Below are 144,179 nucleotides of genomic sequence, written 5' to 3'. Positions count from 1 at the left end.
AGTTAGATGATCATTAGCCTTCCTTTTGGGCATACATACTCAAATTCATAACTGCAGGCCCAGGAACTCATTGAGCAGCAGGACAGTGTTGATGTGTTTCCACAAAACTGGCACGATAGTAACCATCAAAAACATTAAACCCTGGTCTTACAGTTAAAAATGGTCTTACAGTTCAAAATGGGTGTACTTTCTAATGTTAAAATGCCTTCTGCTATCAAAAGCTGCTGCTGCAAGCATTTGTGACTATGGTGTTACTTCTTTCACAATGCTGATGCCCTGTGAGTTTGAAACTATGATCTTTTAGGGATAAGGAACATGCCACATATGTGTATATATATGTGGATGAAACAATGGGTTCCACAATTCAAAAAAAAAACCCCACGTATTTTTATCCAGGATGTATTTTAGGGATTTGATAGAAATCTTTAAAATATTTGCAACACTTAATGGGTTTCATTTTGGAGTACACACCAACTCTTCAGATTGTTTGGGCAATTATTTTCCCAAGACTTAACAGAAAGTGAAAGGGATGCTCATACAGTGGGTAAAACACTAGGATGGTGTTCAAGAGACTTAACTTCCAGTCTCTTGCTAGTATTGCTCTGCTGAGAAACATTTGAGCCAACTGTTTACTTGCCTTCAGCTGCCCCATCTGTATAATATGGCAATGATACTTGATTTCTCTCTTAAGGCAGTCAGTGATCTTGGAAAGCAAAAAAAAAAACCTTGTGTGAAGAGTAAGTACTATTCTAGACATACACTCATGTGACCCATGGCACATTTGGCCCTTAAAATTCCATTTAAAAGTCCAGTTGTTATTTCACTACTCTGACTGTTGTATTGTGATAAGGAAAAAACCCTGTTCCTTACAGTAAAGAGAGTCCAATATAAAATTACAGTGAAACAATATTCAGCTATAATTCAGTGAAATCTATAATTCAGTGCAATTTATAATTCAGCTATAAATTGCATGGTAAGAGTCAAAAGGCACATTCTTTTCCAGAAAATTACTTTGTATCTCTCTTAAGCATGTAGAAGCCTGAGGATATCAAGAGACCAAGAAGGTTCCTACTATAATCTGTTTATGGAGAATTATTGAGATGAGGTATGACAACATCATTTACAGCCAGTTGGCAAGCCTGATACTGTACAGTGAACTTACAACATCTTTGTAACTGACCACTCTTGCTTATATTTTGGCACTTCTTAAAACTTGCTTTTCAGGAAATGTACTGTAACACTTACCTCGGAATGAAAATATTCATTCAACGTATTCTGTAGATGCATTGAAGTCTTTACAATTATTTTTGAAAGGTATAATTTTGTATGTGAAACACTAAATAATCTTGTTTTATTTATTTTTTCCCAAGAATTCCAACACTGATTAGTCTATACTAAGAATTAATTGCTTGCCAAATTTCATTAATTTGATTTTAGAACAACAGCTGAATCACACAGAGGAAAACAATCATTCAAAATAGATAAACTTCTATTATTCATATACTCATATAATTTAAAAAAAACTCACCAAGACAACAAAACCAATTTATTTTTCTTTAAATTGTCAACTTCTAGCCCCAAGCACATTTTTTATTACTAGTGCACAATCCTATAAAAATAGAGCTTTATAAATGAAAACATTGACAGACCCTTAGCAATAGTGGCACTACAGGGAATAGCTATAAACAACATTTTTATTCCTCGAGCATACCTTACCCTTGAAAGTTTACACTAATTACCTGTAGTTTTGTTAATGTTTTAAGCTGCCCTTCATCTCTCCCATCCAGATATACAACTCAGCTTCCTCAACAGATATATTCAACAGCTTCTGTTCACACCTGACATCAATTTCCTTTGATGTTCACAGTCTAAATGAGAATGCTACAGCAAGCTGTATTTGTGAAGTATACAGGATGACTTTAAAATGATGGCAGGTATTTTCCTCATTAAAGCAGCCATAACAGATAGTTAGATATGATGCTGTCCCTCACCTTCCTGCTAATTAATGACTATGATTGCAACCCAAATAAGATCAGGCAATTAAATGTGATAACGTTTCAGAAGCAAAGAAAATGTACAACAATCTTGGAATAGCTTCCTGTAGATAAATAAAGTTGATCTTAGCAAAATTAACATATAAATGTAGTATTCTATCAAAAAATTGTGCAAACTGAAGAAATTAATAATTTTACTTTTAATTGAAACATGCACTGCTGCGGATATTGAAAGTATTAGCAAGTCCCATTTCTGCTTTGTCTTTTATATTAGCAACAGAGTGGTTCAGATTCTTCATAGGAACATTTGCAAAAGGATGTCTTTACTACTAAAATATAACCTGGAAAGATGTCTGCATCAAGGTGGAGAACCTCTCTCAATTTTGTGTTCTATACCTCGTTACCCTGTAGCAGTGCTGAACACCCAAGTGCTTTCTGCTAAAATGCCTGTAATGGCTATGACTGGGCACTCGGACTTTATGAGTGTGATAAAATGTTTAGCAGAGACATAGTTAATGTTTAAATTTGCTATCATGACTTGTGGAAATAATGGCTGTGATAGTGAAAAGGGAAAGTTGTGATTCTTGGAACTACTGATTCTTGACAGACTGAAGCAGGCAATACAGCACCAATCCACATTTCATCCCGCTCTGTACCCACACTAGGGCTAGAAATTGATTTGTTTTGAAAGCTCAGGTATTTAAGCCTTATTAGTGGTAGATTTACAATGCAGTTATCAATTCTGCATCTATGTGCCAATTTCCATACAAAAGAGTGTCCTAACAACAAAAGGTATGTGGAAGAGACAAATGATCTGATCGATTTTTTTTTCTACTGGGGATAGTGTCTTTAAGAATGTCAAGTTCTGCGCAAAATGTGGGAGTTATCATACTGTCTTCTTTTTACCTTAGCTGGAGAGCCAGGGCTGAGGCAACATGAAATACTAAGAAGAAGAGGTCCATTGAAACAGGAAAAAGCTTTGAGGAGTACTGTGGTAAATACTTCATGGAAGCCTGGGCAAGCAGTGAAACTGCCACACAATATTTTTGTCCTTCCCCGGTCTTTAGGTTTGTTCAGAGAAATGGAAACCAACAACGTCTATCATCCTCTTCAGAAGGCTCTTCCTACTGCTAAGCTTGTTCTCTAGCAATGGGCACACTTCTTCAGGTGCAGTGTCGTTACCTGCATCATCTAACTGGCTCACACTGTATCTACAGCTCCTGTGCACAAACATGGTTATCCTAAATCACAACCATGTCAACTCAGACATGTGTCCTCTCACTGAAGGATGCCTATGAAAGCAGCATACTGTGATGGGTGATTCATAATATATCTATCAAAATCACATGCTAGACATAGGGAATACCAATGAACAGTGCTTGATATCATAATGTCACAAGGAAAAGTGATGCCTCAGGATACCCAGGGCAGGACCAACAAAGACATGTCCATGTCTTCAGACCTATGGAATTATAGAATCACAGAATCACGGAATGGTTTGGATTGGAAGCAAGTTTAAAAATCATCTAGTTCTACCACCCCTTCATGGACAGGGACAGCTTCCACTGGACCAGGTTGCTCAAAGTCTCATCCAGCCTGGCCTTGATCACTTCCAGGGATGGGAGCATCCACAACTTCTCTGAAGATTTTCTTCCTTATACCTGATCTAAATCTTCCCTCTTTCAGTTTAAAGCCATTACTCCTTGTCCTATCACTACATAACCTATTAGAAAGTCCCTCTCCACCTTTCTTGTAGGCCCCCTTTAGGTACTGGAAGGCTGCAATAAGGTCTCCCTGGAGCCTTCTCCTCTCTAGTCTGAACAAACCCCACTCTCTCAGCCTGTCTTCGTAGGAGAGGGTGCTCTGACCCTCTCATCCTCTTCATGGCCTTCTTCTGCACTTGCTCCAACAGGTTCATGTCCTACTTAGGTGGGGTCCCAGAGCTAAGCACAGTACTCCAGTTGAGGTCTCATGATTGCAGAGTAGAGGGGCAGAATCACCAGCTTTGACCTGCTGAGAATGCTTCTTTTAATGCAGCTCAGGATAAGGCTGGCTTTCTGGGCAGCAAGAACCAATTGCTCGGTCTTGTTGAACTTCTCAACAACAAACACCCATAAATTCTTCTTCTCGGGTCTGCTCTCAATCCACCACTCTGCACCTGGTCTTTATTTGTGTTTGGGATTGTCCCAGCCCATGTGCAGGATTTTGTACTTGGTCTTGTTGAACTTCATGAAGTTGTTATAGGCTCACTTCTCAAGCCTGAGAAGCTCTCTCTGGATTGCATCCCTTCCCTCCACTGTGTTTGGACTGCACCATAAAGGTTGGTGTCACCAGCAAATCCCTCTATCCACATTGCTGACAAAGATGACACCGGTCCAAATACTGACCCCTGCAAAAAGCATTTCTCAGTTGTCTCCACTTGGATATTGAGCCACTGACTGCAACTCTCTTGAGTGTGAACATCCAGCCAATTCCTTATCCACCAAGTCCATTCATCAAATCCGTGTCTCTCCAGTTTAGACAATATGAACAATTACTGGACAAAGCCTCACAGAGAGATACAGAAGCCAGGAAATAATTTTGTCCTTTCTGAAACTTGGACTTCTTTAAGATGCAAGATAAATAGATCAATGAAATGAGTAAATGAATCATTTTTCTCTCCTAAGTGGATTTGTGTGTTAACAGTCAGAATTTTGGAGCCAAGAAGAGATACCTAGAGCTGCGTCAAAACTTCATGGGTATTTTGAATAGAAAGGAAAGGGATGAGCTCTAAAAGTAGTGTTCTTTGTTGTTATTGCAGCACTGAAGCCTTTGGTCTACATCTTTGTTGCAGTTCCCCATTAAACCTGAAGGTCAGGATCAAGAGGTTAATGCAGGTTCTTAATGAAATATTAATTTGCTGCTAACTTCACATGCAGTAGTTTAACATTCTTTGTATGATTTGGCTTAAGCAGTGACTAGGGACATGTTTATATGCAATTAAATGAAAAAGCAGGTTTCCTATCCTCTCTGACCTCTAAAGTGAAGAAAAGTGTAACTGTGCAGTATGTTTTTTTCCTGTACACATTGATGATGAAAGGTAAGAATGATTTTGTGAACTAAATATATAGTACTTTGTCAGATTCTTCAAGTTAATTTTTTATTCTGAAAAGCAAAATATATGTTAATATGTAGTTTACTGATAGTTAAACACTCTCTCACTCTCGGTCTGACGATGACAAAAAGTAACCATTCAAATAATTAGATCAAATTACTAGCGCATGGAGTTTCAGTGAGCACTTTTAGGATATAGAATCATAGAATCATAGAATCATAGAATGGTTTGAATTGGAAGGGACCTTAATGATCATTTAATTCGGTGGGCTGGAACACCTCCCACTCAATCTGCAAAAAGTAAAGCTTAAGTGACATCGTAAGTCAAAGATGCTTTGCCAAAGCCCATGCATATATGATCCCATGTTGAAAGAATTTTCAAAGTAACATCGAGTTTTTCAGAGAGAATATGTGGGAACTTTTCAAATCCTTGAAAACAAAAGGTCATCTTAACTCTAAAAGGCTAAGCTCAAAAATAGTTTTGTCAAAGTAAGAGATGAATGATCTCTAGGGTGGCTCACAAGGGCTGTAATGCAGTTAAAATTTCTTATTCTGAAACCAGTGTCATTCTAAATACACACTCAAGACTGAAAACCAGCAGATTTTTTTATTTTCTTGCTCCTTGCTGAGCAATACAAACTTATGCCTTTCCATTTGCTTATACAGCTAAAATAGTCTAATCTGGCAATCTGCTATCTCTGTTTCAGACATAGAAGATCAGGATTCTGCATGGCTGCTTTGAGCCTTATATCAACTTTTCTGGAGTTCTGCACTGGTAATGAACATTTCTCCATGCCGTCGCTCACTACTGTCTTTAATTGAAAGGCCTCCTAGGCTTATCTATCTTCCCCACCTTACCTCATGTTTTTCTGTCTCTTTTTTTTGGGGGGGGAGTGGACAGCGTCAGGCCTCTCCATGCTTTCCAAAATACATCAATCATTACTAACCTTCAATGCAATTGTGATTCAAATGCTTTTATACTTTCCCGCATTCCATCCCTAAGACACAAGGAAAATGTGTCCTAACAATCTCCACAAAATTAATCTCTTTTCCACAGAAGATTTCCAAAACAAGGAGAAACGGTCAGTATACCACTAAATTTGGCATAATTATTACGCTAATCAAAATACTTTCATCCTTACCTGGCATTCGTTTTGCTCATTACTCATGCCTACTACTTGTCTGCAACAATGTGTATACTTTTGGGGAAAATTCAGAGGTCTTTAACAAGAAGACCTGTCCAAGAATTCAGATGCCATTGGTTATTACTTTTTAATCCTCCAAACTGACAATGATGTTGGATTCACTTTAGATATTATTACAAGACTTGTTAAAAATTCCTGTGATCACCTGAGGTAAAACTTCGAATTCATAAGGCTTAGAACAAAACCAGCCCTGTGAAGACTGACTTATGGGTATAACAGTTATGGTTGGACAGTGAGAAAAAGGAAGAAAAACATATCTACTAAGTACAGTGTCAACTCCTGCACGCATTTGAAATTCAAACTGAAATAGTTGAAGATTTAGCACAGCAATAGAAACTTTCTTGTTCCTGACAGAAATGTGATGGTAGCACAGAAAAATGAAAAACTGTTCTACCTTTGAAAAAAAAATCCTACAGGAATGGTCATAAGCTCATATAAATCATTATGTTTGGGATCTTTTGGTATTTATTTATGATTAGTACAAGTGTACACTACTGATGGAACATTGACTATAATTTAATCTTACTTGTTTCAATGAGCAACTTGGAGCAAGATCATATTCAGTGAAAATACACTTCTATAAAATTTATGTTAGTTGACATCCAAACCCAAGAAGAGTAGTGCCCGACCACTGGAATTTAAACAAAAAGGTACCTCAGCTTTTCACATTTTTTTTCTCTAAATTGAGACACTTATTTCTCAGAGTTTTTTTGAGGTCTCTGGAATACAGTTTAGAACAAAGACCAAAATGTTTAAATATTACAATTTATCACCCATCAGACAAACTGTTTCTACTAATCTTGAGCCCTCGATTAATTGCTTTTAGATGGGATTTTCTCTTCAGCTTGGATTTACTGACTAAGAGCCAAATTAATCACAGGCATGACCTCAATGATTTCACCATAGTTATGCAAGTTCTTTAGTTCTAGATTTTTCGTGGGAAAATGCAACTGAATTCGCATCCTTCCCTGGTCTGTCAATTTTGTATCAATACTCTAAGAATTTTTATCTTATTTTTATCAAACACACATGATCTCACTGATGGATTTATGCCTGCAAATATTTTTTTCTTACCCAGAAAAGGAAAATTGTTACTAACTCCCCAATTCTCATCTCTTACAGTCAAAATGTATCAGGTGTGATAAAATAAAGCCTAAAGCTTTGCTGGGAAATTTTAAACTTCCTAGTCTAATGTAAAGCTAGTTTTGGAATTGCTGGACCTCCATCACTTTTTTTGTTATATCTCTTTGAAATTCAGTTAATATTATTTCACAGGCACATCATAGCAGAGCTTGTTGAAACTAAGACTTTTACAATTTTAATTCTGGTAAGCATATAAAAATGGGAGTTCTGTCAAAGCATTATTTTAAAATTAGGTGGTCACCAACCTGCACTGGCCAGGAGCAAGAGAATTGAGCAAGTAATCTGGTGCGGGGAATATTCTGTTTCTCTCTCTAGATTGGCCTCAACTTCAACTGCTTAATTGGCTGTGGCTGCATATAATGTAAGAGAAATTTGTGGACAGCCTGTTTTCCCCAAGCGAGTGCTTTAAAGGAATTACAAACTGGCATTTAAACATGACTGAGTTATAGTCATGCCAGTTGAATAAGAAACACAGCAAGAATAGTCTCTTGAAACACGTCAGTTTTCCATTGTAGAGATTTATCTGCTCTACTAAGGAGCCAGACAGGCATGAAAAATAGCAAACTTGAGAAAGTTAATCAAACTTTTTTAAAACTTCAGAAGGGGTTTCAGTCAACAACGATGTGAATGGAGGTTTAGATTAGAGTTTGTTATATTCATCTTGACCTTATCCAGAAAAGCCTTGGTGATAGCACATATTAAGGTACATCTATACATCTTCTGAGGCTAAAAACATATGCAAAGGAGTTATTAATTAGGGCTTTCCTGAAAGATAGGGTTAAACTTATGCCAGGAAAAGACATATCGCTGCCTCTCATGATCTTCTTGTCCTGTTAAAAGTTAGTATAATTTAGAGAGATCTGCTAAATTCTCCAACAAAATCAAGCACCAAAACAGAGACTTTGAAAGACTATGTACATTTTCATTTCAATTGGGCTGAGAGATACTTGGCTGAAGAAATTCCCCTCAAGATATCTCATTAGTACTGGTATTTTTTCAGAGCTCTTTGTTACTGTACTATCAAAATTAGGCTAAGCAAAAATGAAACAACTAATACATAACTTAAACATAATCAATGGGTATTAATGTTCAGAAATCAGTTCTCTTCAGTATCTTTTCTTCTTTAGTGAATCTTGAAATCCAGTTACTTAAAAATATTCCTCCGGGCACAGTATCTTCTCCTTCCTGAGTTTTAAAAAAATTAGAATCCCTTTTGTTTCTAGGATAAATGTAGACATGTATACTACAATAACAATTATATAAAGGATCTTCTGTACTATCATGTTTTTGTAGTTAAGGGTAATAGAGCTCATATAGCTGCATAGATCTTCCCACAAGATCTTGAGGACTCATTCCTCCTCTCATGTTTTTCTTTTGCCTGTTGTATTATCAGTAGGCGTTTTTGCCCATCACATATTTCCTGTCCATGTCCCATCACATGACCAGGTCCTACTGTCCCCTGAACACAAAGAAAGGGTCCTCTGCAAGTCATCAAATATGTCTTTGCCATATGAGCTGCATTACGGTCCAAAAAACCTCAGGGTGTTTTTCTGCTACGTAATACATCCACATCTCCTTTCTGTCACTGAGGCCAGCGTGAGAGAAGGCATCATGGAAGAAAGCCACTGAATAATTCAGGTGACCATAGATGAGCTGGGTGAATCTGTCTGGAAACTCAGTAGGGCCCTTGGCCAAATCATGCACAAGATGTGGAACTAATTTTTTTCCTGAGTGTTATTTTAATGATGAAAATTACTATCTCCTCTTCCAAAAACATTCTAACTTACATTTTGTTAGTATTTACACTACTTTGCCCTAACCAGCTCTGAAGCTTAATCCTGACAGGACTTTAGTCCCATTGCTAGGCTTTTCTAATAATTCACTGAGTTCTAAATCTAAGCTATATTTTGAAAAAAATCTCTGAGTTTTATGAAATGGCTTTGTCAGCAGACCTCAAAGTAATAGAGTGAGGAATGCTTTCTCATTACTTTCCCTTTAGAAAGGAGGAGACAGAGGCATGAGAAGGGGCAAAAATATGGCTGTGGTCAATCATTAGGGTATCTGAAGAGCTAGAAAGAGAACATAGGTCACTAATCTGGTTACTTTTTAAGGAGTAATAATATTCACAAAATCCCCTTTGTGGCTATTTATTGTGATGAATGACAAAGCTATCTCCTTTTTTTTAAAAAAACAAACTGTTAAAGACTACTGTCATCAGAGATGTTATTTTATCCATATCTAGTGCCACAAAGAGTTTCAGAAAATGGAGATAAGGCTGAGTGTTGATTATCTGATTAATTTTGTCAAGCACATATCTAGCATAGAAAAGTATTCTATGCCTCAAGCAGTGTAGTACAAATGTCCCAATTAGATGCATGACTGATTCTGATTTGGCTCATTATTTATGTAGAACATTGGCTACTGGTTTATTGTCTTATTAAGTCCTGCAGTATGAACCTTAATAGCGATTGTGACTAATATTAGGAACACTATTTCATTTTTCTTAAGGCTGCACATCTTTTCATTATTATTTTTTTTGTTATAATTACTACTACCACTATTATTATTGTTATCAATATCTGTTATCCCTTTCTCCCTTGATAGTGCTAGAGATCTGAGACAGAAGAGAAATAATTCTAAAATCTCAAAAATACTTTCATGTGAACACCAACATTTATTATAGTTGACCAAACTTTAGCTGCCTAGGAGTTAGACCTGGGAGACCATGCAAATTTCCTAAAATGCTCTTTATATCAGCATTGGGAAAAAGTGTCTTCTGAAAAGTGATTCTATTACCAGAAAACAGTACCTAAGATGCACGAGATTAACTAGTTTTCTGGAGGCAGTTACTTCGTTCTATTGATGATAAAGGATATAAGAATGACTGGCCCACATTGGGGTGCTCAAATTTTGATTGCCTTCATTCAAGCATTTTAAATCTGTCCCAGGAGACTCCAGGAAACTCAGTGCTCTTATGTTTAAAGAAAATCATTAGAAGCCAACTTTTAGACTGTCTCCATGAAGTAGTACAGAAAGGGTGTCACTGGAAGACAATATTTTCAATATCTTTTAAGTGAAACTAAAAATCTACTGAAAACTGTGATTTTAGCACATAGTCTAAGATTCTCCCTGGTGTGGATAGTCAGAATTGTGCATGCTGGCATGCACAATATCTAACAAAGATTGATTTAGAGATTCAGTCCCTTTCTTAGTGACACTAGCAAAGGGAATTCACGGCTACCCAGCTGCCAAATTTGGTTAAAATTGGCCAGCAGGTACAAAAATTATTGAGATTGATGCATACATACACAGAGAGGTTTAAGTTATACTCTGTCTCACTTCCTTCAGAGCCAATATAAATGTAGGTGGATGTCAGTCCTAAGAACAGCTATCATTTATTTTAAAAACTGTACTAGTGTCCTTACTTTGGAACAGATATAACCCCTGAAATTTCAGATCTTTGGAGCTACCGTGGAATTACCTTCATACTTTGTGTAGGGAAACTGGTACTCACAAAAGAATGTTAAAAACCCCTTAACTTTCATTTACAGTACATCAGTCACCTCATATTGAGGAAAGATCTTTAAATACATTCTACTCCACACTTTTCCTTTTTGCATCAGCATCTCTAATGTAAAAATATCTTTTTAGAACTGAACTACAATGAATATTTCTTTTCTCAAGAACAATTTGAAAGCAGCAGGTGCTCATCTTTTAGTAAAAATCCAATTGCTAATGACTCAGGGATCCATCTAGTATGTGAGTTTTTTACTTATTCATGGTGTCTTCAGCCTGTGTTTGTATCATATAGTGAAAGACGTGTGACAAACAGCTGCTTTCCAGGAAATAAAGAATATCAACAACTATTCTCCCATCTCATCAAATGTTTCTGCTGGAATGCTTCTTTCACCTAGTCCTGCACTTCAAAAGCAGGAGGACCTAGTCCGTGTTCATGCCCATGTTCATTCTTGCTCCCACAGAAACCATTAAAACAGGTAGGGAAAAAATTCCTGCAAAAGAGATCTGTTTAATGAAGGTTTGTTTCTGGGAGAAATAATTTTTCATGTCATTATTAAATAAGAATTGCAGTACCTCTCTTTCACAGGATTATATACAAAATTATTGAGACAAGTATTTGAAAGTCCTCATTAGGGAAAAGGAGACTTAACCCCAATTCAGTAAACTTCTATGGGACTTCTGGTGCTCCCCACTTTCATTGTCTGGGCTGTAGATATCAGAGAAGTAAATTTACCTCAGCTTCTTTAATTATAATTAAACATATGTGATGTTTCCTTTTGTAACCTCACACAGATGAACAATGTACAATGGCATGATGCATACTGAAAATGAAGATTTCTTCAAGAAATTCTTCCTGCTGCAATCAGAGCTTTTAAAATTAGCTTATCCTCCCAACTGCTTTGTTGGTTTGCTTTCTCTAATTTCTTTGGAATTTATCAGCAAATGTCCAGAAGTTTTCTTAATGAAATAAATGCTCAGACTATTTCTACAGATTTTAAAATGTTAAATTGCTCTTCTTAGGAGGGTAAGGACATTAGTAGTGAAGAGACGTAATCAGGCAACACAATGACTGAATAGAGTAAATGTATAAACTATTTTACTTGCTTCTTCTTTGTTGCTTTTTTTTCTTATTATTTTCATTTTTGAAATTTAAATCCTGAAGATGTCAAGACTAGAGCTAAGGAATAAGGTCCTACATTACTGTTAATATACTTTAATTGATATGCTTCAGTTTTTACTGGTCTTAGCTTGTATTAAAGGTTTTTAAAAACATCTGTTCTTCGGTCAAGAGGTACAGCATGGAGCCTTAGACTACTTGCTGGTTGTGTGAACTGTTGTGTGATGACAATTTCTCAGGCAATAGTACTGGTTGTAAATGGTCACATAAAGCAAAAATTGAAGCATTCAGTTTATTACGTATTATATTGGATGAACTGAGTGATATAGTAGATGATGGTGAACTGTGAGACAATTTATTTATCTTTTTTCATTAAAATTTGATATGCACTCATAACTCACAGCAGGCAGAAAGAAGCTTCCTAGTTTACAACAGAGCATCCTCCATATCTCATATTTTAAAATAAAGCAGTACTTACCGCAAACAAAACATTCCATTTAAGATCTGCTAAGTAACAATTGGGTCAAAAATATAAATATTAACAAATATTAATTATCATTAATCAATACTAATTATTATTTTGGTACATCTATTGATCAGCTTGTGCTAAATGCAGAAATTTAATATGTTAAATGACATTTAACAGTCATTTATGCTGTCCTATATTTTAGGCCATAGATAAAAATAAACATCCATCGCAGTTTTCCTTATGGAATCTTCCTGTAATACCTACCAATACTATTTTATTCCTCTATTTTAGATGTATGTAGGAATCTCCTCACCATGACATCTGATGATCTGTCTAATCTTAGTTGTAAAAATAGTAAGTCTAAAAAATGGCATGTTTCCTCTTGCCTGACTCTCCAGCAGAATAGTTAACTATTCTGATATATTTACCCCTAAATAATATCAACTTCATAGGAGAAAAAAACCCCAACAAATAAAACAGCACACCCCAAAACAGAGATAAATGAATGACTAAAAGAAGAAATTAATATTTTCATGCAAACATTTTGCCACAGAGTTAAGCAGGAATTTTTGTATAATCTGTGTCCCAAATAACCATCGCTGGCTGCACTCATATATTCCCTTATCACTATTTTTCCTAATATTTTTCTATGAAAAAAATAAAGCAACGTTTACAGTACAATGCTAGAGTAACTAGCCATGACACTTCACGGAAGTATAATATTTTTTTACACTAGGAGGAAGCACCTGATTTTACAACTTTATTTTTTTTAAGAAAACAATGGTGAAAAGCACCTACATGATAAAAAATATGGCCTTCCACAACCCCTCTCACCCCAAGCAAACAATCTTAACAGGAATTGTTCTACAGGTACGCTAATGGTGTATCACTTATGACCACTGTTGGAGACAGAGTACTGAGCTAGGTAAGACCTTTGCCCTGACCCAGTAAAGTTATTCTTCAGAGCAAGTTCCATTGGGAAAATTCAAAGCCTAAAACAATCCAGAAAAAAAACCCAAACAAAACAACCCCCCAAAAAAAACCAAAACAAAAACAGAGAAGAAAACAAAGGGACAGGAGAAAGCAAAAAAAAAAAAAAATAAAGAAAGAAAAGGAAAAAAAAGAAGAGAGTAACCTGCTGAAGTACACAGAGACAAATATATATAGAAACTTGAAGATTTACTGCAACTTTGTTATCAAGATGATATACATTTAAACAATATGGTAGCCCATATTTTTGCATGAAGGAGAAATCATTAAAAAGTTCAAATCAGAATGAAAAGTGGAAAAAAAATAATCACAGACTTTTCTGGAAAAGATTTCTCCCCAGATTTTGTTTTGAAAGGTATTATGTACATGCTTTGTTTTTGCAGCTTCTAATTTATTTTTCTTTTTGTCAACAGCAAAAAGTTACAGCTTTTTAACACAATATACCTTTTAATGACTGCATGTAAATGGCATTTTGTCATTAGCAAATCATTCTGACAGAAAAATTCTGAAATAGTTCTAATATGCCTTTAGATGTGATGTGGATGCATCCATACACACACATACACACACACACACACATATATATACGCCCTTAAACAGAACAGAAACTCTTCTCAGTTGTTTCCTTTAGTCACAAAAGCCATGTTTCAAAATGTTCTGCAAGTGTAATGGTAACAATCTAGTATGAGCTCATTTTTAAATAACTATTCTAAACATCATTATAATGAAATGTTTAAGTTACTATGTTGATGGCATCTTCAGCAGGTGATTATCAGGAATAAGTCTCTTTCTATCTCCTTTTATTCTATGTTCTTTTATTCTATTTCTATCTGCATTCGGATGAAATGTTTCTTCTTGTACTCACACAAAGAATCACACAAGGCTTACTCACTTTGTAAGCCTCATGTAAACTTATTTTCAGGCTTAGTAATGAAGAGGCTTTTCATAAGCTTACAGAACAGGAGTGAAATTCAGCTTTTCCAAATGTATGATAGTGCATGTGGAATAGAAATACTCATTTGCAAAGCAGCCTACGATCTTCCTGGAAATAATATACAGTTACACTCTGCAGACGAGATGTATTATCATTATGCTGATGAGAAGATCAAATATTTCTCTTTCTTCCATAGTCAAAATATTGTTAATGAATGATTTTCTGCCTGGAAGGACATTTTATTGAAATTATGTGCTGAGCCCACCACTTGTTGACTCTGTAAGACGAAAACAAATGAAAGAAGAAACCTACATGAGACTAGTTTATGAAAAAAAAATGGGAAATGGGGATGTTCATTCTTATTGTGTATTATATCTTTTTTGTCTTTTCTTTTCAATCTTGTAAGTTAGGTCATATGTTTTTCAGAGAAGTATCTTTTTATAGCTATTTGAGTAAGTTTTGGCGACATATATTCCTAGTGTATATTCCTAGTTGTTTCTTAGGCATTGTTACAGTTCCAATGAATAAAAACGGCAAGGATGTTTCAATTGAAATACTTAGCCATACGGGCTGCAATTTTCAGATCTACCATTGCATTTCAGTGAGAGTTTGGCAATTTTTGAATCTTAATCTCTCAGATTTTGTTTGTTTATTTGGTATGTTGCTGTTCTTCATTTGTTTATTTTTCAGAGTTATCCTGGACAGTTTATACTAGTTAGATTAAACAAAATTATCACTTAAAAGATTATTTTCTATAATTTTAAATGTATGACACATCAATCATTCTGTCAGTTGAAAGGCAGTATAATGCTATGTTTAGCTGATGTAGTAGTCTTGATGATGATAGTGAGCTATTAAATTTGCTTATGCAGTGATGGAAGGAAAGGCTAAGAATTACAATGGAAAGGAACATCTTCACCATAGCCGTTTCTGGATATTTCTGCCAACTGAAAATAAGTATGTAAAAGATGGCACCACCACACTAACATTTGTGTAGCTTTATTACAGACAGGAAAACCCACTTTCAAACTGATGCTACAGGTTCCTTCCCACTCTAAAGCATGTCACCAATTCTGTCCTAGTTCCACAGTCACACTATACAGATCAGCCCCTCCCAGGTTATCAAGGAAAACAGTAATGACTCCTGGGCTATTTTTCAGTTTTAGTTGCTGTTACAGAGAGTTTGAAAACTTGATGAATATCAGAGTGTCTTTTAGCATAATATTCAGGAGCTGAATAAAGCATAGAGATACAGAAGACCAATTGGTATGAATGACATATCTCTGCTATCCATTAGAAAGACTGCATACATAATAGATCTTTTTGGTTGAAAAAAAAAGGAACAGGATGACTTTGCTGGAGCCATTTGCCAACTGTTCAATGAATAGTTCAGAGGTGTAAGAAAGATAACTTCCTTCTTAGAAGTGTTAGATGCACTGCTCATTCATCCTGCACACTAATAGATCTCTGATTCTCTGTAACAGTAGGTACTGAGGAAACATCTCAGTTTTCATTTTCTTCAACTTCTAGTGAAATCATAATGTTGTTTTGATGATGTCATAGTCTCCTGCAATTTCATGGTCTGTGTTATTACTCCAGTCCAGGATTAGAAAGTGTATTGAGAACATAATTTTGATAAAACGTATGATGGGATACATATTCAGTTTTCCATTATCTTGTTGTATGTCATATATATCTTTTCCTGAACATACATGGCTTTGAAATATATTTTATTTAATGGCATGTACAGAATCCTACTGAACACAGAAGTATAGAAAAATAACTGTGTAAGCCACCTCTTTTGGTTGCTTGGAGAGACGAAAAAGAACAGATAAACGCCCTGCCTGTTCCCTCACAGGAAGAAGTCAAAACAGATCCTATGTGTCTTCCAAAATGTGCCTTCCAAAAAAAGCCACGTGCAGCTCTAGAAGCACAAGTTGCGTATTCCTCATTTAGTCAGTTCTTCCATCAGCAATGAGACTGAATTGCTTTACAAACTTTACAAGAAGCATTTCATCCACCAGTGAAGCGCAGCCACCTGTGGAGTGAAACTTGGCAGCTGTTTAACAGAAAACGTAAATCCTACACAATAGTTTAGGGGAAGAATTTTTAAAGAATAATGCAGATGGGAATATGGGGAGGTAGAGTAAAGTTGCATAAGCTGGATGTATATCTAGGCAGGAGATGCAGTTTGGCTAAAACAAGAAAAATTGAAATATTCTTATATCACAAAACATTTCAGGCATTTAGGTATATGACTCAAAGAAAATTATTTTGTAAATGTCAAAATAGTACTGTTTTTGTTTGCTCCCCCCACCCCCAATAGGTCTACTTTAATCACTCTGTCTATCTGCAGATTAATTGAGAATGAAGTCATATCAGTCCTAAGAGACAGTCACCAGCACCGCTAGCCATGAGGTAAAATAATTTGACAGTACACAGAAGTGTTATACCTTCAAATATAAAACATTCACAGAATTTCCAAAGTTGAAAGCCAGGTCTGTAACCCTCATCCACAGATGTGATTCTTGATTTTCAATAGTATTAAATTCTCATTTTTACCTCTTCAGGACCATATTTTTAATGTTTTCTTTTCAGAAAGAAAACTTCCATGGGTCCCAGATTTATACTATCCCATTTGGTAATTCAGTTTTGGAAAAAATTTACAGGAAAAGAAAAAGGAAAGAAAAATAAAACTTTGGATTCTCTTATTCTTCGTTAGTTTCTTTATGAGGCCCTTGAGCAATTGCGTATGCTAGAAGGCATCAGCACTGTATCTATGCTGCTAAGTTAAACAGCCTCACACTGCCCTGTCACTGAGGCTAACTGGCATGAAATGGCTTGCATATATACTATTAGATTATTTTAGCATCCAAACGATTGCATTAAATTTGCATATGTGACCTACATGGGCTCCCTCGTATTGTGCATAAGAGTTACCTAGAACATTGCGTGTTGGCCTGATTCAAAACAGGGATAATTATAGACAATTAATAAAACAAATAATTCCGTTTCAAGGTCTAGGAATGTTTCGGGATGCTGCTCATTTGATTAGCATAGGTGTAGAGGTGGAGGTAGTTTGTTTTGGGGAAAAATTGCCAGCATTAAAAATTCTGTTTTCAAAGCAGTGACCAGCATTAGGCCACAGTGAATAGCCTAACAGGAGTGGATCCTTTCCTCCTCCTCACATTTTGCCTCCCTTTTACCTTTCAGAGAAAAAGCACACTCAAACATTCCACATCCCCTCTCCTCTATCTGATAAGAGCCTTTGGTATTGTGTAAAGCACCAAAGTAGTCTGTAAATTAGGAAGCATCTGGATGTTGTGTTGGGTTCAAGCCATTAAATGCTTAGGAGCCATGTAAAACACAAACAGTAAATTTTCATGTGGTTTGGGATTCTGAACATCCCCAAAGTTGCATTTAAACACACGGTGATAGCTCAGATCCCTATCTGTAAATGAAATACAGTCAGCCAAAAATATCTAAATGCTTCACAAAGGGAATTAATTGATAGTTTAGGTTTCTCTTATGAGATCTTTCATTAGTTTTCTATAGCACTGAGGAGAAGGAATAAACTGTATGTGTGGTTTTTAAATGGCTTTGCTGGCTTAAACCTTTCTGGATATTATTCAAACAGAGAACACTTGGAAGTAAGGGGATTTCAAGTCACCCTTTCACCCCGGAGTGCTATGAACTAAAGCCATTAAAAAAAATCAACATCAAGAAGGACAAGATCATTTAAACTGTTAGTTAAATGCACGGAAATTACGTAAAACTTGTCAGCAAAATGTATTCAATAAATTAATTAAAACTAAAGAAATCTCTAACAGCTAAGAAAAGCTATACAAGAATAAGCTCTAAATAGCAAGTAAATTAAAGTTTCCACTTAAGCACGTTGTTTGCAGTGTATTTTAAGCTTCTTCCATATACTGTTCATTATTGTGTGCAATACATTGAAGCTATCTGTTCTTACATAGTGAAAGTATTAAATAGCAAAGTAGCTGGAAGAAGATTTTTATTTCCATGAGTTTTTGAGGACTTGATTTAGTTTTTCCTGCATTTTATATTACGCATTTTATTAGAATAATGGGTGGTAATTATATATCTTGTCCTCAAATTGTTCATAAGTACCCAATAGCTATCTTCCCCTTGTGTGCTAATGATGATGTATGGCATTTTTGTTTATGATAATTCATTTGTATCATCAAGGTAAGTGACACATGGATGATTCTCAAACTTTTAAGCTAGCAATGTAAATAGATAAATTAGCTTTCTTAAAATTCTAGAGAATTTTTTTTTAAAAAAAAAATCACAATTTGGTACTTGCTGGTGTCTTTTTATAAACTGTTGAATTGTAATGCTAATAAAATAATAGTATGTCTGCTTGGTGCATCAGCCAAAGCAATCAAATATTTTGCCAAAAGGACAGGTGCTAACAAGTGTTTTGTTTTTCTTTAGCACAGCAGTTACTTCCTAGTGAATACCTGACCTTTGCTTTAAAGTTTTTAATGACAATATAATGTTGATGATGTTGGCTGAGTAGATTTGGTTGGGCTGCCAAAAGAAAGCAGGAAGACCCCAATTTAAAAACAATAGTGCAAAGAATAAGATGCTCACTCCTTCACGACTTATTGGTATTAAACACTAATCTGCTGTGCTTTCCTCACCTCTGAGCAGACTCAGATGCTATAAGTCACAGGTAACCAGGCATCAGTACATAGCCACCCTTCCAGAAAGAAGACTCTGGCATGACCCACATGCAGCTGAGCACCAGGGAAGCTGTGAGCAGCCTGTCATTCAAATTACATGGTCTGTTGAGAATAAGGGATTTAAAACAAATGGATCCAACATAAGCTGGTGGTTTAGGGAGAATAGGTTGATTATTGCCAGAATTTATGGTACAAAAGAACAGCCTTTGCCAATATTCCTAGTGGGATGTCCCTACCCATGGCAGGGGTGTTGGAACTAGATGATCTTTAAAGTCCCTTCCAACCCTAACTATTCTATGATTCTGTGATCATCCCTTGCCAAAAAGCACAATTGGCCTCCATCAGAGTATCTCAACACTGTTTCTAGGAAAAATCCTTTTTATGGAGGACTGGACACACTGTAAACAGGATAATTACAGTGGAAAACAAAATTACTAAATTACTCTTCCTAATGAAAACCCACTCTGACAAAGCCAACTGAATGGCTTCTATCTCCTCTCCTCCTCTCTGACCTGCAAACTTTGAATTCAAACACGATACCACTTACAACACTCTGCCCTTTTCTTAGCAGTTAGAGGCTCTTCACTTGACACAGAAAGCAGAAAATTCTCTAGTGTCACCTACCTAAGAATTCATGATGGGAACCCACTGTTATGGTGTCAAATATACTTCAGGGTGACCTTTTTAAATTTATTCTCTGAATTCCTCTGTCCTTTCCATTGGGAATATGTACTGCATCATAAAAAATCTCTGGGAAGAAACATATAGTATGTAAAGATTGGGAAGTATTTGAAGAATATTGGCCTCTTCTCCCAAGTGGCAGGGGACAGGACAAGAGAGAATGGCCTCAAGCTCTGCCAGGGGAGGTTCAGGCTTGACATCAGGAAAAAAATTGTCACGGAAAGGGTCATTGGGCATTGGAACAGGCTGCCCAGGGAGGTAGTTAAGTCACCTTCCCTGGAGGTGTTTAACAGACGGCTGGATGAGGTGCTGAGGGATATGATTTAGTGTTTGATAGGAATGGTTGGACTAGATGATCCAGTGGGTCCTTTCCAACCTAGTGATTCTGATCCTATGATTCTAAGAAAGCTTCGACCTGTCCTGTGTGAAAAATAACAATGCCAACTCCCCTCATATAGCTCTGCTTCAGGATGACTCTTTGAAGTTAAAATTATCAGTGTGGGTAAATAAATAGTTTCTGTTTCGATGCATTAAAAAAGCCTCCTGGCTCCTGACACATCCAATTGTGAGAGGAGGGTGGGCAGTTGGAAATCCTTCTGTCATATATGTCTCCATAGGCTTGAGGCTTGCGGAAATGTATGAGCAAGCAGGCCATGATGTGGGATAGCTCACTGGAAGTGAGCTCATCAATTTTTTATTGAGCTTATATGACAAGACTGAAATCTTGTCAACTTAAGCCTACACTACCACAAAATGCTCTGAGGTTTCACCTGTGAACTAGGCTGTACCCTCATGTACTATGGGCATGCAAACAAGAACCTCCAGACAAGGTTCCTGGTGTAGTCAGTCCCAGCAGAAAGCTGCTAACTGACAGTTGGAAGAGGGCAAGGACCAGTTTCCCAACCTTTTTCCTTGGTTAATGTTGGCTGGAAACTGCCTGCCTGCTGCAGGCAATATCAGTGACGCTGCCTCCCCATGCCAGCTTGGCTCCATCTCAATTGAATTCACACAGTGGGAGCAGCCACAAAGACAAATGAGGAAATGTCTCCTGTGCCTCTTCCCAGAAACAGGAGCCCCCTTGGTGTTAGGATGGGAAAAGGGGTGGCATGGGTCAGCAGCCTTGTTTGGTTAGTTGTCAGCCAGGCTGTGAATCAGCTTGAGACTGAAATCCCTTGCTCGTGTAGACAGAAACATTAGTCATTTTGCAGTTTAATTCTCCCCCAGCAGGACAAATCAGCAGCTGAGGATAAACAGGTCAACTGAGGAGATATGACCTAAGGGTGTGAAGGTGAGTCTAGAGGGACAGTGAGTAGGGAAGACTGGTAGGTGTCAGAACCTAACACTAAATGCCTGTCCAATATTAACCAATGCCCCAATATCCCTCTGTCTTCCCAGTCGGCAGTAGGCACTGCTCAACCATGCAATCATCATTTTTGGTCTGGGGCCAAAATGCATCAGTCAGTCAATAAGTGAGCGTTACAAACACAATCTACTGGACTAACTCTAGGATGTATATTTTCAAAGTTCATATTTATAGTTTGCAAACTCTGTCTTTCAGATAGCAAGTCCTAGTAGCACCAGAAGCTGTTGAATATTCTAATCAAACACAAAATTAGAACAAGATTCTGTGCCACAAATACAAAGTAAAGCCATCTGCCAAATTTCTAAGATATCTCACCTAGAGATCTGGTAATTTCTCTTGTAACATGAACATAATATACAGCTTGCCCCTAAAGAAGCAGTCTCTGCTGCGTATAGCAGATTTTGTAGTAAATCCTGCTCATTTAAAGACTATCTTCATGGTTATGGGTTGCTTTAAAGATGGCAATTTGTCCAAAGATTCTAAAGAAGGAACAATATTTTTCTATTATTTATTAGTTCATTTTAGGTTACTGGAGAACTTCCAAAGACATCTTCCTTTTCTATCTTATAAACCCTGAGAGTTAAGTAAGTATTCTCAAATAAGTGCAATTTACAGTATGCCAGCTTAAAATAAAATCATAACACATTTCTAAATTGATAGAAATTGCATAGCACCAAATGAGAAATAGGGATTTTTATCCTCTCATTTATACATGCTTGTCTCTCTGTCTATAAACATATGTTTGCACATACTGTGTATTGATAGATTAACATATAAAATTACAACACTGCATTTGCAACACTGTACTTAGAGTTGTGTCTGCATTTTTACTTCAGGGGTTTATATCTCAGCTTAAAAAACTCTCTCAAGGCTGAATCTTGGCAAAGATTGACAAGCTACAAATTATTATTTTCTTTTTAGAAAACTTAGGAGAAAATGTCAAGACAATAATTCCATTCTCTTCATAGTGTCAAATGAATGTGTGGACTGATTTAGAATACATGTTAGATAGTAACTCAACCAGAGCCAAGAGAACAAATTTTCACTATTATGGACTTGGCTCATTTTGCTATGGGAGTGAAATTCTGCACCTCCTTAGTAACTAATGTTCTCTGCATTCTTTCTCTGTTTTTAGAAACTTAAAAGAAAACATAATTTCCTTTAACCATTTACTGGTCATGTGTAAATATTTATGATTAACAATTCTTATCTGACTTTCAGTGAAAAATGGTAGAATTGATTCATTAAGCGGTAAGATCAACTTGGGATTTCAGTGCAAGAGCTGGCTAAAGACACAGAAGTGGATAAGACTGAAAGCTAACAGACCTGATGGGATAGCAACCTCATTCCAGCCAACAACTGGAGTTAATATTAGAGGAATTTTATAAAAGACCTAGCAAAAGGAGAGATATAGTACAATTAAAAAGCAATGGCTCTATAGCATTTCCCACGAGTGCCCTCATTTCTCCTATTCGTTCTCCCACCTTTCAGTGCTTAATAGGAGTCTTATAAGAAAGATTTGCACAGACTTTTTAGTAGTGATTGGCCAAGGTGTAATGTTTTTAAATTAAAGGAATGCAGCTTCAGATTAGATATACGGGGGAAAAAAAAATGAATACAGTGGTGAAACACTGGAACAGGTTGCCCAGGGAAGTTGTGGATGCCCCCTCCATGGAATCTTTCAAGGGCAGGTTGGATGGGGGCTTGGGCAGCCTGATCTAGTGGGAAATGTCCCTGCCCATGGCAGTGGGGTTGGAATGACGTGATCTTCAAGGTCCCTTCCAACCCAAACAGTTCTATGATTCTATGATTCTGTCCTCCATATATGTTATTTGTACACCTTGCCACTCTGGCAAAGAGACGGGGTTTGTCCTTTTATATATCTACCCAAATTGCAATAGCCAACTAAATCAAATTATTTGCTGACTTTTATATAAGCATTTCTGCCATTAGAGACTAATTAGTTCAAAGGAAGCAGTATGGGATGTTGGATGAAAAGTTGATCATTGCCATAAAGAGCAAAATTGAAATTTATTCTGGATTCTGCTAAGGATTAAATAGGAATTTTGTGTCTCACAGGAATAATATGTGCCAAAATATGTCACCCTTTGATAGAGCTGCTGCAAACAGCCAGTCTGGTTTGCAATAACTGCGTTTCAATCCAAGATAACAAGTAAAGCATTATGTGCACCCTATGGGATAAATTGTAACTTGGGCAATGAATATCTAAGAAGGCTTCTTTCCATAACAAGCCATTGAGAATCTTCTCATTGTGCAGAGGATAAGAGATCATAGAATCATAGAATGGCTTGGATTGGAAAGGGCCATGAAGGCCATTTAGTCCACCACCCCTGCAGTGAACAGGGGCATCTTCAACTAGATCAGGTTGCTCAGAGCCCCATACAACTTTACCTTGAATGTCTCCAGGGATGGAGCATCCATCAGCTCAACCTCTGCCAGAGCTTCACCACCCTCAGCAAAAAGAGTATCTTCCTAGTATCTAGTCTAAACCTCTCTTTTAGTTTCAAATCATTACCCCTCGTCCTGTTGCTACAAGTCCTGCTAAAAAGAGTTCCCTATTTTTCTTATAAGACCCCTTTAAGTATTGGAAAGCATCAATAAAGTCTTTTGGGGCCTTCTCTTCACGCTGAACAATCCCAACTCTCTCAGCCTTTCCTCATAAAGGAGGTGTTCCAAGCCTTTGATCTTTTAGGGGCTCTCCTCTGGGACCACTTGAACAGGACCACGTCTTTGTGTGCTTGATGGGTTGCAGAGCTGGATGCAGTATTCCAGGTGTAGTCTCACCAGAGAAGAGCAGAGGGGCAGAATCCTGTCCCTGCTGGCAGTGCTACTTTTGATGCAGCCCAGGATACGGCTGGCATTCTGCGCTGCAAGTGCACATTGCCACCTTATGTCCAGTTTCTTATCCACCAGAATTCCCAGGACTTTCTCTGCAGGGCTGTTCTTTATCTCTTCATCCTCAGCCTGTATCAATACTAAGATTGCCCTGACCCAAGTGAAGGACCTTGCACATGGCCTTGTTAAGCCACATGAGGTTTTCACGAGCCTGCTTCTCCAGCTTGTACAAGTCCCTCTGGTTGGCATCCTGTTCCTCACGGTTGTCAACCTCACCAGTTTGCTTGGTGTCATCTGCAAACTTCCTGAAGGTGCACTTGACCCCATTGTCCACGCCACTGATGTAGATATTACACAACACCAGTCCCAGAACAGGGGAGCCCTGAGGGACACTGCTTGCCACCGATATCCATCTGGACATTGAGCCATTGACCACTACCCTCTGGGTGCAACCATCCAACCAATTTCTTATTCCCTGAATAATCCAGCTATCAAATCCATTTCTCTCCAATTTAGAGAGAAGGATGTTGTGGGGGAACAGGTCAAAGGCCTTAAAGAAGTCCAGATGGATAATTATGGACCAGGCCTCATCAGCCTTTGCCAGATGGAAAAGGATTGTGGCCCATTTTACACCATTTTGGGGCCCTCTGTAGTGAAAAGGGCAGAATGGCTACGTGGATATTGTTCCACTTTAACCTAAGGGAAAACTGGTAGGAGTTTATTTAGGCTTAGAGCATAGCGTGATGATAGATAGCTATAGACAGCCATATCTAAAGCTTCCCCACATGAGCTGCTTGAGCTGGAGACTCAGATTTCCTCAGGGCAAATGCCTTTGAGATCCAGACTGGCTGAAGAAGACCAGAGTGCACCATGGCTTATTGAGAAGTGAAGATCAGTGTGCAGGCCATGACATTTCCTGGCCGCTATGGCACATCCTGCAGTGTCCTGCAGAAACAGGTACTCTTCTTTCGTTTTGCCTATTCACTACAACTGGTAGCATAACTACTAGAGTAGACTGTAAGCAGCATCAGTAAAATATTACTCATCACTAAGTAGGAGTAGGTTATGTCCTTCTAGATAAGCCCAAGTATTGATAGAACAGAATTGCTTATTTAAGTAAACAACGTTTCATCACCTTCCATAAAACATTTCATCCATCTTCATTTAACATCAAACCCTCAAATAAATCCATGTATCTAATATATTTCAATTAAGCAGAGGACAGGTGCACTCTGCTGCTCTAGTCAATGAAAGTGAAACTGTAAAAACACGCCTTCATTATTAACACCAATTTTTACTTCATTTTCATTTTTACTCTCAGAGAATAGACTGTGATGTTATGCATATGGGATGGCACGCCATGGGAAAGGGACAAACTCATTCATCTCAAGAGGCAGAACATCATTGTTCAATTGTATTTTTGTTTTCTTATGCCTACCCAAGGGTTTTTAACTTTCCCAGTAGAAACTGCAGGCAACTTTTTAGGATATGGTTGATCTCACAGACTTCTCTCTTCTTCCTTCGCTTCATGGTTGCCTTTGTAAGCCTTTCTGTGCAAACTATACCAGTTACTTCCACAAAAGAAATATACCTAGTGCACAATTTCAGAAGAGAACTGGCACTGTATCTTCAGGTATTTCTGCCCTGACAATCAGTACCAGGTAGGAGTACTGCAGTTGCAGCAAAATAGATTTTTATCTTGAAATACTTTAAAAATTGAAGTTCCAGTACTGAAGTCTGATCTGCATGTGTAAAAGATGAGGCTTGTGCAGAGTGCTATTAACTTCAGCACAGTTTTTTGTTCTGACCCAAAGCGTTCATTTAACTGTATCAGTTTGCAAGAGCAGGGCCTTTAACAACCTGTGTAAAGAAATAAAAATAGCACCAGTGTAATGCATTTCTAATGTGAAATATAGTACGCTTTTAAGAGTGGTCATCATGATTACACGGTGGTTTTGGAATGAAGAGTGCTTTTCCAGTTGAAACTGAAAAGCAATTTTAAACTCTTGGAGGTGGAATTTTGGCTCAGCCTTACTTAGTTTTATATAAATAAAATACGTATCTATATCTATATCTATATCTATATATCTATATCTATCTTCCTGGCACTTTTTCCTAAGAGATCATAAAATCTTTCCGTGTCATTGTAAGGCAGAACCTCTAACAGCAGAGTGGCTCCATGACACAATTCTGGCCCACTAGTTTACAGAAGGAATGCCCAACAAAGTTAGATCATCAAGATTGTTGCCTGTATACAGCATTTGAGTTTTCCCTGGAGCTCTGGTCCATGAACTGACCTAGTCTAATCCTACTTAGCTTGTAGATCAGAACACACAGAGTAGGTGGTGTGCAGTCAGATACTTGGGAGTTAGAAAAGGTTTCTCTGCCATCCATCCCAGATAATACACTTCTTCCTGCCCCCTCAAACAGAAACACATTTTGCCTTGCAGGACAACAGAACATTACATACAATATTTTGTGTTTCTCATATTTCATTATTTAGAATTATTATTTTATGTCTCATTACATTAAGATAGCTGATTATGATTCAAATTCAGATAGTAACTCTCTACAAGTAAAAGGCAAAAAAACCAATTAAAAAAGAGAATGCAATAAACCTACATTTACTGATCTTACCTATGAAGATGCTTAAGTTTCTTTTACCCTGAAAAGGAAGTGGAAACAAAAAGAATTTCCTTCATCTTGGTAAGTCAACAGATGTTTTATTTTTTTTTTCTTATAGAATGGTTTTGTTTGGAAAAGACCTTTAAGATCATCAAGTCCAACCACTGATTATTGCATCAGAAATGTGAAGCTTTCCAGTGTTTTTAAGTTATAAATTAGACATTGCTGTGCTCCTTCTGAATACACTTTTGGGTTTTTTTCTGCAAGATTTCTTTTCATTCTGCACTATAGCTCAGAAGATTCAGATTAAAAATTTTGACAAAAATTTGTCCTTAGGTTTGCCACTTAAGTATTCTCAGTAAACTTTACCTACCTTTGTAGCCCGAAGCCGGAAAGGTATCTGTTGTTATAGAGTGATGCTGGCTGACTCCATAAATCATTCTCAGAAAATTCTCCATTATATTTTTTCACCAGGGTAGGCTCATCTACAAGTGATTGACAGCAACTAAGCATTCATTTGGGTTTTTTGATTTATTTAAATACATTCACTATTGCTCATATACCACAATGATGTGTATTAAAAATAGATGATACATAGCTAATCCTAGCAGTTCCATAAAATTGTAAATTTTTACGTGCTAACTGTGCTGCAATGAATAGTCACGTAATACATTCATTGTGCCTTTCTGAATAACTATGGGAAGATTGTTCAAAGTCCACCTCATGAAAAAGAAAGGGTGTGTGCTTGAGTGTGGTAAAGACAGGGGTAAAGGCGGGCAAGAGCGCTGTTTGTAAAGGAACAGGGCTATCATATCATCTCACTGCCACTCTGTTAGACCAATCTCTCAATCAGTCGTTTAAGAATCACCCATAGAAACCATCACTAAACTCAGGTTATTTAGCTCTTTACACCACTTTAAAGCACTATTATGACCTTGTAGTCAGCTTCAGTTATGCAAAATATACATGCTATGTTTTGCATACAAATAGCAAAGGCAGGAAGTTAATAATGCTATTTATAAAACAAAACAACCCTAATGTTAACTGAATGGCTTTCAGCCATGGTTCAGCCAGATAATGAAACATGTGCCTGGATTCAAGCGCATGAATCATGTTACTGATTCAAAAGCACTCTGCAGGTGCCTACTGTTCAGTGTGCACTTGAGTCATCTGATGGATCAAGGCCTATACCAGTTACAAAAATACACAGAAAAGCGTTTGTCAGGTGGATTTTAGGTCTCCATGAGTGAAAATCACCAAAACAAAAAAAGGATAAGATAGCAAGCAGAACATGCCAAGCTTAGTGTGTCACACTGGCTCTGCATGGGCTCTTTGGAAGGGGTTATGGTGCTGCTGTGTGACCTGGGTTTCATCATGCCAATCTGCCAGCAACGGGATGGGGAACCGGCTAGCCAGGAGGCAGCTTTGTTTTGCCTTGTCTTTCGGCTGCCTCTCAAATGATCTGAGCTGTGTACTGAATCTGCAGTGGCATCCTCTTTTTGGTAGCTTCTTTCTGCAAATTTACTTGATTTTGGCTCCACGAATCACTGCAGCAGCATGCTCTGGAGGAAGGGGTGAGTAGCACCCAGTGCAAGGGCATGATTTTGGAGGTTGGTGTAAAGTCACTGGAGCTTCTCACTGAACTAGAAGCAGAAGGGAACTGCTGCCTGGCAGCTGACTGCTCCTTGCCAAACAGTGTGTTAAAGTACCTGAGCGTGGCTCCATACATGATACCTTAATGTACATGTTAGACACTATAGGGGGACTAGTGGCAGATGTAATACAGATGCTCTTCGTGCAAGCTTGTTTTGCAAAAGAACTGTTAGTAATCTTTGCTGTGACTGAGGGAACACAAGTAGTCTTTATTTAAAATTTATGTGCAGGCAAAACTGTAAATGCCCAGAACCTTTGGTACAGCATAGGACTGTCTAGATCATCACAGCCAAGAGCTGTTACAGCTGAAGAAGGTGGTGAAGCTTCTATGGACTTTTATAGTGGCAAAAAAGACACATTTAAGAATGCAGGCTTTAATCCAGCCATGAGCAAGCACTAGGAAATGGAGCATGCAGACATCACTGGTAGTTAAGCAAACAAAAGGAGGCCTCAAAAGCAAAATGTGTTTTAATTTGATATTTGTAGGAAAAAAGGGGGATAAGGAATTTAACTGTTTTCAAAGTGTTAAAGCAGAGGACAAAAGAGAATAACAGGCTAGAAATTGTGAGCTATTGAGATCTGGATGAAGAAGGGTGGAGGAAGAGTTTGGAGAGGGGCACAAAAGAGAAGGGGCTGGTGAAGGTAAGATCATAAAAGTAGTTTTGTACTCTGCCTTGCTTGGGATACAGAACTGAGGAATTTGCTTCTGAAACAAAAGATACCCTTGAAAGAATTTTAAACTAGTAGACTACTAGAAGTTATAAATAAAGGACATCTTTAAACAATATTTTCATTGGTACATTAACTGGTCTCATGCTTTTCTGTCTCATAGAATGCAAGAATACTGAATAGTTAATGCTGTGAATAAAACATATCTCCAGCCCACTTGTGATCAGTATGCACCAAAATGTGCCTGCTCAGTCAATCTCTCTGACCTGAGGAACATACAGTGCATTTATTAGCACTCTCTGCAACTGCCCACGGTAGAAAGAATTCAGCTACTTCTAGTTTAGGTAATGCCTTGTTTCTGTCTCTGAACTGCTAAATCTCAGGCAATACTCTAACAAGCTTTCCAGTTTTCCACTCTGCGTTAGCTCTGATCTCCTTGGAAAAAAATGTGACTGTACAAATGAAGAAACCTGACAAAGACTAGGTAGACCACTGAAAATTGCAAGCAACTTCTATGGATTTTGAGGGTACCAATATACTTGCTATTTGCTCCAAGGCACTTTAAGGAAATAACTTCAGCTTCTTGTGTCAGAGGAAGTCTTCTGTTAAAGCAAAGGGAGTGCTATTTTGCTGAACAGCACAAACCAACACAATAGTGTTTACAAAGAACTTCAGATGCTTTGCAATAAATCTGGATGTGCTTAAAAATCCCATAAGGGTTTTAAAAAAACCTGAATGTGTTTTCTCGAGTAACTATTTAAAGCATATTAGAGTTTATTTAATTGCATTGGGATTTGTCAAAGCATATCAGGGCAAAACAGTAGAGTATAGGCCCCAATATGCTAATTAATAGCTAGCTAGACCCCTGAAATAAGCCTGCTACACTTCATTAATCAGACAGTAATTGAATTGGCACAGTACTTCTGTGCAAACTATATGTAGATTGAAGTACCAGTCCTGTCAATGGAGAGGGTAACTTTCTCCACAAAGTATGTTTTTGGACAATACATTAACTTTTTTTTTTCAGTGAGTAGTTGGCCTTTATAATTCATACTTTTCTACAAGAAAAAACCTCACATTACTAAACTCAGTGAACTATTGCTCATGCTGAGATATTTTTTTAGGTAGATACTTTTCAATGACCACAAGTACAGCTCAGTGGAAAAGAACAACTAAGAACTGATACACTTTTTTTTGTCATCCAAAGACATCTGCCAATTAATGTTATTATAAAATTATAGTGTTGAACAGATGTTTCATTTACAACATGTATTTTTGACTGTATGAAAGATAACTACCTGGGGATTTAACTGGCAAATACTGACTACTTTGCTTATAGAAAATGAAACATTTTCCAGCAGAACTGATGAAGTGTAATTTTAGATATTCATCGTTCATAGTCAGATCTTATAAAAGAGTTAATGGAAACAAAGGGAAATGGACAAAAAAACCCCTTAATTTAAATTTATAACATTTTTTCTTGTGAAATAACTACTTTGCATTCTTTCAGCTTTACAAAAGAGGCCATATATTTGTGGTACAACTTTGGGCAAATCACTTTGGTCCAAGGTGCTTTCCAGGGTGTCTGGCAGATGTTCAAAGCTAGGTGCCAAAGACATCTTCAACATCACCAAGTTGTTCCATTCCTTCTTTGCCTCAGTCTTTAGTTGTAAGGAGGGTCGTTCTGTCTGTGTACAAACCCAGGAGCTAGAGGAGCATAATGAGGCTCCCGTGATCCAAGAGAAGGTGGTCAGAGCCTTGCTAGCCCGACTGGATACCCACAAGTCTATGGGGCCGGATGGGATTCACCCTAGGGTACTGAAGGAGCTGGCGGATGTGCTGGCCAAACCCCTTTCCATCATCTTCCAACAGTCCTGGAAGACTGGGGAAGTCCCACTGGACTGGAGGCTGGCTGATGTTGTGCCCATCTACAAGAAGGGTCGCAGGGAGGATCCAGGGAACTACAGGCCTGTCAGTCTGACCTCAGTGCCAGGGAAAGTCATGGAGCAGGTGATCTTGAGTGCTATCATGAAGCACATGCAAGAGAACTGGGTGATCAGGCCCAGTCAACATGGGTTCACAAAAGGCAGGTCTCGCCAAACTAACCTGATCGCCTTCTATGACAAAGTGACTTGGCTGCTGGATGAGGGAGAGGCTGTGGATGTGGTCTTCCTGGACTTCAGTAAAGCCTTTGACACAGTTTCTCACAGCATTCTGCTTGAGAAACTGTCAGCCTCTGTCCTGGACAGGCGCACACTCTCCTGGGTGGAAAACTGGTTGGATGGCCGGGCCCAGAGAGTGGTGGGAAATGGTGTGAAATCCAGCTGGAGGCCAGTGACAAGTGGGGTTCCCCAGGGCTCAGTGCTGGCCCAGCCCTGTTCAATGTCTTTATCAATGACCTGGATGAAGGCATTGAGTGCACCCTTAGCAAGTTTGCGGACGACACTAAGCTGGGTGGAAGTGTTGATCTGCTGGAGGGTAGGGAGGCTCTGCAAAGGGATCTGAACAGGCTGGACCGCTGGGCAGAGTCCAATGGCATGAGGTTTAACAAGGCCAAATGCTGGGTCCTGCACTTGAGGCACAGCAACCCTGTGCAGTGCTACAGACTAGGAGAAGTCTGTCTAGAAAGCTGCCTGGAGAAGAGGGACCTGGGGGTGTTGGTTGACAACCGACTGAACATGAGCCAGCAGTGTGCCCAGGTGGCCAAGAAGGCCAATGGCATCTTGGCTTGTATCAGAAATGGTGTGACCAGCAGGTCCAGGGAGGTTATTCTCCCTCTGTACTCAGCACTGGTGAGACCGCTCCTTGAATCCTGTGTTCAGTTCTGGGCCCCTCACCACAAGAAGGATGTTGAGGCTCTGGAGCGAGTCCAGAGAAGAGCAACAAAGCTGGTGAAGGGGATGGAGAACAGGCCTTATGAGGAACAGCTGAGAGAGCTGGGGTTGTTTAGCCTGGAGAAGAGGAGGCTGAGGGGAGACCTCATTGCTCTCTACAACTACCTGAAAGGAGGTTGTAGAGAGGAGGGTGCTGGCCTCTTCTCCCAAGTGACAGGGGACAGGACAAGAGGGAATGGCCTCAAGCTCCGCCAGGGGAGGTTTAGGCTGGACATTAGGAAAAAATTCTTCACAGAAAGGGTCATTGGGCACTGGAACAGGCTGCCCAGGGAGGTGGTTGATTCCCCTTCCCTGGAGGTGTTTAAGGCACGCGTGGACGAGGTGCTGAGGGGCATGGTTTAGTGTTTGATAGGAATGGTTGGACTCGATGATCTGGTGGGTCTCTTCCAACCTGGTTATTCTGTGATTCTGTGTTTCTGTGAATTTAAATCAGAAGACGTCAGCCACTGTACCAATTTTGAAAATTTGGAGATCTGTAATTGAGACTCCCTCATCTGATCTGCCATTGTTTGCCTGTCTTCCCTGTTGTAGACTTCTGAGACACTGTCCACAGGCCTCAAGTCAGATATTCATTTGACCCCGTTCCTAAACTGGGTCATTAGTATTTGGCAGTTTTGAAGTTTTCAGTATTTGAAGTTTTCAGTATTTACATTAGGAAAAAACATTAGGAAAAAATTCTTCACAGAAAGGGTCACTGGGCACTGGAACAGGCTGCCCAGGGAGGTGGTTGAGTCACCTTCCCTGGAGGTGTTTAAGGCACGGGTGGACGAGGTGCTGAGGGGCATGGTTTAGTGTTTGATAGGAATGGTTGGACTCGACGATCTGGTGGGTCTCTTCCAACCTGGTTATTCTGTGATTCTATGATTCTGCTAGATAGATATATATATATACACACAGTATGTTAGCTACATTTTATTAATTTATTGGAATGTGCAGCCATTTTTATTGGAGGAAAAAGACACTTCATTATTGTAAGCAAGCACTCAAAATTTTCTCTCTAAACTAAGACTTAGAGGAATTTATAAGCAAGTGAGAATTACCCTGGATAATGAAAACACTTGAATACCCTTAATTAACTACAAGCATTACAATGTACACCAGCTATAATGTACATGTGCAATTAACAAGCAGGACAGGGGGATGGGATAGTTTTTAACATATAGTTGTATTATATGCTCATCAAGGCAATAATAATAAATTAACATTATGTTAAAGGAGAGAAACAGCTGTGATAATCACACCATTTATCAGAGGAAGATACAGTTTTTTGATCTAAGAAAACCAAAGAATATTTCCTAGTGTTTTTTCAACAAACAGTTTAAACTGATTAGATGTTTTAAACTTCCATGCCTGTTGAGGAAAACACTATCTTTAGAGTTGGCTTGTTAACTAAAACTAGTGTAACACTGTGTTCTCCATCTATCTTATTTCTCCTGATCACTGTCCCCTTTCACTGGAGAATTTCCCATTCTTCAGCAACATATGGACCAAACATTTCTTCAGTGATCATGTCTGAACAAAATAATCATTCCCTCATTAACAAATTATTCCTCAGAATCAAATGAAAAAGACATATTTGCTAAGACAATTTCCTTTAATAAACCCTATGGAACTGTGCATTGTGCATACCCTATTCAAACAGTTTAATTGAAAGATGACAGTGTAGATGACGAAAAAGGATTCTTGTTTTACACAAACAGTAAGTGATCCTTGGAGCAGAGTTAGAGATGCAATTATTATCAGATTAAAGAAAAAAAAAAGCAATATTAAAAGAGCAGTAATTCTTGGCTAAAAATTTAACCTTTTGCTTCCGTGTTGGACAAGGGAATATACCATCACAATACGTGGCAGTTCAGAAAGCACCCAGTCAAACTGTTTAAAGGCGAGCCTTTAAAACTAAAGGCTGTTTGGATTTCTAAGCAGGCTGATCAAGACAAATCTGATCTTGAATGCTCAAAGTGAAATTAATCAAGCAGGTATGTGTTTACTTGTTGTATACAGTAGATTCGTTACCTCTTTCTCAGATACAATTCACTTCTTTCTTTGATAGCTTAGAAACTTCATTATAAACTCAGAAAACAAACAACGCTATGTTATCCTAGTTTCTTTCTCCTTAGTACTGAAACAGATAGTTGCAAATAGAACAGTGAGCTCTCTCTTTAAGCTATAGCCAGGGTTTCAGCATTCTTCAGTTCCTTTGTTTCTTCTTGCTGCTTTCAGAGAAAAACACAACCTGAGAGTGATTTAGGGATAGTTAGCTGAAAAGCAAAATTCTTCAGCTTTCATTTGGCTAAAACTCCCAGGGACTGAAAGCAGTGAGCAATATCTTACAGTACATTTAGAAAATTTTAAGCTCTTCTGAAGTATTACTATTGTCAGCTATTTCCAATTTGCAGTCTGGAGTCACAGGAGGAAAACAAGAGCAACCAGATTTTTCTCTAACACATTCGCTAGTGGTCTTTCAGCAGTAACTCGCAGCTTAACAATAGCACCCTCAGATCCTTCCTAAGCTTGAGATGCAGATCACTTTGTGCATTTTTGTTCCTCACAGCAACAACTGTGATACGTGGAACTGTCTTTTATGCACCAATTGCTATCAAACCTTAGCCTGTAATCCCCCTACATGCTAACGGTGTATCTATCATAACATCTGTGCTTCCTTGTCCTTTGGCTCAGTGCTTGCCCCAACTCGGCAAGCTAGCTATAAACTAGCTCAATGGACATCAATAGCAGCCCATCTGAGGTAACATAAAAGTCAAGATTTGCTGCAGAATTTGGCTAGAAGCTAGGTAAAATACTCTGTTAGTCTGTGCTCGCCCTGGTGAAACTATCTGATTGTGTTTTAAGAGTCCTGAGTTATGTTGCCTCTGTGTATTAGTTCATTTGCTGAAGTAAAAATTTTTGGACTGTATTGCAGATTATGCATGCAGGAGACATTGCTTACAAAAGAGACGTATGCTGATTATAATTAACCCATGATTATGTCCTTATTCAAACTAAAAATTAGCTCACAGTTGGGACAGATATGCCAAAAATACCTTCAAAATTGTTATTCATATACCAAATGATCTGTCTTCTTATTCAGATAATCTTCTTGGTAGTGTAAGGGTGCTGTTTTCAAAATCCTTACAATAATTTTATTTCTCTGTCTATAAATCCGAAGTCTCAACTAGTTAGTCACTCCAAGTGCCAGTGAGACTGTGAGATCTCCACAAACTAATGGTGACAGCTGTCATTCTATTGTGAAACACTTTCTAAAAGTTTTATTCTTTACCCCTTGTGCTGAAGAACTGGATGCTTGGGATAGGGATCTGGTGTAAAGTCTGTAATTTTCTGAATACTGGCATCAAATCGCAAGCCAGCTCATTCACAGCTCTCATACTCAAGGGATTCTGAGATGAAGTCACTATACATGAACAGCCTACACATACATACAACCTGGGGGTGTTGGCTGACAGCTGGCTGAATATGAGTCAGCAGTGTGCCCAGGTGGCCAAGAAGGCCGATAGCATCTTGGCTTGTATCCGAAACAGCATGGCCAGCAGAACCAAGGAAGTGATTCTGCCTCTGTACTCGGCATTGGTGATGCTGCACCTCAAATACTGTGTTCAGTTTTGGGCCCCAAATTCATTGAAATCCCGGAGCGTGTCCAGAGAAGGGCAGCAAAGTTGGTGAAGGGGCTGGAGAATAAGTCTTATCAGGAGAGGCTGAGGGAACTGGAGTTGTTTAGCCTGGAGAAAGGGATGATGAGAGGAGAGCTTATCCCTGTCTACAGTTATCTGAAGCAGGTTACAGCAAGGTGGGTTTTAGTCTCTTCTCCCAAGTGACAGGTGATAGGCTGAGAGGAAATGGCCTCAAGTTGCACCACGGAAGGTTTAGATTAGGCATCAGGAAAAAAGTCTTCACTGAAAGGTTCATCAAGCACTGGAACAGGCTGCCCATGGAGGTGGTTGAGTCACCATCCTTGGAGATATATAAAAGATGGGTAGATGAGGTGCTCAGAGATATGATTTATTTGTGGACAGGTACAGTTGCACTCAATGATATCAAAGGTCTTTTCCAACCTAGTGTTTCTATGATTGTATGATTCCATGATATATGTTTTTAAAACAAAAAACTTTCATTTCTGGATTTGGTCTCAAAGTAATAAATACAATAATCAGTTCTCCTTATATTTAGAGGTATTTTACTCACTTTATTATAGAGTTGTCTACCAGAGTAAGAATGGCTCAGTTTCCGCTATCATTTCTATGACAAACAAATAACTAGCCTTTAAGAATCCACTCAGGGATGAAATGTATTAAACGTGGCATCTGCGTGAAAAAAATTCTCACTTTTACAAAAGAAGATAAACACTAGAATGCTTCTTTTTTTTTAATCTTTCTCTATAGGCTTTTCAAACAGAGAACAACTAAAAAAGCTTTGCAGGATTCACAGTTCTCTTTCTATACAATTTCTATTATTTAATATATTACATAGTTAATGACACCTCAATGTCTTTCTGACAAAAAATTAAATTACATAGAATCTTAATTCACATGCATTACTTTTTTTTGCAAAGGGATTAGGTAGTAAGCAAAGATACTTTAATTCACTAGCCAAACACACTACTTATTCAAATTTGGGATGACTGTAAAACATTATGTTGATGACAAGTTTCCTACATTCCCATAAAGGATAGGGGATAGTCTGTCACAGCTCTGGGAATATCTTTATGGTCTCTCTGGTGACACATCTGTACATTAAGGACATCAGAAACTAAACATTAACAGTTCTCTGGGCACTTACTTCCATGTTCTTACTAAGAATCTTGTTTCAGCTGTCCTACATTGCCCTTCTTGGGATATTCTTCTGCTTGCCAATTAAGTGCCTCAACGACTCTGCAAATGCCATCTTATCCAAAATGGCTATTGCCATTTGAGCATGTGACACTTGAATAAGTATTTCTTTTTTTCCACTCCCCACCTTTGCACACAGTATTCAGCCCTTCCTATACAGACTGTGTATAATGGTACACTATAAGTTTTTCTCATTTCCAGGTCTTTTTCTAATTTCTCTTCCCCAACCCAGCCTTTACTAGTGCATTTTCCCTATGAGTGAGACCAAATATAGGTGTATTTTTTCATAATATATTGAACATTTTAGCACACATTGAATTTGATGATATTAGCATGGTCAGCCCCTGAGATGACACCGACTTTGCTCTATTTGTTTTTAGTGACTGGTAAGATTGTCTTTTGTGTACATATAGTGGAGCATGCAACACAACCCAGGAGGCAAGTGGGAGTGTGGTAGCAGCCTTGCAGGGTGAAAAGCGGTGCCAGGCAGAGTCCTTCACTTGGCCCCAGAAGCAATATGTTTGAAGAGCTAAGACAATATAACTGAGCTACTAAGCCCCCTCTCACTGCAAGGCTAATTAGCTTAAGTGGTTTGCCAAGTAAACGCAATATTACTGCTTTTGGAGACAGCTCAGTTAGATGCTATTTTTGGAGGCCTCTCCTTGTTAAATAAACATATTTCACTGTATGTTGTGAACATGCCATTAGTTCCTCTTCTTTTTCTAATTAATGAAGAATATTGATCATAATTATGCATCATTATATAAAAACTTTATCTTTCATCCTATAAATGGATACATGTTACAGAAATTAAATAAATAGAGCAATGTACAGGAATTTATCAGTCATTTCTAAGGAACCTGAAAAGCTTCCATAACTACAGGGCAGCTAACCCAGCAAAAAACAACAAAAAACACCCAAAAATCTCATGCAGCCCTCTGCCCAGCAATCAAACTCATCTGTCTGTTTCTGTAAGGAAGTCTGAACACAGGTGCTAAACTATCCCAAATATCTAATGAGAATTCAGTGTAGGGCGTTTTAAGGAAGAACATATTTCAGTTTGTTTCAGGCAATTGGTTTCAGGTGGTAGCATAATAACCTGTGCAGAAGCTTCTGCCAGGGGCTTCTCATGGATACAAACACCGTGCACTGACACTTTTCCAAATAGGTTTTGAATGCTTCAGCACTGGAGCAGAGATCAGCTACATAATCCACTTTTTTATGATTATATCTAGCAAGGTGTCTCTGCCTGGATTATACTGACTAAGAGGGTAGTGACCAAGGTCAACACAAGGTGCACATTTTCTATTTTTATCTTAAACAGGGATTCAATTGAAGGTTTATGCTGAGGAAGACCAGCCTTCTTCCTTTGCAATGATCCTTATCAGAGCATCACAGAAAATTACGGTACAGACAAATTTAAAGAAAAGGCACTGAGAAAAATAAAGCTTGAAATTTCAGATTATGTATCACCTTACTAAAAGGGCAGCATATTCCAGGGGTGGAGGAACACTCCAGGAGTGAGGTAAGAGACAAAGACTGCTTGGCACAACTGATCTTGCAGCCAGCTCCTGCTGATGCTATGGGGCTTGGGAAGGACACACTTTATGTCATTATCACAAAGAATAATTCCCTGCTTCCACTGCTTACTCTAGGACAAGGATCTTTGAGTTAAGTTTTAATTTTAAGCACAGTTTGCAATTTTATTATTTTTCCCTTACACATAAGTCACAGGTGTGCATAGGTCTTAACAAACAGTAAACCTTGTACATCTCTCACTTTTAACTTGCTCACATATCATGGTTCTGGCCAGTAATTTTAGAGAATCCTTATTAAACAGCAGTAGGGGATCATACAAAGACTTTCTTTGCCTTAAGTAGTCAAGAAACAAACCCAAACCCACAGACACTTCAGCAAAAAGGTTTGGGCGGTAGTGCCTGAGATATTCACTCCACCCTGATGCCAAAGGCTGCCAGCTAACAAGGGTGGGGGGTAGTAGCACAGATCTCCCCACTTCCATTGGCCTCAGGTTGTGCACAAGTGTATCAGAGCAGGACTGCAGCAAAGGTAGGTGGGTAGGTTTGCTCTGGCATAACAGGCTATGAAGTAGGGTGGCTGATACGTGGCCTTGGTTTTAGCATGGTATGGGCAAGTGAACACATTTATCAAAACAAGATCCATAGCAATTCTTCATGTTGTTCTTTCTTGTAAGCATTTTCAGTATAGTTTACCTCTAATTTATTGATCTGGAAAACCTTTAAATATCTGACCTAGTAAGAAAAAACACTCTCCTCTGACTGACATCCTGTCATGAATATTGTCTAGGAGATATTTTGTTAGCATCGCATTCACAGCCCATCCTATATATATATATGATATTTTCACTGCACTGAATAAAAATATCATACCTAAAAAAATAGTATTTTTTTCTTTATCTTCTTTTTCCTGGAAAGTGTACAAATGCTGACAAAATATGTTTAACAAGGAATTGAAAGGTCTGAAATTTCCACAGAAGAGGGATTTTTTTTTTAATTTGTATCAAATTACATTTATAAAAATAATTATTTTTTATCAGTCAAAATATTTAGCTTTTCTTCAGTATGTATATGGCTTGATAATACATGAGAAATATATTTCAACAAAAGAAGAAATTTCAAAGTTTAAAAAAATGAAACTTTGCATTCTAAAAGTATAAAACCAGGACATTTCAGCCTTACTGAAATATTTTTTCTAAAAATTAAATTTTTAAGAAATAAATCAGCCTTACTGAAAGTGGCTCATGCTGATTAAATAGCATTTTAGTATAGAAAAAAACCCAAACAATTGTTCTGCTTGAATACATGTTTCCAAATCTAGTGACTGTACATTTGCATGCAGCGTTATCCTTGCTGCAACGGATGTGGTCAGGCCCTTATATGATTCATTCAGTTTGAGTTTTATATTCACTATCCTTGAATGCCCTCAGACAGTGCAGTTTGATAACAGTTCAAGAGAATAAAATTTCAACCACTAAAAGGTTCATAGAAAGTGATCATAGAAGAGGCATAAACACAGCAGCCCATTTCTAAAACTGAAGTGAATATTCATCTCCTTTTTTTTTTGCGGTATTCATTCAACTCTATAAAATATTCACCGTTCATAAATAAAACAGCACACCTTACAGCTACAAATACATTAACTAAGTTTAGGTTTCTGTCACTGAGGCTAATTTTAGAGCTGTGTGAGAACGATTAAAATGTTTTCACAAAAAATTTGGCTTGTAAATTTCCATTTTGTTACTGGCAATGCCGCACCTGCAGAATACACTTTTTTCTGCTCACTCTGTTTAGAGGCTCACATTTCTTTCTGTGATCAGGGTGAAGCAAATAAGGTAGCTCTTTCACTGCCTTCCTGCTGAGTACTTAAAGGGAGGAAAACAGAGCCAGAAGCTACTGCATTATGTTTCCAGGACTCTCCTCCTCCAAGTTCCTCCTACCAAGCTCGACACAATGAATGAGATTGCAAAGTCCTGACCCAGGTGTCAACACAAAGTACTTTTCCATAGATTCTCATATAGGAGTAACATCTCACTGGCAGCAGGTTTTTAATAATTAGGGCTCAATGGAATTTTTTTGCTTAAGTCAATCCACCCAAATAATAAAAAAAATGGGTTAATTTTATTTGTGAAAACCAACATGTCAAAGAAAAACAGAAGAAAAACCCAGGATTTTGGTCCCAAGATTCCTCTCCATCTAGCCTTAGCAGCAGGACTGATGGGAAAAAAAGACTAGACATTTCTTGGTGCACACATGGCACTACATACGCAAAATGGTATGTTAGGACTGCTCTGCCATTGGATTCTCAGGGGGTACTGAAGTATATTTGATCCTGACAAGCAATGGAATCCTGAAGCCCTACAAGTCAGTACGATGACTCATGAAATGTGCTACCAAAAATTGCTACATTCACACAGTATTCTTCTTTTACAGAACTTCTAACTTGCTCCTCCACCGTCACACGTCTCTCTGCTCACAGCCGAAGTGTTACACTATCTAACACTTGCAGGATTATACAGTCAGTCCCTGCACTGAAAACGCCAAAAGGAAAACATATTCTGTGTCCCATAAATTGTATACATTGGTGTCGGCCAAAATGGTCTCTCCTGTTTTTTTGTGAATCTCCAGTCTGAAGGATGTATGTTGTTTTTTCTACTTATATAGTACTCTTTTATCAACAGAACTATGATAGAAAGCAACATACATCAAACCTGTATTTAGCATCCTCAAGTTATATGTAAGTTTATGCAGTGAATAGATTGGGGAATAGAAAGCCTACTCTGAAACACACGGAACAAGCTCTCAGTTAAGTCAGTAAACAGAGAAAGAAAAAACAGAATATGAAAACACTTGGATACTTCTCCAAGCTATTCCAAATAGATCTGGGAAATATTGGAATAAAACTTTCTTGACCACATTAATGGGTTAACTGGCTCTACAGAGGGCAAAGGAACCCAGAAGATCTTCACCAGCTAGGAACCTATGCCAAAGTTTTCTGATTTTTTTTTTTTATTCTGGCATGATCCTGTTTTCCTTTGGTATTTGTCTGTTCCTGGCATATGTCCCCTGTTCCTTTTATGAAAAATAAATCAAAGAAAACATTTAACTCTCCTGAAGCATCTACTTCTCAATAAATTACCCTTCTATTCTCTTTGAGGCACTGCTGCCTCCTGCACTGACCTCCCATTCCTTAGACACTTGAAAAATGCCTTAATATATATCTAAACTTTTCTGTGATATTATTTCATTTTTCACCTTTGCTTTCCTCATAATTTTTGGTGAAATTCATTCTCTAATATTTCCAGATCTCTCTCATACCTGGGTGTTTTATGCCTCACATATGCCTGTGTCTCAACCCTTAATTACTTTCTCACATCTTTATTTACCCACATTGATTTTTTTTTACTTCCTAGTGTATATATTTCTGGATAGGACATGTAACCCTTGACCATACATTAATTTATCATTGCACATTTTCCATTTCCCTTCTATGGCCTTTGTACAAAATCCTATTACTTTATGCCATTGGATTTCACCCAAATCTTACCATATGTTTTTGAATTTCATAATCTGAATTTCAGCATCTTATCACCAACCATTTAGCTCTGACTTCATCATTAATTATAAAATATGAGTTCCAAATATGTGACCACTTACATACACACAAATTTTCTTTCCAAGGGTCTGTAGTGTGTAGCAGGTTTGGAGCCCAGTTGGTGGAGATGTTCACCTATTCAGACTCATATACAGCCGGAGAACTGAGGTCCTACTGCATTCTGGATTTTTCGCCAGGATTTCCCTGGGCATATTCTGGAATTTGATCAACACATAGAACTCATTCATAAGTAAATAGTATGTTTGATTAATTTCATTTCCTATTCTATTCAGGAAAATAGTATTTTTTATTAGTTGCCTCCTTTTACAGTTATGAAATATATGCACTGTCCCCTTAAACACAGCCAAATATTTTCTGTCTTTGGATTTCTGTTTAAGTTGTAGAGTCAAACAGTGAACAGCCATGAGCTGGCTGGCACCATTTCTGTGTTGCTGTTGGATGGATGTGGTCCTTGTGATCGGGCTTCCTAGGGTAAGCAGTCTGCAGCAGCTGATTTTAAAGGTCTGTTTCCATAAAAGACTGGTGCCAGTAAGATTAAACCAAACTTGCAGAGTTCAAATGCAAAGAGGATGCAAAGAAAATAAAATGGATTTACTATGGAAATGTAAATGAATAATCACGAAAGATATTTGTAGTGAGGGTTTTCCAGCATTATTGACAGTGATCAAGGAACTGATCACTTATGGCAGCACTTGTACAAACTGATTTTTCAGGTTGACTGAAAATGATTCCTTTTCAATTTCCTGCCCAAAGTGAAAACCAAATACTTTTCCATTTGCTCTGTATATATTCTGCCAGTTAGGGATAAGTTCAAACTGTATGAAAGACAGGTACTATCATTTCCAAAGGCGGAAAAATCACAAGTAGCAGCTTTCTCCTGTTTGAGTATTAGTACAGAAACAGGCCAACTGGTTTGGGAGCGGGAACATCCCTTACATGGCAGAAAATATTCTTTGTGGGATAGATTGTGTGCTATCATTGCCCACAGCTGAGACAAAAATCTACTGGCAAACAGTTAAACAGTTCTGAACATCATCCTTCAGATTACTCAAACAGGGCATTCAGAAAGCAAGGTGTATGTGTTCAGCGTCTAACTGCCTTAACCAATACCTACTTCCAGTCACAGAACTTAATACGCTTACCTTTGGAAGCCTCTGTCTTTGCAGGGACATGTTATAGACCTTATGAGCTGAGGTGAAGCAACAGGTTGAGACAGTTAAGAAGTTAAGACTCTGAGGAAAATATGGCAAACTGATAAAACAGGAAGCCCTCTCCAGGGGGGTCTCCACAAGGTACATTCGTGAAAAGAAGTAACACGAGGTTGAAACATACGTGCAAAACCTATGGGTGCTTTGGAAGAATTCAGCAGTAGGAGGGCTTATGCAGAGGCAGAGGAAGTTGCAACACCCATGCATGATGTGACACTTCCAGCGGCTTTGGCAGGACTCTGCTCTGTGTATCTGTTACACAGATAGAAATGCACAGCACATGCTACTCTGCAGAGCTGGTAGCCACTGTCTTGCTGGAACGGATGAAGACAGTTATTGGGCAGAAATCATCAAGTAGCGAGACTTACTCATCAGTTGCAAGGAAACACACTCTCATAGTGTGGACTAGCTCTCATCTGCACACCTATGTTAAGTGTATTTAATGTGCTAGAGAAACAGATACGGTCTAAAACAACCACAGTACACAGATTTTGAAACAGAGTTTCAAATAGGGTCTTACTTGTGCATTTCAGTGCTTGTTAATCATATTCATTCACATTCCTAGCAGGCATATGGGGACAGTCTATACAGAAGCCAGCCAAGAGGAAGAAGCAACTAAAATAAACAGATGGGTGGACAGGGAGGAAATAATATTAAGTAGTTAAACACATAATATAGTGTCTGGAGAGAAAAATAAAAGGGCTAGGAAAAAAAATATCAGGCAAGAAACCTTCTCTTCTTCCTTACAACACACATGGAGCAAGTGATAAGGGCTCTTTGGTAAAATTGTAAAGTGTCTGTAAACAAATACCGAGATTGTAAAGATGAATAGAAGGGACATAGCAGCACATGCAGGGGGGTCAGACACCATTTTATGTTATCCTGGAATAAATAAAAATAACTTCACTGGCTTTCAGTGAGTTTCCTCTAGATTTACACTGACATAATTGAAAGCAGAATCTGGCCCAGAAAGTGGATTCTTGAATTTAACCAAAACATTATGATGAAGTGAAAAATCAGCAGAGGCTAAAATAGTGATGGATATAAACTCCAGCTGGTCAAATAATGAAAGACAGATTCATGAAGATGTGACTCAAATGTGATTTTTTTTTTTTTTTTGCTACCAGTGGAGTCATAATCTTCATTATTCTCCTAGTCTCCCATTTAAAAGTTTAGTCATGGTGAAGAAACAATACCATGTGAAAACAGTAAATGTAGTAAACAATTCACCAAATGAACCATCTGAACTACACAGGAAAAACTGACGTATTCGTTATCAGTAATCAGTAGCATATAGGGTAAGCAATCCACAAAGAGGAAAAGAATTGTTTGCCTCTTTGATTCCTCTATTACTACTTAGCCACCTCTGGTATGAATATGCACTTAGTAGGTGCAGGGCACCACTGGCAAAAGAACAAGGCAGAGCTTTAACTCAAGGGTTCAAAATTTGCTTTATGCAGAACACAGTGAAAATACCATAATGTGGATATTGGGAACTCCTTAGTGCCACTGAGACAACTCAGAGCAATCGTGACAACAAAGAAGAGCCGAGTCTATTTGGCATTGGATTGACTCAATTTCCAGTTCAACTCAGCTCCCTTTCTAGCATATTGTACAAGGCTAGCAATAATACTTGTCATAGAATAACGAAGAACATTGAAGCACTGGTAACCACAGGACAGAAGCATAAAAAATACAGTGTCTGGATTGGATCCAGCCTGCTTGGTATAATTTGAATTTACAGAATGTCATATAATGTTTTATACGCATGTCTTTAGTCCATGTAGCTACAAATAAAAGAAGATGTTGCCTTATTGGAAAACACTAACCATTGCCTTCCTGTCTGTCAGAAAAAGGGAAAAAAACTAAGAAGGACTTAGAGAAATACTGAAAAAAGCAAAACAGGCGTATCCTGAAAAATGCCTACTGACTTAGGGCATTCTGCACAATGCTAAATTTGTGGTCTTGCCCATGAACGTAGGAAGTCTGCATTTTTTTGAAAGGAGGTAACATTTGCTGCTTAGATGTAATAGAGGATATAACAACACATTTCTCCTCTCCTCTCCACTGATCCCAAATGGGGCAGATTTTCTAGGCTCGTAGACTTCCAGAAGGTTTTTGTGAGCACGTGGTACTTCCCTTTTCAGTCCTGCCAACTTCTCTCCCATCCCTAAAGATGAGACAACTGTTTTGGACAGAGTGAAAGTTTTATAGACGTGTAAACCCTAGTGATTCGGTGATGAAATGCTTTTCTATTAGGTCTTGGAGAAGACAGGGGAAATAGTATAACTTAAATGAGCAGACACAAAGTCTGTCTTTCTAGACTCACCAGTGATGATCCAGTGCATGTATTTTTTTCTGTGATGTCTTCTTCCTCTCCTTCATCCCTTCCCCCAAGGAATATGGATACTCTGCACATTCACCCAAATACTGACATTCAGAGCACACAGCTGTAAGTACTGGAAATGCAATAGATTTTTTTTTTCTTAAATGTTAAAAGAATTATAAAGGAAGGGAGGAGATAGGAGGCTTAATTATCATCTTTCGGAGGTGCAGAAAAGTCTGAAAGGACTCACATTTATGGAAAGACAATGATTTTAGTTTGCTCTAGTGCATGAGGGAAGTGGAGAAGGAAAGTGTAAAAGAAAATAAAAACATGACTGCTCTGAGTCTGCTTTTCTGGGAATTACATTGGGTTGCTGCTGGGAGCAAGGAAAAGGTATCCAGAGGAGAAAATGGCAATATTAAGCCACAGGGTCTTGTGAAGAGGGGAAACAGAATGCAGTGAAGCACAAAATGTGCTGTGCTCCTTAGGCAGTGCTGTGATAGTGTTATGCTAAATCATTAACTTCGTAAAGCCAGAAGCTAGAAATTGGGTTGAATCTTCATGGAGACATTGGAAACACACATTTCTTTCTATGTAAGATAGTTGTAACAACAGAGTTACACTGCACCTCTGTTTGTTATTGTTTCCAAGTTTCTGAAGCCACAACAACAAAAATAGAAGTATTTCAATTATAAGTAGGTAATAACTTTAAATGGTGGAATGCAGGTTTTATTCCTAATTCATTTCAAGCTCCGTTATCTCACAGGATTTAAAACATTTACCACCAGTTGTCCCCACCTTTACACTAAAAGTAGTGACTTTTTTTTCCATGCAGATTACCTTAATATCTCTTTATTTGTTATAAAAGAGAACATATTGTAGACTTACAGTCTCCAAATTATGGTATTTTCCACAAGCCATTCAGAACTGTACTTAGGTGTTTAAAAGGTAAATTCAGGGCCTTACACTGCCTGCATTATCTCTCAGAAGAGGAGAAAAAGCTCACGCTAAATTCAGGGTTAGATTTAAAAATGAATATTTTTTATCATTCTTCATATTATATGATAGATTGTTTCCTGCATTGAACGCATGTGCCTGAAGTTTCCTGTCTTTTAGATTCCCCCAGAAGTGGTTGTACTATGCTGTGCTTGCCATTTTTGGATAAGGTATTGCCGTATTCTGTCCAAAGGGTTCTTAGGAACTTGATATTTTGGAGTGAATGACTCGTCGTGCCAAAATGAGTAGAATGGATGAGAAACAGGAATTTTATATTCACCATTTTTTACTCACAGATCTGAAGAGCTTCCTCTATATTTTTTCATAAAAGAGTGGAACTTCACTGGGAAGATTACCATACACTGTGTTTGTGTTTAACTTCCACTTGTAAGAATTATGCAGACATATCAGTAGGAAAAATGCAGTTCTTCAATTGTGTTCAAAAAACATGGGAATAGATTTTCTTTGTTATTATTGGTCTAAAAAGCATTATTATTGACTTACAGATGGTCATCTATGCTGGAAGCTTATGAAAGAACCTTAAATTATAGAAAGATTATTCTAAATTTAGGGAAGCACCAACTCCCTAATGCTAAAGGTGGAGTCATGCTGCTAAACATATTAGTATTTCTTAATTCAAACACCTGTTCTGCCCAAAAGATACATAAAAAAGCTCTTATTTATTACTTGCATCTCCATTTCAGATTTAATCTCACTATAAATTCATCTCATGTTAATTTATGTGCAAACAAAGACACACACATTTTAAATATCCAAAATGCTGGAAATAAACTTATTTTTAATTTTGTGCTTGTTTTCCATTTGTCAACCAGCAAATGAAAGGACTGAATAAATCATGCACTAATTGCCAGCGGTGCTAAATTTAGTGTGAGATCTGGAATCCTTTTGATCAAAACCGCTGAATATGAAATCGTCCTCAGCTCTCTAGGCAACTTTATCCGCCTTTCTATTCTCCATCTGTCAGTCACCTGGGAATTTGTGAACTATTCCATATGTCAGGCTTGTCAATCACAATGGAATGTGGGAACTATCTGCCTACTGCATAGGAATTCTTGTTAAAAATTAATCTGCACTAAACTAGATGTTCTATATTTTGAATACCGTATTGTTTAGTGTTACTAAACATTTTTACCTATATAAGGCTAATGAGAAATTATATTTGACACGGTTATTTGGATATGTTTTTGTAAGGCTTTTTATATACACACAGACTTTTTTCACTAGTTTTGGAAGACTTCGGAAATGCTGGTTTTATCACCTGTTTCAGTGGGTTTGAGTTTTCTCCATCAGTTCCTCAGGATATGGAATTATAGATTCTTTTTCTCAGCCCAAGGCAATTTGTATCTTTAAAGTGGGGGCAAGGAAGTTTGCTGCAGCCACCTTTAGCTGAACTTAGGGTGGAAAAATAGATTATCTCTGGTCCCCTCCTGTGTATTTCGTTAGAACCTGTTGAACAGTTGAAACCAGACACTTTAAATGTGTAATCTGTATTAAGAAAGACAAACCAAGGACATTAACAGTTGCTTCACCAAATGATAAGTTGTGGTACCTTCTATTTTGACTTACAGAAATCTTATTAAAAAATTCTGTTTACTTTCCTTGTATTTAATCAGGAATGACTTAAATACATTTTCTGTTACAACTTGTTGAACTATGGACGTATTTATTGAATCTTCTGCTATAAATAAGTGTTCATAAAATCATAAAATACCAGGCTGTAAAGAACTGCAAGGATCATCTGGTCCAATCTTTCTTGGCAAAATCATGATCTAGACAAGATGGCCCAGAACCCTGTCCAGCTGAATCTTAAAAATGTCCAGTGTTCATCACTTCCCGAGAGAGATTTTTCCAATGGTTGATTGTTCTCATTTGGTAAAATTTTCTTCTTCTGCCCTGTCAGAGTTTCCGCACAAGTAGTTTGTACACATTACCCCTAGTCTTTTCCATGTGAATTCTTCTAAAAAGGGAGTCACCATCTTCTTTCAAAATAACCTTTAGATAATAGAACATACTGATGAGGTCTTCCCTAAGTCTTCTTTTTTCAAGGCCAAATAAACCCAGTTCTCTAGGCCTATCTTCATACAGCATATTTCCCAGTCCTTTGGTCATCTTTGTAGCTCTTCTCTGGACTCTCTCCAGCATTTCTAAATCTTTTTTGCATAGGGGGGACCAAAACTAAATGAGGAACGGCCTTATGAGGAGCGGCTGAAAGAGCTGGGATTGTTTAGCCTGGAGAAGAGGAGGCTGAGGGGAGACCTCATTGCTCTCTACAACTACCTGAAAGGAGGTTGTGGAGAGGAGGGTGCTGGCCTCTTCTCCCAAGTGACAGGGGTCAGGACAAGAGGGAATGGCCTCAAGCTCCGCCAGGGGAGGTTTAGGCTGGACATTAGGAAAAAATTTTTCACAAAGAGGGTCATTGGGCACTGGCAGAGGCTGCTCAGGGAGGTGGTTGAGTCATCTTCCCTGGAGATGTTTAAGGCACTGGTGGATGAGGTGCTAAGGGGCATGGTTTAGTGTTTGATAGGAATGGTTGGACTCGATGATCCAGTGGGTCTCTTCCAACCTGGTTATTCTATGATTCTATGATTCTAAACATATTATTCCAGGTATGGCCTGACAAGTGCTGGGTAAAGTGGGGTAATGACTTCTTTGTTCCTGCTGGTGATGACCTTGTTGATGCAAACCAGTGTCCTGTTGGCTTTCTTTGCTGCAGTAGCACACTATTCACTCACACTGCGATTGTTGTCCAGCATGACCCTCAGTTCCCTTTCTACAGAGAAGCTCCCTATCCAGATAGATCCCAGCCTGTGCTGCACTTCTGGATTATGTTTTCCCAGGTGCAAGGCTTTCCACTTGTCCTTGTTTAATTTAAAGTTCTTGTTAGCTTACTCTTCCAGCCTATGAAGTTCTTCCTGCAAGGTGGCTGTCCCTCCCAAAATGTCCACTTCCCCACTCAGTTTAATATCATCAGCAAACTTCACCAGAGTGCACTTGATTCCACTGTCTAGATCACTTATGGAGATATTAAACAACACTGCGCTCAATATTCACCCCTGGAGGACACCACTTCTTACTGTTGTCAGTTCAAAAAGGAGTTATTTGTCACTACCCTCTGGATGCAGCCTGTCAGTCAGTCCTCTGCCCACTGCATAGGGCACTTATCTAGACTATAATACATCAGTTTCTTTAGGAGGAAGCTGTGGGAAACTGTATTAAATACCGTGGAGGAATCCAGGTAGACAATGTCACTCCTTGCCCAACATCAGCCAAGGAGGTTACTTTGTGATAGAAGGCAATCAGGTTTGTTAAGTACGATTCATCCTTGGGTAATCTGTGCTGGTTTTCCCCAATCAGTAGTTTATTTGACTTGTGATAACCCCCAGAACTATTCATTCCATTAATTGCCATGGGGCTGAAGTAAGACTAATGGGACTAATAATTTCCTGGATCATTCCTGTGGATGGAGGGTGAAATTGGCATCTTCCAGTCTTCTGGGAAATGCCCTGAACTCTATGACTTCTCGAAGATTTTGTAGAGCAGCCTCACAACTATGTCAGCCAGCTCTCTCAACATCCTTGTGTATATATTGCCAGGGCCTTCCTTCACAGTCCTCCAGTCATGTGAGTTTCCCCAATATGTTACAGTTATTTGTATAATATCATAAATGTCTGACTGGGAGTAGAGTTCTAGTACCTCAGGCTGCATGCACTGGCATACATACGCTTGAGCACCTCAATGGATAGCTCCAAGGGATCCTTCAATGACTTGTTTTCTCACTCTGAACCATCCACTTATTGCCCTGCTTCATGCTGACATATTTTCCAGTTAGTCATCCACTTCCACTAGTTCACTTGGATTTTCTTGTGTGCAGAAGGAACACTCGCTGAACATGCACTTGGAGTACTGAATCACATAGTCCTCTTGGGGCCAATGTGGCACCCATCTGCTTTTTACCACTGCACTTCCACGCTAGAAGTTAGTAATGCTTTAATCCAAATTACCAAAATAGTCAAATTATCATTAAGTCTTAAATTTTGTACTCCTTTCTTTTTCTAATTTTGTGGCAGCAACATTGCTTAAATGTGATATTTGCTTTTAATGTCCTCATTTAAAGAAAATGTAAAGCTTATACATGTTTAAACTGTGAAATAAATACACATATTTCTGTGTGACATTTAGAAGCAAGAAAATATCAAAATCAAGTTTCTCCTTTATCTGCAGTATATGTAAGAAATGTTTGAAGATAATTTAAAGAATATTTGCAAGCATAACTTATGGCAGTTTATAAAAAAGTTATTTATCATTTAAAAACGTAGATATGTAATGACACATGATGTTCATCGCACTTATAGTAAGTTCCTTGATAATGCTTAGTTGGAAGCAAAAAATAGAATTTTACTGCAATGAATGCCAATACACACCGGTTTTCTTACTATCTTCTGTCTCAGTATCATTCATTAAAGCACATAAATAGTGAACTTCACTTTTTAGTTAAAAATTATTGTGACTATGCTACTATGGAGTTCTATTTTTTCTACTTATGGCTTGAGAATGGTCTTGTATATCTAAAAGTTTGATTGTTTTGTCCAACTTTATCAGCTGGTTGAACAAAAGATATAATGTACTTTTACAAACATTTCACAATTTCTTTTCCATAGCATCACTCAGGACCTAAGCACAGTTTTTTTACTGCCTTCTGAACAGTTCAATTATTCCTGCCTGTATTTTACCTTTGACCTTCAAAATTGTGAATATTTGCACAGACAGCATCACTATGTTTGTAGACATCTTCTGAAACTTCATAAACTTAGCAACTTCACAGATGTGTTCTGAGAAATTTTTCAGTGTTTTCTGATTGTGTCAACAATTTGACTAAGGTGTTCTTCTATGGTAGTTAACAGTGTTATATTCTAAGAAGGTGCATATTATTCAAAGTAAAATAGCACATGCAATACCATTGAAAGTCATGTACTATAGGCTTAGCTCAAAGGAAAGCAGTCTTCAGTATCAAGCTTTGGTTCTAAATCCTCCTTTAACCTTATAAATTAATCAGTTTTTGTTACGCTTTATTTTTGCTCCCATTTAACCAGACTGAAACTCATGAAAGAACTTTGCCTCTAACTCCATGATTACTTGCATTTTTATTACAACCGCCCAGTTAGGACTGTACTCCAAGGCATTCTGGAGGAACATACACATTGTGGTGCTTGGATGGAAGTCTTTTATGACAGTGACTTCTCCAAAGAAGCTTACTAGTCTGGAAAGAAGTTATTTTCCTTTCAGAGACCTAGAATTTCTATATCCATCAGACTGGAGCCATCAGCATTTTGTCACTTCACCTATGTGCTAACTTCATGGCTTATTTTTTGATGCCTTAAAATGAGGCTTGGTGAGTCAGTGGAAGTCTCAACCAGATGCTGCTTCAGTTGTTTTTGAAGAGAAAATTAGCAGGAGCAGTTGTACCTTATATTGACTAACCATTACTAGATAGGAAAAGCAATATGAGCATATCCTTACCTTCAAATGATTTTATGAAGAACTAAGGAAATTAAAGCTGAGTATCACCAGTGCATACAAGCAGAAAAGCATAATTCACTGAGAGACTTAACAGTTGCCCTAAGTTTATAGCTTTCACAAACTTGTTGGCTGGTCTAGGTAGGTATTCTCTACCTCTGTCTCCAACCTTCACTTGTAATTCTAGATCAGTCACCAGGACAACTGAGGGAGCCTAGAGGCTAGGCTTATGAACAGCTCAGCCTTGGTCTGCTTGGCAAATATATTTTGAAACATAAACATTTCTGACATAAAGATTACTTCCTTGATTTTTTTTTTCGATTAACTTTTCAACAAAAAATAAAACAAAAGATCATTTCTAAACATGTTTACTTTTGATTGCTAAATATTTTTAACCCTTTAAGCAGTACTTGCATCAAAAGAAGTGTAGCCAGCAGGACGAGCGAGGTGATTCTGCCCCTTTACTCTACTCTTGTGAGACCTCACATGGAGTATTGTATCCAGTTCTGGAATCCTCAACATAAGGAGGATATGGAACTGTTGGAACGGGTCCAGAGGAGGGCTATAAAGATCATCAGAGGGCTGGAGTGCCTCCCATAAATGACAGCCTGAGGGAGTTGGGGTTGTTCAGCCTGAAGAAGGGTCTGAGGAGACCTTATAGTGACATTCCAGTACCTGAAGCTGGCGTACAAGAAAGCTGGGAAGGGACTTTTTACAAAGGCATGTAGTGATAGGACTAGGGGGAATGACTATAAATTGGGGAGAGGAGGATTTAGACTAGACACTGGGAGGAAATTCTTCACAATGAGGGTAGTGAGGCCCTGGAACAGGTTGCCCAGGGAAGTTGTGGATGCCTCCTCCATGGAATCATTCAGGGCCAGATTGGATGGGGCCTTGAGCAGCCTGACCCAGTGGAAGGTGCCCCTGCCCATGACAGGGGGGTTGGAATTAGATGATCTTTACACTCCCTTCCAACTCAAAGCATTCTATGATTATGCTTTGCATGTTGAGATCTTTTCTCTCAGGAGCACCAGGCAGCTCTGCTTCCCTAGCACCAAGGGAGCTGATCTCCCCCGACCCTGTGATGTCACCTGCTCCTTCAGCAGCTGGTTCCTTTATAATGGGTAAAGGATTGAGTATGTAGAAAAATTGAACTATCCAAAGCTGGGAAAAAGCAGATGTCCCTTTCTAAGTAAGATTGCTGTGTAGTCCCATGACTGTGCGAAAACCTTCATGTAAAGTAGCATGAGCTGCAAGGGGAGTAAAAGAAAGAGAAAGCAAATTTTCAGCAACCCCTTCCCTCAGTGTGCTGTCCCTGATCCTGAGCACAACACAGTTTCATCTGACCTTTAGTTGTAAGAATGTGGTTTTGTTGAGGAAAGATATTTAAAGGTGATAAAGGAATAATTTTTATTGTTCTGAGAGCTACCACAAGATCTAAATGATCTATTTAGTGAAGAAGGAAAAGAGAGAACTTAAAGGTGCCACGTATGATTTTAGCAAAGACTTGTTCTCTCTGTTGCTTACAGCAGAACATTTTCTACGATGGTTGTATTTCCATGTCTGCATGCTTTGGATGTAGTAAAATTGTCCATGAACTACTGATTTATTGTGAATTAAGAGAAAAGCAGATCTATGACACTACAGTTGTTAATAGATTTTCCCCTGATTGCAATTAGCCAAAACAAATAATGTTTCAAATAGGGTAATAGAAATTATCTACCTTCGTGTGAATTTGTTTCCTCTGCCTATTCAGAATACATATTCATTCTGCACTGTAGAAAAGCATGTTACCAGTATTGGAGTAATTTTGTCAGGGCATTGGGATTCTAAAGGGAGCAGCAGGCAATTAATGAACTGTTGCACTTTCTTCCTTACTATTATTTTTTCTCTTTTTGTCCTTGTTTATTAGAACAACTGGAAATAATAACGGTACACACACATCTCACCAATATAACCTACTGACTGCATTTCTTACTTATTTGTAGTCCCCCAGTATACTGTAACAGACACACTATACATCCACACTAAATGGTTGATATTAAAAAGTAGCCATTGCCAAACAGTGCAGTGTTGACCATGAAAACACGAATTCTGAGTCTTGTTTTATTTTTGGTGACCTGTGTATTCCAAAATATAGCAGTATTAAACAATCTTTTTCCCCTCTTTCTTTGCTGTCTAAGGATGAGTTAAGTCTTCTGCCATTCCCTAGCATAAAACCCTTCTTTTTCCCTGATTTCCCGCAATGAGTAAGTGTCACTTCATTTTCTGGCTGAGCACAACTGATGGGCGTCCAGGACAGAAAGGCCTCTCCTGGAGACTACATAAAGACATACTTCAATACAAAAGCTCAGCAGTGATACTGAACTTCCTTACTACGAGATATCTTCAAATAAAAATGAGTAGATGCTTAGCCTGCTTCCTTCACTGCTCTTGCTGCTCACTTGAGACAGTAACTTGTGTCCTCACTGCTGTGGAAGTTTTCAAATGACAGCTAATCATATCCAATCCTCAGCCCAATGTCAGACACAGTCCTTGTTGTCCATACAGAGCATTAGGATAAAGCAAAAAAAAATAGCAGCTCTTGCCTTCTCCAGTTGTAAGCAGTGGACTCTGGGTCATGGTACATCATTTGCAAGATGAAGCTCTTCATCCATAAATAAGCTGGAAAAAAGGGTGTTTTACTGTCAGTAAAATATCCAGAGTTGGATTTGACTTACAGCTGCTTCTATTTATTTATTTATTTATTTATTTATCTGTTTGGGGTGCAGGCTATCTTGTATTTTCAAAAAAAACTGTAGAAGGACACCAAAGCGGTGCTTTGAAAAATGTTATCATGTATAAATAGTACTGCTGAGAGCAGAACACAGGCTTTGTTGTGTTATCACACAACAGATCCAACAAAATACTACAGATCCATATTGTCAAATGAAATGGAAAAGAAAAACAGTTCAACAGGAATGCTTCTTACAAAAACTACCCAATTTACTGGTATGTGTCTCAAGGCCAAAGCTTCTTATCTTTGCACAAATCATTCCTCTGTAGTGAGTAACAGCAATACTTTTTCAAGTGATTTTCTGTTGTGTGTCATAACAGGCTTTATATTAATGCTGCCAAAAAGGCCTCTAACATGATTTTAAACTAGAAACGGTTACACAGGTTTTATTCTAGAAGAAAAAAGTTGTATATCAGATATAAATCCATTTTTAGCTCATAGAACCTGAGCAAATAGAATCATAGAATCGCTAAGTTGGAAAGCACTTTTGAGAACGTGGAGTCCAACCACACCTGTCCACAACTAAATCACATCCCTGGGCACTTCACCTACCTGTTTTTTAAATACTTCCAGGTATGGTGACTCAACCACCTCCATGGGCAGCCTGATCCAGTGCCCGATGACCCCTTCTGTGAAATTTTTTTTCCTGATATCCAGTTGGAACCTCCCCTGGCACAATTCAAGGCCATTTGCTCTCATTCTATCACCTATCACTTAGGGAGAAGAGACCAACACCCACTTCGCTATAACTTCCTTTCAGGTAGTTGTAGACAGTGATAAGGTCTCCCCTCAGCATCCTTTTCTCCAGGCTAAACAACCCCAGCTCCCTCAGCCGCCTCTCATAAGGCTTGTTTTCCAGCCCTTTAACTAACTTCATTGCCCTTCTCTGGACACTCCAGGACCTCAATGTCTTTCCTGTAGTGAGGGGCCCAGAACTGAACACACTATTTGAGGTGCAGCCTCACCAGTGCTGAGTACAGGGGCAGAATCACTTCCCCGATCCTGCTGGCCGTGCTATTTCTGATAGAGGCCAAGATGTCATCAGTCTTCTTGGTCACCTGGTCACACTGCTGGCTCATGTTCAGTCAGCTGTTCACCAACACTTCCAGATCCTTCTTGTAGATGGGTGTTATGTTTGCCAATCTCCGGTCAAGGCGAACTTCCCCAGTCAGCCAGGACTGCTGGTAGATGAAATATATATTTTGCATACTAGCAATAGTGTTTTTTATTCTTTTGCTGTATGCAAGGTTGACCTCTTTATGGCACTGTTTTTTGGACTTCTGGTATTACTTTTATTAGTTTGACCAAATTTTCCCTCTCCAACAGAAGAAAAGTGTTCAGCCAATAAGGATAACTTTTTATTGTGTAACTGTTACGCGGTTACTCTAACCAATGCACAGATATTGGCTCAAGTATACAAGACCAATTAAAACAGGACACTGGCAAGAGAAGGTAGTAATACTTCTTCAATTTATTTGTTACGGTAAATGGCTCATGAAAACCAAAATGCCACTATCGAGTTCTGAGACGGATACATTCCTTCTGTACTGTAGGTAATTAAGTGTTTTGGTGGGAATTAGTTCATAGGACTGATAGACAAATTCATTCACATATTGTGTTTCATTGAAATCTGTATGAGTCTTCTATGCCTGGCAGTGAGTCCTGATCCTAGATGCTTTTATGCCTGATTAATTGTCAATATTAGGCAGAAATTTGCTTATTAGCTCCTAGCAGGGCACATCTCAAATTGCAGTGAAGTCCTTTTAGAGACGATATGCTAACTGTTAATAAATTGCATGGATTGTGTGTGTGTGAGAATCTCAGTCAGCTGACTGAGATATATATGTATATATGTGTATATATGCACCTACATATGTATGTATACACACACTCAGATATACATACATATATGTGTGTATATAAATACACACACATAGACCTATCGGTTAACTCCCTGGAAGAATGGAATAAATAGAAATTATTCCCCTGTATACAAGTTGTGACTGCAAGTGCTGTTAACTTATTCAGGGCTCCCTAGTGAATAAAAACATCCCAACAGAAATTTACTGTGTATTATTCATGCTACATTTTAAGTTTTCAATCTGTCATGTCAACTACTTTAAATCATATCTAAACCAATGTGCTAAACAGACATCACTTTTAAACAAAAGGAATAAATTAAAGAACATCTTGCTGTACAACAGACATTTGTTTTGTATATTCATTTTCCAAGGGCTACATTTCATGATCTAGGGAGATAGAAGTTTGACAGAGAAGCAATCGATAATACAAACTACTTTTTCCAGATCAGTTTTATAATACCTCCTAACTAACAATAATGCCTTGCTCAACAATCAGCTTCAGTGACGAAATCTGACTATTCCTAGATCATACTTATCATGTCTAAAGGGTAAATATGCTTCATTAATGTAATTGTTTCTGCCCCTAGATTTTGAAATCTCTCCTGACAGATGAAAATGAAGTTTCTACTATGTTAGTAAAAGACTTTGACCAACAAGCTCATGGGAATCAACAGTAAGCCACAAAAACAAATCTGCAAACTTCCCATCATTAAAGATTATGTGCACTGAGCACTTAAGAAAGAAACACTGGAAAAGTAGACAAATAGCAAACCAAAAATTACCTATTTCAGTCTCATATGTGAAGGAACAAAGGTGCAAAAGTAGCAGTGAGGACTATTTTTTAAATGTAAAGCAATGAACCAAAGACCTATCAGCTTCATTCTTTGATGGGACAATGCTGCCTCCACGTTCTCCGATGTTGTAACTATACTTCAGAGGTGACGATGAGATACTTGCATCATGAGGTCTTCTGTAGCAATAAGACTAAAGAGTTGCTACTGACAGTGCTTAAACGTGAGAATTTGGGTTGTTTGTGTGTTTTTTCAAGGAATTCCACTAAGAACCAAAGGTTACCAGGTTGAATCAATAAAACACTTAATCCCTGGATTAAACCAAAAAGAAATACAGAAATATGAATACAAATAGCTACACAGACGTCTGTTGGGAAATACATGGAAAGATGGAAAGAAATGTAAGGAAATGGTCTTTCAAATATCCAGAAGAGGCACAAATTTGCTTTGATATGTTTTTACAGTATTTGTCAAATGTTACTTTCCAGTGCCACCACCAATAAGGGATTGACTCACATATCAGTAACTTCAGTTAAAAGGCCCTAAACTATCTTGATAATATCATGAGCAGATAGTTGCACATTTCAAAGTCTATAAACAGTCCTCACATGCTAACACAAGATCAAGCGTGGTTAGGATATGGATATATCAATGAGAGGCTACTTATATATTACTCAGGCATCTCCTGAAGCAAACAACTGTGGTGGCATTGACTGGCAGGTAGTGTCCATCATACTTGGAAATAAATGAGGTACCATGGTTATCTCCAAAATGGAAGCAGTTCCGAGAAGGTCATTTTCCAACGTGATTAGGTTTGAGGTAAATCTAACCCTCATTAAGGTTTCTTAGTTTTTAACGGTTATTTCTTTCCTTCAGACTTTAACTTCTGCGGCTCCTACCACACTGATGGAATATCTTTAGTGCAGAAATATGGGATAGTGTTTGATTTGACAACCAAAATCCTTTTTGCTCAACTTCAAGAAACAGAGAAAAGCATTTTGTTGACAAACAGAAAACATGTCTAAATGGGAGACTCACAAGTCTTCAGTGGTCTTCCTCCCATGTTCCTTCCATTCTTTTGTACTGAGGAGTGGTGGGTCCGGTTAAAGCTTTGGTACACATAGAGAAAGAATAGGTCACATCTTTTGAAGAGCAAGGTAAAGAGTGGCAGAGGTCTCATAAATTAAGATCTTCAGAGATGATGAAGAATCTGGAATCTAAGAGACTTAAAACCTCGTTTGAGATTTAATATCAGAATTAATCTAAAACTGTGAATAACATAATTTAGAGACTGAAAGAAGGGTCACGCTGTGCCCATTTTTATAAAGGGTAGAAAAGATGACCCTGGGAACTACTGAACTGTCAGCCTCACCTGTGTGCCTGGGAAGATCATGGAACAGATCCCCCTAGAAGCTATGCTAAAGCACATGGAGGACATGGAGGAGATTAATAGCAGCCAGCATGGTTTCATCAGGGGCAAATCCTGTATGACCAGCTAAGTGGCCTTCTATAATGGAGTGACTGCAGCAGTGGACATGGGTAAACCAACAGATGTGATCTATCTAGATTTCTGTAAAGCCTTTGACACGGTCCCCCACAACATCCTCCTCTCTAAATTGGAGAGATATGGATTTGATAGGTGGACTACTCAGTGCATAAGAAACTGGTTGGATGGTCTTAATCAAAGAGTAGTGGTCTCAAAATCCAAATGGAGATCTGTGACTAGTGGTGTCCCTCAGGGGTCTGTACTGGGGCTGGTGCTGTTTAATATCTTCATCAATGATATAGACAGTGAGATTGAGTGCACCCTCAGCAAGTCCACAGATGACACCAAGCTGAGTGGTGCAGTTGCCACAGCAGAAGAATGGAATGTCATCCAGAGGGACCTGGACAGTCTGGAGATGAGGGGCTGTGTGAAATTCATGAGATTCCACAAGGCCAAGTGCAAGGTCCTACATCTGGGTTGGGGCAATCTGTGTTTTCAGGACACGATGGAGGATGATGTGATTGAGAGCTGCCCTGCAGAGAAGGACTTGGGGATGCTGGTCGATGAGAAGCTCGACATGAGCTGGCAATGTGCACTCAGAGCCCAGAAGGCCAATGGTATCCTGGGCTGCATCAAAAGAAGCGTGGCCAGCAGGTGGAGGAAATTGATTCTGCCCCTCTATTCTTCTCTTGTGAGACCTCATCTGGAATATTGCATCCAGTCTGGAATCCTTAACATAAGAGGGATATGGAACTGTTGGAATAGGTCTAGAGTAGAGCTACACAGATGTTCAAAGGGCTGGAGCACCTTCCCTATAAGGACAGGCTGAAAGAGTTGGGCTTGTTCATCCTGGAGAAGGGAAGGCTCCGAGGAGATCTTATAGCAACCTTCTAGTACCTGAAAGGAGCCTCCAAGAAAACTAGAGAGGGATTGTTCATAAAGGGTTGTGGTGATAGCATAAGGGGGGAATGGGTATAGACTGGAGAGGGGCAGATTTAGACTTAATATAAGTGAGAATTTCTTCACCATGAGATAGGTGAGACACTGGAACAAGTTGCCAAGGGAAGTTGTGGATACCCCACCCCTGGAGGTGTTCCAGGCCGCGTTGGATGGGGCCTTGGGCAGTCTGATCTATTGGGGTGTCCCTGCCCATGGCAAGGGGGTTGGAATTAGATGATCTTTAAGGTTCCTTCCAACCCAAACTATTCTATGATTCTATGTTCCACCAGTTATGTTAAATCATATGCTAAAAGTCACACAATCAAGAATTTGTCTAAATACTGCACTATTAGGTGTTGTTCTCTGCTAAGAAAGCATGTGTAGTGGGAATGGATGAGTTGTGGGGAAATGCTTGCTTCTTCCATGGAATTAATTTTGGAAACAATAGAGTCTTTTGCTTCATAATATGAAAAGGGAGTTCCACCTTCAACCACAATGTGAGCATAAAGTTTGGAAAGCATGGAGACCCCTCTACTCAGGTCAATTTCAGAAGTCAAAAGAAGACTCACTGTATTTTGGTGACTATAATAAACTTAACTCCTACAACCTCTCCAATATACAGCTTCGAACATGTGGAGGTGATTAGAGTATGTATTATCTGATGGTTTACAGGAAATATTTTGAAAGGCATTATGTTTTCGAAGAAGTGTTTGGATACTTTTTAAAATCAGGCAAATTTAAGGAGTTTCAAATGAGGTGCTAATGTATCTCTCTATCTTCAACAGACTCTTGTCAGTAATTTTGTATTCCCTGAACTTTTCATGAAACCTTATTCTGAGATCTTCCTCACCCTCATTAAAATATTTTTTTTCAGAGTGTCACAATATGGATAACATATAGTAATCTGTTTTAAAAACAGACTACAATTTATTTGTTTGTTGCCTTTGTTCACTCAAAATGCTGCTGAGTTGCTGCTGTACATAGACAACTGCAAGGGTGATCCAAATTAAAAATCATTAAAATAAGTAGTCTCCATTCATTATGAAATAAATTGTACCTATTACACTTTGCAGAGCAATGGAGAGAATACTGTAGCTCACTTTCTTATGGAGAAGTCTTTCTCTTCTTAATCACTGACATGTTTTCACACTTCGTGTTTTGTTATAAAGCAGAATACATCCCTGTGTTAAATGAACCATCTCCAGCAGCCCCCAAAGTAAATTATTCATTTGTCATGCTTCGCCCTGTTTCAGAAAAAAAAGCTTTATGAGGACATACCTGCACTCAGTTTCCTGGTTCTAGGGCTGTAAGATCAGATCACGTATGTGATTATTGTCATTATATGATGGTCATTACAACACAATGAAAAGGAAATGTTATCAAATTCTTCAGGCAAAGAATCAAGTCTTGAGCAAGAGAAAGACAAAATATTAACCCAAAACCTGAGGCTGCTTCAAAAAGCCTTTGGAGAAAAGAGGGATAAGTTCAAAAGAAGGATGAGTTCTCTCCATCTTGGCTGGTGGTAAAATAAGCCTAAGCACAACTCTTTGCATGATCAACACTGAAGGACACTTGAAAAAACAGAAGTGGCAAAGGTCACGGCTAGCTGGGTGTTTCATCTTCATCCCTGATCTTCTCCATTGATTTGCCGACTTGAAATGCCTACTGCAGGATAATGACTGGTCCCCTAGAGGCATAAATGATTTTAAAATGTGAAGGTTGCTGCTCCTCACCTTTGTCTTAAAAAAAAAGAAAAGAGAGAGAGAGTGAGGAGAGAGAAATTTTTTTAAAAAAATTAAAAGGTTCTTGAATCAGATAATTTGTTGACAGCAAACATGGTATTTGGATTATAAGACCATCAGAGATACACATCAATAAGTTTTGCTTTGTAAAATGTGGAAGATAAATATATGACCATACCACAGTGGAGTATATAGTTCTCTGCTTTCCAGCAGAGTGAAGCATTAAGTATTGAGCACTAGTTGAAACATGCTGATGTTTAGTGCTATATCAGCAGCAGCTGGTCACTAACTGCAATGCAAGCTCCAATAGAACCAGCTGCATGTGCTCAGCTAGCATGCAAGGTTCTGAACAGCAAAACTTTCTCATTTAAGGTATGTCTAAATGGACCCTGAAGAGAGAGTTAGAAACAAAAAACGAAAAAGGAAAAAAATGGATACAGCAATCATGAACTTCTTTCTCACTCAAGTAGACAACTTTTTCTGATGTGATTCAGCACTGAGAAGTGAATATCCATGATGATACAAATTTCTGCTGGCCATACAAAATCCTGGAGCGTCCTGATGCAAGATCGTTGCTGATTAAGAACTTGGTTTGAAGCGGCATGTTCGTTATTGCTGAATACTTCCACTGAACCATTTTTCCAGAGTGCCTGAGTACCGTGCAAACACCAGACCATCTCCATGTCTAGTAAAATTTAAGTAAACTCATATTATACGTTTTAATACCAGTCTTTTCTGTCCACATAAGTGAATAAGAAGCATTAGCTGCTACTAATATGGGTCCCAGAAGAGAAATAATATTTTTTCCCCAAACTACAAAACACCAGAAGAAAGAGCAAGAAAAAAAACAGTGACTGTGTTGAAGATAATTCTGTGATTGAATTTACAAAAATGAGAATCCATGCTCAGGATGTCAGATACTGTGTTACGTGTCAAGAGGGATCTACTATGACTCATTTCACAAAACACTTGTTTGGAAACTGGAGGAGGCTGACTATTACATGTCCTTTTTCTTTCTTCTTTACTTTTTTTCTTTATTTTTCCCCCCTCTCTCAGTCAAGCATTATTCTGTCAGCTTCAAAAAATATTATAAATGGTGGGCAAAACAATTTTTTTCTAAAGACAAAATATCAACAATGGTTAGACTGAGAAAGTTCAGGCAGGAACTAATATAAATATATAAAAACATTATGCAGCTCTCTCCTATTGTAAAGGGAAATTGATACTAAAATCAGAACAATAATTTCCTAGTAGAAAGGGAAGAAATTTAGACCAAGTCAGATAGGAAAAAACTCTTAGAGTAGTTTAAATAAAATGCCACCTACAACATCATTAGAAGCACAACGGACAATATTTTCTTTATTTATTAACATTAACATGGCAATGGCTGTTTATTCAAAGACAAGCTGCATAATCAAAATGCCCATAGGATATTTTGACTCCAGAGGTTTCAAAAAATCTATTACTTACTATGATTCTCGAGTAATTTTCAACTTTCCATTTCTCAGGTCATAAATACAAGTGTGTGGGATAAGTCTGCACTGTTTCCTTGTAGAGTGTTATATTTGGAATGCCTCTACTTCTGGGAATGAAGCTAATGAATGAGAAAAGAGAGAGACTGAAGTCAGTTATAGCAATAACTGAAAAGCGAACATCATTCCAAAATCTAAACCACATCTAAAATGCGTAGGGATTTTAATATCTTTTGTATTGTTATCAGCATTCCCAGCTGTACTTTTGCACTGTAGAGTTATTTTTAAGCTGAAGGAGAAGATAAAATTATAAGATAAGTGCTAAAATTAAAAATGGAAGCCCTGAAAATCTATTAAGAAAATCAATTGTTAAAAACCCTCCTTGTAGTGTTGACAAGTAAATGGTTCCCAGTAAGTTTGCCAAACTGCTCATGTGGTTTCTGTCATGTAAACAGAGCCTCCCCCTAGCATAAATGGCAAAGTACACTGCACAGGCACACTCAGGAATATTTGATCTTCTTTTCTACACCCATTGCTGCATGTTTTTGCAGCTCAAGCACAGTGAGTGGGAGTCCGATAGGTCTATCGGGTATGAAATCACAGTTCCAAATTTCTGTAAAGACATGGAAGCAGAGCAAAAATCTGTCAGTGTAGAAATTTTGACTGGATCCTCATGAACTCCAAGTACATTACGTACAACTTCTTTTACTTCCCCACGTTTCATTAGTTTTATGTTTATTGGAGCTGAAGTAAAACAAAACATTTTTTAACTCCAGTTATTTAACTCCAATTTATTTTTTCTCATCATTGTCTACATTGACAAGAAGAGTACTTTCCAAAGAATTCTCCTTTGCATTTTTCCATTCTTCAGTTTAACAAAATACAACATTTCCTGAAGAGTTTACGTACTTGATGCTGGATCTAGTTGAATGGTCTCAAGGTGTCTGCATAGACAGAGAAAATTAATTTCTATAGTAGCAAAGATATCCTTTGTCATTTCTCCAAAACTACCCTAGGATGCTGAATATACTTTATTTTATCTTGAAAGTATGAAATCATGAGGGAAGTAATCAGAATAAACTAGGAAGTCTACCTCTACCACTTACAAGAAAATAAGGAGAGGCAGGAATAAACTAAGGTACATTACCTCATAACCTCCTCTTTGTTTTAATCTTACACGTATAGAGGCAGAAACAGTATCTATTCATCTTAAGAATTTCCTCTTGCAAAATGAATACTGCAAAATCTCTAAAGATCTGCGGCAATAGAAAACCCTGGATTTTAAGTCCAGTGACTGATCGACATTGAATAGATTCCTTTTTGATTTGCTTTTCAGATTTTATTTATCCTCTTTCCTACAACTTCTACCACATGAAGCTTACTTTCATTTCTTTATGTGAAAGAGTCATTTGAGGCAAACTGGGCCATTAGAAAACACTCCTACTCTGGGGTAGAGCAGTACAGTATTTCCTTTGGGAGACTACCGAGACCCTTGGCTCTAGGAGTCACGCCAGGGATCAGCTTGGGCATTCCACTTCTCTCAGTGTGCTGGGTTACTCAGTGGAGATGTTGGCATCCTGGTTAGGGCACAGATTGCCTTTTTCCCACAGCTTATTCCTTGTGCAACCCAGACATGATGGGAATTGCATGGAGGCTACTGCCCTAGCTGCAGCTAAATAAGCACTCAGAAGTTACTCAGTCATTTAATCATGCTGACTAGTGGAAGAGGCAGAAGATAATCTGACCTTTAAGGGGTAGCTGTCAAAAGAAGGAGATCAAAAATATCCATTTTTGAAAAGCAGTGGTGTAGAATACAAAAGGTGTTAAGCTGCACATGCAGTGGACTATGTCCTTATGTTCTTCCAACACAAAGACCACATGTTGCTACCACTGGCAGTGTCTCCTCTCAGGCTCACCTACATCAAATCCCTTGGGCAATGCAATAATTTCCAAGAAGAATAGCATTTCAGGAAGATAAGCAATAGACTTAATTTATGAATGAACAGATTTTTTCCTTCTATACACAAGCGTAAATAAGCAACCCTGTATACCAATTTGCACAGGAAACCGTGGGTGTTCCAGAAGCAGAACACTATTGCTGTTCATGAGCCATAGAGCAGTGCGGCAACATCTGTTTCAGGATCTTGTGAGAGAACATGCAACCATTCAGTACTGGTTCTCTCTTCAAACCTTACCTAAGACAAATTGGTAATAAACAGCTACTAATACCACAAAGCAGCTTGTTAAAGACTCTAAAACTGTGTAATGGCTTTGTTGCAGGTCAGAGAGGCCATGCAGCTCTGCTCTCCAGCTTTGCTGTAAAGGCTGGGTGCCAGGGAGAACTCTTAACTCTGAAGACCACAGAATTGGCTTCTCAAAGTCATGATTCATGCACATTAACTAGGCATGACACATGCCTGGTATGGCATGACACATGTTCATCTTCTAAATGACTTCACTGCCAAGGCATACTGATCTCTGGCCTTTCTCAATTTGTTAATTAACTGCTGGTTTGTTTTTTTCCTTAGGTTCCTTTAGGTCACTTAGAAAAATGCAAGGATCTAGTCTGAAGAATAAGAAGTTAATGGCAGTAGCAGGCACGTGTAAATAATGAGGCTTTGTGACAGGGCTACTGTTTTTAGAACTAACTTCAGAGCTCATCACATAACTTTTCCAAACACATACAAGAGAAAGCAAGCTATCCAAATTTTAATGAAATTTGGCTATTTCTTTTCAGGCTAAAGAAAAAATAGGTGGGTTTTTTTTTTAAATTTGTTCTTAGATTTTTATCTCAGCCTCATTGAAAGAAAGGATAATCAGTTGTTACATAGCATTTGTTATCCCAGCTTCCTTAAAACATTCAAGCATCCTGCTAAAGTCATTGCACTTTCTGGCTGCTGCTTATTTATAAAGATCAGGAACACAGGTGTTTTTGAAAGAAACTCCTTTTTCCTTTGTGAGGTAAGTTTCCCTGAATGCTTTTTAATGTCATGTGATTAGGGGTAGAGATGCTCTACAGGGATAACACATGTTATGTGACAGGAGACAAGGTGACATTAAGCAGCTTTATTTTCTTCATATCAAATAAACATGATTATTGCATAAATCTGATCTTAGGACACTTTTAGTGATTGATCAGTACATCTTTTTTAGGATTTCTAAGAGGTCTGCTCATATCCTATAAATAATGTTTTATTTTTAAATCTAAGTTACTTTCCAGCTGCGTTCTTCTGGGACTGTCACTGTTCAAACATCTTATTTAAAGAGCGAAGGAAATCATAGCTCATCACAGAAGTAGTCCTCTGTGTCATTTTGGTTTTTTATCATGGATTGTTTTACTGTGTACCTCACCTACTTTTAGGTAAACTTTGCTACAGTTCACACAGTGCTAACTATGGATTTCTGCAAAAATATTTTTATCCTTCTTCACGTGAGTGGATAAATATTAATTTCATGCTCTTTTTTAGAATTTAATAATGTTACTCTTGCCTGTAAGTTTTAATTTAGAATACAACTTATGCATATATAAAAAAATTTTGTGAGCTTGAGACCAAATTCTAGCCTTATCTGTAAAAATGAAAAAATATTGAAGAACACAAAATGGTTCTTCCTGACAGAATTTCTGAAATAAGCTGCAGCTTTGTGTATTGACTTTTAGTTGCAAACAATAGTAGGTGTAAGATAATTCATCCTTTACAACCAGTACAGAAAGCTGAATCTGTCTCATTTTCAGCATTAAGCAATACATGAAACCCACCTGGGGATCCTGGGAAAGCCCATTCAGCACTCACTTCAGCTTCGTTTTGTATTTCTCCTCCCACTGCCCGGCCTACATGAACTCTGAAGGACATACAATCCTTCTCATTTTCCTACCTGTAACGAAGTATACAGGAGCAAAAGCCCTGCTACAAGAACTCAGTTACAAATGCTCTCTTAACCCATTACAGCTGCAGCAGTCACATAAATTGGCTGCATGTACTGTGTTGTTTCATTTTAAATACACTCTACCTTTACTCTTTAATCTGTCTTCTGTTGCCATAGGCGCACTGGGTTGAACAGATCTAGCTAAACACAAACAAGGCAAAAATAAAATGTGTGAACCTGTGCCTTGAGAAAAAGACACCCTGCCTTTTCCAAGGATTCCACAGAATGAGCATTTTTGACAATATTTATATATTCTGGGTTTTCAACTCTACCTTGGACCTCCAGCATACAACGATTCTACACATACACACCCACGCTGTACACACATTGGCATATGGTATTTACAGTACACCTTCCATATTATCATATAACTTTCTTATTTCCCACTATGAAACACAGAGAAAATTTATGCTGTGTTGCATACAGTATGCTGTGTTCAAGTGAACTTTACTACATACAAAGTTTCAAGAGCAGGTCTGTGTGAATCATTAACTTTTCAAAAGGTACCAGTTCCCTTCTGTCACTAATGACATGCGTAACAGTTTAATGTAATGCTACTTTTAATTATTAGAGCCCTTTCTTTTAAATATCAAATTTCTCTCTCTAAATTGTCCTGAGTTCTCTTTACAGTCTCATCTGTCACTGTAAATGTCATCACTTTATTCCTCCTTTGGATGCAGTGACAGGACCACTCTTATCCCTAGCTTTATCTCTTTTTCCATCTTTTATTGTACTACAAAGATCCTTCTTTCATAGTTTACAGCTGTATCCGCTTTCCACACGTGGCAAATGATTGCCTCGGTAAAGGTATTTTCTGTTTCAATCTTGCATTTTCCCAAGGGAGAACAAAAGGGACAAGCTTTCTGGAGTTGGTTTCACTGAGAAAATTGTTTAGAATTGCCTCATTCCTCAACAGATTAACGAATGCATACAATCCCGGCTTAAGTGCTATTGTACAGCACAATTTGTCCATTATACTTTGTCCTTTCCATTTAGAAAACCCCCTCACCAATTAAAGTAATACAGCCTTCCAATACCTGCTCCCAATTAAATCTGAGCTGTATTACCTGCCTTGATGCAGCTGGTCACAGATTCCTACCACTTACTAGCATTCATTAGCCCTATTCATTATAAGGGGGCTGGTGGCAGGAATTCAAGCTACTGGCTTTATTCAGCGGCCATCAAAATTATCAGCTTTCAGCACAAGGCCCCAGTAAGAACAGGATTAAGTGAAGGGAGATTGAATTTATACAGTAGCAAAATGTCATTGTTTCTACTTTGCTCATGTTTCTTCTAGACCAGTGCATCAGGAACATCCAGTTGGGTGTACAAAAGAAGACAGCTGGTCAAAATTGGAAGAAAGCGTTTTCCTCGTTTGCTTTCAGCATAGCTCCTAATTTTGTTTTCCTGTGCCTCTCAGCCTCCTTACTCCAAAAGGTAGCCTACTGTCTGAACTGCAGCCTACTTACAGATGTGATCATTAACCAGACTGATTCAGTACAGTTTAAAGACATTGTTTCACTTACTGAGATTAAAAAAAAAACCCTAAATTTTCTGGCAGTATGAAAAATCACCAAATAGCTGAGGTTTCAGTGCAATGGGGCTTTTCCAGGCACATGGTGCTCCTGAGATGCTCTGCTAGGTGACAGTGTGCAGTGTAGCCAGTTCTATAGCAGGAAAAAAATCATCTGTTGCTCTTAAGTTGTTAAGTGTCAAGGCCCACTCTGTAATCAGAGCTTCCAAGATTTGCTGGATGGTGGTGGTAGCAAGCCAAGCAGCCACACTAAAAGCTTTAGGGCTGTCACCAGCAGAAGAATTTGGAGGGTAAAAAAAGGAGAATTACTCTCCCCTGGTACTTGGAGGTGGCACAAAGCTGTTGTATCCCAGCTTTGCCCACTCCAAAGATGACTGTGGTCTCAGTGTGGCCTGCTGCTGGCCCGTCTAAGTATGGTTCAAGCACAAAGATTAAAAAGAGAGTGGAAACAATAATATTATGTGTAAATGTAGAGAATTGAGAGGATTAAAAAAAAATTAGACAGTTTTTGGACCAATTCTAAACTAATTCTTTACTGCAAACACTCATCTCTTATCAAGGATCAGCAACATATGCATATCCATAGCATTTTTTAAGGTGGTGGAGGATGTATATTAGTGTTTTCCTCTCAATTAACTTCTAGGCAATTTTCCCAGCTAAATACATAACATCTTTGGCAATGTGCCAACCAAAACCTTAAGACCCAACACTAAATTCTGTACTTATACAGGCAGCTTAGATTTTCATGTGGTGAACTGGAAGAATGCCAGTAACTCCTACCATAAACCTAGCAGTAGGAATGCTATATATTTTTTTATCACGAAACTCTGCTTTACTTTTCCAAGACCACTTGAAAACTGCACCATTTTCATGTTCCTTTAGCACAAAATAAAAGAAAGATTTAACCTACTATTAAATTAACCCAATTAGCCATTTATTTCATGTAACCTTACACCTCTGATGGCATTAAATCAAACACACCAACATGTGGATTTTCTAAGTTATGGTAATTACATACTGCATGCTAGACAATAAATTTCTTGCTAGCCATTTGTCCTGTTCATTCTCTTTGGAAGAAGATTATTAGAACTGAAATGGTTTGAGATCCCTCCTTGTATAACTCCTATAACACTGTATTAGAAAAAGACAGAATATTTATGCACTTAAAGAAAAAGAGTTGGAGGAAAAAAGGAGGGTGAAAAAAATAAAAAAAAAAAAAGAAAAAATAAAAGAAGTTAAAATATTTCCAAAGGGCTGGCTTCCAGGCATGACAAACTAAAGTGCTGGTGAGAATAGAATGTACTTGCCATTTGACACAAATCACATACCAAAGACCACTGTTTTCTTGATGCAACATCTTTTTTTCTGATTTTTTTTGTAGGGAGATGGGATGGGGAGAAAGAAAACCCAGTTCAAGTAAAACCTAGGAATAATTTAGAATCAGAATTCCCAAATCTAATACTGTTACATCCATATGTAACACACCTGCCCTGCTGCTGCCACTGAAGCAGAGTGTTCCCTGATGTCCCATCCCTCTCTTGCCATCCAGGCAAAGCCTTTTGCAGTCACATTGCTTCTGCTGCTGCCCTGTGCTTGCCAGTAGGCTCCTTCATATGCTGATGATGTTTTGTCCCATTTTCAGACTGGCATTGAAATGGGTTTATCTCAGAGCAGAGGATGCTCCAGGATGGTAGTAACCCCCAGTCCATCCTAGGGACCTGTCAGCAGCACTCTGCGTGGCGGATGTTCAGTGCCCTGTGAGAGGGAGCAGGGGTAGCTCCTCTATCGTGGAGCATCTTTCCCATCTCATGCTGTGCCTGCATGGAGCCCTGGCAGGAAGACTATCAGCAGCATATTGGATATCCTTATGAAGCAAAGACAGTGCCCTCCTCGGTTCTGTTTAGATATCTTTCATGGAGCTTACTTTCGAGGATGGTTCCGACTCCTGACCCTGCTGCAGATGGCATAGCTGTTACCTTGGCAGGCTGCCACTTACTTCCGTTTTCCAGTCTCACATTCTCTTCCCTTTTCAGCATGGGTAACCCTGCTCCCTGCTTGTAATTTCTCCCTCTCCTCACCCTCCCCCCACCCCTTATTTTTTTTTTTTTTTTAATTTTCTTCTGTTCTTGTTCCCTGGCAGGCACAGATCTTTGGCTCCAGAAGCTTGTTAGGTGTTTGTCACTGAAGATTTATTCTTCCTTCCATACAATTCACTCTGATGACGAAACTAATGTAGCTCTCTAAGAAGCATCATGATATTCTAACTAAAAGCAGCCAAAAGAATGACCGAAGTGTCTTTACATTTTCTTTTTTCTCTATTTTTTTTTTCCCCACTGGCTGTCAATGTTTTAATTTCTCAATTAACTTCGCTCATAGCCTTACTAAGCACTAACAATCTTCTGAATCTTATGTGGGTTTTTAAATATGAAGGGCTTTGTTATCTTCACAGACTTTTAAAGATAGATTGATACATTGTAAATAGTATGAATTTGATATGGCAGTTTGAATTGATATATCTAGAAGATTTTCTAACATAAATTACTTCCAAGTCATTATCTGTTATTAACTCTTCAGGAATCACACAATATGACGCAGTATGAAATATGAACAGTTCATCTAAAAATATGTAGCCATTACCGTTTAGTTCAAAATCAGTACTGGAGAAGTTCGATCCTTTCCGTTTTGTTTCCTCTCTATGATGAAACTTTTGGACCTCAATTCCTTGCTTCAAGTCAATAAAACTGTTGCCTCTCTGAAACGTGCACTCTGCAGTTCTGGATTTACATCTCCTAGTAGTTGAAGGGAAACCTTTAAAATTTTAACTTATGTAATATTTAGAATCAATGTTTTTTATATACAGAATTGCACTGTGCTCTACATAATCGCCCTCAGTTTTGGACTACAGAGAGCCAGACCAAGATTCCAGTTTCCTGGTTACTTCTGAAGTGGGCTGAATTGGGGAGGGAAGGGAATGAGTAGGTCCCAAGCTACCACACCTTTGGCTGAGAAAAGTGTCATAGAGTCTGATCCCCAAATTCTGATACAACTGGACAAAAAAGGGAGATGTGTTTGCACATGTACTTTGCTGCCCAAGGTGCACCACTCTTGAGTATACTGCTTTCATCTTTCTTTTCGTTCAGTCCTATAAAAACAAGCCTTGTAATATTCAAAAGAAGATAGTTTTTTAGCAGAGGACAGATATCAAAATTTCCTCAAAGGAGAAAGGAAAAAAATTCATTGTGGGATAATCTTCTCCCCAATTCGTATTATCAGGAACATTTTATCCTGTCACGTGGTCTGATTGTCCAGCACCTTATTGTTCCCAGATAACTTAAAACATCCGCAACTTTTAGCTAAACAGACTTACTCAGTTGAGCCTAAGCAAACTGCTCTGCATTTGTGGGATCATCTTTTCCAGACACTGGTTTCTTCTACTGAGGATGAAGGCAATACTGAATATATGTATGAGGTACATCTTTGCAGCACATAGGTCTGTGCCATTATTGCCTCTCTTTAGATTTGTGGGTCACATACCAAAAAAACCATTTTTTTTAAAAAGAGAGAAAGAACAAAACATGCTTTCAGTGTGCCTCTTTTCAAAGAACTTCATCCATTTATCTGCACTGCCAGGGCCATCCTCTGTGGTGAGAAGGACTTCTGAGGTACCCTTTCCCACCACCCTGAAAACAGTCTTAGCTGCTGTGGCACTGCCGCTCCTTGGATTTGAATTTTTGCCCAGGTCTAGAGCAACCCTTTCATCATGCTTGTAGATACACAATAGCTTTGTCTAGGATCTATAATGCCTTCTGGCTTGAATTCTTTTTGTCTCTAGCATGTTTGGCTGTTCAGAGATTTGTAGGGTAACAGTCGGTCTTCTCACATGCTGTTATCACCCAGTGGAGGTGGTCTTGAATGCAGACTGTGGTTCCTTAGGGATCTGTAGCCTTAACCAAACAGGTATACACTTTCTGTCCATGTTTCATACAACCCATTTTATTGTGTGTTCAGCTCCTGTGCTGCTAATTATTGCAACTTCATTTTAGTATACTGAAACTTTCCATGAAAATGTTCAGTGATATGTAAACACTACCTTAGAATTACTTTGATCTTCTTTTATCTATACAGAACAGTGTCTGTGCTTAGGAACTGCACCTGGGAGGAAACTACTCTACAGGTAGTACTGATCTAACCTTTGTGCTCCTTAGTCTGTGCCCAGATGAAGATTTGGTTTCCACAGGTATGACTAGATGCTTTACGAAGCTGAAGTAAATATTTTGATTTGATTGTCCTAATTTTTCTTGTTTAGCATCTCTGTGAATATTTGTACATTTTTTCCTGTTATTCTTTGGATCATGGATATACTTTCAACAGGGAACAAAATGGTCTGTGGGTTGCCATGACTTTCTCTGGAAGAATTTTTTTTTTCATCAGTACTAAGCCATCAACTTTGGTTTTTTATTTAAAAATGTGTGTATCCAAACTAAAGGCAATGATGCTACCCCTTATAATAGACAGAACAACCTTAGCAGGTCTTTTGAAAGACTTTTTTGCATCATTCTTAGGTTCTTATTTTGAAGAAAATAGCTCAAAATCTTGGTTTTAGTAATTTAGTTCTGCAATTTTTCCAAGCCATTTTGATGTGCATACTTTCTCTCTATAAAACTACCTGAAAAACATACCTTTTGCAGAATTTCTTTTTTTTTTATGACTTTCATTCATCTTCTACTTGTGTCTCTCTGTGGCTTTAAGATTATGTGCAGAAGTTGTGGTGGTACAGAACCTGGAGCCTTCTCCAGAATGCTCTCTGAGATTTTGTAATGTGTTACAGGTCTTACTATTCTAGCATGTATTTAAATGGAATGTGACGAAATTTCTGACTTTCAATGGCAATGAAAACACTTCTTTTAAAAAAAATTAAAGGATATTTATTTCTGCATTTGTGCCAATACTCTCCACCTATACATATAAAATTGGTCAAACTGGGTCAGACCAATGGTTTATTTCCCATCTCCAACAGTGTGCAACAGCAGACATCTATGGAACATTACAAGAACAGGGCAAGCAGGCAGTAATACCTCCCAGCCCTCAGCACTGGTGGTGGTAGCCATGGACAGTAGATTTGTTCTTAATTGTCCTTGATGGATTTTTTTTCTTCTGGGAATATGAACCCTTCTAAACATTTGGCAATTATAACATCCTATAGCAAAATTTCTGCAATTTAACTTGCATTTACATCTCTGTCAGTCCTGTCCAGAACTCACTATTTCTTATGAGGTTTTGTTATTTAATTCTTTGATGCTCTGTGTATTCAAATACCAGTTGTATTAATTTGCTGCATTTTTTTATTTGTATTTCAAGTGTCTTTTTTGTGATAAAGCAGCATCTTCAGACAGGAATGCTGAAAATACTTAATTTGCTGGTCTTTTTTTTCAAGTTTTATTGTAGACAGTAAATAATTTTTCTCTGTGGGAGCCAAGGTAAACAAGTTACTAGGTTTTGGTTTGTTTTCTCCAAGGGCTGGTGAATGTTTTGACTTTCCTGTTTCCTACTGGATTGGCTGAGCTATGCTACTCCATTTGTTCCTTCCTCCACTGGAGGAAGCTCATGTTGTGAGCTTCATAGAGCTTCCCTCTTTTCTCTAGACTTTGGAAGACATTGTCACATACAGAACAGCTTGTGTATGCATAGCAGTCTTGAATATGCAATGTCCTCATAGATACTATGTGACTAATTTCAAAAAATTATTTCTCATTTTTTTCCAGGACACAACACCTTGCAATGGATTCTAGTGTCAAGTCTCAATATCTGCTGACAGAATTTACCTTTTGATGTTTTTTTATTCTCTTTGTGTTTAATATTTAATTCACCTACTGTATATAAAAAATGCTGTCCACATCCTGCCAGTTTCATGGAAGCAGACAATATTTCTGCTGGGCAAGGAGGTAGACTTCTATCCTTTTTCCCAGGAATGTCATTCATTCGGTCCCAGCATCAGATGTAGATGTTAGTATTATTTCTTACAGAAACTGTATCCAGGAGGATATTAGTTACCAGAACACTAGAACCAAGGTATTTAAGCTTGCTTCATCATCTTCCCTCTCCTTATACTGTTTTGTAACCAAACAGTATCATTGTTGCTAAAACTCTCTCCCTGTAGGTGTTCTCCAACTGTATTACTCCCACTGCTTCACTGTTTGCCTATGTGATGTACTCAAACATAATGTCTAATGTAATTATTTTCCTTAGGCATGGGTGTTTCTTTTCCTTTGCATGGTGCAATCCACTGCTATTGCAAACGTATATTGCTGGGTTTCTGTCACTTTCTTCAACAGAAGTAATAAGCAGAATTGGCTTTCTTGTCTTCACAATGAACACTGTTTTGGCGGAAGTATGTATTCTACCAGATCCTGACGTTTACAGATTGGTACTTCTAAATAATGTCATATCCATTTGGATATCCACTTTGGCTAGGTCAAATGCTTTGACTATCCTATTGAATTGCTGTTCTAATGTTTATAATTTTCCTTCTTTTTTTTTAATTTGCATACTGTATAGCATAATTCATATGCATTTCCATTTTTTAAAATATGGGATATTTTGCAATCTAGTGGGTTAACTAACCATCAGCTATTTTAATGAGATATTTTTCTAAATTCTCCATACTTCTATTTTTTTTTTAAGTAGAAAAATGTTTCGGTTCTTATTTTTCAAGACAAACAATCTTAAATAAGTTAAACAGCCTGCCTGGATTTTCTCCCTCTACTTCAATGTACTTACAGCTAGCGACCTATGCACTGTAGATACTGCTGCCATTTTTCATGGTACATAATAGTAAATGAAGAGCTATTTAGATTTATAGATTACTTATTAAGAAGATATGATAAAGATATCATCTCCTTTAATTCTTTCTATTATTAGCCCTATCTTCTGATTAGTTTCAGTAAGCCATACTTTATTTCTAATGCCGTGAATTGTCTTTATTTACACTGCTCACACAAACATGGAATAGAGAAGGGCGTACTATGAAAAACTTTTAGGACAAACAATTTGAAGTACACCTTTCCTCTCAGCGGCTGAGCTGAATTTGGCACAATGGGGAGAGGAGAAAAGGAGATTCCTTCCTGCATGAGGAAGAGTCCTAGTGTTACCCTTTTGTTTCTCTTATGAGAGATATCATTAGTTATCAAAAAACTGCATTAACACTGTACAGAACTTTTGTTATTCATTCAAGTGTTTCACAGAGGAGAAATGATAGCTCTAAATGTAGCAGATTACATGGTGAGGAGAAAACACTTCCTGAAACACAATCCAGAAAAGCAAGAGGATCTAGACCACTGTCTCCCTCTTGAGGGGCATTTTTGAACATATGTATATCTATTAACAAATACGTGTATCTCTATATATGGACATATCCACAACCAAATACATATATATTACATACTTGTATATATACATACGCAAAGGCAGCATGAATGGGCTGCTAAAAATCCAAGACAAGTGGATATTACTTCAGAGATAGTTGAAAGGACCAAACCTTCTCTTCATGTAAGGACTTCTGTCACTTCCTGTGGCAGATACACAGTTTAACCAGGTTGATATACATGTGTAGTCATTTAGATTCACACAATTTCTATAACTTTGGCTCACACTTCCTATCCCCTATTCCCCATTTTGACAATTAATGTGTTTTGCTACTGAAGTAACTCATACATGCAGGATCATTTTTCTCTCGTGACGCTCAGCTTATCATCAGTTTCAACAGTATTACTGATCTCCCACACCTTATTTCTTCTCTGAAGGAAAAAAACCAACTGGGAAAGGAGCAAAGTTAAGTGGAATAATAAAAATAACGACCACTTGAAAAGGAGTAAGAAAATAAAACAAAGGAAAAAAAGGACTTCAGCAAAAAGTCTAACGGGAGATATCAAGAAACTAGAGATGTCATCCTCCGAGATGATGCAAAATAAGGATAGGTTTTATTTAGGCACTTTGGGGTCATTTTTTTCTTTTTACTTTTTAATTTACAATCTCTATTTAGACTTTTAATTAAAAACAGTTACAAGGCAGTGATATCACTACTGCTATTTCATCTTCAGAGATGAATTACTTGAATCATTGTTGCAAAGTCTGTTCTATATAACTTTTATCTGCTGGCTAGCTGGAGATTGTTATGGACTCATTACTTGCCATGATCCATTACTCACAAGATTTTTCACCTACATGTTAGATTCTCTCTCTTAAATTACTGATATCAAACCAGCTGGGGCTTAGATCTAGCCTCATGATCCTTTTAGTAGATTCTTGGTTAAAGAATGATTTTGTATCTTGCATGCACAACAAATGATCAGGGGTATGAGCTACTCACCTCATAAAGCTCTATCCATCCACTAGAGTGCAAAATCTGTGAATGTAGTTATAGGGACCTGCACATCACTTTGTTTGGCTTCAGGACTGCTGCTGCTGGAGATGATAGGCACATGAGATATGAAATTCACCTTTTGATCTCTGCTACAGGAACTGCAGGAGACCAGTTTTAACTAGACATATAATGGGTCAATATGATCAAAAGGATGGAAGAGGAGTTAACTAAGAAATAACTATGACCCACTGCTCAAGGCAGGTAGCACTACATGTCAAGACTGCATAGAAGACAGATTTTAAAAGACCTCACTTCCCTGACATATGTAGATTTGATCTTCCACAGGTGTAATGATTTTAATCTCTGTAGGATGTTCGTTTATCATCATCATTCCATTCATCACCACTGAAGATCAATGGACATATCAGTTTTAGGCCAAACACAGCATATGTGGTAACGTATTTAACAAAACCATATATGAGGGAGGCAGAAGGGAGGAAGAAGGGGTTATTCATACTGCTTAGCATTCGATGCTTAACTTGGAAACCAATTTTGCTAATCACTCAGTGCAGAAAGGCAGATTACCCTGGAGCAAAAGCCCTTACAGAGGTGTCCAGAACAAAGTCTCACAGTCTTCCAGAAGGAGACAATGTGGTAGAAACCTCACATTGCTACTATCTTGCTCTAACCCCGTGGTAAGGGCAATAGAAGGAATAGGGACTAGTGTGTGTTCAGTTTCAGATGTTCAGAGTCACAGCTGCCAAAAATAAAGAATCAAGCACTCATACAGCATTAAGAAAAAGGAGACTCCACGGCCTATTCCTTAATCTCTCACTATAAACCCTGATGCATATTTTTTATTTAACAGGAAACTATTTCGATATATAACACTGACATTTTCCAAAGAAATCAGTTCTGATTTCAAACAGTAAAATGCTAAAAAGGATGATGGTCGCTTCCTCTTAATTCTTTACTCCTGATTAGCCTCTATGATAAGAGTTTTTTTAAAAATTTTCATTCTTATTTGTAATATTCAAGTAAGTGAAACACACTCATCTTCATATTAAGAGTCACAAAATCTGTTAAATTCTTACTGATATAAAATCAATGATTAATGAAACATTTGCACACTGGATATGCCTTTAATAATTATTTCACAAATCTGATGCAGGTGTCATGATAATTACAACCATAATGTCTCTAATAACTTTGGAATTGATTACCATGGGTTTTTTTAAACTTGCCAAGACAGAAATAAGCTGAAGACCGCTGCAGATATTCTGGTTTGCACCTAAAAGTTTTCCAGCTTTTAGAAAGCCTCTGTAAATTAGAAGGAAGTCTAATCATGTATATTTTTTGCCCAGGCCTTCTAAAACAGACATGAATGGGACATGACATAGCCAGTAGTAGCAATAAATAAAAACAACTATTATGATTTTACATAATGAATGGTAAAGGTAAAAATAAGCTCTGAACAGCAACACCACTTAGACAAGTGGTGTCTAAGATAAAAGATAAAAATCAGACATGAAATTAAGTATCAAAAGTAAAAGTAATTTTTCTCCCTCTGAGACAACTTGCAGACGATTTTTCCCTGGAAATAAGCATACTGGGAACTATGCAGTGAAGAATTCTGAAAGTAGCACCAAATTCCAGTAGTCTCTCATTTGCTAGTACAGAATTAAGTAACAGGGGACTTTGTACTATGTAAGTGAATTCAGTCATTTCTTCATCTACAATATTTTTGGAGGTTAATGGTCTTTCAAGTTTTAATATTACAGAAAGCACTTAATGTTTATGATGGCCTCAGCCATGGTAGTAGGTGGAGCGTTTACCAACAAAGTGATGAAAAACTATTATGTGCACTATGCGCATTAGAAAACATGGGTTACAACATCCAGATGTAATATTTACATTTCAAAAATTCCAACATTCATCTTTCTGGTAGTAACAATAGAAATATCTAACCTCTTAAACAGTACTTCAAATCTTCACTTTTACACACTTAACTAACCCTTAATGAGACAGCAGCAATATATTTACATAACATTAATTCATCAATATAATGGGGAAACCAAGTTATTACAGCCTACTTTTATCTTATCTAAATTTAAAAACCGTTTTGGAGTACCTAATTCCAGGATTATAACTGTCTGGGGTCCCTACACAATCAATGAAGAGAAGTAAAGAGAGAGATAAAGATGGAGACACCCAAGAGCAATTCTGCCATGAAGGAATGTGACATTTATCTTCTCTCCAGCCTTTGAGGAAGAACTGTGATTTGTTATCCAGTAATGGACAATGTTCACATTTTGATCCGTGACTTCAAGTTTAGTGATGCATACAGGCAACCAGTGGCCTGTGTCATCTCTGATTTGCTACGTAAGGACGCAATTCAGCATGCCTAAGGACATTGCTCGGGAAGAGGTAATACAAGAAGTGGGCTTCAGAGCTGCTAGGAAAATGAAAACCTCAAACCTCATTCCCAGTTGCTAGTAGTGTAATTAATAGACTATTGAAATCAACACAGTTCAAGTGTTATAATTATAACTAAAATACTCTGAGGGTATTAGTATGGTACAAAGGCACAGGCCTCATGATTCATTCAGTTTCTCCAGATATCAATGAACCACAGAGAAGATGCCACCAGAACAAACAAATTAGCAGACAGACACTACATCCTCTGTTATCCCTTTGAGGCAATGATTCTGTGCAAAGGCTGGCCTCGGAAGAGATACATTATTTGGTATTAATATAGTTACGATCTTGTTGTCTAAAAGTATGCATCAAGTGTTATTTGAGATACCCTATAGCATACTGGCCATAACTGACGCTCTAGAGGAAAATCATGAAGTTGTGGGTCTCCCACATGTCCTACATACTTTCTGCTGGCCGCTAGATAATGTTTCAACGTACCTCAAAGCGGCAATAAATGCCTATAGCTAGGCAAATAACTGTGTGTCTGTTTGCTGCAAGTCACCTGAACAAGGAAATTGCTACTTTCTGGTAACAGAAGTGGCAGCATCCAATACAGATATTTTTTGCTACTTACACCTCTTGAGATGAATATGTGCCAAGTACATGTAAAACTCTGTCTACGGACTTTCTTCCCTTTCTTGAATTAAAGTGACTATTTATCTGAAAGGCGTAACATGATAGATATAATCTCATTTACATTTAAAATATACCAAGATTTCTGATTAAAGATGTAAAACAGTACACATTAAGGGAAATGCCAAAGCCATTCATAGAGTAAAATCTGTTTATAGGCTGCAATATAAGCAGAGATTGTACCAAGTTGTTATTTTTACTACATTATGTTTATTTCAATTTTTTATAAATTCTCATTTCATATTAATATTCAGTATTTGCGCTGTATGTGGACACTGTGTAAACATGAATGTTCACATTGTCATGTTGTTATGACAATTTGGTTCATTTTTTATAACTTCCATAAATTATCTATGGAACTGCAAACTAGCTTTATCACTGGCATCATCATTTTCAGAAGCATATTAAATATTTTGTGAATCGACATAAAGAAACAAAGGGAATAGCTCATCATATTTGATTATTTTATAATATATTTATATAAACACTTTGTATGGTATATTTGATGTCTGCAATCAGGCACCTGGGACAAATTCACAAGAACAACCTTTAGAAGAGTGTCTGATAATGCATTTAAATGACTGAGAATCTGCAAGTGAAAAAAATGATTGTTGTATCTGCGTAATTTCTGGGTTCTGTGTAAGTGTAGTGGGACTGTTACCAGCCCACTTTGAACTGCTGCAGTGATCTCATTGACCTTTTGCTCCTGCAGATTCATTTTAGTGGTCTGATGTCTCTGGATAGATTTATCCCATGAGTCAAGAGTTGACCAAATTCATTCATGTTCTTGCTTGTAAGCTCCTGGGACCAAGTACATGTAAAAAAGAGTCTATGACGTTGCATTAGATTTTAACAGCAGGAGTGTTGTCACCTTTCTCTTCAAAGACAGACAAATATAAAGAATTTTCTTTTGTCTTACATGAAACGCTTAAAAATGCCACAGAAAAGTAAGCATGACAGCAGAGCTCTTTTATAATTGTATGGCAACCTCTCCACATAGCAGAAGTTTCAAAGTAACCAGGCATGACTGTAGCTTGCCAGCAAGTAGGAACATGTAAAGTCTTATGAATAACCTGGCCAGCCAGCTGAATGAGAAGTTATTGGTAGAAGACACCATTTGGCATATGTACTTACATTCTCAAAATCATGTTTCACTTTGGAATATATGTTAACTAAGTGAATTAATTTCTCTTATTATGGAATGCTATAGATAGATTCTATTGGCTTCTCATCTTCTCATCTAATATCTCTTATATCATTATGAAAATCTTGGATGCAGTTAGACACATAAACACTACTTGGCACGTAATAGACAAGTAAGAAAGGTCTAACATAATTTTCAACTTTTTTGTCAATAGTAGTACAACAGAATTCTTTCCCCAAGCATTATGTGGAGAAAAAGAAACAAATAAATTTCTTTTGTTTCTGCAGGATGAATGAACAAAACAATAAGAGGTTTTGGCAAGTTGACATGTTTGTCTACGTATTAGTAATTTTCATATTAGAGGAAGCTCAGATGTCACTGCAAATTATTAGGCAGCAAATTAATCTGAAATCAGCAGGAAATCACTGAATGTCACTGAAGGAAAGGTGAGGCTAGGCTCGAGTTTGTTATTGACATATGTTAGTTCCAGCTAGTCTTCAAACAAAGCCTTTTTGTATAAACAAACCACCATTTACTTTGCTGGAAAACTTCTGACTAGGTCTACTGCTAATCTGCTCTTTCCACTGGCCTGTCACTAGTCCAAGGAATCTGACAATATGTGGGGTGTTAATACCAAGCATAATTTAAAACCTCTGAAGGATTATGTAGATTTACATGTGTACTCTTTCTAATTTCACTGTGTTGACAGCTTCAGATTTCCCGGCACCAAAACATAGTATTTTCAAGATGATGCTGCACATCTGGGACATCCAGGAATAACAGAATATAGGTCAATAAAACTGTCATTCATGGGAAGTCTTACAACTGCCTTGTAATATGTGGAAGCCACCAAGCCAATGCACTCATTTTGCATGACTAAAATACCCAGTGAAATGCCAGTGATGAGCCACTGCTGTTGCCCATTCTGTTAGAAAAGGTTTCATCATGATGATCAGGAAAGCACCATCAAGTGGACCTTGTGGAATGAAATTCACAGTAAAAATGTGGGACTAGCAGTGCTCTTTAAAAATTTGTCTTAAAGGATGTCACCCCATGTTCATACACAGATCCTGAAAACAGCATTGTACTTGAAACTGAGTGATGCAAATGATTTGAGTAATAGCAAACAAAACACAGTTTTATGGGTCTTAAGTGATAATACGGAAAAGTCACAGTAAAGAAATACTAGCATACTAAAGGAGAATACAGCAACTTTATAGCCATCTATGGAAAATGATAATCACCTTTTAATGAACTTATGGATATGGAAGGTCCTTGTAGAAAACCTTATGGGTCTACTAAATAAATTGCAATCACCTGTGACATAAAAGATTTACTTAATTTGAATAATCATGTGAATATAGGTGATACACTTGAGGGAAGGGATGGCATGTAAAATGACCTTGACAGGCTTGAGAAGTGGGCTGACGCAAACTTTGAGCAACTCAACAAGGCCAGGTGTAAGGTCCTCCACCTATGTTGGAGAAATAACCAGTTTCAGGACAAACTTGTCCTTTACCTGGCAATCTGGTGCATGGCTCTTCCTAAAAGCTGGAAAAGCTGGATTCCTGTCCTGCAGCATTGCATGGTTCTACAATCCCTCTCCTCTTCCATACCCTGTGTCTATCCAGCAAGAGTGTCAGAGACCCAGAGACTGAAGCACTGGGGCAGACATTCAAGACAGGTTTCCTGCTATGCAGGAAAGGGCCTGAAAGCCCCATGACTCTGGATTGTAACCATGGCTTGGTTCCCAGCATCTCAGCCAAGGTTTCCAGAGCTCCCAAGTTTCCTGTTTTGAAGTTATGTTTCAGTGCAAAGTCATCTCATTTGTAGTGATCTGTGCCTGTGGGATGGTCCACGTAGCAAGGGTGCTGGAAGCCTGGGAGACCTGCCAGGTAAGGAAATCAATATTCTTGTAATATACTCGCTAGGGACTGACAAGAATGTCAATCTCCTTAAAAAGTTCTGAGATCCAAACCACTTTGTTTGAAAACCACAAAGATCTGATTTTTCTACTTTACTTTTCCTTCAACTTGCTTGAGTTTTAAAGGGTCTAAAAAAAAGGTTTAAAGGTCTAAAAAAAAAATATATATATATAAATCATGCAAAGCAGGGAAGCCCTAAGTTTTTGGCCAGCTCTAATCGACACTTTTCCACTGTTGGTTTATTTTTCTTTTTCCCCTTGTGAGGAATGTAATTCATTATTTTGTTAAAATTAATCTCTTGGCTCAATGCTCATCTATACTTTCCTGTTCTTTATTGTGTTACTAATTCTACTACCCAGCCCCAAAAAGCAATTTCATTATGAGCTCTATTAATAATGGTAGAATCAGTTTTGCTTTGTGCAGGGCAAGAAGTACAGGAAATGTGTTGGTTTTTGTTAATGAACAATGCCAGAATTCCTTTGCAAATTCCAGAGAATGTGTAAGCGTTATTAGAAACTCATTCACAACCACATATGAATCACCACGGTTTTCCTGTGTAAGAATGCTTCGCTCTGAATAGGATATTACACATAATAACTGGGCCACCAGCAAACATTACCCCACTATGCTTTACCTTCTCTCCACGTCTGCTTGCCAGACTGTTCAGTAGCTGTTTCTCTCTGTCTGTGCACAGCTATCCTGACTTCAAAAATACTTAAAGAACTCAGTCAATGAAGAATTTACATTCACTGCTGCTAATGTCCAGAATGCTATTACTTTTAATCAATTTTCAGATATCAGGTGAAATAAATGAAAGGTCTCTATGTGATATCCTTTTCTCAAAGACTTCTGAGAAAAGGAGATCTTTATCCTAATTCTAAAATCCCAGAAAATTCCAGGAGGAAGCTTCCTTATGAGCTCAAGTAAAGCATCCTTCCCTATCCAAAAGAAAGCAGAAATAATAGATGAAATAATAAGCACAACTATGCAAGCTATCTCACATGCATCCATCTATCCATGGGATTAAGTTAGAAACATAGCCCTTAGCTCTTGTTACAGACAGATAATAGAGGAAAAGAAAGAAAAAGTTAGGTGACTCAGCTCTTAGTCAGGCCGTGATTAGTGTTTACAGTCTTTTAGCCTCTTTACTGTTTTTGAAAAAAAACCCAAACTTGAAACAGTATTTTTAATTTAGATATTTCTGTGCTAAGACTGCAACTAAGTAGGACAATCTAGTCCTGAGTGTTGCTGTATGTGTAAGGTGAGTTGAATAAGTAATGAAAGATTTATTTTCCATCAAGATCTTGATATTTACAAAGTTACTGCGTGACATATCATGTCATGTATTATGAACTTTTTAAATGAAGGCCCAAGTTGAACATGCATTCAGGGATTATATTAAAAAAGTTTGGGGTTTACTTACATTAGTACAGTGATTATCCATAAAAAAAAAAAAGGACCCAAATTCTTACTTGTTGAGGGGTTTATTTTTAATGCGCTGTCATGAATAATAGGTTTTTACTCAAAATAACAAATACTGTACTGTTCTTCTGTTTTCACACTGGATCTGTATTAGGTACTTCCACAGCAACTTCTTCCACCATTTAAGGAAGATCTCAACCTTGCTGTTCCTCAAGGGAAAATCAAGATTTCTTCTATTGCAGTGCTGTGGGAGTTGAAACCAACAAATGGCTGGTCACAAATGAGGTGCAAAATTATTCCTCACTTCTACAGTCTGCATTCTTATGACAAAGTAGTAATAATTGCAACTATATAATTACAGTGAATTCTGATAATTCCTCCATTTCACCTCCTTGCTCTGAATCTGCATGGATTTTTTTTTATTTTCAAGAATACAAGATATATTTTCTTTTGCAAAATACATTTGAAATTTTATTAATGATTTCACTAGCAATACTCCTTTTAATTGCTAGCCAGGCAAGTTTTTGCTTTTAGAACAAAGCCTTCTGGCAATTTCAGACCTGTAGTTAGAATACTGAGTAAAGACCAGAAGAGATTGAATGGGAAAATGTGTGACCTGTACCTCCCTGGGATGAAAATTTGAGGGTGGTATGACTTAGAGGAAGAACACTGTGCCAGAATTTCCCTCAACTAACTCCCTCTGTCTCAAAGACACAGAAATTTGTTACTATGACACACCAGTCATCATTTACAGCACTAGCACTGATGCCCAGGAAGATTTGTGAGAGCAAAGGTGAAGGATTTTGACTTTTACGTCCTTTCTGTTTCTTTCTGTTGTCTTTTTCAAGTATGGAATTTCCACCTCTGATCCAGTACTTGCAAAACAATGGAAAAATCAAGCAAAGCTTTGTCTAGCCCTATATTTTATAATGTTTTTATTGACTTATAGTATGAGAGTTTTGTTTTCTTATATTTTAATTTCTTGAAATTCTGCCAGTGCCTCATGGATTGTCTGTGTGAAGGATAACAGTTTCTCACTGTTGCTACAATTCCAAATACTTTCAATTTTTTACAGAAGTTTAAATGTGAGCAAGAGTTAAATGATCCTTCATCATCCAGGAATTTCATTAACTATTTCAGTCCTTCAGTTTTCTGTGCCTCCAATGGAAGAGAAGCATTAAACCGTGATGTAAAGCCATATTAGGTGTAGGTGGCCAGGTATCAGCTGTGGGGAGGTATAGGGGCAGCCTCTTTGAGATGAGACAAAAGGTTGCCCCATGCTGTATGTAGCTGGCACCGTGCCCCTCCAATGGATCCACAGCAGGACACAGAGAAGCCCAGCAGCCTCAGTCCACAAATGTCCTTATTCTTGGGTTTTCTTTTTCCCTCCCCTTATCCTACTCGGGTGGGAAAATGGTTGAGCAGCTGGGTAGGAGTTTGGCTGCTAGTAATGGTTAACTCGCTACTGAAGATGAAAGGTTTTTGAGTACAAGATCTCTTTTATCAAGGCCTGTAAAATCAGCTAGAATATGCAGTATAGAATGAGAGTTGTTAAATGTCCTTTGTTTTCCATATAATGATGGAGAAAAAGACGTTGTCTTCACAAAGTAAAATCACAGCTGATAAATTTGCAAGTGATTTCAACTTCCTTTTTTTTTTTTAAAACATGATGTCAAATTGCAGTCTTTGATTACTTCAGTTTCCATGTTGATAGCCTCTATGACTCTTTAACTTCGCCTGACCTCTCATTTCCTTGGAAATTGAAAGTTGTGGTTGCCAAGACACTCTCCATGGTAATTCAAAAATCATGGCAATCAGGACAAGGCCCTGGTAACTGGAAGAAGGGTAACATTGTGTCCATTTTTAAAAAGGGCAGAAAAGAAAACCCTGGGAAGTACCAACCTGTCAGTCTCACCTCTGTGCCTGGAGAGAACACGGAACAGAACCTTCCAGAAGCTATGCTAAAGCACATGGAGGACATGGAGGAGATTAATGGCAGCCAGCATGGCTTCATCAGGGGCAAATCCTGTATGACCAACTTAGTGGCTTTCTATGATGGGGTGACCGCAGCAGCGGACACAAGTAAACTGACAGGTAGTGTCCATCGTACCTGGAAATAAATAAGGTATCATGGTTATCTCCAAAATGGAAGCAGTTCCGAGAAGGTCATTTTCCAACGTGATTAGGTTTGAGGTAAATCTAACCCTCATTAACGTTTCTTAGTTTTTAACGGTTATTTCTTTCCTTCAGACTTTAACTTCTGCAGCTCCTACCACACTGATGGAATATCTTTAGTGCAGAAATATGGGATATAGTGTTTGATTTTATAACCAAAATCCTTTTTGCCCAACTTCAAGAAACAGAGAAAAGCATTTTGTTGACAAACAGAAAACATGTCTAAATGGGAGACTCACAAGTCTTCAGTGGTCTTCCTCCCATGTTCCTTCCATTCTTTTGTACTAAGGAGTGGTGGGTCCAGTTAAAGCTTTGGTACACATAGAGAAAGAATAGGTCACATCTTTTGAAGAGCAAGGTAAAGGGTGGCAGAGGTCTCATAAATTAAGATCTTCAGAGATGATGAAGAATCTGGAATCTAAGAGACTTAAAACCTCGTTTGAGATTTAATATCAGAATTAATCTAAAACTGTGAATAACATAATTTAGAGACTGAAAGAAGGGTCACGCTGTGCCCATTTTTATAAAGGGTAGAAAAGATGACCCTGGGAACTACTGAACTGTCAGCCTCACCTGTGTGCCTGGGAAGATCATGGAACAGATCCCCCTAGAAGCTATGCTAAAGCACATGGAGGACATGGAGGAGATTAATGGCAGCCAGCATGGTTTCATCAGGGGCAAATCCTGTATGACCAGCTAAGTGGCCTTCTATAATGGAGTGACTGCAGCAGTGGACATGGGTAAACCAACAGATGTGATCTATCTAGATTTCTGTAAAGCCTTTGACACAGTCCCCCACAACATCCTCCTCTCTAAATTGGAGAGATATGGATTTGATAGGTGGACTACTCAGTGCATAAGAAACTGGTTGGATGGTCTTAATCAAAGACTAGAGGTCAATGGCTCGAAGTCCAGATGGAGATCCGTAACTAGTGGTGTCCCTCAGGGGTCCATACTGGGACCAGTTCTATTTAATATCTTCATCAATGATATAGACAGTGAGATTGAGTGCACCCTCAGCAAGACCACAGATGACACCAAGCTGAGTGGTGCAGTTGCCACAGCAGAAGGATGGGATGTTATCCAGAGGGACCTGGACAGGCTGAAGAAGTGGGCTTGTGAGAACCTCATGATGTTCCACAAGGCCAAGTGCAAGGTCCTACACCTGGATTGGGGTAATCCCTGATTTCAGGACATGATGGGGGAAGATGTGATTGAGAGCTGCCCTGCAGAGAAGGACTTGAGGGTTCTGGTTGATGAGAAGCTCGACATGAGCTGGCAACGTGCACTCAGAGCCCAGAAGGTCAATGGTATCCTGGGCTGCATCAAAAGAAGCCGGCAGGGCAAGGAAGGTGATTCTGCCCCTCTATTCTTCTCTTGTGAGACCTCATCTGGAGTCCTGAGTCCAGTTCTGGAATCCTCAACATAAGAAGGATATGAAGGTGTTGAAATGGGTCCATAGGAGGACTACAAAGATGATCAGAGGGCTGGAGCACCTTCCCTATGAGGACAGGCTGAGAGAGTTTGGCTTGTTCAGCCTGGAGAAGAGAAGGCTCCGAGGAGATCTTATATCAACCTTCCAGTACCTCAAAGGAACCTATAAGAAAGCTGGAGAGGGATTATTCATAAAGGCTTGTGGTGATAGGATGAAGGGGAATGGGTACAAACTGGAAAGTGGCAGACTTAGACTAGAATTTTGGAAGAATTTTTTCACCATGAGAGTGGTGAGACACTGGAAAATGTTGTCAAGGGAAGCTGTGAATGCCCCATCCTTGGAGTTGTTTAAGGTCAAGTTGGATGGGGCCTTGGGTAACATGATCTAGTGGGGTGTCCCTGCCCATGGCATGGGGGTTGGAACTAGGTGATCTTTAAGGTCCCTAACTATTCTATGATTCTATGGTTCTATGATTCTATGATTCTATGATTCTGTTTGACCCTTTATCTGTTGCTTTACCCTTTGTGAAGCTCTGAGGGGCACACAGCATTTAATCTGGCCTTGTACAAATTCTAATATTGGAGGTTACACTTGATAAGACCTTTTTCAAACCACTGGAATAAGCATGTTGTCTAACACCATGCATTGAAACTACTCTCTGTAAATCTAATACTTCTAGCAATCTTCAGGATAGAAAAGGCAAAAACAAATGGAAGAAATTTAACAGTTAAAATGAATCTGTACTATCAAATTTTAAGATAAAATATATGAAATCAGTAGGCATTTATACTGAAATGATATTGTATTGACAAAAATGCAAGCAAATAATTCGTAAATCTGAATAACTTCAGGGGGTTTTGCTGGTTTTTTCCAAATGGGTAAGCCCACATGAAATGTACTCCAATGACTGCCTGTTATTCTCCCTCCTAAACATCTTTGGATAATTAACATTATTATATAATATCATAAAATATATTATTAATTAACCTCAAAGCTAGAATAAGAGCCATCATGCATTTGGAAACTGAAGCTTTATATAGCTGCAAAATTGTGACACACAGAGACAGAAAAAAACATAAATGAACCTAAATAATTTGAACTCACTCTGAAACAACACGCTCATTTTTGAAAGACAAATCAAGTAAAAAATCAACATAATCTACCTGAATCATGGAAACAATGTGATTTGTGAGTCAAAAGCCTAATAGCATTTTACAAATCATACTACTGTACCTCTGATTAAGGAATGCATATGTCCCAGGATTGTAAAAGAAAATCTGAGCTTGCTATCGAAGGAGCTGATCTAATACTTGATAGCGTCATTTTTGTTGATGTTAAACTGTACGAACTTCAGAAAATCTTTCCATACTTCTTACTTGAAATATGGAGCTTGAAAAGTGACTGAAATATTATAGTACAGAGGAATAGAGGAATAACATGCTTTAAGCTAAACCTTCTGAATACTAAGGGTCTTCTGTTTTTTTTTCCCATGTTCTTCTAGCGTGGCCATGTTTTTACAAAAATCATTTGCAAGTTATGATTTGCTCCTCAGAAGATGGTACTATCCATGGTAGATTAAGATTTTTTTTGGTCTGTGATTTCCCATGCTGGCATCTATATGTATTGTATTCATATAAACCCTCTGTGCCACTAACAGGTTTTGAACATAACTCAGACATCTTCAGACTGGTCAATCTACTGTTGAATTACCAAGTAGGTATTTGAAAAAGGCAGTGCTCATTTTCCCTTTTTTTCTTTTGCTAAACAAACTGAATGGGATGCAGAACCTTTGATGATTTATGAAATGCTTCTTTTGTGGTCAGAAATCTTACAGCAGCTGGCCAACAGCTGCAGCATATACCAGCATTCAGTACCTTAGCCTTCAATCATCAGATGGATTCCACTTCATTCACAACAGTGCTTGCGGTTTTCAGTAGGGGGATCCCATAAAGCCCAGGCAGTTTGTTCCACTCAGCTACTCTAATGCATTAAGTAATCCAGCAGCAACTTTTTCTTCCTATTGCCTCTGCATGAATGACCCTTCTTGTTTTCATACTAAGCCCCTGAAGAAGACAAGTGAAGTTGTTCATGATATTTCGGGTTAGCCTCCATTTGGCATAGATAAGATTCTATGGGATAGTATTTTGGGAACAGATCTTATACTTTTAGTTTTGTACATGTGACCAAAATTAAGAGGATTGCAGCAGTGGACAAGTTATACCCTATTCCAAATTACACTATGTTAAGTGGACTTGGGATTTCACTGAAAAAGGCTCACTTGTTGTTTAGTTGGACTGGTGTGTAATTGGGTTTCGACAGTGCGATCTCAGCATCTGAGGATCATGAACATAAATCTGGCTTGGACTCAAGTGAAGCCCTTGATCTGGGCAGAGATACAAACATTGCTTGCAGGAGCAGAACTTCTGTGGTAAGAATGGATTTTTAGTTGATCATGTAGATGTTGAATAATACAAACTCAATCACTTACTCTTATAGTAGGTCACACTGCAGTCTCCACTGTTGGCTCTGTTTCTTGCCAGTGTTCAACATAGAAATCACTGTGGATTATGGGGAATTTTGTTCTTTTTTAGATAGAAATTGTATCAATCATGCTATGCATTGATTTTCTCTCATCTATTTTGTCTAAAAGCATCTGGTGGTATATGGTGTCAGACACAGCTGATTGGCCTTTGAACACTGCATCTGTGCCCATATCACTTTCAAACCCAACTTCAGCAAGTTGAATGATGTTCAGTGCTCAGCCAGGACATACTTTCTCAAGTGTAATTCAACTTGGTTGGAAAGAAGGTGGTGTTCAGCCACTGGTGACAGACAGTTTATAAATTACTTCAGTGCTTTATCTTTAAAATGGTATATTAAAGACATTGGCTTGATGGGGTTTGGCTCTGGAGCATCCTTCCCTCTTTTTAGAAGTGCTGTAACACAAGCTTATAACAATTTCCTAGGGGCTGTCTGTGTAGCTGAGCATAATTTATGCAACTGGATCAGCCAGGCATTTGTCACTGGTCCCAAACGTTAGCTCTGAAATAAGTCTGTACTTTAGGCAGATACACTTGCAGTATATGTGGAAAGGGTACCCGTGATGGGACAGTCACTAGGTCCGAAACTTTTAAGCTTGTCAGCCAACAAGTCTTCCCCCTTTAAAATGTACAGTCTGTAGAGCAACAGGTGCAGTTCAGGTGTTTTGGATGCATATCCATTTGCTGGTCAAGAAACATTATCCATACCTGGTTATTCACACATTAAAAAATGCTGCTGAAAAGAAACTGTGACTACCTGAAACATGAATATGATCTAGCTTTCCAAATGTTAATTCACCAAGCTCTACCAGATCTTTTAGAAACTGCTGGAACTGAATCTGTTTTAAATTATTCTATTTTAAGGCCAGAAGTGATCACCAGAGGTTAGTCTGACATTCTTCATAAGACAGAATAAAGAATTTCACTGAGTTCTCAAGACCACAAATCCCTTCTTAGATCAATGAAACATTCATATATTTGTCATGCAACTGCAAAATCACAGAGAGTTTGTGAGGTGTTTCCAGGCTGTGATTTTGTGGTTTTAAATCCAGACGTTTAGCTATTTAAGTAATAATATAAGATATATGTCTTAAAACAATGAGTTTTCTGGAAAACTTTGTTGCAATGTACCAAGATTGCTAGCTATGGAGAAAGGGAATGAAACCAATTATTTCCTCTAAGAACTCAATTTTGATAAAATAATCTGTGTTTGAGCTTTTAGGAATTGTTGTTACTCAGTTTTAACACACAGTTCCTTTTCACTTTGTAAAGCATTTTCAACAGGCATCTGATCCTGGCAGGACTGTAGGTAAAATGGACTCTTGGATTCTCCCAGAATGGCCTGTCCCTTTCCTGCATGACAAATAGGAAATGCAACAAAAGAAAAATATGTATACTGCTTTACTTAAAAGTGTAATTTCAAATATTTATTTCCCCTAAACAAGGTAAAAAAAAAAAAAAAGTCCAGAAGTTCTAAAAAAGATAATGCCAGGTGTTTTGAAGGAAAGCTATGGGAACAGATGGCCTTACTGGAGGAGGTAAAATAAAAATTTCTAGATGCTATATTTGAAACTTGGTGAAGAAGAGCAGCTGAATCTGGAGGATGGTGCCAGCATCTGCCCTCTGATTTGAGTGAAGAACTTGACAGAAATGCAGAACCAAGGCAATAAGGGCTGTGTTTCTTCTCGTTTCCAAAAATCAGAATGAAGGCTGACACCAAATTAATAATATAGCCTTCACGTGAAGGCTGTGCTCTGACCATACATGGCCTTGTTCTCAACAATTGTATAACTCTGTAAACTTCCATAGAGCCAGCACACGTAATCTCCATTGCTGGCACCAATTACATTTGGCATTGTATCCAAACACCCACTTTGCACCAAATCTGTCAGTATCAAAGCCATGAGGCTGGAACTTTTCCTGTGCTCTGGAATACATTGATTCAAATAACTCGTCAAAGCTGTAATTATGAATAACTGTGAAATCTACATGCTTCTTTGGAACTGGATGTCGCTAGATAATAGAAAGTGATAATAGAATCAATTCAGCCATTGCAAGACACTGTACTGTAATATAGGGTCCGTTGTGCAAATGACAGTCTGTACCTCAGGAACTTAGGGAAGCAGGCTCCTGCCTTCTTGCACTGTTGATTTGCAGTTGAAAACAGTAACATATACCTCCTTTTCAAGCTTATATGCTCTTAACAATTTATACAGATGAAATAAATGTGTCTCATTTATAGGGTTTTAAACAGACATTCACATGCATTATATTCATATTTGAAAAAAAGAAGTCTAGAGTGCCTGGAGGCAAGCAGACCTAGATCATCGATGAGGGAGATTGCATTTGGGATCTGTGGGAGGGTACAAAAAGAGCAATGATCTGATGAGGCTCACTGATGATCTGCACAGATAACCAGAAGGATATTAATCTGTGGTCCACATGGTGTACTTTACCTTTCACCCAGGTACCTGTAAGCAATCTTGATGAAAACTATACTTCAATTATTCAGCAGATAGCTTTGCAATGCACGTTTACCAGGGAAACTCGTAGGGCTCTATTGTGCCTTTGCTCTGGCTTGCACAAAACACGGTTACACAGCTGAACAGCCCTGTCATCCACAGCAGGGATGAATTCTTTCTTGCTCGGCAAAACAGGTCCTATGTGAAGGCAAGAACACATATTGACTACTAGTCTTCATCATGTAGTTTGTACATCTAAATTAAAACAATCATGGAGAAGAAATGAATGTACATTAAGATATTTGCTCCTCTGTCTGAAAATATCTTCCTGAAATGCTCTTAGCAGACTCAACGTTTAACCATAATAGTTGTGCAAGTTATTTTGTAAATTGTTCTGCAGAAGAATAAAAGCTGTATAAGCAAGAATTGAAAAATACAATGAGATATGTATTTCTGAAAATAATTTTAGGGCATTCAGTCCAGCTGTGCATCTCTTTCATTGATTCTTACACACAAGTAGTCAATTATGTGAAATATTTAAACAAGAGACATTCTCTTTGAAACTTGTAACATCCATTACTTACAGCTCTGTTCTTTCATATTAGCAATGTTACTAGAAAATGGAAATAAAATAATTTTTACTACAGCTGTATGCTTGCAATTAGCAAAAGGGGCTTGTATTGGGAAAATGGTCAAACTGATGCAAGCTCTTTCAAATTGCACACCTGTGGCATGATATGGTTTGATTCACATCAGAGTGGCAGTCAAAATACCTGCTTAACCCTGATGTCCTGTATTACTTGCCTCTCTCTCTCTCTTGTTCAAACATTTCCACGACCCTCCCCTCTTTAAAATTCCTTGTTTCCATGAGGTTTTCCCAGTTTATTTCCTTAAATCTTGCCTCCCCCTGCTGGTTGCGCAGAACACAATTTGTGAATATAAAAACACTGTCCCAAGGGTAGCTGGGACAATAAGCAACGATAGTTCCAATCCTTACCCTGCAGTGGCATGGGCAAATCACCATCTATGCACTGGAGGTTCTTGGACCTCCTACAGCAAGATCTACTTTCATCTCAAACATGATTCGACTGCCAGGTTTTGGGGTTTGTTTTTTAGAGGGGAGGTTGTTGCTTTTTGGTTTTTTTTGGTTTGGTGGTTTCTCTGTTGGGTTGGTTTTTGGGTTTTTTTTGTGAAACTGGTAGTGTAACAAAGTCTCTGCAAATAGGAGCCTCCGCCTATCTTTTAATGAGTGAGTAAAGTTAGAAAAAGACACAGATAGGCAAAGTATTATTTTTATTATCTAACACATTTTTACTGAATGACTGTGTACAGTGACAGAATGTAGCGTAAGTTGGTGCTTTTTCTAAGCTTCTAAAAATTTAGTGAACAGCCAGGAGTTTATTTCTATAAAGTCTTAATTAGCTTTAATTGCCATAGGTCTATTTATACCTATTTTCACCCATTTATTCAGTCTCTCTTCATGTTTACAGAACCAACATAAGAACATCTAGACTGTGATGTTGAAAAGGTTTTACTAATTCAAACATATATGAACCACAGGATGTATAATTTTCAGAACTACATCTACGTGGGCTGCAATTTACATTAAATTGCTGTTTTGGTTAAATGGCACCTTAGCTACCAAGCAACTCTTTGAATAGTTGTTTCTTTAATTATTATTTAATTTTGTGGTTATGACTGGTTTTCAGTTAAAGAGGGTACTACTGACAAATTCAATTAAAGGAAAATAGGGGACTTAATGGTCCTTGTTAATGATTCATTTAATACATAATATTTTATAATTTTCTGTGCAAATTTATAATGAGTGCTTAGCTTGTATTAATAAATGCTTACATTTAGTCTACATAAACTATAGTGATTAAAATACTTTGATAATTATATCTGTTGTTAAATGCTTTTAAAACAATTATGTTCTTACTTTAAGGTAGTTTTATCAGCACAACTTTCTATGAAAAATGCATATTTTGTCATTAAGAAGAAAATACAGGTACAGGAATGTAATAACAAATCCACAAGCAATGCTTTTTGATATTTATACAGCTCATGATATGCATCTGCTACACTCAGGAAAACAAACTTTGAAGAATTATGGTAATCAGTTCAGCATGCTATCTGATTTCATAATATCACACAAAGAAGAATGAGTTTGATAAATTGCCTTTGTAGGTAATCTGAATGAAGAAAAAATACTTCTCTGTTCCACAGAAGAGGAAGAAATTTTGGGTTCTAGTGTTTCTAAGTACAGTATGTAGGATTGAAAGGTAGGTAAGTAGCTATTACAGTGCTGGTTTTACATTTTGCATCTTCACTGATGAAGATATACTGCCTTCCAACATGAATAAAGTCATAATTTACAAAATGTTAAAGAGATTATATACTGTTTAAGACACTTTGCTCTTTTGGGACAATTTGGTTTTCATTGCCTTTTCTTGACCTAAGGAATTATTGCACAATCATTTGCTTTAAGTAAAGAGTGATATTAATTTCAGTAGTAAAACAGACATGCTGCAGTTGCTTCTGCAACCTACTTGACTAGAACGACTGGGATTTAAAGTAAATTGTTTCAGCGTTAAGCATACAAAATAGCAAAAACAAGGGAAGGGCTAAATATTTTTAAAAGCAGAGGAACACAAACCTGTGCAAAAGTCAAGAATAGTGACGTTCCTAAACCACTTACATAATCTGTCAACACCTTATTGTCTGCTTGAAATTTTAGGTGGTGACACTGGTTAGGGATTGGGATGAATGAGTTACAATTAGTTTCTCTTCATGACTCTTAAAAGCACTGAAATTCAGTATGCCTTTTGGAAGTGACTGTCACTTCACAGAATCGTAGAATCATTTGGTTGGAAAAGACCTTTGAGGTGACCAGGTCCAACTGTACCTGTACACTACTAAGCCATATCCCTGAGCACCTCATGTACCTGTCTTTTAAATACCTCCAAGGATTTAAATATCAATCAGGCAGCCTGTTCCAGTGCCTGTAAACCCTTTCAGTGAGGAAATTTTTCCTGATGTCTACTCTGAACCTCCCCTGGTTCTTCTATAAACATGAAAAAAAAAACCCAACCCACCAGATTTGTTCTTTGAAGCAAAAGAATTCTTAGATCTTTGCCTAAAGAAACTCTTTACACTGGTATTCACTGCCAAAATCTCTGCAGTCTACCTTTCTGGAACTTCCACTACATAATCTATTGATACTGAAATCTAATGTTATTTAAGCTTCCCAGAGAAAACAATCAGATTTTAAGAATGAACATAGATCAGGATAATCAGGATCATGCATGACTGATCTCTGCCAAGTGATGTATAACAATCAGAAATTTAAGTTTGCTTTCCTTTGACAAAGACTGATAGTAACATGCTTTTCAGATTCCATCATGGACTGGTGAAGTTGCATTCTTGAAAAACATAGGTCCTGCTCTATATACTTCAGAGCTCCACATATGGTCATATTAGTACTTATCTACACTACAAGAATGTCAGCAAAAGCAAAATGTATTTTTTGTTTAATTTGGAGTTATCAAAAAAACAAGATTAAAAAGAGAATATATTTTTCTTTGGTCATGATCTTTTGGTTCCAGGCTACTTCCAGAGGAAAGAGCTGAAAACTGAGATTTGGTGTTCAGGTACAAGTTAGTACCCACCAGAGCAAAAAGCAGATATGGTAGCACAATCTATGTTATACACGTGTGCATTTCTCCCGCAAAGGTAGGCATTCATCAACAGGCACTAAAGGAATCCAAATAAAATACATTATATTTTCACCTTCTTTGACTGAATTTTATTTCAAATTCCATCAGTTTGTATCAATATGGACTTTGTGTTTTTTTGCCAAAGTCTTGGCAAGGCTGACTGAACTGGTGGTGTCCCTGAAACATCACCGTAAGGTTCATGGCCACAGTAGCCATGATTTCAGACAACTGGCCAGAGGTGGCATGGTGTTGGGGCTTTGTCACTTGCATCTAATAGCTACTGATCTACTTGGCTGTCTGGAAGCTGATCATGGGTAGTTGGTGCCCACAGCCAAGTTGACTGAATGGCAGCAGAAAGTCTGTAGAAATGTGCACCCTATTGCATCCTCTGACTGTCTCCAGGATTTAACCTATAAGCTGGATAATAATAGGAACTGAAGTTAGGAAGATTGTCATTAACTTCATGTACTTCTTGAGGGATCATTTTAATATACAGTTTGTTATTTATCTGATTTCCTACTTAAAGTTATTAATGTACTGATGTATTCCCAAGTGCTTTGCAAGTAAGGAAAAAAATCACCTGTCAAGAATTTCCAGATGTTTAAAGTTTCTAAGCCATAGAGTGCATACAGCTATCAATCAGTGATTGAGCCAAACAGGTGACAGATTCTTGAAAGGATTCTTAGGAACTCAGCAGACTTTGCACTTAAATACTACAGATGTGACAGAAGTATTAGATTATGTTCTTCACTGGGCTATCTGGGTGGTTCCCTGCTATAACTGATTGTCAAATATTATAGGTTACTGGGAGTGCTTATCTGTGGCCTTGCTGCTGCTTCTTCTTAGCAAGGGGGGATGAGATGGGATGGGGAACTATGGCAGTGGACAGGCAGCCTCCAGTAGCAAATACATGGGGGAGTGCATGCAAGTGTTACTACTGTTCTGTGATGATTATCATAAAATATTGATAGGCATTTTGCTTTCAAATATTGACTGGCACAATCATATCTGTATTCTCAGGAATGTTTTCCATCTGTTTGTGACTATAAACTTTGACGCTGCAATTACATCAACCCACAATTGTTTATTTTGCTGTAAGGTCCTCAAAAATACTTTCCAGAGGTCAGCAGTGTTTTTTTGCCACAGTGTTATGGATTTCCACCTCTAAATATTTCTCGATATATTTCAACTGAATGTTTTGCTGTCACTGGCAGGAGTCTCTACGCTTAATATTTACATTGCAAGTACTATGAGAAAGGATTCTTAGGAAATTATAAGGCACCTTATAAAAGGTATATAAAATGCATATATAACCCTTATATTACAGCAGTGTCCTTGAGAAAGATTATTTGGAAAATGGAAAGATTAAGGGGAGTTTGCAATAAAAACACATTTTTATGAGAAGTTTTGTCTACTAAGAGATGCCATGTTAAAAAGAAACAGAAAACATTGGTAAAGAAAACACAGCCATACTAAATTTTGCTGCCTTCACTGCAGATTTCTAGATGCCTAGGTTTGATGTTTGTTCTTAGTAGGAAAACTTTTATTACGGGAAGAACACATGGACTCAATTGTAAGTAATGGGAAAAGGCTAGAGCAAACCCTCGATTCCAGTCCCTAACCTGTTGTATTATGACAGATTTCACGGACTTTACTGCTATAAACCTGGGTGGTTAGCAGGTCACTTCTATCAACTTAGGCCTAGGCACAGAGTTCAAGGTTTATCTCACCTTTCCTTAGTCACTTCACCAGGATGCCCAGAGCAGAAAAAAAAATATGTTTTTTTAGCATATATTGAATTCAAATGGTCTTCTCAAGTTCCCTGATTTCCTTAGTTAAAAAAGGCAGCACAGGTATGGTACATTTTCCACTTTGGTGTCTGCAGCTAAATGGGCTGATTTCAGACCAAACATGTTATGATTATGATAATGAATAATGTTTGGTCTAGTTATTGAAACTGCTGCTGCTGTTTCCTGGTCTTAGAGCAGTATTTCCAGTACGAACATCAGTTCCCCATGACTTATTTTCTCCAAGAATGATAACGTGTTTTACAGGAAGAGATGGGAGCATATTGCCTGTCTGTATTTCATCTTACAAGGTAGGTATCAGGTCTTTAAGATATTGTACAATTTAGTAAATTTGACTCTTTTTTTTTTTTTTCAATCAACAACCTAAAGAAATGGTTGGACTTGATGATCCAATGGGTCCTTTCCAACCTAGTGATTCTATGATTCTATGATTCTATGAAAGTTGATCAAGACTGTCTGAAGTCTCTGACACAGCCTGGGCCATTTTTTTTCCATAAAAATTGACTAATGAGTTAATTTTTTAACCATGCAATAAAAGACAATTTCAATTATTTTAAAGCAGAAAACAGATGTTAGTGAATTTGCACGGGCTAATTAACTTTCTACAAATACCTCACTGTGAGTTCAGAAAGCTTCAATTGCAAAAATTAAACATATCAAAAGAACCCAGTCTAATATGCCCAAAACAAAGTAGAACCATCTGAAATGTGAGCAACATCTTAATGGTTATTCAGAAATGACTGAATTCCATTGGTTTTTATGTGAGCTGCATTAAAAAGAAAAAAAAAAAACCAAAACGGCATTTAATCATTTTTTAAAACTACACCATCACAAAAAAAACCCCCAAAAAGCCCACTCAAAAAGCCCATGAGTCAAATATTAGGCTGCAAATAATGAACGCCTATGAGCTCTGACCAAACATATAGCGTCACTTTATTTAACAACCTCTGCACTCAGTGCATTTGTCTAAGTTCAGGAACTGATCTGACAGTTCAGACCTTTCCTTGCAGCTAGCAAGTCCTGCCAAACTAACTTGATCACCTTCTATGACAAGGTTACCTTCTTAATGGATGAGGGAAAGGCTGTGGATATAGTGTACCTGGGCTTTAGTAGAGCCTTTGACAGCATCTTTCACAGTGCTCTGCTTGAGAAACTGGCTATCTCTGACCTGGACAGGCTGTACCCTCTCCTGGGTTAAAAACTGTCTGGGTGGCCAGTCACAAAGGGTGGTGGTAAATGGAGTCAAATAGTTGGAGGTCAATCACAACTGGCGATCCACAGGGCTCAGTGCTGGGTCCAGCTCTGTTCAATATCTTTAATGATGATCTGGATGACGGGATTGAATGGAATGTACCATTAGTAAGTTTGTGGTTGACATTAAACTGTAAGGAAGTGTTGATCTACTTGGGGGTAAGAAGGCTCTACAAAGTGATCTATACAGGCTGGATTGATGGGCTGAGATCAACGGTATGAGGTTTAACAAGGTCAAGTGCTGAGTCCTGCACTTGGGACAAAACAACCCTGTGTAGCACTACAGGCTTGGGAAGAGTGACTAGAAAGCTGCTTGGCAGAGAAGGACCTGGGGGTGTTGCTCAGCAGCCAGCTTTATATGAGTCAGCAGTGTGCCCAGGCAGCCAAGAAGGCTGATAGCATTTTGGCTTGTATCAGAAACAGCATGGCCAGCAGGATAAGGAAAGTGATTCTGCCCCTGTACACGGCATTAATGAGGTTGCACCTCAAATAGTGTGTCCAGAGAAGAGCAACAAAGCTGGTGACAGGGCTGGAGAACAAGTCTTACGAGGAGCAGCTCAGGGAACTGGGGCTGTTTAGCCTAGAGAAAAGGAGGCTGAGGGAAGACCTTATTACTGTCTACAACTGCCTGAAACTACCTGGACACAGTACTCCAGATGAGGTCTCACAGTTTCACAAGAGAGGAATAGAGGGGCAGAATCACTTCCCTTGACCATATCCTCAAGCACTTCATCAACCTGTCTTTTAAATACCTCCAGGGATGGTGACCCAATCCCCTCCCTGGCCAGCCTGTTCCAGTACTTGATAACCCTTTCCATGAAGAAGCTTTTCCTGATGTCCAGTCTGAACCTCCTCTCGTGCAACTTTAGGCTATTGCCTCTCATTCTATCACCTATCACTTGGGTAAAGAGAAAGACTGGTATTTGTTGTCTGTGCTTGCTAGAGAGGCAACAGAGGATAATGCTGTAAACTACAATATGGAACATTGTGGTTAGACATTAGAAAAGACAGAAGAAGAAACAATCTCTCTCACTTTAAGGACAGTGAATTAAATGAATAGACTGCCTAGGGAATTTCTGGAATCCCCATACTGGATGTTTTTAAAAACAGGATAGACAAACATCTGTCAGGGATGATTTAGGTACAGCTGGTCCTGCCTTGGGGTAGCAGGAGGAACTGAGTAATCTTTCTAGCTCCCTTCCAGCCTTATTTGCTATGAATCTGTGATAAGCGGCAATAATACTTCAAAGGTAGACCTTGAGAGGTCACTTGAGTAGGGACAGAGAAGAAAAAGTAATAGTGAGGAAAACCAACAAGGATTTACCAGTCCTTATTATGTCTCAGTTCCCCAACTGCACCTTTTTTGTGAATATTTCCACCAGAAAAAAAAGATATTATTAAAGTGCTTTGTACCAATAGTTTAAGATGCAAGAGCATAGGACCAAAGCTGGAAATATAGTATGGAAGATAAGTCAAAAGATGAGAAAAAATTAGAATCCAAGCAGAGGTAAAGTAACTGTTATAGATGTAGTCTTTTTTATTCAGACAGCATTTTTAATTGTGTGTCAGGCTAAAGAAGATAAGGCTTTTTACATTGGTCTCTAAATGTGGCAAAAGGACATTTCTTCTTCTCTGGGTCAGTGTACTACTTAGCAACTCTCAGCCAGACCTTGTGATGATTAAGACAGATCAGATGATTATGGCAACATTAACGCAAGCATACAATGACATTTTTTCCCAAAGATTAATATAAAAAAGGATGCAATATTTTTCACTAAAATATATATTATGTGAAAAGCTCATATATGATATATATATGTGAAGATGATTGTATTTAAATACTATATTGTAAGGCATATACACAAACCAACAATATTGAGACAACATTATTTTTTCTTTTCATGAATTTTGCATGTTTAATGATAGAACAACGATGCTGTATTTCACATTACAATGGAATAAAATGTTTTCTGTTACTTTAAAAAGAGCATTTAGAAATACTTTAAGCCTGTTTCACTATTTCTGCTACATTTTAGCCTGTTACAGAATCTTATATCTCATTTGATATTTTTTACAGGGTGGGGGAAAACAAAGACAAAAATCACAGCATGTAAGCATGCACTCAATTAGCTGGCACAGCATAAGTATGCTGCAAAATTTTCACCCTCTAATATGAGGTCAAGCAGCAATTTATTTCTGATTTTTTTTCAAATGTCATCCACCCCAGTATTTTAAATTTGAATATTGATTTCAAAAAAAACATCATTTGCATTTTAGCATTATCTCTAAAAGAAGTAGGTTTAATTTGAGGACATACCTGAAAATCTTGCTTAAATACTTATGGAAAACACTTAAAAACAAGCTATCTGTGTGATCAGCGCTACACTGCATGCTTGCTTTCTGTTGCTGTTTCACAAGGCCCTAATCCTGATTTAGGGTAAAAATGAACAACTGGCATGGGTATCAACCCTATCAGACTGTTCTTCAGTAATCATTCTGCATCCACATGCACAGAATAATCAAATCTACCAGACCAAGTAACTCGTAAACAAGGCATGTATTTTTCTTCTCATTTATGCCATCACTTCACTGTAATGTTATTTATTTTGTATGTAAGTGAGGAGTCAGTCACTGAACTATTTTTTACTGAATTATTTCAGATGCATATTAAAATGGAATTAATTTAAGTAACTAACTCAGCTAAGACCATTGCCCACTGTTTGCTGTTGTTTTCACATTTCCCTTCAGAATACTCATTATCTGCGATAGGGATTTGACTTTACCACTAAACAGATCCGAAGAATTAACAGTACCACCGGATCAGCCTTTATAACACAAAATACTCTGACTGCAGTGACAATTTTGTTCCATAAGAAGGTGTGGGCAAAACAACGATAGAGAAGAGGCATAGTTGCATCCTACTAAGGAGCAGAATTTAAACAGCATAGAGAGCACAAACTCTATGATATGATGAAAACATCTCCTTAGCCATTCCTAGACAAGCTTCACATCCTGCATTTTCCTCCAGTGATCCTACAACCTTTAACAGACACAATAAGGTTTGTCAGGAACTGCACGTCCAACCACCCCTGAAGGCTCTGGGTCCACACAGAGCCATTCATGTTTCTGCACAGCTTGTGCTGGACGATGTTGTACGATCAGTTCCCAGACTCAGTGCTGCTCAGTCACACGTGTGCAACCTCAGAGGAAAATGGGACAAAGTAGGGGTCAGTGACAAAAGGTCATGCATGACTGGGTATAGATGAAGTTGAGGTGAACAAAGGCCACAAAAATGACAGGATTTTGTTTTCCCATCCTCTGACAGCAACTTATGGGAGACATTACCATCCTCTCACACGTGAATGCTGCAGAGTAAATTGCCTTTAGCTAAAAAGAAGGCAGTTATAACCATAAAAGGCTAAGTAAAGCTCTGTTACAGTCCTGAGGGCAACATGCATTTGGTGAGTGTAAGAAGCACTGAGTACACTAGTTAGTACTTCCAAAATATAATTTTGCCACTACAGGTTTCTCTTTAATCCTGCTTGTTTATTGGTACTCAAATAGATCTAAAGCAAAAAGATCTAAAAGCCCAAGCAAAAAGCAGAGGAGGAATGCTTTTCTGCCCATGCCACAGGGGGATTACTTTAAATATTTCTATATTTGAACAAAAATTGAGTTTTTAATACATAAAACATACAGTTTCCCACAGATTATCCTCATTGTTTGCTAATTAGCTATGTTAATATGTTTTAATAAACATTCCATGAAGACATTGAAAAGCAAGATTTCACAGAAATCCTGGAAATATGCACAAAGGAAAACCAGCAAACACAATTGTAATGTCCCAACACAGTTCTATTAACTGCAGCTCTGATTTATTTTCCCATCCTCCTGTTCCAAGATCTGCACCTTGTCTTTTTTCTTTAGGAGGAACAAAGATCATGGAACAGATTGTAAGTGAGGCAAATTGCTTGTCTGTTTATGGTTGTATTACACATATTCTATATATCATTTGCAAACTATTCCCCAAAGAAATGGTATCAAACTTTTGGAGAAGAGAAAGGATCTGATGACAATCTGTTTTCATTTCTTTCTTTCAGATGCTCCATGATATTTCATCTGCCTTATCTGCTTAGTTTAATTTCTGGTACTGCATCAATTGCTTTCACATCATTGGACATTTTTTTTTAAATTTTTTTGTACTTTTCAGGTTTTGTGTTCATTAGCTATATTATTTGATTTGATGATGGCATCACAATTAAAGGAAAAACAATCCAAGTCTATTTGAACTGAATCTTACAATTATTTTGTGAGCACTCTACTTTAGATAAAATAAATTCTGTATTTCTGTTTTTTTCTTCTTTTCTTCTTTTTTTTTTTTTTAATACACACACATTTAAAAACATAGCAGTATTCCAAAATCCCTAACTTATGCACACATTTGTTCTGCAAGTTTTAGCACCAAGGTAATTTTACTTGGATGGTTTATGAAGTGATTTAGCATGAGCATTTTCACGTTTTAAGCTACAAAACTTTAAAATAAAGTTCTGTTCTTCATAGTTTCATCTAGGTACTGTTAGCACTGAATTGGTTTCAGGAATAATTATTAGTTTTGACTAAAAGGTAACTTCAGATGAACACCAGAATTACCAAAGGTAAGTGCTCAGGAAAAAGCAGAACTCTTGTGAAGTGAACAGACCTATTAACAGTGCTTGCCAAAGACAAAACTATTATCAGCACTTTGGAATACCTTTTAGCTAAACAAAGATCTATCAGCTTTAACAGAAGTTCCTGCCTGTAAATGTTGCTCTCTAAAATGACAGTTAAATAGAGATTTTTTTTTTTAAAGAAAAGCTTACATAGCATGTAAATAAAAGACAAAATTTTCCCCACCACCAAAACATGATAATCCTGATTTTCATCTCAGTATCATCACCATGCAACAGGAGCAACACCTCTAAATCAATAGGGTGTCATATGGCATTTACAGAACAAAATCGAGCTCTTTAAGACAGACATAATTAAAACATTTGATAACACCCTATCTTGCAACCTAGAAAAAATAGTATAATGATTTTTTTAACTAAAAACCAAGCAAACAAAACATAAAGACAATCTTCTTAGCTATTTAATTTTAAGCTGCTTAATTCTTAGCTCTCTAATAAACCAAAGTGCCTAAATTAAACCCAGGGAAAACTTTCAGTCAATGAAGTTACACTGCATATTATTTTAGAGAAAAGTGTTATGAAAGTAATAACAACATTACAATGCAAGCTTTATGGGTAGTATTTGTTTATGCAGGTAATTAATCATAATGATTAATTATACTAGAAAGTGAACAGATTATTAGTGTAAACTAAGATTACTTGCCTATGGGTAGAGATCTAGGAGCTGCATATGTACATATTCACTAGAAAATGATAAGGATCACTGGTGAGGCAGGTTGCAGAGTCTGGAAAAAAGTAGTAGTCACTAAGTGAAACTGCTTTTGGCAACTATTGACCTTTGAGTTCTTAACCTGGAGGATATATAAACAACCCGATGTTCTCTGGCAAGTTTTCCCTGATAACCTGCTGGAAAAGGGACAGAATATCCTCAAGCCATTTTGAATGCACAATTTAACAATTGTGTGTTCAGAGGAAGGATGATTCTGTTAAGCTGCTGGGAATAGTAGATGTTTACAAGGTTTACACATTTACAAAGGAATTTCAAAATCTAACACAGCATAATCAATATCAACTCTGATTTCTCTATACTGAGATAAATGATATTGAACACTGTACTGGGAACACAAAACACGTATGCACACGAACAGGAAGAGAGGAAGGATTCAGACTGCATAAAGCAGATCATATGAATCAAAACTATAGCACTGGCAATTTGGCTTAAGGACACAATGTTAAAGAGACACTGATTCTCTCAGCATAGAAAATCTGAAAAATAATTTTGATGTATTTAAAAGCAACATATTTTAAAAAAGAAACACATACATTATTTCAGGATTCTATTATAAGTGAATAAAATTTTTCAAAACTATATAAGAAGATAATTTTAGAGAATTATTCTAATCAGGAACCACGCTCAAATTGATAAAATGTTTTTACGTTTTCTACATTAACTTTTAAAAAAGTATTTTCATTTTAAATTTATGTAAGTGAATATTTTGCAAACTAAACATTTGAAAATCCATATTGCAAAACATTGGAAACATCACAATGCAATCCACAGAGTTCGTCTTTTGAATTTTTTTGAATTATTAGCCCTTTTAAGTATTCTCGGTTATATTCAGGATGCAGAAGGGAAGAGAAGCTGCTCATTCCAAAGCCTTCAGTGCCAGAGTTTCATTCCTAATTGGTGTTTCCACACTCTCCATGCACTCATCAATCAGATGTAAATTGCAGCATGCCTGATTGGGTCTCCTTCACCCTAACCATTCCGTACTGACTGGCAGGGCTTGCCAACTGCTGCAACGAGCAAGATGAGCAGCAGCAACAGAACCTCTACTGTTTTGGTCTTGGCTACCACCAGCAGCACGGATAACAACTGCTTGCTTAACACCTATTGGGCGTCTTGAGCACAATTGTCCCAATGAAGAATGCAGCTGTCACCCTTGATCAAGTACAAGACATCTCTGCCATCAAGTAACACAAAAGAGTAAGTCTGTAAATTCAAACACGGTTGCAATTTCATGGGAAGTCCTTCCTTTATACTAGAAACAAGTATAGACAAGGTTTAATGGGGAGGGGGAGAAACACAGAAGATGAAATTGAAAAAAACCCCTTTTTTCGTAATACTGAAACCTAGTGTGTGATCAGAGAAAATACGGTAAAGTCAATCATTTCAATAAATCAGAGGATTGTCTGTTCACAGCTGTCAAGGTTTAATAAGAATGCAAGCTGAAATATTTACACCTACTTACAAATGAGGTGACCAGACTTCATTCTATGGTCTCTGCTCTGCTACAGTACTGTTCTCATGCTGCATAAGCATGGATGTACCATATTTTAAAGTGGAATGATCCCTAAAATTACCCTCAGATTAGCATCTCCCCAACATGATTTTCTCAATAGGCCGTATCCTGTTAGCTAGCTCCAGAGAGAGGATTACCAAGTCCTAAAGGAGGCTAAAGGGATATTTGTGTGAGGGACAGTGAGGGGAGAGGGATAAAGAGAGTAGTGGGAAGAGAAGGGCAGAGATTACATTGTTTGGCCCAGTGAACAAGGTAAAGCAATTGTGGAAATGCAAGGATCAAAGCTATTTTTTTTTCAGTTGACATGTACAAGTTTAATGGCAGTATGGATGATAACACTGCATTTCACTGACCCTAGCAGTTTTTTCAGGGAGAAGGAAGAATGAATGCTGTGGGTGTCACTAGCAGAAAAGTATGAACTGTTCATGAACAATTTCATCATTGTGCTAGGCAGAAACAGGCTTTCCTTCATCTTCACAGATAGATGTAGTTTTGTTCTGTGTTTTTCTTGAACCAACATCTTGAATGCAACCTTCTGTTTTTGAGTGAATAAGATTGATATTCCCTCATTCCCGCCTGTGAACACCCGAAGTGAGCTCACTGTTTCTGTGCCCAGCACTGGGCAAAGGCACTGGGACATCCAGGATGGAAAGGCAGTAGCTTTTCCAAGGCTCAGGTTTTAACATCAGTAGGGGCATCTGGAGGACAAACACATCCAGTTTATGTGAAAGGCAGGTCTTTAATTTGGGGCACAGAGATGGCCTCATTGGCCTTAAGCTGTGCCAGGGGAGGTTCAGACTGGACATCAGAAAAAAAAAATCATGGAAGGGGTCATTGGATACTGGAACAGGCTGCCCAGGGAGACAGTTGAGTAGCCATCCCTGGAGGTGTTTAAAAGATGGGTGGATGAGGTGCTGAGGGGCATGGTTTAGTGGTTAATAGGAAAGGTTGGAATCAATGATCCTGGGGGTCTTTTCCAACCTCATGATTATGTGATTCTGTGAGATCAGCCCTGTGTTATAAGTATCTGAACTGCATAGGCATTGCAAACCTTGTCAAATGCTATGTAAAAATGCACAATTGAATTCACCTTATTTAATGATCTCCTGGCTTTTGATAATTTTTAATGCTCTTGAGTGGCCAAACCACATTTCTAACATCATTCATATAACACAGTTCAATCATTATTAGATCGCAAAATACATGTTTTTATAGTATTCTGTGTGGCTTTTAATCCAAGACAATGGGATTGTGGGAGGAAAGAGAAGAGAAAAGGTTATATATGATATGCCATGCACATAAGAAGTTATTCTAAGTGGAGTGGTCAGCTGCTACCTAAAAGGATGGAAAGGATGGGAGAGACTGAGTAGCTAGGACAAACAAAAGAAGCATTTGTTCTGCTCCCACCTCTGTCATTGCCCTGTGACAACACTTTCAGCAAGATATTTTGCAGTCTTTGTGTCTCTGTTTTCCTTTTCACTGTTTCCCTGTACTGTCAATTAAGCTGTAAGTTGTCCGTGGACAGAAATACTAGATGTACATCACACTTACAAAACAGGAGTGTTATTATGACTGGGATAAATTTCATCAGATGTTACTTTGCTATGAATAAACTCCCTGACTGTTCTTTTTATCCTCCAGGGCTGTGTATTAAGGACATACCAGTTCCCTTTGCCTCCCCTTTTATCGTCACAGTGGTAAACTATTCCTCCAGGTCATGGAAGACCCAAGTGCAGATCAGCACATGTCTTCTTGAGAAGATGGACTTTCCTTCTGTCACATCTGTAAAACCATGACACCATATGACATTTGGGGACGGGTTTCTTAACATCCTCTGCTGGTAATGCTGTTCTCGATGACCGGAGATCTGATCTCAGTCAGCCAAAAGGCCTCTGTAGTGCTTTTTGCTGTTACCTTCCCTCCTTGACCCAGTGGAGTGAAACAGCAGCTCCTGCAGCAGGGCAGAATTCGCCTCTCCTCCTTCCAAGTCCCCTCGGGCAGCTGAGCTGTCTAAGCTACATGCCTTATCAGCTGGGAGAAAGCCAATGGCACTGCTTTTTGAATATTTCTAAATATTTCTTCAGGCACAGTTACTTCACACATTTAAAACCAAAGTCACAAACAGCTCTGAGGTGCCAGAAATTTCATTTCTTCAGCAAATAAATTCTTTTTCCACCCCCAGAAAAAAAAGAAAAGAAAAAGAAAAAGAAAAAGAAAAAGAAAAAGAAAAAGAAAAAGAAAAAGAAAAAGAAAAAGAAAAAGAAAAAGAAAAAGAAAAAGAAAAAGAAAAAGAAAAAGAAAAAGAAAAAGAAAAAGAAAAAGAAAAAGAAAAAGAAAAAGAAAAAGAAAAAGGAAAAAGAAAAAGAAAAAGGAAAAAAAAAGAAACAAGAACTACTCTGTTCCATGATTTTCTTAACTTTATGGGCTAAAAACTAGATTCATCAACAAAACACATTGGAAAGAGAAATATCTATCCGAGGGGCAGAAATCCAGCATTGTGGACCAAATAAACTGGAATTACCTAAAAAGGCAGAGATAAGTCAAGAAAGAGGCTGCCACTGTCCCTTGATCAGGATTGTCCGCTTGTTCAGAATCACAGGTTGCCCATACACTTGGACAGGGAATTCAGAGACAACAAATTGTTCAAGCTATCAGTACATCCAGGAGAACTGAGGTCACATCTCATATGAAATAACAGAAGGGGGCTGGGCAGGACTTAAGAAACTACAGGTGCAAATGAACCACAAGGGTAAAGATGATCATGATCAGGACATTGGGATGCTGCACAGTGGAAGAAGTTTTTATCAATAAGGTCTAAATCCATGACTGGGAAGAACAACCTGACAATTTGACTTTGAGAGGGAGTTAACTAGGGCACTTTTACCATAATGAATAAGGCAGATTACTGTGACTTCAGAGAACTGAATTCTCAACTACCTGACATATCCTGACAATTATAAGACTAAGTAAGCAAGCATAGGAAAAAAAAATTAGAAAAGAAATTCTGAAGCTCTGCATTTTAATTCATATCTTCCCACTCTAGTGCCTGACAAAAAATGTGTTATTAGAAATAAATAAAAGTGGGGCATGAAATGGTTTCCCAGAATAAGCTGTAGTTTAGAAGTGAAGTAAAATGCTGTCTCTACTCTGTAAAAATCCCTGCAAACAAGAAATGCACAGAATGAAATGGGTTTTGAGATATTCTCTGTGAAAGCAGAAAGTCACTAACACATCTGTAATTGCCAAGGGGCCTATTCTTCATAAAATTTTATATACTCAGGATACCCATGCCATCAGAGACTGTTGCAAGCAAGTATTTTGCTCTTCTGCAAAACACCTGCATAAATACGCAATATAAGTGGTTATATTAAAGTACTTATTTCTGAATATGTAGAGGGCTTCTTTTTGGATATGTAAATATTCCCTTAAAAGGAAATACAATAGCAGAATGACAAAACATTTCCATTACTGCTCAAATTAAAAATAAACAAATGAATAACAGAGCAGTACCTTAACTGTAATTTTCCTCGTTTCTTACTTTACAGAATATCCTTCTGGAAGGACTCAAAGGAGAGAAGTGTTGGAACTCAATTACCTGTGCTAGTGAACCACCTACAGATATTTAAAAATAGCTACCTCTCACAGATACCCAGAGTGAACCAAGTGCTTTTTTTATGTGTGCCTCTCATGTCTCATTAACATAATAAAACGCAGCATGTACATTTTTGCAATGCTGGAAGAAGCCCAAAATGGTCAATAAAACACTACATATAACTCAGTGACCAGTGAACATTTCTCTTGTTAAGTGATCACTTAAATAATTTTCTTTGCTTTACCTTTAGTGAGCAATCAATTGAAGGTCAAGCAGATACACCTCAGTCAGATACACCTGATGTATCTGAGTGAAGCATCAAAAGATAAACCCTGAAAGTATGGTGCATCCTTATGAAAGCACCACACAACTTCAAGAGGGAATTGAAAGCCTTGGGCATCAGTAAAGATTGTTTCCACTTAACCTCAAACTCCAGTGGAAACCACATGGTAAAAAGGCAGATGAGAAGTCTTCTCAAAATGTCTCAAACATCTACAAATCCAAACATTTTCTCATCCTGACTGGCAGATGAAGGCAGGAGTCAGTAGGTAGATGTTGTTACAAGTCAACATCTCAAACAATTTTTTCCTCTGGTGTTCCTGTTCTCATGCTTGTCTGATTTGTGAGAGAAACAACTATACATTTTTAAACTAAAAACAAAAAAAAAGGAAGAGGACAAAATAGAGGAACAAACACTATCAAAAAAGGAAAATTCTTATTCAGAGAATTTCTCTCTACTCCATTTTAGCAATTTCATAAAAGGTGTGTACAGCTATCACAAAACTTTTAACAACATGGCAATTACTGAATGATTTATTTTCAAATCTCCATTAACATTCAATGTTCTTCCTGGTGAAATTTATGACTACTCTATTTCCACCCCCACCCCCCCCTGCATTGTCCCTGCAAGAGCTCTGCACCAAGGGAAGTTTAGCCTCATTCTGAAAAGGTTTCTTTCATGGGACATTGTGATTTTTCTTAATAATATATTCCCGACTTGAACTAGCGCATTTTCACTAGAATATTCCTATGGTATTCACTTATTATAATTGCCATTGTTTAAGGGTAGTTTCTCCTCCACATTGACTTGTTAGCACTGTATTTTTGATAATAAGATACTCCACTGCTAAATCTAAGAATCTTTTTTAGGATCCACACACTTTCATAGTGCATAGGAATCTCTGATCTATATTTACAGTAGCTTTATCATTTAACAGATGTTTGGACAGTTACAGTCCCCACTGGGACAGTACTGTGTGGTTTTGAAGTACTCCAGAGTTGTTCTATGAATATTTTTTCTCACTCACTTATAGTCCTGGGGGTCTGTAACAGATGCTAATTGCAGTTTCTTCTTTGTTTTTTGATAATCTAGTCTTACCCAAAGTATTCCACGGCTGCCTTCATCATTATTGAATTGTATCTTACTGATTTTCAAGGTTTCAAGCAGTAGATAAGACCACATTATCTGCAGCTTATACACACACAGCATAGCTTAAAAGTTTCATATGTACATATGGAGATGGTGAGAGCATTCAAGAAATAGGGGCTTTTGGCAGAGAACATCCCACACCTCCTGTCCTTTCAGAAATATGCCTTGGAATAATTAGCAGTTCCATCTCAACTTCCCAATTTGCCACAATGCTCTCAGATATTATGCTGCTGCTCCACAGTTTTTGAAGGGGCTTATCATACTGCATGCTGATCTGTTCCCTGAACTGAATGCATAAGACATTAATACCATGACCTTGAAACATATTTAAATATGCTTCAAAGCATATTTTTTGTCATGCAGGGTTTGTTCACTCATACAGGTGAAAATGCCATATTATGTAATAGGGTCTGTGTTCACCATGCACTACATGTACCCTAGGACTGAGGCAGAGTAGCCAGATTCTTTGTTTCAGATCGAAGGCTAACTTTTCATGCATAACAGACATAGTAAATGCCCAGGTTGTGCTCCATCTTTTAGTTCAGCAGAGGCAGAAGGCAAAACTATTTTGATAAAGTAGCAAATATTCCAATTCCAGAACTTAGGGCTCCAGTGGAATGAAGAGGCAGACAATGCAATCTATTTATAGTACATTTCGCCTGAATCCCTTCTTTTGTACAGAACAGCCATGGTCTTTCATGCAGAACCACTGTAGATGGACAGCTGTGTGTCTAAACATCTGTGATGAACAGAACTCAGATGGGAGCTTAAAAAAAGAGAAAACGACATCAACATATTCATAAGTTGGTGTGGGAACAATGAAAGCACATATTGTAGGTCTGAAGGAAAAAGGCAGAATCAGCTTGTAAAAAAAAAGCCCACGAAATTCTCTAAGAAATTCATTTTGCAGATGTCAGCATAAGCTTTCTGCCTGATTTAGTGGAGCAGTAAACTCCGGAAGGGGACGAAAGAACTAGCTATGACCAACCAGAAGTTTCAAGGAAACATCTATAAAACTGAAAATCAAAATTTGAGCATAACTTGATCCAGAAGAACTATAACACCTCAAAAAGAAAGAAAGAGAAAAGAATAAAAACCCTGAATTAGCTCAGCCTTGCTTGTGTATAATGTCAGATGAAGATCAGACTAAAGCCAAAGATGCACAGATAATGAACTCTGAACCTTCCAAGATCCCCTCAGTATACTTAATCCGCTTTCACTTGTGAATAAGGGAAATTTGATGCTTTAAGAAAATAATTAAATAAAATAAATTTGTAATCCTGCATTGCTGCCCAGACAACAGCCTGTGTATCAGATTGTGTCATCTTCATTTATACTGATGCTACCTTAATTTTCAAGTAGTTCTAGTGGTAGCTGGCAGAAGTAAAAGGACAGATCTTGAAGTAGTTTAAGTAGTTTGTTATCGGCATCTCTCTCCTGTAGAGAATGACAACAAAGTGTATAGGATGCATCTTCACCTGAATTTGATCCCTGTAACTCATGTAACTGCCTAGGTGATTTCTAGATCTAATAAAATTTTCTTTATATTAAAATACATTGTCAGAGTAAGATAGAAAGTCTTTCCTCTTTCTTCAAAGAGTACACGCAGATGCCTAAGTAAAAGAACTATGACCCTTGTCTTTCAAGTTTCCTTTTCTCTGTTCATAAGCAATTTCCTGGAATACCTAGTGGTATTCCACTAGAGAGGGACTGAAACCCCATTGGGTATCATTCTCCTTATAGATACTTCCTAAGTCTTCAGTGGGTTTGACATCTGTAAAACTGATGGGACACAGTGAACTCCAGGACAGGATTACGTTTCAAAAATGTATAGTATCAAACTGCATATCCCAGTACACTCTACAATTTCTGCTGCATTGGCTATCTACTGTCTCTTTTTACTGCAGCTGCTGGCACATGGGAGAAAGTCACCGCTTGCAGAGTAGAAAAATTCAAAATTTCCTTACCTGAAAGCTAGGATATAATATTTTTTACTGTTTAAAACTGCATGCTTCTCTTCAATAATCCGAGAGTCCAAACGCACAGTACACAAGTATTCTGTGTTACAAATACATGCTTCCCAAACGATATTAAACTTAGAGAAAGAAGTCACAAAATCATTGCTTCCAACCTTTTAACTCCCCATAAATGAAAAATAAGTATCTTTGAGTTATCACAGATTGGTAACTCTGATTTATCTGTGAACACAGTAATTTTCTCAAATATATTTGTTATTTGAAATTAATGTATAAATTTCTGTGAATGATTCTTGGTTTGATCATAAGTAAGAGAACAGTCTATTGTAGACAAAATAATGACACATATATTGAGCTGCTTTGACTGAATATAGAGGTCACACATTACATATCTAGATTCCCTACACAGCAATCTCAGCTCCAATGTGAGCTCCAACATTACATATTCACATCTTCCTGCCTTCTGGGATGAGATAGTCTTGATCAATAAGAGCTTTTAACGAAGAAATAATAGAGTAGTACTGTGTTTCCAGGGAGAGAAAAAGGAAAATCTGGCAAATGACAATAAAGAAGATATGCTGAACAATCATTCATTTATTAGTCTCTAGCAGGATCTAAAGGCTTTCCTTGTTCTTCATCCTTCTGTTAAATGTTGGCATGATTCAAGCTTTTCTTACATTTTTCTGTGAATCTTCAAGGATGGAGAAGTGATTCTGCCTCTAAAATTGCGGTACTAGCTTCACTGGGGAGTGAACTGGGAGGTGAAACATTCAAAGACTCCGAAGAACTTGATTGCCCTTGCTTTGGGCACAAGGGTGGACTAGAGACCTCCAGAAGTCCCTTCCAACTGAAATTTGCCCATGACTGTCATCTACACCAGTCTTGTGACCTATGGTAAAGATTTTTGTTAGGTATTGTATAGCTTCAGAAGAACAAACAGAGCAGTTTTCAAATGCAGAGTCAATGAATATGGCAAATTGATAGCTGATAAGCCACATAAAAATATGCTGGACTTTAAGAAAATAAAAATGGAAAATAAAAATTAGAAACATGGATGTAAATGCAGAACACAAATACAACACATTTATTTACCAAACATTCATCATGTTAGAATAGGAAGATAACTTTCAGTGACGAGATGCACTGATTTTTTCAGAAAGAGGAATGCTGTAGATGAATAGATCTACCCTCAAGCATATTATTAGGTCACAAAATGATGACAAGCTGCAGATTTCATGCAGCTGCTTGAAACATGTTTGTGATTTGGGAGTACATGAAGTGATCAGCAATCAACAAGTATTAACATCCTCACATAAGACCTTATTTAAAACACTGTCTACAGATATGTTCAAGAAAGGTAAATTTTAACCAGAACTTTTCCCAAGAATGTTTATTAGTAGGATAAGAAAATGGAAAGTTCACTTTTTAAGAAGAAATTAGAAAACCAAGGTAAGATCAAATGACGTAACAATAAGAGAAGTACTGTGATACTTGCTAACAAATGTAACGAGGGATAAACAATCGGAAGGAGAAAAAAATCCACCTATTCAAGATAAAGTATGAGAATAAGAATACATGACTGTAAAATAGGAGGAGTAAATTTAATCTGGAAAGTTTCCTGTCTGCTAAAGAAATTAACTTCCAATGGAGATTTGCTGCACTATTGGGAATGGATTGTTAGGGGTAAAGGGTAATTTAACTATTCTCAAGACTGAGTTTGATTACTACCTCAGTGTGATCACATTTTGATGTTCCTTCTTATAAGGACATTGAAATCAACCTTGCAAGATGCCACTGTTAGTCCTATGCTCCTCCTGACAGCTGCAGTCATCAGAGCCAGAAAGGATCATCTCCTTTCTTGGCTGATTGTGAAAGAAGAGACTCTAGACACAGATTTTTATTTCAGGACCAGTGTGCAGCTCAGTGCTTCTACTCCATCTTGCAAACAAGTGAGCAGGCAGGCAGGAGAAGCAAGTTAATGAGTAAGGAACTGCACAGAAGGTACCAAAGCATAAAGGTGCCAGAGAAGGAGACTTCCAAGTATTACTAGTAATCACTTTCTCACTCAAGCACAAATGAAAAAAATCATAATTTCATAATGATTTCTACACACAGCAGATCCTGTATAGAAATTGAATGTTCCTTTTGCAAAATACTCTGCCCAGTAAACCCTTTGCACTCCCTACTCTTTTTACTGTTATGCATGCTTTGCTGAGATGAATGGAAGTGGATATGGAATTAAAAATACAAACCCTTTACATAAAAGAAATAAGATTCTGGCAATTTTTTTTTCCACTTTTAATTTCTAGATTTGCCTTTCATTCATGGATAAAAATGAGGTTATGGGATGGTATGACAACATTATATTTTTCTCCAAGAACAAAGGACATGTCATTCTGTGTTAAGGACACACAAATCCTTTACAAATGAAAATGATAACAGTAAGAGAGCTGAACTGAGAGATATTTGGATCTTCAGAGAGGAAAATGTGAAGAACTAACCACAGTAGTTTGGGTTTGGGTTTTGTTGTTTTTGGTATTTGGTTTTTTTTTTGTGTGGAGACCCAGTAGTCCACCTATCTGGAATTAAGTCAGAAGAGAAAATTTTAATAATCTGTAAATTTGCTTTCATATTCCAAACCTCTCAGTGTGCAGAAGGAAGAGAGGTCCAGACAGTGAAGTATGGATTTACGTTTCAAAGCTTAGCTTGTTTGTGAAGGGCAATGAAAGTTCAGTTTCTCCTTCTCCCTAGTCAAAAAAATGAGGACATTTGTGCAGCAACATTTTAGTGTAGTGAAAGAGCAATAACAAGTTGCAAAAAATAAACTGCGTACCACAACTGCTAGTTTCCAATTCAACAACTAAAAATGCAGTAATTTTGAGAGAAAGTTCTTCTTTCCTATCTTTAACCAGTGTTCATTTAACCTAACTTTGACCATTTTTACCAAGCATTGCTACTGTATGGTCCCTTTATGGATAACGTACTTTCAGAGGGCAGATCATGTAATCTATTTTAGATATTTAAAGAGGGGTTAAATGAAGTAATGTATTAGACCATCAGCTACTCTCACATGGCTATGGAGTCAAGAGATCTAGCTTAAACAGAGATGTCGAGATTTGGTTAAGCAAATCCTTACCTCAGTGTCGTAAGTTTCTCATGGAACAATGAATTGATATGACTATAGTGAAGAATCACTTTGAAGCCTACAGTCTTTCATCCAAATTTACCTTCACACATTGCTTCACCACCCTAGATGCTCAGTGGTGCTGATTTGTTTGCTCCTGATGAGCCCTGGGCAAACTGCAGTTGTTACTGCCACACATTTTAAGTGTAATTTTTTTCAGTTAAATGAGTTAAACATTGCCTAGCAGTCAAAACTAAGAGGTGACAGGTATCAGGAGAGAGGCCCACAGGCGGCACATCATCATGCAAAAAAATCCCAACAACAGTGAATACTGGAGCTGAAATGGATTTCTAATAAATAAAACCAAATAGGTAATCTGACAAAAAGTCTGTTATTAGAGTAACCTGGAACTTCGAAATACAAAGGGCAAGTCTGAAACACAAATGAATCAGAGATCTATTTCTTATTCAAAAAATGAAGCTGTTGACATGTAGGTAGCATGGAGAAACCAGTTCAGAGGAGTCTTCAAATTCAAATGCCCACCTTGTTTTCAGGGATCCTCAAAAATTACTGATTGTTAGACTGCTATTGTGTAAAAACTGTTTTACAACTATATGAATCCCACTCTGCCCTTGTAAGTGTAAACATCAAAAATGGGACTTGCACTTCTCTGTTTTATATGACACTGCACTGCTATGCATGTTGTACAAAGATCCATGGCACAGTAGTGATATACCTTTTGTTGCAAAGCAAACAGTTTGTGCTCATAAAAATTTTTAATATTTGGCATCCTTTCTCTCTCTGCCCTACAGGTTGGGTTTTCACATGACTACTAGAGGCATCATGAATATCCTAAATCTTAATAACTGGGTAATAATTTTACATAACTGATTATATTTGGTGGAAACTGTGGGTTTGTTGTTTGAATGTGCTTTAAAAAATAACTGGTAATTGCCCTTTCAAATTTCTTAGAGTCATGAAGACATCTCTTGTTATAAAATAAGGAGAAACAGAAAAAGTCTACAGATGACTACTGGACACATCACAGAATTTGGCTGCATGTCTTATTTTGATGTTTCCCTATAAGGAATAAAAAGTCACTCAGTTGTGGTTTCCTGTGGATAACTAACTCAATTTAATGTGCCTACTCATATGTTCAAACAAACATTAACCTGAAGAAACAACAGACTGCTATCAGTGGCTCAAAAGCATTCTCTTTATTTCAGTAACTTCTTTTTCCCCCTGTATATTTTAAAATATAGCAGCACAGGCCTGTAGTGTCCACTGCAGTACTTGCAACAAGGGTTGTGCTGGTGTAGCAGCAGACAGGGGTGGGCCCAGAGAGACTGGTACAGGCTTCTCACAGTCACACAGGGATGAGATCAGGTTCAGAAGGTTGAAGACAACTGCCAAAAGACATATATGCAAGAAGTTATTCTTTGCTTCAGCTACAATTTAAGGTGCAATAGTTCTGCAACATTTAATCTCTCAGTGTCTTATAAGTCCCCTGATTTCATCTAGACAATGCTACTTTTTCAGTTAAAGATGCTCTCTAGCTAAGATCAGATGAGATCTTTGGGTTCTTTCCACATTTTACTGGTTATTCTTTGGATAATTTTGCCCTTTTTTCACCTTCTGTATCATACCTTTAGTACTGCTCAAATGCTCTGAATTCCTGGCATGAAAGAATACTATGCTTAAGTTCAAATTTTTTTCTATATATAATTTTTCTTATGAACAATTAAGAACAATGTGAAAATAGTATGTTTGTTTTCTTGCTCTTGACATGCAAAACTGATTCCTTAAGCGCAACAGTAATATGCTTAATAAAATAGTTATCTTTCATTTATTTTGAGTGATAGATAACCTGGTAAAAGTTTTCCATAAATAATACATTAAAAAATCTTAACATATAACATCTCATTAGATGATGTTTCTAATAATATGCCTATCTGAAATAACATGCTGTCTCATTTTAAATCTTTAAATAAATAAAAATTGAAAAGATTCCTAGAGGTTGTATTTTTTTAACTATCATCCAAGCCTGCTTCAAATTTTTTCAATGGCAGAAAACCAGTCCTATTTAATTCAGCAGTGAACAGGTTCTGATGAGAATTTATAATCTTTAACAAAGACAGCCACATTAAACTATTTAAAATATTTTTCCCTTAAAGAAAATTAATATTTTTTCTTGTATATAATGACATTTTTTACTTCTAGTACTGATGTTGGTTGGTTCTTACTGTTCATATGTACTCAGGTAATGTCTTCAGTATCTTTAAGTGTCTATATATTTTCCTGAAAGTAGGAAAATGAACCTCGTGCAGAAGAGTTCATAGTGAACTTGTCATGACTGACCACAATCATTAAAACAAGGGAAGTAGTCATTATTTATAACAGACAAAGATCTACCTCATTTTTCTAGCCAAAATGGAACTTAGCTGACTTAGCCGCAAATAATATAATCACAGATTTCTTATTCACTATCAACAAAACCAACTATTGCTACCTTTCCTCTGGAAAGGAATGAGCTACTTTCCTGGTCAGCAACATCTCAGCACCACTGCACATGCAAGTGCCACTCCTAACTCCCATGTTAAAAAAACAGTCTTTTTGATCTCTGAATTTGACTGTTTGCCACAGGCTGTCATCACATCCATGTTCTGTATGACATGGCCAGGACACCCCCTTTTTTGAGGAGGGTCTTGTTAAAATTATTATTACGGTCACATTTTCTTTCTGGCCTTAGACACTACCGTACTCATATCAATCCAGACTGTTGCTCTAAGATTCACTTTGCCATATTCTTTACTGCCATTCCGCCCTCACCTTTGCATTCTTCTTTGGGCTTGTCACTGACTATTGGATTAAATGTAAATTTACAAACTCAGATTGCCTTACCGTCTATCTTGGGCTACTCTTTTATTTTTACTCATTACTGCTAAGAGACAAGAGTTAATAAATCACTGATGCAAACATCCATTTACTCATTTGTTAATTTCAGTGCAGACACCAACATGATTTTGTCTCATTCATTTAGAATAAAGAAGTTTTCTCTGGAAAAGTGTTAAAACCAATTCATTATTCAACTTCCAATTCCTCACAAAGTCATCTTCTGCAGTGCAACTTAGAAATCTTGATTTGTTCACTGAGTCTTATACTGATCACAATAATTAACATTGTCTAAATGCTTCTTTGCACTTATTTATTTGCCTCTATATTTATTGTCCCCATGCCTCCAGGGTAAGGATGGTATTTGCAATCTTTGTGAACTGTAGAGTTCTAGTTCATTTGGCACTATGTGAAAGCAAACAGCAAGCAACAATCACTGTGTAACATTTCCAGAGGTCAGATCTAAGCCACGAGCAGTTTCATGGCACAGCGCACCCTGTAGTTGCAGTACTTCCAATGTCAGGATTACAGACCTGGAAGCTCTTCAGCATTTGTGGATCTGACAGTATGGATCCAGCCTGTAGAACACAACCACCCTGGACTTACAAAAGATTAACTCTTGCCATAATTGAAAAGCTGAATTTAACATCCCCCCCACCGCTGCCAAAACCAACCAAACCACAAATCAAACCTCCTGGAAAATAGATCAGCACACTGAACTCTGTTCCATGTATCACTAAATAGTTCCTGACCAGTGCAGTGCAAGCTGTATGTGCCCAGTCACCTGTATCTTTTGAGGAGAATTATATTTCCCCTGAAAAGGACTTAACTCAAGAATTTGTAATCACACAGTTTTGAACTACTTAACATAAAATTTTAATAAAAACCACAGCATTTGTAAGGCATGTCAGCTTGAAAATAAAGCTAGGTATTTCAATAACACCCAAATGCACTATTTAACATTTTTTGACTGCAACATTTATTTCAAAATTTCTTTCTGTAGTGAAAATGCTTTTAGAGAAAATCATTAAGGAAATCACAATGAAATATTTAAATTACATTGAACAAAATAATTTGGGCCAAAACATTATGGGGAAAATTGCATAATTTTGTAAGCAAAAAGTCTGGTTTTGCTGGTTCTTTATTCCCCTGCAGGACAAAAAGAATTTGTTCTTCCTTTCTATTTCATAACAGAAATTGCAAGACAGTTTTTCATTCTCTAATCTACCATATCATCTTTTTCCATTTTGTTATACTATCGTATTTTGTATAAACTAAAATTAGCTGGACAGGTTTCCCTCAGTGGTAATGTTAGCCTCACACAAAAATCAGAAAACGCTCATACTTTATTAAGATTGATATGACTGTATTGGGAATCTCTTATTTTTCTGAGGTGGGAGTGGAGGAAGCAAAGAGTTTGTCAACAAAAACACAGGGAAAGAAAAGATATTCAATCTAAATTGAATACAGAATTTTGATTTTTTCCTTGCACCAAACACAGAAGAAACAATTCAGAAATATTTTGTTTAAATGTCTTCTTTTCCAAATTCAGCTCTATTCATTTGAACACATGTACCTAAAAACTGAGGGAATGAAGAACACAGATTTTTGTAAAACTAGAAGATACATCTTCCCCATTAGCTAATCATTCTGGATTTTATGCACCTATGTACTCCAACAAAACAACTGAGATTCCCCCTCCTACTTGAAGCTGTGGAAATGTTCGGCTCCCAGGGGAAGGTATTAAAATGAGACAGTAGTTTTTCTATGATAAGGTGCTGATAACAACATTGATGATTAAGACACTCTTCCAGGATGAGAAGTAAGAAATGGTCAGGAGATACCTTCCTGTATTTTGAGTGATTATCTCAGCAAGGGGTCTGGTTAAAAAGAGTTTCCTCCTTTCGTTGGCTTATGAAGATGTAACCCTCCCTTCTGCACATGCACTGGCCAAGACTTTTTAGCACATGTGAAACTACATTTTTGTTTCAGAGATTTTACTGTCTCAGTAAAAGAGGGATAAAATAAACTAATCTTATGCCTTACAAGTCACCAAATTAACTTTTTCCACTGCAAGATTATTTGGGGCATAGACATCCTCACTCCAGCTACTAAGAACTCCACAGCTTCAGTATGATATGTTCAATATTCAGCATTAGGACTCTAATTGTGTTATCCTCCCTGGTAGCATGATATAGTGGTACAAAACTACTCCAATGAATATGAACAGTACTGGATTTGAATCTTCAAGAATGTACTCACTGATTGAATTGTAAATGGACACTAACTAAGGAGAGATTAATTAATTCTTCATTTCCTAACAAGGAAGTTTTGTAATGTGAAGACAAACATTTTCTGTAGAGAAATACATGCCAAGTGTTATACTTTATCTTCTGAAAGGCAAATACAAATATCTGTCTGTCTTCCTAGGGAACTGTTTTCAAATAGAAATCAGATATGAGAAATTTGAGAGATTTGAATCATGGACCAGTTCTGAAAATCCATTGCAGGTTGCTTCATGCAAGTGCAGTTATAGGCATGGCAAAACACATAAAGAGGATCCCACTAGAAATATTGTAGGAAATATTTAGACTGTAGCTGTAAGACATTTACAGATGAAATATTCTTCAGTTTTCTAGATGGAAGATTGTAGGGTGGTCTCCCATCGACTGGTGGTTGGGCAGTTTGGTTCCAATATAGTCATAAATGATCTGGAAAATGGAGTGAACTTTGAAATCCAACAACTCCACAGATGATACTAGGTTTTTTTAATAGTTAATTGCTGAGCAAATGTTAAAGACCTACAAAGGGTTCCCACAAAAATGTGTCCAGAAGGGTGGCAATCGTGCTTTAGTGGAAAACTACAAGATAATGAATCTGGGGAAAACCGATGAGGTCTATGTGATTTGTTATTAAAAATTGGTGGCTATCACTCAGGAAAGCCATCTTGGAGCTGCCATAAATAGTTCTCTGAAAACATTGACTCAGTGTACAAGAAGCCAAAGTAGCTGACAATGTTGATTCAGCAGTAAGCAAATTAAATAGGGCTTGGGTTTTTTTGGGTTAAAAATATTAAACTCACATATCTGTCAAATCCTAGGAATTTGTTTTAAAAGATAATCAGAAACAACTGAACATTTTAGGGTTTGGGTGTCGTTGTTGATTATAGCTGATTTTTCCCATTTCATTTTAAGATTTCTTTAACGTTTAAAGCTATTCCTCTAGCAAGACAGACCTTTTTATCTCCTTATGATAAGTATACATGCACAAGTATATATGCACATGCATAGAAAACGAAATCAACACAATAAAGAATCCTACAATGAAATGAGACTAAGAATATGCTCATGCCCTCAAATAAAGTAAAATATGTCTTAAATGGAAAAGGTAAATAGAGAAGACTGTTTTAGTGTCCTTCCACACAGTACTGTGGCAATGCCAGTGAGATGGTAAGGAAGATCAAAGAGACTTATGGCAAAGCAGAAAGCACAACAATAATGGAAAACTCAGTTTATCCTATTGATAAATATCGTATAAAGGCACAATGCAGTTTAGATGTCACACTTGGAACAGCTAGAGAGAGAAACCACAACAGAAGTAATATTTTATTTAGTGCTGAAACAGTAAGCCCTGGCTCAAAAATTTAACATAAAATAATTATCATAAAAGAGTACTCAAATTCAATAAATGCAAATTTAAAAAGGACGACAAATATTTGTTACAATGGTATTTAGTATAAAACAGAAGAATAACATAATAATTAAAAACAATCATTGGAAAAGGAACAGCTTAAAGTAAAAAAAAACAGATGATGGATTATTTGAAGTCATAATGTTACAGCAAATATAAACAAAAAGTAAAAATAAATAAAAAGGAATATGATCTATTAAAATGAATGAAAAGATCTATACATTATTTCACAAGCAAACACAGAAAAAAACCCCCTAAAATATATCACGAGCAAATAACAGTGGTTTTTAGTCAGTATTCTAATTATAGAATTATCCAATGGCAGGAAAAAAACTTTTATTCAATTATTCAAAAAATTATTCAGTTATTCAAAAAAAGAAGGAGTATCCGAACGATAAAAGGTCATAAAGTTTGGAATATTGAGATATAAGTTAAGACAAATGAAACAGTTTTTAATAAATTCCTAGCTCCCTAGAACCAGTAATAAGATATTTTCAACCAGTCACAGGAAAGGTAATGATGATCAAAACGACCTTGCTACAAAAGAAATTAAAAGTGACAATTAAAATATAACTGTTCAAAAGGATTTTCAAAGTTTGGTGAAAATGCAGGCCACCAAACTTCACTCCTGTACAGGAAAAGTTGCTAGAAACCAGTATGTAAACCTGAAGAAGGCAAGACAAAGCAGAAATAATGGAGAGGAGAGGAGAGGAGAGGAGAGGAGAGGAGAGGAGAGGAGAGGAGAGGAAAAAAGGAAAAAAGGAAAAAAGGAAAAAAGGAAAAAAGGAAAAAAGGAAAAAAGGAAAAAAGGAAAAAAGGAAAAAAGGAAAAAGAAAAAAAAAAGCCTTTTGCAGTGGGAAAAAATGTCTCTCAGAAGACACTGGTTGTTCTGAGGATTCCAGTAAGAATGTGCAGGGGGAGGTGTGTGTGTACAGCTCTAAATCCATCCTTGCCTCCCCAAATTTCAATGTAGAAGAATTGTTTGGAATAGTCACTGGGTACTTGACATGTTGGTTTTGTTTTTTTGGTTTTTTTTTACTTCTGGACTTCCTCCACCAGCCACTACTAGAATGAGGCTAGAGAGCTTTGTTCTGAACTAGTACAGCTATTCCTATGTTTGCTTGTGACTGATCTTACTCTTTCTACCAGAACAAATTTGTGATCCTGGTTGGCCATAGCTCAATCCTTGCCCTCCTACACAAGTATAAGCAATGTCATCTGCACTGATATCTGCAGCAGACAACCCTCAGGGGCTGCGTGCAATCTCTGCTGGTACCCCCTGAAGCGATTCCCATTCTGTAAGGCATTGTCAGCCACTGATAGCACCCAAACAGGGTCCAGAAAGTTGTCAAGTAACTGTTTGCTGCATCCAGTTTCACTTGCCAGAAGCCATCTCTGGCATCCATGACTGAAAAGACTATTGTGTTTGCTTGATTTGGCAATATTTCAGTGACTGTTGGCAGGGAACAGTATAAGCACTTTAGTATGCTATTGAGGTCTTTTGGATTGATGCAGATCATCAGTTTGCCTGTCTTTCTAACTGCCACCATACTGCTGATCCAGTCAATTGGCCTTGCAACTTTTTTCAGCCACCTTGTTCCATGACAGTTTTAACTTTCACCTTGAGCTCCGCTTCAAGAAAGTCGGGTTTTATACAGCTGATACTACGTCATCTCAACCTTGCAGATCTTAAAAGCACTCATTATCCACAAAGCTGATCTCTTGACCAGAGGCTATCATTTAATAGTCAGAAAAGTAATACCTCAGATATGTTTTCCCCATTCTTGATTTGCTCTTCAGTGCTTTGACTTTGCAGTAAAAACTCTCAGGTCCCAGCAAATAAGTTCTGCAAAAATGGATTTCTGCATTCATTCTACTGCAAGAAAGATTAGAACCTCATCCTTATTTACATGTGAGCACTTCAGCCTAGGCATTTCATAAAAGAACACATTTAATTTGATCCCACTGTAAGAAAAATCTCCATATTGTTTTATTTTTTACAAAATCTGCATACTTTAGCCAGTTTCACTATGGAATCACATTCTATTTAGCAAATGTTTTCCTTTGCCAGTTGCTTGTCATTTCTCATATTCAGTTTCTGAACCGCATTATTTTCTTGTTACTGCCATTGCCATTGCACTTACATGCTAGATATTATTCAGACCGGCTTCGTCACAGGTGTTCACTTTTCTCTTTTCAAACACTTATGCAAATTAAATCACCAGTGTAATTTAGAATCTCTTTACTTGCATGTATGTGGTCCAAAATTTGTCTCATCCAAGTTCCAACTATGCACAGGATGACGCCACCACCTTCCTCTTAAGTAGGACTTTTAACCACCAGACCTCACAGTTTGGCAACAAAAGGGGTCAATATCATTACCACAGTTTTATAAAGGTGCTATGTAGGGGTGGAGTGACTTGCTCAAGGTCATCTAACAGCTTGATGAAAGCAGAACTTAGGTCTTGCGAGTTCCAGTCTAGTGCTTTATCCAGCAAGAAACCCTGACTGTGCTGAAGTCTGAGGTCTCCCTGTCCTTGGCCTGTTCTATTAAAACGCTGCACTGGCATTCATATAAACCATTTACCAAGGGTAACATCCATTTGTTCTGCATCAAAAAGCAGGAGAGATTGACACATACATAATCTTTTCCTATATATGATGGATTGATCCTTGACTTAGGATCATTTCATTTGCCTCTTTCTAGTCTCTCCATTACAAGAATTTCTAAGACTTTCTATGCAAGAAAGCTGTTAAACAACCATTGCTCCTGTTCTTCCTGAGGAAACTTTTTGCTGCCAATCCAAATTTGCAACACCTGCAGTGTTGAAAATGAAGGCTTAAAGGAGATCACTGTACATTTATGTTTGTTGCACGGTGGTTTAAAAACACAAAAATCCACACAGCATTGCTTTAAACATTTTGCAGATGTTTTTCAAAATACAAACATGGCTAAACACAGTGTTTAATCCTCATACACAGATTTACCTAGAATATTCGTGGCATACTGGGATAACAATGCCTGGGGGATGCGTTGTTTTTATTTCTGTTTTCCAAGGAGGGAAGTACATTCATGTCCACTAATGGCTTCGTAGAAGAAATTCAGGAGTATGAAATAAGCCCTCTTTTTACTGAAAAACTCTTGTAATACTTTGCATGTGGAATATACAGTGTTATAACCACAGCCTTTCATTGATACATGCTGTCTGAGTGTGACAAGAACTTTAGTGAAATCCTGAGGAGGGGATGATTCCTGACTGTATGGGAAGCGTACAAGAAACGCAGCCTGATTCACATAGTTCTCTTGTTCATGTGATGCCTGAAACAGAAAGGAGTTGGTCCTGTTCTCACGAGGATCAAGTCACTTTGCAGTATGCCCATTTAGAGGCACACTGCCTGATTTCTTGTCTTGCCAAAATGGACTGGCCTTTGGAAGATTTAAACCCAGTCCAGAAAGAAAGACCCTGTATTGATGTGGTCCCACACACAAAAAAAAGCCTCAAATTTTGCCGCACACCCTGCTCTGGAGTTTAGGAAGAACTTGTTTGATCTTGTGCAAACAAATTGCAAACCTACAAGATGCACACAAAGCTCCTGCTGAAGCAAGAAGAAGCAGCACTGCTGCAAAACACATGGACCTAGCAGAATTCATACCCCATCCCAGACCACAGCACGCCACCTATGTACATGTACAAAAACTGATTAATGGGCTGTCACTTTATTTGTTGACTGCTGAATTATTTATACTTATAAAGTGTTTAATAATTTAGAACTGATATCTTAACAAATTACAGCTGAAAGTGACAAGGGGAAGGTGGCACAAGAGTCTCACTTGAGATCAATGCCCTTGTTCTCAGGGCACTTTGGAACATGATTTCTGCTGACTGTCATCAGCAAAAAAAGGAAGGGGGAAGTATGTTGATTTGGTATTACGTGTTAAATAGAGAGAACTGCATATTTCAGTAATCAAAGGAAAAAAGTTGCTTTAAACCAAAAAGAACATGAAATTACTCTGAAGAAATCTACATTTCCATATGAAATGAAAATCATTGTCTTAAAAAAAAAAGACTAAATAAAAGCTAATTACAGTGTTTGTTTTTAAAATTTTGTCTCAAAGCATTTTATCCATCTTTTCTTGCCATAAAAGATTTGGATACATATTGATTTTGACCTGCATGCCACATCTTTACGAAAAAGCAAAGTCATCTTAATACGAAGAGGTTATTTTTTACTATATCAGGATGGAAACAAAATTACCATCTACTGGCTCTATGTGAGTTAAACTTAGAGAGTGCATGAAAAAGAGAAATATAAATTCAGATTTTTAACAAAATCCAAATGCTATCTGACAGAAAGGCTGGCTGAGTCAAACTAGCTTAAAACAAAATTCCTGTAAAAGTCCTCTATATAGGTAAATAACATTTCATTCCAGGATGTTTTTTTCTCTTCACAGACATTTTTATAGAAGAAAAAGTACTTCAATGTAATTATCAAAAATAGTGAATTCCATTCTTTAAGCCGGAATTTCCTGGGTATCAACCCACTACATTTCCTTTAAATACCACAAGAATGCAGTGTCTAGCAGAATCATATTTTTGTGAAACATGAGTTCTTAAGAAAGGCTCGAGGCTCCTGTGACAGAAATTACACTATCATTGCTGCAGACGAGCACACCTTTCAGAGTAACCTCTTCAGTGATGAGCACAGTTTCATCATGTAACCCCAATTCTGCAACGTCCACAATAGAGAAACAAGCCATGCTACCCGCTGCTGAATTCCAGTAGCACCGTACAACCACATACACCAGTGCAAGACTGACCTCTGCTTGTATTCAGCTTGCTTCAAGCAAGCACCATATGTCTTTCCACCACAGTAGCGCAGGCACTGTGGCCATGAACCACATAAATCTTATCCATTTCTCTCCTAACCTACTCCCCTTCCCAATACGCTCAGGCCATCATAGTTCTCTACTTCAGTGTAGGCAGCTTGAATCCTATAAGAAATAATCTTAAACATGCAGTAGAAATTTGGTTTCATGGTATTTCCCCGTATTTGCTTCTTCAACAGCAATTGCTTTCTCTCTCTCTGTGATTTAATTGCTGTTTATCTCCACGGAGACTTTTTATATGCGCATGCTGCCAGCTGGACTAGGATCAGTAGGTGGCCATTACTGGACATTTGGGAGCAGTTATTTGAATTAAGGCCAGCTGAATCCCACTAACTATTTTCACCTATAGTATTTCTTCTGCAGTATAGACATTTACAAGACTAGAAGATCCAACAGCAAGCTTCAGTAAGAACAGGATCTAGTCAGTTCTTATTCTTTGCCTATTTTTACTAATGACTTCAGAGCAGAAACCTGCTCATGTACTTCTGGAACTGAACCCATACCTGCATTGTAAACTCTTCTTGAAGAAGCCATCTTAAATTCCCAATGGAGGGTAAATGGTGAACATCAGGGGGTCATGGTGCTCTTCTCTGTCCACTCCACAAGTCTAGCAGACATGTGGCTTTGAGCAGAACAAATGACAAATGTGGTCACCCTTTCTTCATACCACAGAACAATTTATTAAGAAAGAACAAACCTGTTTCTTTTATATACAGATTTCCCTATCTGCAGATAGCTGTGCAAAGTTCACACGAACAGTTGCGTGGGGAATATTCATGGGTGACTAAAACTGCTACACTTTCTCTAGCATGTGAATAATAAAGGATAAAAGAAGAAGAAAGTTACCATGAATTGTAAATCTTGGCTGAGATTTGCTTATTTTTTAAATTCGTTACCCTCAATTTTTAAAGGATGTTATCTCTTGACATACATTTTTTACCTCTGTGTTTTCTAATATAAAATGGCTTTATTTATCTGTTCCCAGGGTACCAGTAACATCTACAAATGGACAATAACTTTATCTTTTGATGTCAGGAATATTTTATAGTAAGTGAAAAACAAGGATCTGTAGTTTTTTTGAGAATGACGAAACAAAATCATATTGAGTTGTTGCCCTCACAAACACCTTAGACTCATAAATACAGTATTCTGCTGTTACAAACAGTATTTTTTTTCTCTAATCCTGATTTTCTAGTATTAGAGTGTAGACAATGTATGGAAAATGTGGAAGTTTTTAATGAACACATGCTGAACCACTTTCAGGATTTGATTAGGAGAATATATTCATAATTCCTTTCATATTAAATCTGAATTATTAGAACAAGGGCTGAGAGTGATCTCAATGAAAGTTATTGTTGAAGCAAGTGTTAAAAAAGTATCCAGGGCACATACAGATGCTCCAAATAGTACTAAATGCAATCTCTCTTCTACTAAAACAGACTACTAATCCACTCAGGGTCTTCAGCCTGATCTTCAGGATCTCCACAGAATAAGATCTCTACTATTTGGAAGCCAGTTTCATTTCTCCTCCTCCACAGCCTACGATAGTAAACACGACTATCAAGAAGCCTGGATCTGATGATATCAATGACAGAGTGAAGTCTGAAAAAGCATGGCAGAAACCTTTGTTTGTCACAGGAGGTAGTCAACTATGGCATTCCTTTCTTTCACAATTCACATGATGCCCTGACACCACTTCCTCGAAGATAGCACTCAAAAATACCCCTGAAGTCTAAGCATAACAGCAACTCATCAGTTAATTTACTTATACACTCAGGAACATGAGCAAGGTATTGAAAGTGAACTAGAGGAAATACCATCTTTCAAACAGGTTATTGTACTCTGGAATGTAACCATATAAGAAATGTCTGGGATTGGTATCAGTGTTGTAGAAATGAGACCCGATCAGGAGATGGTACAGAAAGCGTGTCAGACTTTGAATTCTTCCTCTTTCTTTGAAGCCTGCATTTCACTTCCCAGTATAGCACTGTGTGTGCATATTCATGAGTTGAAGTTCCAGCGACCCCTCAGCTCTGCACTGCACAACAGGAATTTCAACTATTGTGTGAAATCTTAATCCCAGAGAAGTCAATGGCAAGATCCTTGCTTACTTCTTTGGGAGCAGGAGTTCACCCATGATGTCTTGTTAGTTCTGGCAGGTTTTCAGGATGCAGCATGCTTTTTGAGATGAATAAGTAAGCAGTGTGCTGCTTTCTTACACCCTCCTGTACTTGAAACAGAAACAGTGTTGCACTGAACTTCTATTACCCTTGGCAGCCAATTTTCTCCTTTGTCTACTCAAATGCAGCCCTTCATCCTTTACCTTTTTTTCCTACCAATACATTTTTATAGAACAACATAAAAATTGTTATTAAAAAATCAATACTCTGCTATCATTTATGGTTTATGTTCAAAAACTTTGGGCATCTTCCCTCAGCGGGCCCAGACTTTCTTCACTTGTTGTGCACAAGTGCTTTCTGAGACAGCAGAAAACTCACATAAAGCCTCTAACACCCATATACTTTCCTGTGTTGGTAACCTTAATCCACTGATTTATTTATTTATTTTCTCCTGCCAGGATTTCTAGACAACAGCAAGTGTCATTAAAAATTGGACTGGACAAAGCACTTCAGACTACGCAGTCAGTAGCAAATCTCTCCTAGCGGAAGGGAGGCGTTGATGACCTAATAGATTTTTCCCCTACTTTAAACCCTTTGGGCTTGTGATGCCTCAGTTCCCTGACTAGTCCTTGACAAATCTGTAACAGACAGGAAGCTAAAATAAATGTTCAGTGACCATCTGCATAACATTGTCCTGCTTTTGGGATGGAAAAAAAATCTTTTCAAATTCTGCTTAATGTAACTTTGTATGATAGGTGATGTGGTAAATTGGTCTAAATGAAAACTTCCCATCTGCAGTGCTGGTTATTATAGTAAGTAATAACATCTCACATGGCTTAAATATTCAAATAAACTGAGCAGGCACATTTTTGCCTTTTGAGGAGGATAGGGACTTGACACACCATAGCAGCACAATGAGTCAGCTGGACCAAGGAGGGCTGCACAGTAACAAGGCACTGACAATGAAAAGCAGTTGAGGAAAAATAAATGTCACCTTGAAAAATCTGAGAAATTATTCATATTAATGATAAGAAGTTACTCCTTTTTAAAGTTCAAATGATCAGGTCTGGATTTCTCATGGAAAAGGTCAGTACTCCTTCAAATTCACCAAGAGTTGGCATGAATAATACCAGTCTTCTCATCTCCAGTCAAAGACAGAAGGTCCAACATAGTCCGTCATATTTGCTGGTATGGATTTTCATACCAGAAATAAAAACTTACGCCAAAGAAGGAATCAATTAAGTCTCCAGAGCTTGTAGGTCTACAGCAAACCATGAAGAGAGGAGTAGATACATGAACTCGGACAAGACAGTGGGTCCCTGCTGCCCTCTCCTGCTGTGTGTCACTAACGAGTCACACTGCTTATGTATCAGGCACTCCACTAGCTGTTGCTCTCTCCTCCACTTCTAAAATTACTTTCTCTCATGATAGGTGAATAATTACCAGAGTACTCCAGCTAAGGAAATGATGGCATCTAGACATCCTCTGATGAGGGTGTCACGTGTGCAAGGGCCTATTCAATACTCCAGTTTGGACATAATTAGTACCTGAGTACTCATGTCAAGATTTGGCTCTTGGTTTCAGCTACAGAACTGAGCAGTGAGAGCATAATGAATACAGGCATTTGAGATTCTGCACATCTTTATTAAAACTGGAGCAGAGAAATGCAGCTAAAATTATGTAATAACCATGGTAGCAGAGATTTCTCTCTTCTTTGAAGCTAGAGACAAACAGACACTATACAGTACAGGGAGTTACTACAATAATTAGCCTTTTTTTCTGAATGCTATAGTAAACACTTTCAGAGTAAAATTCAACGCATAATCACTGCTGGCCTAAAAATGACAGCTGTTCTGGAGAAGACTGATGTATACATCAATCTCTCCTGTAAACTATTCCATTCCCTTTAGTTGTCTCAAGTTTTTTGTTTTTTTTTTTTTTGCCAATCTGACTATGACTCAATTCTTTTATGTGTGGTTCTATCTTTCACTTTTGACTTGGAGTTATATCTATATAGACTTCTTACTCTCACACTTTTGTTATAGCAGTACATGGACAATTTAGTTTAACAGCTAAGATATCAGTCAGACAAATGCCTAGGAAAAGGTACAAAGTGGACTATTCAAAATTCTACCATAGTACTTCAAGACTATTGCCAAAATGTTTTTCAGAGATTAAAAAAACCTTTTCAGTATTAAAGTAAATAATGGGTACCTCACATGGCTGTAATTAGGAATAGACTGAAAATGGTCTGTGATATTACTTTAAAAAGTCAGAAGGTTTCACCATGATTACATATAAAAAAGAAACATCAAAAGAGGAAGGTAGGAAGAGTTTACTGCTTGTCAGAAAGTCTAGTTCTAATTTTAATCATGAAAACATTTTCTTACTACTAATGACAGAAAGAACAAGGAAAAGCTAAATTAAAAAAAAAAACCCAAATCTGTGGGCACATCAGAACAGACACTGTAATATGAAGGAACCGTGAAACCTGAAGGAGACGTGCATTTTCTCATCATTCTATTTCCATCACTGGGCAACAGGCATGAAGAGAAAAAAGTACTATATTTTCATGAAAATATCCTCCCTGGAATGCCAGGAATAGACAACACCAACGCAAAGGGAAACAATGGCTGATCTCATGGTTCTGCAGTGGTCCTCCAGAAGCTTCACCCAGCAAAACAAACCCTTCAGATCTCACAGTTCTTGGGGCACATGCTTTAAAAAAACCCCCTGGATTATATTCACAGTTTCTATTCGTCCCTCCCAGACACTTTTGTAGTGGCATCAGCATCCTCCTTACAGGACACCATTTTCCCATTCTTATCCCAGCTGGAGAATAAGTGCTGCATTTGAGGTGATAGAGGGGACAGGCAGTTAAAGGATATTAGACACCAACAATGAAGTAATGTTACCACGAAGGAAAGGGGAATACCCAGGAAAACATGTAGGCTGACTTTGGTATACTTAGTTTGTCTATGGGCAGATTGCCACAAAGGGAAGAGAAAGAACGAGAGGGAAAGAGAAAACCCATACTTTATTTATTATTTAAATAAACAGTTCTATGCTGCTTCCATTTTGTGCTCAGTTTTATAACAATGTAAGTCCATTTCCCCATCATTCCTTAATATCTATATTGTTTAGGACTTTATATACTGTATGATTAGTTGGCATTGGTACTGTTCAATCTGTACTAATCTGTATGCATTTATATTGTGTGAGCAGTTCTCTAATTGGTTTTCATCCAAGTAATCCCACAGAGAATAAGGTTACATGCTGAAAAGGGCTGAGGTGAGAGAGTGGTTAAAAGGGGAGTGCAAACTCTTTTCCCATCCTTATTAAGAATGCTTTGCACATCTGCATTTTCTAAAAACATTTCTAAACTCCCTCTCTCTGAATAAGCATAAAGTCTATTCCACAGCTGAGAAATGTACAGAGAGAAAATGAATCTGTCTCAGAGAACCCCACCCATATCTGCTTTATTCCTCCCATGCTGCTTTACTTCTTGGTCAGCTAAGGCTGTGAATAGTAAATACTGCAGTTTACGAAGGTGGGAGTGGGGGGTGAAGGAGTTATTAAAAAACAAACCTTGAAAAGAAAATACCTCTTGGTAGAAAATACTAAATTGAGTTTAAATAAAAAGAAAGCTTATAGAGCAGATACTGAAGACCTTTTCCTAAAAGTCATTAACAGAATTGCAAAAAAATTGAATACAAAAAGCCTAAAAGCAAGCCAGCAATTTTAAACTTAGTTGCTCAAATTCATATCTGGCCAACCTGCTTCAGGATAGCCTAAATTTCAGGTTTCCCTCACCTCAAAATTTCTGAATCAGTTTGACAAGTGTTGCAGGTACTCAATGTATTAATTTTGTAAATGTTGATAATAGCACTTCGGTTTCAGGAAAATAGATATTCAATCATTTTATTTAATTGCGTAATAATAAAACCAACACACTTTCATATTCCTGGCTGCAAGGACATTTGTTTAGATAAGTTTTTTTAAAGGGCGTTTTATATTACCAGTCAAACACCTCCCAGAAAAAAAGTTGTGGAAGAAAATTAGGCAGGAAGTTATTCTCTTTTTCTTCAAACATAAAAATAAATCTTAATTCTCTTCATAGAACTGCGTGTTCAAACTTGCAAATACATGTATACAGTCATTGCCTTTATCACCTCCAACATTAACAATTTTTTTGTCATGCTTAGATCAAGTTCTAGCTTTGATTATACTTTTTTTCTTTCTCTTCAAAAACCCTTAAGTCAACATACTGAAAACTGAATGTAAAACACACTTTTTATACATACCTGTACCCACATTCTGAGTAGACATTAGAATATTTATTTTAAAAACACAGGGCTTGCTTACCATATTCACAACTTTCAATGGCTGGATTTCAGAAGAGCCTTTTTGAAATGAAAGTCTCCTGCTACTGTACGTTCTTGCTAGTGAGAAAATGCAATTTCACTACATGTGGCTAAACAAAACCGTTTTTTACTGATCAAGAAAAGATATTCTAAACTAATTTTCTGGATTTAAAAATTCTGTTAAAGATAAACTTTTAGATTTTGCTCAGAGCTGTGTAGAGCACAAGTTTTCTTCAACTAGTTATCACAATGTTTGTGCAATGAACATTAATCTAGACGTTAAAGAAAGACAGTTGTCCTGCTAAACTTGACAATAATTTATACCAAAGGACAGTATAAGCCTACTGTTTCCCCCCCACACTTATGAACACCACCATGCTTCATTTCCACATTATCTTCTGGTAACCATCTCCAGAATATTCTTAAAAGCTGCTAAGATGATACATTTGAATTCAGGCATGTGACAGATACAAAATTAAAGTTGACCTGTGTCAGAAAAAAAAACCAGTATCCATTAGCAGCTTTGTACCTCTGCATTTAACTCCCTGTTTTCTGTCTTCCTAGTTTGGGTCCGTTAGCTGACTGGTGCAAAAAAAGACCCCCGGCAACACTGACTCCCTGTGGATACATTACAAAATCTGGATATTACACCTGACTACATCCTTTCCTCCACAAACTAATTTTGTGTTTGAAATGGTTCACGCCTGAGTTGGGTCACACAACAGTAATGTAAACAATACTTGCCAAAATTCCTTAAAAAGTTCCTATGTCCATATCTCTGTTAACAACAGATAGTTTGCCCTGGGAGCTGTCACAAATTTGTATTGACATTTGCATTTTTTTGATTTCCATAGTCACTCAAAATTTCTTGCTAAGCCTCATCAGTCGTAGTAAGAATACCCTTTTATTCACCTGATATGTTAGTAAAAATGTACTTTATGGGGAAAGTATTTCTTAAAATATGGAGCTTTTTACCAAACTTCCAAAAGTTTGGGGTTTTTTTATTGCATAATATAGACAAGAAATTTCACATCAACAAAACTTTCAGAAAATAGAATGAGGATCCTTCAGTGTGAATAATGAGCATTAGATGGCCATCATATTAAATTTGATGGAAATAAGTGCAGGATTTTACCACCAGTTCACACAAAGAACCTACTACACAAAGTTTAATGAGAAATTTATACACAACAAAAAAGTGATTTTGTACATATGTAATTCCATCATGAACTTTGACAAACATGAACAAGGCAGCACTCATATTTATTTTGACCATTTTTGAAGCACCTCAGTATTATTTGGGGGCTCACCACATAAGCATATCCTGAGCCCAACTAGTTGTTCATGGCAAAGTAAATGCTTTCCCACCTTCATCTTCCTTAAACAGCTGCAAGATTTTTCTGTGGCTGTCTGCTGGGATTTTCCCTGTATTTTTCCTGTGTTCAATAAGGCATGCTATATCTTTGAAAGAGAGAAACTTACCACGCTAGCAACTAAATAACTAAATACAGTCTGTATTACATTGCTGGTGGGACCAGGCTTATTATCTTTCCTATGACTAAAATATATGCCCTGAAATCAGAAACTCTCCTGTCCTTTGACCTAGGAGCAGAAGATTTTTTTATTTTTTCTTTCATTCCACCTGCCCAGTGGTGCATGTCATTTCTTACATTCTGATAATCTCCTGTCCATTTCATACTTATTCTCTACAATGACAAAATTTTTAGACTGGCTTCTGCTCTTTAATGCACACGTAAATAAAATAAAAATATAAATAAATTGAACAACCCATCCTTTTTTTAAATTAATGTAGCTAGCTTTGAATTTATAGGAAAGAAGGCATATAGGGAACATATGAAAGTTTTCAAACAAAACCACAGTTTCAATATGCAAAATGTCACTGTACTATCCCAAGTTTTCATTCACCCTTGTATCCTTCAGGATGCACTTCTAACTACTTCTCACCATCCCACTTTGTATTGTTCTATCTGACTGATGAGACATCAAACCATCTTCATAAGGCTTGCACAGAACAGATGTAGGAAAAAAAAGAATTTGTTTCTGCCAAAAACCTCATAAGATCAAGGGCCGTTTAACTTAGCTCAGTCACTTAGTTTATTTTGCATTAGAGTAACTTCTCATTTAATTTACCAGTCTATAATAGGTAACTTTTTCAATATGAAGCTAAAGGTCACTATTATATGTAAGGAAAATTAAGCCGATGTTCTTGGTTGCCTTACAGTTCTCCTAGTTCAACTACTCCAATAAATGAACATGTACAACAAGCCGAAGGGCTTTTTATTACAAATTTAATTCATTTCTCTAGACAACTGTGAAATTTGCCATTGACATTAGTCATTACCCCAAGGCGAACTAAAAGATGATCTCAGTTAATAAATGATCCTTAACAAGGAACGCTCCTATCTTCTGTGATATTGGCACAGGCACATTTTATTAATGCAGGACTAGCTTCCTGCCAGAACACTAGCATTCACGACTATTTGGTGTGCTTGTTTCCTCTTCCTGCTCCTGATATTAATAATTATGCAACGGGATAATTAGCAACACAAAGAGACAGTACGATGCGCTTGCAGCTAGATTTTCAGCACGTTAACCTTCTGGGAAATAAAGAACAGAAGCAAAGAGTCTAGCCAAATAACCAATGCAGGTTGATTTCACAGTGTGTAAAAGGCTAATTATCTGTGAAGATTCTGACCTCAAGTAACAAAATTACACAAATGTGCAGGCATTTTATCTTAAGTAAAACTCAGATGCACCAGTTCATAATGTGAGGAATCATGGTTAATAACTGTCTTCCAGAACTATTTATCTATACAGGTTTATAAAAATAAAAAGAAATCCAAGAGGGAAATAACGATCTCCTACAAAATGTTATCCAGTTATCCAAATACCTGCGAAGGTAGGGGAAAAAAACCTCCCCCCATCCCCCAACCGCTGCAATGCTAAAAAAATATACCCAGTTTGTGACAGAAGTAGGTTAAGTGCATTTTGTTTACTGGAGACAGGCTACAATAAAAAACAGAAAATATTACTACTTCTTTACAGATACCATGTGTAATTCATTCTGATATAAGAATATTTATCCACTAGCAGTAATAACAAACCACGTTTTTTGTCATGAAAAAAATAAATTGTATTTGCAAAAAGCAAACACATTACAGAGTGTGTAAAAATGCAATATTCCCATTTTCTAGTCAGAGTTCCAATTTATTGAAGTAACAGAGCAGAAAATGCACTGACAGCTGTTACATTTTATTGCGAATTAGTATATACGTTTTATATCCAGTGAGCAAATGCATGATACATTGTATTCCAGTAATTGCCACTGGCTTTCCAAATGGAAACTGAATGATCTTAGTGCAATTACACTCAGGAGACTAAGTGTAACAAGCTACAGTTCTATATTATAGCTCTTTAACAATACCAAGAATTTTACTCTGTTTTAAAAAAAGAAAATAAAAAGGTCAGACTGTGTATATAAAGACAGAAATATATTTTTTTATCCATCTACAGATGATAAAATGAGTATTTCTGTTGTTCTTTCTTAATATTTTGTTACATATATCTGAGTTTGTATATTTCAAAAAGTTTGTAAGAATGATTCTTAAGTTTTGTGCTAGTTTAGTCATTTCTTCTGCATCAATACTTTGGGACTGGAGGATAGAAGAGAATGGACAAAATAGTTGGAAACTTTGAACACATAAAATCAAAACTTCTCATTTTCACACAGGAAATAAATGTTTGCTATTCCTAGACCATGCTCTAGTTTGCCAGTATCCTTTCATAAAAAAAATAAAACACTTGTTTTGAAACATTTAACACATTACCTTCAGACATAACATTTTAAATGTTTGTTATCATAGTTCTTTTCCCTCCCCCAGTTATCACCTGAGATAGTAACACTCCAAAGAGAGCCGATGTGCTGAGAAATCAATATTTCAAATGCATTAAGGGGAGTGGGGGCCGGGGGAAAAATATTTTTTTATTTTTATTTTTTACTAACCTTCGTAACATAATATAAACCATTTCGTTGGGCAACCAGTCTCGTGACAGCTTCTGCACCTTCAAGCTCTAGCGTGCTCAGTAAATCCGGCAGTCTCCTCCCCTCTAGTGGCTACCAGCTCTCTTTGCAGCAAACAGAGGAAGTGAAAGGCCTATAGAGGACCACCTCAAGGCCATTTGTGTCATTTTTCTAAGCTTACAAGGGGAGGAAAAAAAAAAAAAACAACCCAAAACCACACAGCAGAGCAGGCAGTCTATCACCGCAGCAAATAAAATTTATCAGTCATTTAAAACAATATGTTAGTAGTGACTACAACTTAATCAACACCAACCTGCTGACATAGATTTGCAATTTGAGCAGGTTATTAGTGATTGAATTAGCAACATGTCACAACTTGTATCTGATTTATTAAAGGAAGCTGACTAATGCAACAGGGCTATAAACAACATTCATGGAGACATTTTTCAGGCGTGCTGACTACAGCTGTACAGCCCATGAAAAAGCAGAGTTAGAAACAATCTCTCTGATTTTGCCTTTTATGCAGGTACTTATAGATTATTGCATACTGGTCTTACGGTGAAGCATGGTGATCTACACTATATACCTGTACCCCAGGGGCATCAGATCTTGTACAGGCAGACAAAAAATATTCAGTACTGCCACATTTAGTAAAAGATGGGCACAGGGAAGTAAGAAGAAAATACAGGGCACTGAGATAGGCTGTGATCTAAGCAATACAGTAGTCTAATCATTATCACCTGTTTTTTTCTATATAGTCTTCTTGACAGAAGATTTTAAGAAGACGTAAGAAGGAGAACTATGAAAAGAGGCAGCATGGGTTTGTGGAGTTTACCAAAATCTCTTTCTGAGTACATAAGGTAAAACAGTTGAAAGAATAATGTCCCTAATGTAGCCTATAATTAGCAAGCACTTGCGCTACTTTGATATAATGCTAGCTAATATCTACCCAAATGTACAAAAAAGGCTATGAGAATACAGAACATAGATTTTAAATTCTTCCAAATTCCAATATTTGTTTCTGAACAGGATTTGCTTCAAAACCCACTCTTTGCTTCTTTGCTCTGGACCATTCACAGCCACCGATAAAAACCTAAGACCTTTCACAGCTTTAGGCAAAATTATTTATTTCAGAGGAATGTTGTAAACATTGTTAAGCATGAGCTGTACAGATTAAATTTGGTAGTGTATCCAAGTCCAAGGGTAACCTGACCAGATTTTGATTCGCTCCCACTTCTAATTCTGAAACAATTAGTTACAGCCCAACTAGTGGCTTGAGAGCGTTTTCATGAGAAACAAGAATTTAACATAAATCCACATAACCAAGGAAATTCAGAATTGAAGCTGTCAATTCTTAGGCCCAATAGAACACATAAAGAGGCTTGTTAATGCTGAACTAATTGGCATTCTTAGCTTGACAGTCTCAGTAGAGAGACCAAGGAGTGAATAAGCATGGAGACTAAACTACCCTCTTGCTCACAGGTGGTCCCTCTAGGTTAGGACTAAAGCACATTTGGAGATGAAGAAGTGAAGAGAAAAATGTACATCAATGGTACAGTTCTATTCACAAACAGGATTTTAGTCTTCACTGAAGGCAATACAACCAATTGTTACCCACCGGGTAATCTTACAGCATCAGTTAGCCTGCACATAAGCAAAATTTTGATTTTTTTTTAAAAAATAATTTATGTTCTATAATTAAGAGGAGAGGCTAATATTGTCCAGCCACTGTCATTGTCATGTCATACCAGTCTAAAAAATGCTATTCTCTGCAAACTGATCAACATAATCACAGTATTTTCAGACATGTACTCAGGGGAAGGACTTCAGCTCTACCTCCTTGAGGCTGCTATGTACCAAAGCCAGGGAGTAAGTGTATCTGCAGTCTTAGACCCTCTGATGCACACAACAGAATATCCTCTGCATTCCATGTAAAAGTAAGTATTTATCTGGCAATCATCAGTGGGTGAGGATCTGTTTTTACGTCGTGCTTGAGCCCCTGTAGGCACGTCTGCAGTACTCAAGGAGCTTCATAAGATTATTGATGTGTCATTACCTCTGGAAGGGAGCAATATGAAAGTAAATATATCTGCTTCAAGCAGATTTGTGCTGAGCAGTTCTCCATAGAACACTGTTAAAAAATCTCCTATTTACCTATTGAAACTATGCTAGATTAAAAGATGGAGATATTGAAAATAAGATACACAATATTAACACTGAAGATAATTAATCAGTGGAATAAATTTCTGAGGTCCATGGTAGGTATTTTTTCAGCAGAACTCCTTAAATCAGTGTTGGGTAGCTTTTTGAAAGGTGCATCCTAGCTCAGATACAAGTTATAGAGTTCACTGCAGAAATCACAGAATGGAATTCAATGACCTGTGTAACACAGGAAGTTAAACTAAAACATTGTCATGATAATTTCTAGATGTAAAATGTATTAATTTATTAATTTTCAGCCACAAGAAAAAAGGATATATCTGGGGAAAAAAGGCTGAGAAAGAATGACTGATCTTAACAGAGTTCTTCAGCTGATGTAATATAAATAGAAATTAATGAGGAAATCTCGATCCTATGCATCTTAAAAGTGACCACTTAAAAATGACACAGTCATAACTCTCCGTATTTGTTCATTTGCCAGATTTTCCTTCCTTGTCTAAAGTATTCTCAGTGCAGGAAGCGAAGATGGTGAAAAGAAGAAGTCCCAGCTCCTGGGGCCATATGGGAAGTCTTCAACCCCACTGCAATGTCAAGCAGCCTCATGGCTACTCTAAATTGTGCCAGCTTACATTCTTGCTCTGTAGCTGTTATACCAGCTGAAGTATAGTCAGGGTCAAACATGATCCACAGGTCAACAGGAGAAATCAGACTCTGTGATCAGAATAACATCTCCTGATTTCAACTAAAATAATTTATCTGAAATAAATTGTTTTACTCTTGTGAGCAAAAGACTTTAAAAAGATAGAGGTAAAAGGAGGATCTACTCCTTCTTACATATGAGTAGAATTCCACACTAAGTTAAAATAAGTTACTTAACTGTGACACTTACAGACACAAATGTGTCCTATCATGTGGAAAGTAGACTAAAATATTTGTAGTTCTTCCATTTCAGAAGAGCTTGAGCTACTCAAAACAGGAGAAGAAAAGCAATTCTATTTTCCTGAGGCTCAAACACCAATTCTAATGGTATTATTTTAGAATTATGACCATAATTTTAATAGCTTTTCTGGCCTTTCAGTGAGGAATCTTCAACAAAGAGATAAACAAATTGAATCCTCCAGTATTAAAAATTAAAGGTCACTGGTTTGGCCATCAATATCACTTATACTTTCTATACTTGTTTAATATAAGAAACCAGATATGTTGTTCAGTTCTCCACTATGCTACCTGGATATGTCAGCCTTTTCAGATTTTTTTTCGCAGATACTTTCCCTTTGCAGAATCATCTGGAGTAGAATTTTGATAAAATTTGAAAATTCAATAGCATCTTTAATAATTAAGCAAATTGTATTTTTTAGTTATCAGTTGTTTGTGAAACACTAAATGCTGAGCAATTTGTCCATCACTGTTTTGTTCTCCAGCAAAACTGAATTATGACAAGAATAGTTACTAGAAAGAGATCAGAAATGGTTTAAAATCAATCAAAATACACAGCCTTGTCAAACAGGGCTGTTTGAACTCAGCAGTCTACATGGATAGTTTTACAGGCTCGAGATTTAAACTTACTAATACAAGAATTTCTAGTTTACAGTTTCTGCTTGTTATATATGTGAGTGCAGATCTGTTCATCAATTTTACCCTGTGAGTAACAATATTTCCCAAAGACTCATTTTTTTTTTTTCCCTGAGAAGAAAATAATAATGTAGAACTAGATACTAAATGTTGCACTCTTCTTGCTTCTTTGTACTATACATCAAGCCAAATTTTACTTCCACTGTCTATGGGAGATAACGAGTTTAATCATTTTAGGAATACCTCAGCTGATACATGATCATTTCAGTTGAAAGCTTTCTTCACATGGAATGCGAAGAAAGTCATATAGCCTGGTAACTTTCAGAAGCCATATGCATCAAATCCTACCTGACGCATTTCTTGGGATTTCCCTCACACCTCACACTGTTTTCAAAAATAAAGAGTACTGTGCATTTTCTAAGAAATGGTCCAAACAAGGAGCAAAAAATTTATCAGAAGAAAGCACATTCACAGTGAATCTTCAGACATGATCTAAGACTGTTCTTGTATTATCTGGCATACATAACATAACATAACATAACATAACATAACATAACATAACATAACATAACATAACATAACATAACAACATAACAACATAACAACATAACACTAATGGTCTTTCCACGTTCAACCAATTGGAACAGTGGCAGAATTATAATGAAATGAAAAAATAAAAGTAAAGTATTAAGAATGTGAAGTAGTTATTTCTTTTAATTAATTTAAAATAAACTGGCCATTAAGCCTGAAAAACTGTCTCTTTCAGAATCTAAATAGCCAAACAGATTGCTTCCTTTACCATCCCTGTAAACATCTTTCTAGATATGAGTCTTACTCCTGAGAAGACCAGCTGTTCAAAAGAGGATGGACACTCAACAACAAAAGAAAGAGAATAGAGCAGATCCACTTTTAGCTGCTCACTAGACCAAATTTTCTCTACGGGAAATGGAGACTGCTTACTGCAATTACACTTTCCCAAGCAGAGACTTCAGGATATTCTGTTTTTTTAACAATACACACAAAGAAATGGATCAAATCCTAGTTATTGCTCATGGGCAAAAGAGGAACATATTTAAGATTTTTCTCCAGATGAATGCGGGGGAGGCCAAGAAAAATATAATATAGCCCTACAGATGCATAGTAAGTAATTCTTTTTCCCATATTGCAGTATCATATGCGAGGGAACACATTTGCTCCAGGATTGCCAGTTCACAGAAGGATCAATGCACAGACAGGTTCGTAGAACCCCGTGTGAACCAACAGAGCTTTCCAAATTCAGGGTAGATGAAAGGAAGCAAATGATCTATGCAGTGCCAAATTGTGTATGGTGCTATAGATAGCTGATCAATGCCAGCCATGTAGCAGACCCTTGCTCTGACAATCTGAAGGTCTGCTCAGGTGACTACAAACAGTAGAAGCAAAGAGAGAACACGCAGAGCACAGCGTGGGTGTTATAACTAGAGTGCTGTAAATTAGAAAGACACACATTTGTAATTGGCATTGCTGACAAAGAAGTGG

At 37.6% G+C, this 144,179-nt stretch overlaps 1 long non-coding RNA gene across 3 annotated transcripts; it reads right to left on the bottom strand.

Annotated features, from left to right (window-relative positions):
• Positions 1-60,982: 60,982 nt before the first annotated feature.
• On the bottom strand, positions 60,983-139,019 carry LOC138731282 (uncharacterized). Of its 3 annotated transcripts, none has more exons than XR_011339156.1 (4): positions 138,912-139,019; positions 64,184-64,292; positions 63,035-63,158; positions 60,983-61,561 (listed from the first exon to the last, which is right to left on the bottom strand). It is a non-coding gene; the product is annotated as an uncharacterized lncRNA (long non-coding RNA). The 3 variants fall into 3 exon arrangements; XR_011339157.1 differs by lacking the exon at positions 138,912-139,019 and adding an exon at positions 66,910-67,013; XR_011339158.1 differs by lacking the exon at positions 138,912-139,019 and adding an exon at positions 66,794-66,874.
• Between the last annotated feature and the right edge of the window lie 5,160 nt (positions 139,020-144,179).

This window comes from Phaenicophaeus curvirostris, chromosome 1, assembly GCF_032191515.1.
Source record: "Phaenicophaeus curvirostris isolate KB17595 chromosome 1, BPBGC_Pcur_1.0, whole genome shotgun sequence".
Classification (NCBI taxonomy): domain Eukaryota; kingdom Metazoa; phylum Chordata; class Aves; order Cuculiformes; family Cuculidae; genus Phaenicophaeus; species Phaenicophaeus curvirostris.
Note: the sequence above shows the minus strand (reverse complement) of the source record. Positions and strands in the feature narration are given on the sequence as shown.